We start from the raw sequence: 144,179 nt of genomic DNA on the forward strand, positions 1-144,179 counted from the left end.
CTTGGATATAGCAGCTCTGTCAAGAGGAAAGAAGCAAAATTCCAGCAATTTATTGTGAGAATTGGGGTACGATGCCTAAAACATTTTAGCTGAGAACTGCAGTTTAGAAAACAGGTTTAGCCTAATTTATGGTGAGAGTGAGGAAAACATGGTTATGCTTTTTTTTTTTTTTTAATACAGCTTAAGGAAATCTGCATAACTGTACATATGTGTGCAAGTTCACACACCATTTTATCCATTTTCCAAAAGACATATTGCACAACATTGGACCTTAGGCTAAATCTGCTGTTAGCATCCACTTTGTTGTATCAGTCTGCTGAATTCTTCCTCACTTACCCTCCAGTGTTTCAGCCATGTGTGTTAAAGTGCCATTTCAAACAAGTGCAGTGAGGCAGATGTTAACACAAAACACAACTGTAGCAGGTGCACACATTCACACACTGCAACTTACTTTTATATAGAGGAACAAACAACATAAATGCTGTCAGGGGTATGAGTTAACAGAATCTGTAATGCTATCGTGACTATATAATCTCCCTTTTAGTACGTCCAACCTAACATGCTTCTCCTGTGCAGATGCTGACTTGTCAGTCTTCAATGACTTTTGGGCTCCTTCTGTTTCACTATAAGTAATCCCGTTGTAAGCGAATGGGACACAATGGCATGCTGTTTTTCGGTGTCAAATCCCCTGAGAACTCATGTTTCACTCATCCGTTCTCTGCTTCACCGGTCGGCCTCATTCAGGTGACTTCTTGCATTTTTGCCAATGCTGGCTTTCTAATAAGCGGTTTAAATGAAAATTGGAGGCACTGCTGCATTTTTGCTGTGGGTTTTGTATGTGGCAGCACTGGCATCCTACAGAGATTTCTGCTTAATAACATCAAAGGAGAATCACAAAAAGCTTACCACCTCATATATTTATTCCATATTGCCTTCTGCCTCGTTAATCCTGACCATGTTCTATTTTGAGGCCTCGCCTGCTTTTTTATTCTTATTTTGGGGGGCTGAAAAAACTAGAAATGACTTTTGGTAATATATTGACATGTAATTCACGGTAAAAAAGCCGTGTTCAGTACTATTTTTGTCTCAATATTGTGCTTTTGTAAACTAAATTGGGACCACATTCACTTTCAGTCAAAACATTTTAATGTACTTTTTTTTAATGTACAGTCTCCTATTGTGTCATATTAGCCTGGTGAACTGACATGCTGGAATTTGTTGCATTTTTTGTGTTTGTGCTTTAGTAAACATGCTTCTTGTTTTAGCTAGATAGATAGATTTTATTACAGACTCAAAGTCCAAATTGCATAAAAAAGACGAGTACAATAAAAGAATAAAAAGTACAATAAAAAAGGCTCCTAACCATTGAGGAGGCAGTCAGACCAATGTCTCCAAAATACAGATGAGTATTTTACTGCACTATATTTAGCATTAGTCAGCAGTAGAATAATTATATTATTAGACTCATTTAAACGACAAATACATTTATACATAAGCTTTCTTAAAACAGCCATGAAAGTGCTGATGCGAGCGGATACAAACAGTTCACTGGCACTGGTCCATCTGGGCTTTTTTAAACAAAAGTCTTAATGCATCATTAAAAGCCACCTTCAATCTATGAAGACTGGCTTTATTAAAATTGCACCACAAAGGTGCAGTATACACACATTTGCAGTATTAGGTGTTGACTCTGCATAGTTTATGTTTACTATTATCTATAACAGAGTGGTGAAAGAGTTGTTTGGTACATCATGATGCCCTGGTTTTAGGTTTCCCTTTAATACTGTTGACACAAGCCAAATCTATGCTACCTCCCTTTTCAGGCTTTACCCAACCATGGAAGGTAACTTGTCCCAGAAAAGCTGAATAGGTCAAATTTTTAGTGCCTAAAATTGGATGGATTTACATCAAAAGCCAGCAAATCTTTAAATGAATAAAGGCAAGGCAATCATTTATATAGCCCATTTTCAGGATCAATGTAATTTACATGACTAGAAGGAATATAAAATAGAAAACAAGCAAAAAAAAAAAACCCATTACTTTACACAGATTGGTAGTGCAGTACTGTTCCCCGAACGTCTTAGGATATCAGAAGAAATAGGTATGGGTGGACTTTGAAAAAAGGAGTCAAGAGGTGCAGTGTGTCTTGAGGAGTCTGGCTGTCTGCTCCATGTTTTTGTAAATATTGACACAGTTTATGACTATGTCACTTGAGGCAATTATTTGGGGGCTCTTCATTAGTAAAGGTGTCAGAGATGCTCAAAAGGGCTATATGTACAACTGAAGCAAGAGCGGTGTCCACATTCCTTGGACAAAGTTGTGTTTGTTCACTGTGCAGGTTGGACTTTGTGAGAGCTGCCCCTGGTCACTGTTTGGTTTGAGAACCTCAGGGTCTCATCTCTGGATTTTAAAATAGTGGTTCTGTTGACCCTCAGTGTGCACTGATGGAGTTTTCAAATGAGTGTGAAGGATCATCTCCTCTTCGTCTGTTTTCATGTTTCCAAACCAGAAAAGGATGGATTGCTCGTTCTTGGTCTGTTTCTGCCACAAACCAAGGAGTTTCAGTTTCTTGGTGTCTTGGTGGTAGAAAGTGGGAGAAGATGGATGAACGACTTATTTGCAGTAATCTGGACGCTGTCAAGGACCGTTGGGAGCAAATAATCCACTGAGCTCCTAATTTTTCGGTCTGCCTCTATTTCAAACCTGTTCTATGTTTCTTGGACATGGATGATGACAGAAAGGATGAGAACCAGATTTAAGAAGCCAAAATGACATGGAAACACAGTTTAAAAATTAAATGAAGCCTCACAGCTCTGTTCTTCATGATTGAGAGAATGTATGGACATTTAATGTTCATTGCAGCCAAGAATTATACATCAGCCATTGTACAGCGCATACAGCAGTAAGACCAGCTCATCTAATAACGAAGTGATCAGAACTCTGCTTGGTGAGAGGCTAGGCTCGACTGGAGTTGCTAGGTGAGAGTCTGCGCCTGCCTACTGTGACTTAATGAAAATATAAAAATGTGTAGAATATATGGATCACAAGCTGGTTATATTGTATTCAGCATTCATTCTTTTTGGCTTTTTTTTACTTACTTACTGTGACTTAAAACTATTCAATCAACCTAAGCTGCATAACTGCTACAGATGCCAACTCTCAATTGATTACTTGAGCACAAAAGCAAATTATTTTTTATGGTACAGCTGACAGACAAGTCAGTTCCACCCCTTTCTGGTCCTGCCTTTTTGTTAACTGCCAATATCAGCAAAGGGTGGATACTTTGTCACTTTGTTTTGCAATTATAAGTGAGTTGTATGTGTTTGCAGGTAGAATACTCTCTATTGATCATGTTTCTGGATTACCTCACACCCCTGAATGCTTCTGCATTCAACTGGTGATAATTTTACTCTAGCAGCCTCTTTAAAAATATCATTAATAAAAAAGTCTAAAGGAGTTACGTGTCTAAATATGAACAAGAGTCTTATTTTAATGTATCAGAAGGGAACTCCTCTGACATATAGTTCTATTCTGTTTTCAAGGAATTTATTAAATTGATTCTGTCCTTTCTGTCGCACCATTTGTGATCGCTGGGTTTGGCTTCAGTACGAGTCATTTGCGCTCCACAAAGTCAGCAGCCTGTAGTGTGAGGCGGAGATGCGGGTATGGGAGGGGAGAGGGGCGAGCAACCGGAGCTCACGTTCATTAACGACCACCGATAACCGGGAATCTTCCTCCGGCAGCATCACAGCGACACGCAGCCGGGGAAGATGGTCGCAGTGCAGACGTCCCTGAATTCGTCTCCATCGGCGGAGTGGATCTGTTGTCTGGATAAAAGGTGGGTCATTTAAAAAGAAAGAAAGAAAAAAACAACATTCGACCCACGGCCACCCCGTCGCCTGTCTCATTTATTCATTCATTCATCTGCTTTTGCATGATTAATCGGAACCGGTGACGGATGCGTGTGCAGTGTGACAGCGCGGTGACGGCGTGATGTTCCTCGTTTTCAGCGTTTTGCGTGTTTTCAATGAAAGTAGGACGTAGTGTGTGTGACAGTGCACAAAATCTCGGTTTTGTCTGTGTTCGGTCAAAAAGGCGTTGGTGGCCTGAAGGTTCAGTGGGGTGTTGCTGCACTGTGTGGACTGTGATAGACAGGGTGGGTGAGCGCCACATGGGTTTTATCTGTCGGCTGAGACCGATAGTCATATTCAAATTAGAACAGCGAACTGTCCAGCGATTGCCTCAGGATGTAGAGGAGAAGAATCACAGCGTTGGAGTTCATTCGTTTGTTACACTGGGCATTGTCACATTGCTGCATGCAAAGCTGCCTATTCTGACTGAACAGATTAGCTGATCAGCCAGTTCACACTGTGACCAACTTCAGCAGGAACTAACATTCTATCCTCTTTTTGGGTCCATAAAACTAAAATCTCACTGCGATAAAAACAATGTCTAAAGGAACTGTTATGAAGCAGGAGATCTCACTAATTACTGTCTCTGATGGACAAGCCCCGATCTATAAGACCTGCACCCCACTGCTCACACACCCACGCATACTGCGCACACCTCTCTGACACATTGTCACGTTACCATTGGCAACCTGAAGCTACCATCTTGTCCTCTCATCCACACCTGGAAGGAAACCTGGGGCATTTTGTAGAGTACTTTTACTGAGCTATGTTTCATCACATTTAGTGGAAATAAGAACCAAAATTAACTTTTTCAACATTGACTCTTTTGAGGATAATGAAAGACTGTTTTAGTTTGTGGAATAATTTATCACCAATTAGTGAGAATAAGGCCAGCTTAACCCTTTCACTTCATTTTTAGTCCTCATTCTGTTTTTTTCTAAGGGGTAGAGTGCCCAAATTGTTTTGGGGTGTTGAGGGGGTGAGGGCAGAGGGCACGGCTCTTTAACCCCTAGGGTCGGATAATTGTTTACTCAACACTCTTGGCCATGTGTCGTATGTTTACATATTACAAAACAGTGAGAACTGATGATGTATTTGCCTCTTGAAGGAATTTCAAATGCAGTGAGTCTGCAGTGGTAGGTGGGAGTCACTAATGAATGAACTGATGGACAGGACAGGATTTTATGGTGGCGCACTCAGCACTCTTTTTCCACTCCTCTGGTTCAGTAAATGTCCAGCTCTTACATGTGACTCTGGGTTTGACAGCTTTGAGTTACAGAAACTGTTGATGTGAAGAAATGAGGAGAGTGGAAGGTGGTGATATAAAGACAGAGAAAATTGTTTAATTCAATTTTCCAAAGACATTTATCGAGAGGGAAATATGCTAGCTCAAGGTTGCCCAAGTCCCTCCTTTAAGAGCTACCGTCCTGCAACATTTAGATGCATCCCTTCTCAAACACACCTAAATCAGATTATTGGGCTGTTACACTGCCTCTGAAGGACTAAGATTAAGATAATTTAAAAATGATCAATATTTTTAAATAACATTGATTTGTTATAGACATGCTGATAAGGGAATTCAACTGAGGCAGGCGTGTGCCGGATAAATTTGCTTTGATTTGTTTGTTGTTGCACTAGGCACATTGTACATGGCCCAATCCAGAAGAACATTTAGATAAAATGTCCGAATGAAGCACCAAAATTGAAAATCTGTACCAAAATATAATCACTAAAAAAATGTAACATGAAATATATTATAGTCTTCTATATGCATCGGCTTATTACTGCTATCTAGATGTAAAATATTGTAAGATGTAAACATTGTCTGTTATTCTGTCTTGCTGTTATTTTAATTATATATCAGAGAAAGAGCTCAAGTGACCTGTATTTTCTGTTGCTGTGCACTGCCAGTAAGTTGGCTGAAAGCTGCTATGCTTTAACCCTGTTTCCAAGAAAAACTATTTCAGCCGTTTGAAAATACCTTTATTGGCCAAAAATATGGACAGTCATGGCTGGAAAATGAATGAATATAATGAATTGTCATATTATTGTTGAATACTGTACAAACAATATAACTCATTTTCCTACCCCTTCTGTTTATTTTCCATTTTTTTGATGTCCCTCAAGTTTTCTTTGAGTTTTTCACTCACTGTTCTTAAAATTTGCATCTCGGCTCTTACAACATAGAAACACAATAAATATTCAAATATTGCATCCATGCAGCCCCGTAAGCATATGATTGCAAGTTGCACATTTTGATTTGGTCTGTTTAGAGTTGCTTCTGAAATAGGACACTGACCAACATATTTGACATGTATTGATAATTTTGATGATGGCACTCGTCAAAATGTAATGTTTGTCTCAATTGTTGACTGTATGTTGTTTTTATGACGTAAAGCACTTTGAACTGCTGAAATGTGCTGTCTAAATAAACTTGATCGATTGCAGCGCTACTGTTAAGAAAAGGCTTAATGTATGGGTCTCAATCTATGCGGAGCAAAACGGCAGAGACCTATAATTTCCTGTGCTAAACGGTTAAATCTTACTACTAATTTGCAGAATATTTCTTTGATTGCTTAGGTCCATGTATCAACATTTAAATAACAACTAAATCCTGCAGTGATTATAAATCCTGTGCTAATCAGTAGAACATAGAATGGAGTAGAAATTATTACTGTTTTTTTGTTTTAAATAAAAGCAATACATTTCTTTTATTTTTGTGATAGTACAGTGAAATTAGGTTATAATGAGAATTGTGTGTGTGTGTTGGTTAATAGCTGATGTTTAACAAGTTCCCAGGTTGTACGTTATGTAGATGGATGCTGAAGTAGCTTTATCCGGAAGTGAAAAATCTCTGTTGCACTAATCTAAAACCAGAGAGCACAGGAAATGCATTTTTTTGGACCTGATGTAGTGAAACCACGATTGATTTATCTGGAAACTGTATTTTTTTCACCCAAATCCATTTCCCCGAAACAATCTGCAGAACATTGAAAGGTGTCTCTCAGTCTTCTCTTTAGAGGTTGGTTTGTATATGGATGTGCAGGCATGTGTGTGTGTGTGTGTGTGTGTGTGTGGGTGTGTGTGTGTGTGTGTGCAGCATAATTTGTGGTTGAAAGCTGAGATCTCTGCTGACATTAGCATCAGGCTGGGAAGGGTGAGAAAAGAGACATACTGGAAAAGAGAGGAAGCAAAGATGGAGGGGGGTAGAGTGAAGCAAGGTGAACACCTCTCAGGTCACATTCATTTCAAACTATGAGGTACACACATTTCTCCTGGCAGACTTGCAGGCAGGAATCTCAGGGCATATTAAAGGACAAAGAATGAATGAGGAGTTAAAGGATTGTTGCAGACAGAGTTAACAGTTTTGCTGTAGACATGTAGAGCTCTGCAGTCCTACATAGTTAACCTTTCTGTCTCTTCCTGCTGTAATGCGTGGGAGTCCACCTGTCGAAATCATTAACCCAGACTACACTGGGCTATGATGCTCTGTCTGAGCTGTGGGGGCCAGTACGTAGGCAGATGACTGATGATGAGTCAGAGAGTAGAAGCAGAAAGAACATGGAAGAGATTCATTTAAGTAGGAGGAGGCTTTTCTGTCAGGTATGGAAAAAAATGAACAAAGCTGCCACATTACTAGGCACACCTGGTCTAGAGCTTGTTTAGACATCTATAGACATCTTCATCTTCAGACATCCACGTACTTCGCCCTTGCACAGCCTCCACACACTCATATAGGGGAAAGCATTGTCTGTATAGGAGGCAATGCAACTTCTGGGTGTCTGGCACAATAAACAGTTATAATAGGCAAGCAAATTAGTTTTGTTAGTTAGTATGACAATAATACGTCATTGCTTCAGTCTGCTGATTTTGACATCATAACTGATTAGATCTGATACGTCATGTATTTGGTTTGATATTAAAACTTACCAAAGCCATTGTCTGCTTATTTTGAGCTTTTATTGCATCAAACTCTAAAGAAGTTGCAAACCTTAGTGTTCAGTTTCTTTAAATTAGGTGCAGTCACTTGTAGGAAAAAGAAATGATGTTGATTCCATCTGTACAACGATGTGCTGAAGTTCAAATTAAAGTTCAGAATCAGACAGAAAGCAAATTGAAGTTACTTCAATGCACGGTCGTTGGTAATAGATAGAGTGTTTTTGAAACAGGTGATTTGCTGGGATTTTTTTTTTTTTTACAAACATTCATCTCAGACTTATAGAGAATGGTCTGGCAAAGAGAAAGCATCAAATGAATGGTGTCTGTGTAAACATTAATGCCTTGTGATCAGTGATTAAAAGAGAATAATCAGACTGGTTTGAGATGATAGGTAGGCAGCAGTAGAGTGAATAAAACACTTGTTGCAGATTGGCTACAGCAGCAGACGACCATTGGGTAACAGATTGGGAAAAACAGCCCCGTCCAAGTGTTGGACCAAATAACGTCTTGAATCGAGTCCCAAGTTCAGCTGAAACATTCACATGGCAGGGTCAGAATTTGGAGTAAATAAAATTAAAGCATTCATTCATTCTGACTTTTATTGGTGGTGGAGGCTGGTGGTGGCATTTTAATAGCATGGAATATAGTTTTTGCAGACAAAACTATGTATTGTTGCTGACCATGTCCACCGCTTTATCATGCACCTGTGATAAGGGGCAGATCAGTATGAACCATAATTTCCAAGGGAGGTTTCGGTTACTTTGGTACATTTATTAAATCAGCTCTGCAGGCCAAAAGGGGTCCAAGCCATTACTAGTGTGGTGTACAAAATAATACAGCTGTTATGTGAGTGGTGGTGACAACAAATCTTTGTCAAATCTTTGTCAGTAATGGCAAGAAACAATTTCTTTTGCTGATATAATCACAAAGGCATTTATACTGTTTTGTCTTGCAAGCCATGGTGTGAGGGAAACACACCGTTATAGACAGGCAGAGAAAAATAGATGCTGACTGAAGAAAATTGTAACAGGAGGAAGACAAAAAACAAAACGTGCTGGGGGGGGGGCGGGCGAGGGAAGATGTTAGAGCTGAAGAGGGGACAGGCATTCTCTCATCAGTGAATGAAGGAGCTCTTTTAGTGCATTAGCTCTTCTGTATGAGGAATTCACACACACATACACACCCCGAGACACACACACACACACACACAAGGATGAGTCACTTGCAAAGAAAAAATAAGTGAATGAGCGCTTTCTAACTGCAGCATGTTTTCCTGTGAGACGTTTTGGCGCTGTAGTTTTTCTTCAGTGCGCCACTGAGCAGAAGGTTTTATCCGTCGGATCATACTTCTGTGTGTTCGCTGCTCACCCTCGTAGATTTCACAAGCAGGAATTGTGGGTGTGCTCAGTGAGATTAGAAGTCTATTAGAAAATAGCACCAGAACAAGGACTTACATCAACACCCAGTGGGGGGGCCTGTGCGGAAAGAGATGGCGCATGCAGCCCTCTTCTGCTAATGCTAAGAGCGTAGGCAGAAGAATGAAGCAGCGTGCTTGCACACACACACACACACACACACACTACACACACACAAGCTCACAAAATTGCTAGGATAATGTAACAAAAGGACTGTCTTAAGACATAGCACTACTGGGTCAATTAATTATTTAGGTTAAGACTGCTGATCGCTTTCATTAAGCTATAGCTAATCACAGCATGCTGCAAGGCTCAGATAGACTAGCAGCATCCAGGAAGTGGACTTTTATGAGCCCCTCCTCCCCCACTACCACTTATATATTTTGTTACCATACACAATAGTAATAGTATGGTATTGATTCATTTGAACGATTCTTTTTCAGTGATAAATGACTACAAGGAACCACTTTATTGAATTTTATATACAAGAAATAAGTGCACCAGTTTGTATTTTATGCAAATATAATCCAGAGTCAAATTTACACATGCAAACTCAAATGCATAATTAATATTTGGCTAAATGTCTCTTAGCAAGTTACAGAGAAACCACACCTTATGTATACAGTAGACACCAATGTTCAATACGTGTGAGTTTAGAGCAATTCTAACAGCTTCTTGTTTCCCTGCTTCATCCTTTTCATAACCAATTATGATGTGTGTTTAGGATTTTATGTCGTTAAGTTAGAAGATCTAACCTAATTGTGCCTAAAGTTCAACCATATGCTCACCTTCTGATTTAAGAAGTATATTCAAGAACAACCCAGAGCTCTTCCTACAATGGAAGATGCTGAAGCGCCTCTGTAAAGTGAGTTTAATATGTCATTAGCTAAGAAAGGAGTCCCTGCTCCAAAACTGACACCTTCAAGTATGACTGAACTCCACAGTTGTCCACATGGGAATACCACATACCAATGGGAGAGATGGTAAAAATGAATCAGCCATTTGGCCGCAGTGACAAGAAAAATGTTGGTGTTGTCAAGCTAAGGCTTTCAAATTTAAGAACACAGTACCGACTGTCAAGCATGGTGGTGTCGGCATTGTGCTGTGAGTCTGTTTCTGGTCCATTGTGCTAAGTGGGTGGAATGATGAAGATGCGGATCTGTCCCCAAGTTCTGCGCCTTCATCTAAAATCATCAGCTACATAGGTTTTAACTCATGCCTAACGGTGTTTGAACAGGATTATGATTCCAAAAATCTGATTAACGTGAGTGAGCTTTCCTATTTCTGTTAAGGGACCTTAAACCAAAGTAAACTGGTTGTATGTACAAATAACGAAAACATTTTGCACCAATTTCTTGATTTTATGTTGCATTTTCTGTCCACTATCAGAAAATGGCTAAAATGTATCATAAAATCTCATAATTACAGTAATCTATTGTAGTGATGAATCTGAGTATGATTCTCACTGGCACAATAGGTCAATGACTGCTGATTGCAGCTGTACTAGGCAATGAATAAACACAGTAATAAGAAAGGTTTGGATATCTTTGTACCTTACTCAAGTAGATAACTTTAAATGTTGATCCTATTTGCACAGGCCCTCCGAGCGTTCAGGGGAGGATGTGGACATCATACTGACGAGACTGAGAGGAGTCAAAACGTTCCAGAGGTTTCCACCTCCACTCCTGCTCCAGATCTGTACCTGCGCCTTTTATGAATGCCTGGAGAAAGGCATTACATGTATGTACACTAACACCAACTAGCATGCAATAATGTGGGCTGCTGATATGTTTTGTGGCATCTGCACACCTAATTCTGATATTAGAGTAATTTTGCTACATTGTCTTCCCCCAGAGTCCTGCAACTCTTTTGTATGATGATGTACTGTGTAGAGTAAAATATCCTGATTCCTTCAATATGCAGAAATTTAAGGGAATGGATTTAATTAATTATTACGGAGAGACCTTCAACAGTGGAGTTCTGTTTTATTCTTTATTTTATCAAAACACAAACCTGCATAACTAGCCAATATTTTCCTTACCAAGCAATGCAAAAAACAGTTATTGATCATGAGTGATCTAAAAGGGACCATCATTAGGAAGTAAGACATTTTTCATTTCTGTTCATAACAAAGTAGACATCTACAAAAGATAACCTCTTTCTATAAACTTTGTACAGTGTCTAAAGCCTTTTTGCAAATAAACTGGCGTCAGAACACAATTGTGTACAAAATCTTACAGAAAGAAGATAATACAACTAAAAATGCTTTAAGAAAATATTCAAAATACACGCATCAGATAGCAAAACAATACAAACAAAATCTTTAAAACTCTGTGTAAAAATGTGATGGTTTAGCCAATTACGCTACATTTTGTTGAACAAATTTGTAGTGCCAAAACAAGCATGGGGAAACAGAGAAATGAAAAGTCACAGTTAAAACACTGATTGCTAATGCTGGTGGACAGTTTAGCTGATCTTGATGAGCAGTAGTCATATGTGGCTGACCTGGCTGGAGGCGATATGCTATTGTCCCTGTCGTGTTATACTGCTGCTGCAGATGCACAGTTGTGGAAAGATTGACATTCATTTGCATGGCTTGATATTTTTTTCTGCTTATGCCAGCAGCGGCTCTGTTAGCTTTGCAGACTGGTCAGCTTCAAGCAAATGTAAAAACAATTTTATGTTTTATGTCTTTTATTTTTATGTGTGGGGGTCTCACTGGGAAAAGACACCTGCTTTCATGGCTGGATGAAGCCACAATATTCCAGTTTCAACTAAATAAACCTGGAAATTGCTCTATACTGCCATAATAATTCAAATTTTGGGTCTATTTATATAATCATTTACTGATTTTTTTAGTGTTTAATATATTTATTAGGGTTTTCACATTATATCTAAAAAAAAATCACAATTCAAACAATGAAGAAAAAACCCCAGAAAAAAACCACCCAACAACCAGCATTCCCGTAAATACTGCCCCAATTTCTTTTATTAAAAAACTTTGCTTATTTTGTCAAATACCCTACTCTTAAAAGTGATCTACAACATATTTCTTTGTGTTGAAGAATATTCTTTGTAAACTGCATTATATATATATTTTTTTTATTAAGGACCTGAAACATATCTTCTTATGAATGTTTGAATGAAGTAAATGCGCTGAGGATGTGTTTTATTTTAAACTGGCTGCCTTACATAATTTTTAAATAAATTAGGATATTACTGAAAATGCCATTATTTTAGGAACTTTATCACTAAGTGAAACATTACATAGAATAATTACACATAGATGGATGTTTCATTGCCTTTGTTTATGTTACAGTTCATGAATACATGACATTTAAATTTTGTATATCACATCAGACTATTAAAAAACATATTTAACACAGAAATGTGGCTTTTATGAAAAGCATGCCACCAGTTCAAAGGTTATTATTTTTAAAAGGTACTTTTACTCTGACAAATATGGGCCTCATCTGAATGCATATTCTAATTTATTGGATATGTCTCTATTGCTGTCTACAGTGTTTCGACAAGGAGACATAGGCACTAGCTGGTATGCTGTTCTGTCTGGCTCCCTGGATGTCAAAGTGTCAGAAACGGCTAATCATCAGGTAAGACCAAGCCTATCAACTGAAGCAGTTCATGTAGTTTGTGCTGTGTTTCCATCATTTAAGCCCCAAATTATAATTTTATCATTTGGTATCGATATAATCTATTCCGCCTTATTCTCTCGGTATCCATTCAGCTGTAAACGTGTCCTCAGTCTCAAAGAGCCGGTCTTGTCTGACTCCCCTCAATGCTGACATTGTTCTAGTACACTGCTCTGTCCCCGTGGAAATATTCAGAAAGCAAAACTGCCACAGCACAGAAAACATATCCCCAGAGAATTGAGCTTTCTGATGGACTGGATGTCCATTTTGCTTGAAAAACTGTGGAAATAGGGTTCTAGTGTACATGCAGAGGAGAAGAATGGCATGTGGGACAGAGGATTTGTTCCAGTTGAAAGACAGAGATAAGAAGCTCCTGTGGTGCAAATCGTCCTAGTCATGCTCGGAGCGCTAAAGTGCTATTGGTGGCCTAGTTTCTGTAGCTATATTTGAAATGTCAGTTTAATTTGGACGACTGAGAAGGTTTATTTAGTTCAATGAAAAATGTTGTCTAAATAAGTAAAAGTAATGACAGATGAGTAAGTGCGCGTGTATTCTTCATCCAGACCTCAGCTATATGCTGTTTGTCACTGCTGTGTGTTACAAATGTGTTACATTGAAAAAGTTGACACGACCCTGTTGCAACATCGTAAGTTTTTTTCTTATGTTATTTGAAATTCTTTAAAAAAAAAAAATAGTGAAGTGGGAGGTAAGTAAATGGTTTTCAAAAAATTTTACAAACAAAACTCTCAAAAGTGTGGTGTGCCTGTTCTGAGGAAAACAATTTTTACTGAAGTCACATCTTCAAGTCTTGGTATATCTCTGTCGACTTAAGTTTGCACAAATGGAAACAGAAGATTAAATTCAAATTAATTTTTTTTCTATCCAATGGAGGGTTTATAGTAAATTGGACTTTGTAGGGCTTTTTGTATCAGTGGCAGCACTTTCATAAAGGCCAAATTTGAGGAGTGCACAACTGATAACTGCTTGTCAACAAGCGTTTCCACCTGAGCAGTAGATCTCAGTAACTCCCGCTGAGTTGTCATGTACCTGTTGGTTGCTTCTCTGAATAACATCTTTTGCGCTGCCTGTTTGATTATGCGGTTCCCATTTTAATTGATAGAAAGCCTGAAGAAGGGAAAGAGTTTTTATAACATAACACGTTTTTTAAGACAATTAGTTGCACCAGATTTTAAATAGGAGTGGGAGAGAAAAACAAGGGATCCAATCAATCAATCAATCAATCAATCAATCAATCAATCAATCAATCAATCAATCAATCAATCAATCAATCAATCAATCAATCAATCAATCAATCAATCAATCAATCAATCAATCAATCAATCAAATTTTATTTGTATAGCACATTTCAGCAGCAAGGCATTTCAAAGTGCTTTACATCATATCAAACACAGAAACACAATGCAACATAGAATCAACAATTAAAACACGACATTAGGTCAGGTTCCATCAATAAATTTGTAATTAATTACGTTTCAAATACAATCCTAAACAGGTGGGTTTTTAGTCGAGTTTGCATCCATAAAAGGTTTTACCTGTTACACTCCTACTGTGTTATATAGAACAAAATACCTATTGCTGTTTTTATTCCCACTCGCGCTCACAATCACAAAGTTTAAAACGATGTAGACAGCATTTTAATGGGTGAACTCATTTGCCTACTGAATATTTTGAAAAAAAAAGTTTGAAACAACTTCTTCAAAAAGCTGTTTTGTGTTGGTGTTACACAAAATCCCAGTGAGCTACACGAAGGTTTTGTGGTTGTAATGTGAGGAAATATGTTTCACCTTCCGTTTGTATTAAATTCTGTATTGTTCTTGCAAAGTTTATAAATAAACCTAAATTAAGCTTGCATAAATTGCTTGTTGCGTGTTAACCACATCTGTCTGTGTGTTCAGGATGCAGTCACGATCTGCACCCTGGGGATTGGGACGGCCTTCGGGGAGTCCATCCTGGACAACACGCCTCGCCACGCTACCATTGTCAGCAGAGAGACCAGCGAGCTTCTCCGGATCGAACAGAGGGAATTCAAAACCTTGTGGGAGGTGAGATGAAGCAGTCAACAGATAATAAAATTAAACAACCCAATCTATAAATGAAGATTTAGGCAGGTAAAACTTTGACATTTTGGATTTTGTACGTTTTCAAAGCAGCTTTCTGTTGCAATTGTCCCCTTGACCACAAGAGGGCTGTCCACCATTATGGCGTCTGCTGTTGCTCCTAAAAGACGAACACCTCAGGCAACACAACAATGGGCTATTTTAAGAACAGAGGGAGACAAAGGCATGCATGTACCGCACGTGCCTGTGTTGCTTCTTTGTCATAGATGATGTCAATTTATTTGTAATTTACACTTTTCATCATTTAACACAAAGCTACAAGTGAGTGTTATTAATAATATAGACTTAAATACTCCACAGTTACAGTAGGACGACCAAGAAAAAGGGACTAACAACAACATCCTGAGAGGCTTGGTAGATATTTGGAAATAGGTTGTTTGATTTCCTTCAGTAATAAATCCAATTGTGTTTGTTAAAATAGGTTAGACAGTTTAGCACCGCGAGACAACAGTATTGTACTGTCAAGACTCAGTTTTTCCTTTATAAAAAGAGAGCATGTATCCGATGATCTTAATTAGACATAATGCAATGTGCAAAGATCCTACGGAGGAAGGAAATGTGTCGTGGTAGTCTTGCTAATGCCTGTCTCTCTGTTGATTTGTTTGAGATTGCTGGCACAAACAAAATTGAGCTTAAACAGAATCGTCTTTATGCTGGATTGCACTTGTAGAGTTGGCTTTGTAGTAGCTGCCTTTGTGAAGGTGTCTCTTGTTGAGGTTACTGACTCCATTCACAAAGTCCCACTCAAGGGAGGTCCTGGCAGCGAGGTGGATCACTTCACTTTGGCTTCACAGTCGTCACCCAGTAACTACTTCAACCTGCTGTCTGCTAAGGACTCAGATCCTGACAAATCCAAAGGTTCTAAAGATTTGTGTCTTGCATATATTATCTTTTTATGTTTGTAAATTTTTCTTTTCAGTTTTTGTTGAACTTTGCTAACATAAAATCTCCTGTGTAGTGCATAAAACTCTCAAGCTCCTCAAAATATAATAAAATGAAGAGGTTTCTCTTTGAAAATGACTCATAAAAGATTGGTTAAGATGACCAGTCTCTTTAATATCTAATATCACCCACAACAAGCACTGTTAATTATTTTTCTCTGCTAGAAAATAATATCCAAAGCTTTGAATTTCTCATATTAGAAAATAATATCCTCATAATTGTTTTAATTTGAATTATATTCACGCAACACTGTTTATGGTATTTTTTCCCGAACATTGCAAGACAATTTATCATTTTATTTTCTCTTGATTGTTATTTTTGATGGTATATGAAATAACAAAATATATTACTAATAACAGACACCGAAGTCTGTGTTTATATTATGAAAAAAATTATCAAACATTTGTGGAGTGTGGATATTTTTGGCTGGCTCTGTGTGTAGATTTGCTCGATCTAGAGGGATGTTTGAATGGAAACATCCCTCTAGTAGTTATATTATTGCATCTGATATGTTTAGTTGTTTGTAATGCTACTACTCTCCCATAAAAAAAGATATTACCTTACATAAGCATACAATAACAGATATACAACAGAACATTTCTTATTTTTTTTGTCTAAATTAATTCCCAAAAAATCTGCATGGATTTTTTTTTAGAACCATTGCTGCTCTCTATCGCCACTGAAAACACATTTATCTCTATCATTAAAAAAAAAACCTTCCCAGTTGTATAACTGCATGAATAAAAATTTGATTCACTGAATCGTGGCATCTCCATTTAATGCCGCAGGGACACGTTAGAGTAAGATAAGACAATAATTGGTAATTAAAGCGTGCGTGCTGTCTTTTTGGGCTGGTAGTGTGTTTGCTTGCTCACTAAGTGCACTCTGGGTCCCTATCAGCCGTCTATTTTAGGACAGTAGACACAAAGCAGAGCATGTCGCCTGAGGTTGTTCTCCTTTCAGTCTTATCCAGCTCATAGTGCGAGGCGCTTTGAGTTTCATTTGTGCGCTAGCGCGTGTGGGCTAATTTGTGTGCACATGCACTTTGAGCACTAGAAAGCTACAAGATGAATGCAGCCGTGTGTTTGATGGAAGGATGAAAGAAGAGGAAGCGTCGCTTTGCAATTCTATCAGCAAATAAAATTGGGATAAACATATATATATGTATTTACAAATGCAAGTGAAGATACATCTAGGAGCTGCTCCTGATGATTCCCTGGCCCCTTTCTCCCTCTTGTTCTTCCTTCTTTTGTCTCTTTTTACTCCTATGCCCACTTCCCTTCGCCTTCATTGAACTATTTTACAAGCCTTGTTCTGGTTCGCCCGCCCTGCTCTTCCTCCTCCTGCTCCAGCCTCACCCTTTACAACTCCTGTCTCTGCTGAGCTGCTTTCTCGCCACCTACTCCTCCACTGGAGTAGCTCTGTAATACAGACTCGCATCACCCTGGTAACCTGCGAGAGAAAGTGCTCTGGCTCTTGGCTTGATTGCAGCGAGGGAGGGCAGGCGAGAGACAGAGACAGACACTGGGGCAACTGTGTTTGAGGGGAAAAGAGGAAGAGGGAAGTAGAAAGAAAGGAGGAGAGCAGCTTGTTTTGGGCAGGATGCTATCCGGTGGTGTGTGTGTGAATTGTAAAGGAGCAGAGGGCAGCTCGCCGGGGTTTCAGTCCCTTCAGCTTTAGTTTGCTGACTGTTACTCCAGGTGAGTCTCACTCTTTGGCTATAACACTTTAAGGCAAGTCTGTCTTTACTTCATATTTAATAAAAAAAAAAAAAAAAACAACTAATACTATCTCTATGTTTACACCGTTTGTTTTTATCATTGGGATGTAATGTATTGCTCTGTTCTTTTCTGTGATGTAACCGCGTGTATTTTATTTTATTTTTAAATTTGTGGACAGCAAAGGGTTTGTGTCCTTAGGTCAAACAGATGCTCTCTGTTTCCATCTCTGTCAGAATGTGTGTTTGTGGCCATCCCCACAAATCCTGGGTTGCCAGATAATGACCTCCCAGTAAAGCACTCTTACATTCAAGCCTCTGCTACAAAATGAAATGTTAAAAATTGGCAAAGAAAATCAATCATAATTTAATGTTAACAGATGTAAGAACAGCATCTGTGCCCGCCAAGTAGCTTAACTGTGCTTTAAGTGCAGCTGCTGTGTGTGTAGGGGTGAGTGTGTGTGTGTATTATATAATGTTAGATGTTCTGCATATAAATGATCTTGGTTGTACAAAAGGCTTTGTTTTGAAAGGCTCTTGAGGTTCTGTGTTCAAGTAACGTTGTAGGCCTTCAGGAGAGACATGGTGTTAATGAGATTTGATGTTTAATGAATCCCATAATATTCAAAGTCACAAGCTCTAATCTTGTTTTAGTAGTGTAGTAGAACAGGTCTACGTGCCTTTTAAATAAAAACACACACATAAGCACAATTTCCTACTCTAACAGGAACTCCATTAGTCCCTTTTCGTTCCTGTTTTACTAATTTCTGGAGATGGGGCAATCAATTGGCCAGAATGCTACAATTTTCCCTTGATCAGCTCTGAACGACAATCAGTGGGTCAATCACTTTAAAATCCTTCGTTAAATCCATAAATCAGTTCATTAAATACATCAAGACTCTGGTCTGATGTATTCTGCATCACTAAACTACATCAAGGTCTGATTTGTTTTCCCAACAGAAGTATCGTCAGAGCCTGGCTGGATTGTTGGCCCCACCTTATGGAGCCATGGAGAGTGGATCCAGCAACGACAGTACGTAGAGCCATAAATGATTGAAGCAAATTAGTGGCACAGCCATAGGAAGGGTTTTGCTTGGCTTTTCTCAAATCAACTATTCTAAATATGGTTTTTCTCCTTAGGACTGACAGACAAAGACAACATGAACTCAGACTCTGGACACAAGGCTCATAACAAGGTAAATATTTCCAGTAGTTCCCAGTTTGGCCTTAAAGGTTTTTTCAAAAACTGAAAATCAAAGAAAGCTACATTTGTTTTTGCCTTCAATTCTTTGTTTGCTGTAGTATTGGTGTGACAAAAAACTGAGAAGCACATATTTTTTGCTGTTATATCTCTCTCTCTTCATGTTATCAGGTAGATCTTTAACATGGACATTTTTATTAATGCTTCTGTTCATATTTGAGCTTAAAGGCTCTTCATATATCTGAGCAAACTTGCCTCCTATATTCTGCAATCCAGTTGTTTTTTAATGCAAACTTTTATGTGTTGTTGAATGAACCAGAATAGTAAAATTGATTGTCACACTGATGACTCATAGTTTTGATGTTCTGTAGATATGCTAATACTAGCTAATGCATGCACATCGAAGAAAGATCCCATCTGCCCAATTAACATGCCTTCCTTTGTTGTTTTCAGTAGCAACTCTTTGTGCGTGTGCATGTGTATGCACAGCTCTCTTATATTCCTCTCTGTTTAAGGAACAGGTTCGGTTTTTTAAAATACACCTCTGGTTTTATGGTTATACTATTTCGCTCATGATAATCTAACAGGCAAACGCTCAAATGGCAAGCTCTAATCTCATCAGTTTGATGAAAACAATCTATCTACCTCCCCGGCTTAGATTGAAATTGCAAATGTGGGCTCCTACACTTCTTGAACACAACAACATTTCCAGAGTTCTTCTGTGGGTCCTGCAGGTTCCCTCAGAGAAGCTGCAGAGAGCAGGGAAGGTGCTACGTAACGCCATCCTGTCCAGAGCGCCGCACATGATTCGCGACAGAAAATATCACCTCAAAACATACAGGTGCGTTCTGCAGATTAACTCGTTTGGTTCTAAATGCTTTAGTATGGATCGTCTCTCTCCGGTGTTTGAAGCATGCGATGACACATATGTTGCAGACAATGCTGCGTAGGGACGGAGCTGGTGGACTGGTTAGTGATGCAGAGTGCCTGTGTGCTCACACGCTCCCATGCTGTTGGGATGTGGCAGGCGCTGCTAGAAGAAGGAGTGCTTAATCATGGTAATTTAAACTCACTTCATTTTGTTGCAGCATGCATCTCAGATAGGCTTAAACATGTGAAAAAACATGTTTTTATCCTATAAAGACAACCAAAGAATAGTTGAAAAACAGGAAATATCTAAAAGATCGCAATGATGACTTTATCACTCTCAGTATTGTCCAATGTAGTTCCCCTGTTTGTAGCATGTTGCAATTTCCCACAAGTAAAAGTGAAAATCTTTTTTCTTTTTATTAAGTTCAACTATCCAGACATAGTTTTATTTAATTCATGCAACCTTGAGTTTGCATGAGTTCCAATGTGGTTCTATAGTTTGGAAATTAAATGTTAATTAAAAGATAAATATTCTAATCAGAGATTTAAAAACTGACACTATATATTGTGTATTAAACTCAGTGGACCAGGAACTGGGCTTCCACGACAAGTACCTGTTCTATCGATTCCTTGATGACGAGGAGGAGGACACACCGCTGCCCAGTGAAGAAGAGAAGAGAGAGAGTGAGGAAGAGCTGCCGGAGACCATCCTGTTTCTGGCTCAGATCGGCCCAGACGCTCTGCTGCGCATGATCTTAAGGAAGCCGTAAGTAGCCATTTTGCATTATTTAATGCACTGTAAACTCAATCGAGAGAGGCTGGTGGAACAAGTTTGCTGGAATTCGAGTTTTCAGGAATTTCTAAAGGTAAAATAATCTCTAAAGATTACGTGTGACATTAATTGTACAGATGGGAAGTTGAGGGCATGCAGAAAATCTTCCCTGGTGGGTTTATTCTGACGAAGCCTCTGTGTGTCTGTAGGCCAGGGCAGAGGACAGCAGATGACCTGGAGATCATCTACGATGAGCTGCTTCACATCAAGGCCTTATCTCACCTCTCCAACACTGTGAGTCTGTTGCTTCTCTTTTGGTTTTTCTTTGTGGCATCAAATAACAAGTAATCATCAGAACAGCCTGACAGTTTTCTTGATCCTTGTAGGGAAGAGTTGAAATTCAAGTCAGTTCATAAAGGTTTCGTTTTGTGTTACGTGGTTTGATGAATCAAACTGAAAATTATGGTCGTAATCAAATCACAATGCCACTATTGATATTAATATCATCATGTTCAATGATGATTGATCATAGTCATGACTAGCCTTCCGTTAATATTAGAAGTCTCCATGTGTGGCCATTGTTAAGAAAACATTGATAGCTTTCATTCAACCCTGGCATATAAACAGAGGTGGTATAGATTTATGGTTTTTGTTTTGTTTCTGTATTTTTTGTTTGCAGGTGAAGAGGGAACTGGCAAGCGTTGTGATTTTTGAATCACATGCAAAAGCTGGAACTGTGTGTAAGTTTTATGTTTCTGGGGTGTATTGTAAACATGTTGCTCAAAATTGACTTTTACTCAAATTTGTTCCTTTTCTTCTATAGTTTTATTGAATCCTGTACCAGTAATGTAATTGAGTTGGTGTTAAAAGTTAAACTTTATGAATGTTACTGTACCTGTAAGGACAGGTGGAGTACGATCAGTGGACTGATGGACAGAATTATGTAATAGACAAACAAAAAGTTGTTCATATCTGTAAATTGGAATTGAAAGGAGACATAATCTTTCAAAATTTTTCCAAATAAAAATCTGTAAATTCGGTTTAAATTTGTATTCGGCCCATTTTATGCTGAGACCACTGAATAAAATCTGGTGCCACCAATTTTCTTCAAAAATGCCAGCTGTTTGTAGTTCAATCTAATCATAAATACAGCTTTTTTGTGAAGTTTTGTTTGACAACATCAGTGAACAGCATCATGAAGAACAGGGAACACACCAAATAGTTCAGGAGGAAAGTTGAGGAAGGTTCTAAATCAGAGTTTTTTTAAAAAATAAAACAACATGCCAAGCTTTGGGCACAACAAACACGTGGTAGAAGGAGGAGGTCTGGTCAGATGACACAAAATTTGCTTTTTGGCCAACATGCAAAACACAATTTGTGTCACAAAGCACTAACGACACAAACACCATCCCCACAAAGATGGGGAGGGCCGCATCATGCTGTGGGGTTGCTTTTCTTTAGCATGAACAATTCAGCTGTTACTAGAGTCTGTTAGTCTATCAACTAAAATTGCAATACAACATGTTACACTTACCAGTTTGTAGTTTAACAAAATAAAATAATAAAAAATTTGCATTTCCCTACATGACTAAGTAAAGATGATTATATATATATTTGATATTTTTGTGTGTGTTTTTATTTTTCAGTGTTCAACCAAGGAGAGGAGGGCACCTCTTGGTACATCATTCAGAAGGGCTCTGTAAACGTGGTCATCTATGGCAAGGTGGGTAGGTGTGTCTGGATGCATTCATCCACTAGCTGCACATCAGCTAGTGTGTTTTCACACATGAGCCTTCTTATGGTTTTCCACTTCATCTGAAAGCATTTCATCTGTCTGTAATGGATGAGACTGTAGAAGTTATCATATCTGACCAGAACGCACAAGAGCATTTGGGCTCTTTGGAGACGGGAAACACCGGCAACACAGTTTGGCAAAAACATCCAGGACCCAGCTTGACTCATCCCAATGACTAACTGACCTGATGGATTGCATGCATAGACAAAAATCCCACCACGCTACTTGTGTGCAAACAAATGCTGCAGATGCACGCTGCGATCACACATTTACATTTATAATTGGCTCTTTGCAAATGAACAGACAGACTCTGATGATTCATTGCTGCCCTGTTTGTGCTCCTGTCTGGTGTCTCTTCTGGGCTCCGGATGACTCTCAGGTCGCCTTCGTGTCGGAGCTCATTTGTGTCTGACTGCGGCCTTCTCTGTGTTCATTTTATGGATGTTTTAGGGAGTGGTGTGCACACTCCATGAAGGGGATGACTTTGGCAAGCTAGCCCTGGTTACAGATTCACCTCGCGCTGCCTCCATCGTCCTGAGAGAGGACAACTGCCACTTCCTCCGTGTGGATAAGGAGGACTTCAACAGGATACTCAGGGTTGGACTTTTTTTTATTTTATTTTTTACAGACACCTCAAAACATTTAGTTCCCTATTTTAAAATATTCCTGGGAGTTTTTTTGATTAGATATAAAAACATTGTTGCTTAGACTTTGTCTCCCTCCTATGTCGGGTCAGCTGTACTGCACTGCAGAGCCTATATTTACACTGATGCTGTTCTAAATGTATTTTGTAGGATGTGGAAGCCAACACAGTGCGTTTGAAAGAGCATGAACAAGCTGTGCTGGTTTTAGAAAAAAGCCACAGGGTGTCCACGTTGGGAAGCATCAAGTAAGTGATACGTGTGGATCCAAAAATAATGCCCACTATAGTCTTAATTATTTTTAGAGGATGAGATCAGATCACCCCGATTCTGGCATCTACTTCCACAGTGGATCATCATGTGTTTAAAATGACTATCAGCAAGGAGTAAACATTTACTTACATACGTCTGTTTGAAGCCATAAATACACTGCAGTTCAACAGTTAAGAATCAGAGTCAAATTGTCCAAATTGAGAAGATGAAAACCCACAGACCTATTATGTTTGTTTTATTTACCTGTTTGGGGCTATTGTGTCATTACCCTAATTGTTGGAGCATGCAGAGTGCTTAACAAGTCTTGTAATCAAAATGTAAATAAATACAAATTTAATGCAGAAATGTAATGTTTCAATTGTTGACGTTGAATTGCCTTGTTGCTGAAATGTGCTGTACAAATAAGATTTGATTTGATTTTGAGTTTAATCATAAATATTATGTATTATTTTACAATTGATTATTTAACCTCTGGTTTATGTTAATAAAAAATTCCCCAAAATAGACAACATGACACTTTCTCTGTCATTTTTCAGTGCTTTTTAAATTTCTAATTTTTTGCAGATACACTGTGATATCAGGAACACCAGAGAAGATTCTTGAGCACTTCCTGGAGACTATGAGACTGGACATTCATCACAACGAACCAGGTAACGGTGGAGAAAAATAAATACAAAATACAGGAGGTTTGTCAACTTTTCATTGATTGAAAAGATGCTCTAAAAATGTAGAACTGAAAATTTAACAGATGACCCCACTGTGAAACATTTCAAAGTACAATTAGAAATAAAAAGTTTAAGGCAATCGGTAACTGCAAGCAGGCACACTCGGTTATAAATCAGAAACAGCTTAGGGAGGAGGCTAGAGACTATGTATGTATAAATATGTATAAAATATGTATAAATATCAAATGAGAAGAAAAAAAATGAAACAAACAAAACCCAAAGCTAAAAACAAATAATTGTCCTAACCATCAAAAATACTGAGAACAGCAGTACTGTAGTGTCTTTTGGTTTGTGCTCTTGTGTTCAAATTTTTTTGTTTTTCTAGTAAAATATAATTACAACGCTACAATGAAGATGATTGGTCTAAAGTAGTTGCTGTGGAGATTAATCAATCAGATGTTAACAACAGTTTTGCAGTGCTGCTGAAAGAACTGCAGCACAGAAACCTTGATGATGGCACATTTTAATTAATGAATTTCTAATTTCAATATTTAATATTAAACTTTCACTGTTGACTAAATGATTTCTTGATGGACTGAATGATCTGTTTAATGGATTATAGACCTTTTGGGCCTTTGTACATCTATCTAGTAGGAAGGATATTTACAGTTAGCTCCATCACCATTACCTTTTGAAACTCTTTTCTTTTGTGTGTTGTGCTTCGCTATGCTCTTCTTCTCCGTCCCCTGACTCTGTTCTGTCTGTTGTTTCTCTTACCTTTCAGACCCAGCGGTTGATGATTTTGTTCTCATGCACTGTGTCTTCATGCCAAACAGCCAGCTATGCCCTCTACTAATGGCACAATATCCTTTTTATGTTTCTCTTCAAACTTTTCATGTGTTAGGGTTAGTGTGATGTCCTATGAATGTAATGCATGCAAAACAGTTTGCACTGTATTAACTCTTATACTGATGTCATCGATTTGGTTGTGACATTTACCCTTATTAGCTCTCGTCATTAACACACAGGCAACCAGAGGTTTTGTTTTTTCTGAATTGTATAAATCCCTGTATTTTACCAGAATCAAATCAAAGGTCCTGGTTTTTCTTTTTTTTTTTAAATGCCCGTAATACATATTCTGATGACGTAGCTTTAATTAATGCATGCAATAACTCATAAGTGAAGTCTTGACTGTAAGAAAAATAACTTGAATTCAGATTGATTCTGTATCAATTCAACCTAAAAAATCTGATATAAAATCAACATCTTAGATAAAATAAAATCTTTTAAGTTCAGTACGGCATCGGATGTGTATTACTTTTTACTTGTTGTTTTCCTTAAACCCTGGGTGTACCTACCATGTGGTCTCTCCACCGGGCTCTGAACAGGAGAGGCTGGAGTACACACTCAACAATAAAAGGAGGGCCCTCATTCTGACCCTGCGCTGGGCGAACACACACACCTACCTGCTACAGGAGGAGCCTGCTGCAGTCTCTTTCCTGGAGGTTAATATAGCATGATTTTTTTTTTTTTAATGAAGCCAGGTACTTGGCTGCCTCTGGAGCTCTGCACAGTCTGACTTGTTGTTCCCTGAAGGAGCTGTATGGAAGTGTGTCCAATGATTCTCGGACACTGAGAGGTCTCAAAGACTTGGTGCCTGACCTGGAGAAAGTGGTGAAGTTACAGTATGCATCATCTTCTCAATTTAAATCATTAAGTGTGATTTCTCTAAGCTTGAAGCCAAATTTGTTGGTTTTCTTTGCAGCTCAGAGGAAGTCAAATCAACTAAAAAGGTTTGCAAAGAGCCGCGATGAGTATTACTGTTCACTGTTTGTGCTATGCTTATGCCAACTGCATCGCAGTAATGTGGGTAATGTCATGTGATTCAACAGAAGACCCTGATTCGACAGTTCAGCAATGGGGAGGAACGGCTGCAGAAGAAACAGCCAATTAGGAATCAAGATGACAGTAAGTCGCACAGTAATCATTTGACACAGACAGCTTCTTAGTAGATCGCTATGAAATGTACTGGCTAGAAAAATGCGTCATAATTCAAATTCAATAAATATTGAGTGATAAGACTGTTTTTTTCACATCTAAATGTGAGGCGGTGATTAGGAGAGACAGCAAAAATAAGACCTGGTCTCAGACGTTCAAGCAGAATTGCCTTTGGAATTTTTAAAAATAAATTTCAGGCCACTTTCATTTTGGTAAACTAACTTTGTGCTGCAAAAACCATCAGTAATGCAGAAATTTATTTCAAGGCTTGTTGACCATTGCTTCCAGGAAATATTGGCCAGCTTGACAACTGAATAAATATCTTACAGGATTTATTCATATGTCTACAAGTTTTAAAAGCTAAATCTGACATGGCAGTTTAGAAGCTAGCTAACTCTTACCATGCCTTGGTCCTTCAATTATCTTTCTACCTGTCTGAAGTCCTCTTGAAGGTCTACTGCAGTGACCACACCTACACTACTATCAGGATTCCAGTGGTGGCGTCCGGGAAGGAGGTCATCAGCGCTGTGTCGGACAAACTTGGCACCACTGAGGAGCTGCTGCTGGTCCACCTCAGCTCTGCTGGCGGTGAGAAAACAGAACACAGAGCATCTAGAAATTTATTTGAATACAGCAGCAATGATATAATATGATTTTTCACCCCATTGTCTGTGACAGAAAAGCAGATGTTGAAACCTAATGACGTGTCAGTGTTTTCTACGTTGAGCATAAACGGTCGTCTGTTTGCCTGTCCTCGAGAGCAGCTCGGCAGTCTGGTGAGCGACTAATGTGGCTCAATCTTGTCTCAGCCGTGCCCGCGAAGTTATAAAGACACAAACGTGTTCCTGTTTGTGTCAGGCTCCTCTTCCGGACCAGGAAGGCCCGTCTGCTGGCTCCATGTCAACCTTTGAGCTGATGAGCTCCAAGGACTTGGCCTATCAGATGACCATGTTCGACTGGGAGCTGTTCAGCTGCGTTCATGAGGTATTGTGTACTGAAAATCTTGTGTTTCTCGGTAAGATCAAGAAGACATAAAACAAGTTTCATGACTGTAACGTATGTCTGTGTGTTTTTTCTGTGCTTTCCCTCAGCATGAGCTGCTCTACCACACGTTTGGACGCCATAGCTTCAGAAGAACCACAGCTAATCTGGACTTGTTCCTGAGGAGATTCAACCAGGTTCAGCTGTGGGTGGTCACTGAGGTCTGCCTCTGCACTCAGCTCAGCAAGAGAGTGCAGCTTCTTAAGAAATTCATCAAGATAGCTGCACAGTGAGTACATTTAGTGAATGCAAAAGACAGTAGCAGATATCAACAAAAAATGTAGGCTTTTATTACACGTATTCCCTTTGTTGTCTGTAGCTGTCGAGAATTTAAGAACCTCAATTCATTCTTTGCCATCATTATGGGGATGAGCAACCCTGCTGTCAGCAGGCTGAGCCAGACATGGGAGGTAAAGCTTTCAGCAAAACCAACTAATCCACGAGTTAATCTACTGTAAACCTAATCTACATAAGAACTGTAGAAAAATCTCCTGTCATATAGATTCTGTTGTGTTTTTTTTGTCTTTGACAGAAACTCCCCACCAAGTTTAAGAAGTTTTATGCCGAGTTTGAGAGCATGATGGTGAGCTTTGACTGAAAATGCTATTGTTTGCTACTGCTATGATTTGACCAATCATTGATAAGCAATGGAAGTGTTAGATTTAACATATTTGCATTTCTAATCCATTTTTAAGGTATGTCAGTTTTTTTATTGTTGCTTTGTTTGATTGGAAAATATTAAATTGGCTAAAGGGATGCCAGGTGCACCTTTAATTGTACTACTTATGATTTTGTTAAACACAATTATTCCTTAAATAAATATCCTCATGCTATTTGAATAAACAATAATTTTTCCACATCTTTACCAGGGGTTGCCAGTAATTGAGGCTGGCACATTAAATGCTTGAAAGCCAAAGAACAAATTAAACATTGTATATACTCTCCACGTTTCAGTGTATTTTCTATTTTATTTAGAGAATTGACCTTTATGGTTTTTAGAAATTAACCTCACTTCTCTGTTTTACAACAGGACCCGTCGAGAAACCACCGATCTTACAGACTTACTGTTACCAAGCTGGAGCCACCAATCATCCCCTTCATGCCGCTGCTTCTCAAAGGTGTGATTCCGAGCCACTGTGTCGTCTATGATATAGTTTTAAAAAATAGACAAACACAGATTCAGCTAGTATTTTAAACAAGGAAAACTTCAAGACACAAATTGTCTTCGAAGAACTCCAGTTTTCCCTTTATGTGCTCCAAATATGCAACATGTTGCTCTTCTTGTTGCTAATAGATGATCTTTGCTGCCTTCTTTACAGATATGACTTTTACACATGAGGGCAACAAGACTTTTATTGACAATATGGTCAATTTTGAGAAAATGGTGAGTTCCTTTGATATTAAAAAGTCAGATAAATATTTTTCTGACTGCATCAAAGTTCTTTCTGTTCAGACATAATAATCTAACACACTGGTATCGTTTCATCAGCGTATTATAGCAAACACAATTCGACAAGTGAGACACTGTCGAAGCCAACCATTCAGTAAGTTTGTACATTATTAAACAGCAGTACTATTGGTATTTTGCTCTCTTTTTTCACATATTGTCACATTGCAACAACCAAATTTCAGTTTTTGGGACGCTAGTGGGGGTGGGGGACAGATCATGAACATATAGTCTTAAGTGCATAGGATAATATATTTTGTTACTTCTGAATGCAAATTGCTTTATTAGAGCGTCAGAGTAAATAATGGTAATGCATGCTGCACAAGCTCTGTGCAGCTTGAGCTCTTTATAGGGACATCTCATAAAATCCCTGTAAATACATTAAAGTTTGTGGTTGCAACGTGACAAATGTGAAAGACGTGGAAGGAGCGTGAATACTTTAAGCAAGGCTGCAGTACCAAATGTTTCTCTGTGCTCCGTCAGATCCCGACATTTGCCAGCCAAACAAGAATCAGGCGGAGGTGCGGGGCTACGTTAGGAAACTCTGTGTGATCGACAACCAGAGGGCTCTAACGCAGCTCTCCTACAGGCTGGAGCCTCGGCGGACATGAGCCGCAAACCCTCCACCGCCAACGCCTTCGCTCCGTGACATTAGCATAAAGTACACAAACGCGTCACCTGTTTGACACAACTCAACAAGTGGACTTGTAGTAGCAAATCACAGCAGTGATTCCTAGAACTATGACGGGCTACCGTGGCTCAAGGACTCATACTGTGCCGTAAAACGCCTCCTGCTGCTGGACTGAAGGAAACCGTTTCAGCTGCTCTCCCGTTGCTCTGTCTTAAACCCTTGACCGGTTGTTTATATCGTGCCAGTTAGTACTGTTTTACAGACCTGCTAGATAGATCTGTGGTGTATAGAACGTGAATCAAATATCCTGCATGGTTGAACTTCATAGGCTTTGTGTTCTATACAGTGGACTTCTATCAGAGTGTCCTGTATTGTTGTGTTAAACCCAGAGGAAGCAGAGTTTACAATGAAAGACTACCTGCCTGTTGAACCAACTTCCCACTTACCGATGTTAGTGTTTTAGACTTTTTTAAAAATATCCTATTATATACAGACATCTGAAAGTACATATTTCCCTAATAATCTAAATTATTCTAATCAAAGTATTTAAAATCTGTAGGATTATACATGTCATATTTAAAATGATTTAACAGAGTAGTAGTTTGATCAGAGCCCTGAAGGTGTCACAAAATGTTTAAAAGGGACACTAAAGTATTACATTTTAAGTCAAAGAGATAAGAAGCAGTATCTCTTGGAAAACGCAATTGCCCGATTGGATCTATAAATCTGTTGTGATTTTTAGTTGACCTTTTAAAGGGAACCCCAGTCTTATTAGTCAGTCTGTTCAGTCTGTGTGGTTTTATTTTTGTACTTGTACATTCGGAGTGCGTGCCGTCCCATTTTTTGTTTGATCTCAGGATCTTTTGCTGTGATGATGTGTTGAGAAATTCTGTAGCTTTTTCCCAAAAAAGCTGCCTGTAAGATGTATTGTATGTGTAGTCTGCTTTGTAAATAAAAAACATTGCAAATTTATCAGTGTTGATGACTTGATAATACTGCAATTTGTCCCATGTAAACAGGATCTAGCTTGTGTAAGCTACAAATTGTATCTAACGTGAGCTGATTGAGTTTATAGAAAAGTCTGGCTTGTAGAATCTGGTGCTGCGTCTGAGCAGGTTTATTGTGTTTGCCCTCAAAAAACTGGAAGGAAATGACCATTGAAACTACAAATCCAGACTTCATCACTGAGAACATGGGCAGATGTACTCGCCATTCAATTGTGGTTCTTATCTGGATCAGTTGGTTTAAAACTGCTTAATGCGGGATTGTCCATAGTTAGGGATACATCCTGTAAGAGGATTTTGGAAATTGTTTAAAGTCAACTGCTGATCGCTGACTAATGGACAGAAAAATAAATCCCTACAAACTGCTGCGATACACATTGTGAGCTCCTGAAGCTGTCTCTCCCTTAAACATAGTTGAAAGGAATAATGAGACATTTTAAATTTACTGTCCATTTATGGTGACCTAGAGTCTCTCACTCCAAGGAACACATTTGCAACTGGACATAATTTCCATGGGGACCAGCAAAGGGCAAAAGGCAATGTGGGAGATGAGTCATATTATCCAGCAAATAAGCAAAATGTAGTCTGAAGTCAACCAATCAGCAGGAGGTCTTCCACTGTGACTTCTCAGCCATATTTCTACAGCATATTTTCCTTTCTATCTTTAAGACCATCTCCTAAAGGATAAAAGTGTCACACTAAGAATTTTGACATAGTGGTCCTTTAGCATTTAACCTTCCTGTCCGTAGCTAACTATGTTTATGGATTAGTTTACATAACATTTTATAAAGTGGTTAATATTCTTATTTTTTGGTTTAGTCTCATGAAATAATCTAATCTAGCTTGAGGTGACTTGATACAGAAAACTGCAGCTTGAAATATCAGGCAGAGTTATGAGAGGAGAACCTAAAGCTATGCAAAAGATGCTTTATTTTTGCATTTATTAACTGCTTATCTACACTGAATAAGAAAATAAAATCAACAAGAAACACTATGGAACAAAAGGTGAAGGTTCACACATAACACACAGGCTTTCACAGGAGCTTCTAGGAATTACCAGCAGATGTTTTAATGTTGGGTTTTTTTCCTGTAAAGTTATTGATTACTTTTTAGAAACTTAGAGGTGTTGTAATTTCCCAAAGCTGATCCCACCTGTCCCTAAACAGTGATGTCAGCATGACTTCCCTGCTGATGGTGTCACCAGGTCCTTCCTGTCTGGGTGAGTAACACCCCGTCCCGCTCTGGCTTCTGCGCTCTTGAGTGCACTTTTAGCTGCAGAGCTTGCTAGAGGTGTTAGACTGAGGGTGTGTGTGGCAGCCAGTGTTGCTACTAACAGCTCTAGTATGTCAAACACACTATAGGTCGGAGGTGTGTGTCTGTTAGGAGCGCATGAAGAGCTTTATATAGCCACAGTCATCCAGGAAGAAGGAATGCCCTGGATGCCAGTGACCATATTTGCACAGCGTCTGCTCCAGACACACTGCACACACCGACTAATGTTCTTATGCAAACCTGCTCATCCGTCTCCCCTCTCGTACTTGAGTGTGAGCGTACACCCCTTCACACACACACACACACACACACACTCGGTGCTGTAGTTCCACTGAATCGCCACCATCAGGCAATGTAGCTCCTCGTCTGGCTGTGACAGTCGACCTGCTCTGACTCACTGAGAGAAAAACTTCTCCCTCTCTTTCCAGCACTTTCTGGTTTTCTCTTCTTGACATTCTGTTCATCCGACCGAGAACGTCCTATCCCGAACCCGCCGAGGAAATCTTCTGTGCTTCACTTTATCTCTTCCTGCTCTGATCTGGGGCTGTAGACTGAGGTTGGACTTAAAGGATTCTTAACTTTTCCTTTTCTTCTTTTTACCCTCCCTGGCGTTGTCCATGAGTGTGCTTGAGTGTCCGTGAGTCAGTATGCCATGTCGTCCCCTGGCTCGTCGTTTGTACAGATAAAGCATGAGGATTTGCTTTTTTATGAAAACTGTGGAGGAGGCAGCTTTGGGAGTGTCTACAGGGCCCTCTGGTTATCCCAAGACAAGGAGGTGGCTGTGAAAAAGCTTCTCAAGATCGACAAAGAGGTAAAAGAGGAGCGAGACAAAGAGTTATCATTCACTTCTTAGGTAGAAGTGCACTAATATGAACCCCACATTCAGCATTATTTATTTAAGGGCTCCTGAATTCAACAAGTATCCATTTTCACCTAATTTCCTAGACTCTTCCTCTCCTTCTTCCTCTCCCTCCCTGCCTGGGGTTTAACATGTTTATCTTGCACATACCTTTTCTTGTCCACCTTCTCCTCTTAGTTTACTTTATTATGCTTTGCTACACTGTTGTGCTCCTATTGAAAGCTTTGAGGCTCACTTCACTGCAGTCCAGCAGCTCTCCATCAGCTACACCCACACTGTGACCTAAACATGATTTCCTGGCATGTTAACAGCACAGAGCTGGTAGTTGTGGCTCTTGAACTTATTTCCTGGAAAGTCTTAGCCACATTTGGACATAAAAAAAAACCCCTTAGTTTATACATTTTATAGCAGATCAGGAGAACGTTTCGACTAAAGGCTAATAAATGGCTGTGTCATGGTCTTGAGCTAAAACTCAAGCCAATTAATTTATAACGTGAGTGATTTATTTTTTTTTTTTTTAAGTGAGGTACGTACTCATGCAGGGAAGTAAATTTTATGAGGAAAAGCTGGAAAATGATTTATGAACCAGAGTTAGTGACGGCACAATTTTATAGATCTCTATAAAGACGTGCAAAATTATATTTTCCTATTTAAAACTTTTTTTAAAAAAGTCTCATTGGGATTTAAAGTCAGAATCCAACAAAAGGTAGTGCGTGACTAAGAAGCGGAAGGATTTATTTTCTTGTAAAAATAAAAGTCTAAAAGGTGTGGCGTGGATTTGCATTCAGCTCCTTTTGAATCTGACACCCCTAAATAAAATCCAGTGCAACCTACCAAACTAATAAATAGAATGCACCTGTGTGTGCAGCTTATTCTCAGTATAAATACAGCTGTTCTGTGACGGCTTCGGAGATGCATTAGCAGACAAGTCAAGGATAGAGCTGTGGAGAAATTTAAAACAGGATTAGATTCAAACAATGGCCCAAGCTTTGAATATTTCACACAGACCTGCTCCGTCCATCAAGTTAAAATGAAAAGAGTAAAACCTCAGGGTAGGTTGACAGTAGGGTGATCACAGCTAATAGTTAGATGAATGGAGGCAAAAGCAGGGCGATTCTGGTAGAGTTTGTTAGAAGCTGCAGAAGATTTGAGACGGGGTTGAAGGTTTACTGTCATTTAGGATTGCAGTCCTAAGCATTCAACCAGAGATACGCTGGAATGATTTCAATCAATTCATATGCATGTGCTAGACTGGCCTAGTCAAAGACCAAACCTAAATCCAGCTTGGACTTTGCAGAGGGTCTCGAATTCTTCCCTTTGTAAGGACACAGAAATTTCAGTTTCTAGATGTGCAAAGCTGAACATGGAGAAACATGGAGGTATACAAATGTAGACCAGAAATTTAAAATGGTTATTTATTTATTTATTTAAAAAAAAAAAAGAAAGAAAGCTAAACGCCTTCTTTCCTTCCTATCCTTCCACTTTACAATAATGCACTATTTGTGTTCATCCATCACCTTAAGCCCCGACACTGTACGCTTAAATATGTGTTAGCTTGATAGAAATTAAGATCTGGAGCATACGTCAACTCTGATGAATGGCATGTTTGTCACCGTGCTGTAGAAACTCTTTGGAGACTCCGAATGAAAAACGTTTAGCTCTCAGCTAAATTTAGTTTAGTTGTTTAAACATTTAGTTGTTTCTTTTTTTTTCCTTTTTCAACTTAAAGATGGCTTGTTTTATATCAGTGCCAGACACTGGAAAACTTAGGGAGTTTCCCAAAGAAAGTGTTTATGTTTCTCAGTTTGTCTTTGCCTTGTCTCCCCATCCAGGCTGAGATTCTCAGTGTACTGAGTCATAAGAACATCATTCAGTTTTATGGAGCTGTGCTGGAACCTCCCAACTATGGCATCGTCACAGGTCAGACTCCACATCCTGTGTCTTCTTCGTGACTCTGATGCTACCATTTAGATGGCACGTGGTAACTTGAAGCTCAATAGGTTGTTGCTGTTGTGCGTAAGTGTAAATGCAATGATTTACTTTTTAAAGACGATCGTAAGAGTAACACCAGGTAGTTCCAGAGGGATCGGACACATTGTCTTGCAGCAATATACAAGCCTGTGATTGTGTCTATTAGTTTTCTGCATTTGACCAGAGATGGACAAAGTTACACACACATCATCACATCCTCTGATAGCTGTATCTATAAATGTGTTTGAATGATTAGAGGATTCTTCACACCGGGTTTTTTTCCCGTTTCCTGGCACAAAGTTTGCAACTGAATCCAGAATGTTTGGCCTATAATCCTGAATATTGCTGTACAGATAGAATAACATTTAAACCCAAAAGTACAGCTTTGTCCAGCAACAATGTTGGTTACTACACTAAGGAAAGCACAGTGAAGACGGTGTTTATTCTAAGTCACATATAGATGTTAATGTATATTCTGGAGTTTATCAACTTTTGCTTGTGTGCATTGCTTTACAGAATATGCGAGTGGAGGGTCTCTGTATGATTACATTTCCAGTGAGCAGAGTGAAGAAATGGACATGGAGCAAATCATGACATGGGCCATTCAAATAGCCAAAGGTAAACTTTACACTTTGCTGTAACTATTTACAGCCACAGAGCTGTTAAAGTTCTATAAAGTAAAAAAAAAAAAAAAAAAAAAAAAAAGCCCCCTGCTTTTTAAAAAAATATTTTGCTATTTAAAAGCAAGAGACTAAAAATTTTTAATATTTTCAAAAGATGAGAAGACCAGATTAGTCGGCTCGTGTATTTATTGAATTCATCTATGCCTGTTTTCGGTTTTTGTCTTTTATAAACCTCCACCTTTAAATCCATATCTGTATTACTATTATGACAAAAATCCTTAAATTCTATTCTTCCTCTTGGTTTAGGTTTATAGCAGCCAAAATCTTAATTGGCCCTCATTTGGCTACCACATTGAAAATATTAAAGGAACCTCTGGTGAAGACCAATGAACACAGCAGAGCCGATAGATTAATGATAAATCATTAATACAACTCATCGATGTTTCTGGTGGTTACATGGCAAGATGTGACAGAGCTCGAGGGGTAATTAATGGTAAAAGTACAAAAAGTAAATTTTCTAAAAAATTAAATAGGCTTTAAGGTAGATTACAGATAAGATGGCAGAAGTTGTTCTTTTTTAGATCATTTTCAGCCATGGATGTTGTAGAAGAAAATGATTCTGATCAATAAATCTGGATAATCTGGTTCTTGAAGAACTTTAAAACAACCAACATATTGTATTCTGTGTGCTTGTTAAGGTTGAAAAACAGAACTGTGACCAATAATCAAAGCAAATGGTCCAACCATGTATAGCAAAACTAAATCCAGAAAAAAAAACACAGTCATACAGCTTTCAGTGATTCTCCCACCAGACCAGAACACTGACTGACCTAATTACTTTTTCCGTTCCAGACTTATATCAGAACTGGTTTCCATGTAGTTTTGGTAAAGAAAACAAACAAGAATACACAAAACAGTTCAAGACGACACAGTGAAAAGATGTTTTCAGAAATCTTTCCACAATCTTGGCACACTTCTTTGGTATTTACTACTGCTCTTCTTTGACTTAAGAGGAAAGGATACCGGGCTTTTTCTGTTGTTGGTCCTCTTCTATGGAACAATCTTCCTTTCCAAATTAGATCTGCCCACAGCCTGGATCATTTTAAATCGCTTCTTAAAACTCATTTTTATTCCTTAGCATTTAATTAAACTAGTGTTTTGATACTCTGTTTTTATTCATTTGTGTTATTGTCATTCTTGTACAGCACTTTGGTGCAGTTTTATGCCTGTTTTAAAGTGCTATATAAATAAATTTGACATTGACATTGACATTTGCCGATCCTTTTATGCTCAGTCTGCTTGACATTTTTAGTTTAGTGATTTCCAAAGATGTTCAAGTGGATATAAATCCCAGCTTTTCTGTTTAGATCATTTTTTTCTGCCTTAGTCTTTGTAATCTAGTTCATAAAGAAGATGCACGTTACTTAGAAGTGGTTGATTTTGTAGTTTGAGGCCACAATACAAAGAGGATTTTAAAATTTCAAGTAGATTTGCTATACTGCTACATCACTGTATTAAAACTGATCAGAAAGTCTAAAATATGTTGTTTTTCCTTCTTGGGACTTCACTTCCTGCCAGGGATGCATTACCTCCACGCAGAAGCTCCAGTCAAAGTGATACACAGAGACCTCAAATCACGAAATGGTAACATGATCCTTTGTTCAGCTTCAGTCTTGCAATGCATTTGCTTTTGAGCAACAGCAGCAAACTGCATGTTGCTAAGCTCTGACCGAACTTTGTTTTCTGGTTACAGTGGTAATGACTGCAGATAAAGTGCTAAAGGTATGCAACAACAGCCTTATCATTTATTCATAAAGATATGCTACACATTTGTAACAGGATACTTTAATGTTCTCATGTTGGGGTTTCAGATATGTGACTTTGGAGCCTCTAAGTTTCTATCTCACACCACCCATATGACTGTGGTGGGCACTTTTCCCTGGATGGCTCCTGAGGTTATTCAGAGTCTACCCGTCTCTGAGACCTGTGACACCTACTCATACGGTGTGGTAAGTTGATTACATATGTAATCAAAATGTCACAATCAGTGGCTTTGAATTTTTTTTTTCAAAATTAAATGTATCTACACATTTAGTCATAAATTTGCGTCTAAAAAATAAGAAAATAATGATGAAAATAAATTATTTCAGCGAAGCAGTTCAACAATTATAACTCTTACACACAGTGACTTATATTCTAAGTGTTTATTTTAAAATGTTTACCTACCAAAAAGTCAATTTTCAACAAATCAATATCATTGAAAAGTTTATTTAAGTTACGCAGTGAAACAAGTAAGTTAATCCCACTCAAACTGATTTTATAAAAAAAGAGATAACTTATAGCTTACATTTAATAAAAACCAATTGCCGATCTAGGCAACTTTTGGTTGAGGCTCCTTTTGCATGAATTACCAAATCAATGCAGCATGGCATGCAGGTGATCAGTCTGCAGCACTGCTGAGGTGTTGAGGAAGCGAAGTCTGCCTTAAACTCATTTGCGTTGTTTGGTCTGACAGCATAGCTGCTCTGTGGGGTTTTGGTTTGGTCAGTTTGCTGGCCAGTCAAACCCAGTGGTCATTAAACAAGTTACTGATAATTCCAGCCAAACTGCATCTCATAAAGCTTGTCAGTAGAAGAAAGAATGAGGCGCTCTTTTTATTAGATGGCTGCTCTGATTACAGACTTAATAAAACCCAGTAGACCGGCACCAGCAGAAGACATAACACTACAAATCATTAATGACAATGACGTCACACTCGACCTTAAGCAAGTTGGTTCAAGCGGTTCCCTATTCTTTTTCCAGTCTCTGGAACCTTGATTGCCAAATGAAGCACATTTATTTTAAATGGAACAGAGGTATTTGGACCACCGAGGAACAGTCCAATAATTTTTCTCCTCAGCCACGTCTAATATTATTTTTGGTTGAGAAGTGCTTGAACACAATTAATGTGAGATTTGTAGCCCATTTCTGGGGCTACATCTCCGCATGGTGGCTCTGAACACACCGACACCCTCAGTCTCTTCTTGTGAACTTTTAAACAGGGTCTTTGCCTCACAGTCCCCTCAGGACTGTGGTCATTCCTGTTGCTTTTTCTACCACATTTTATTCTTCCACTCAACTTTCCGTAGTTAAAAACTCAGTAAAACATCCAGCTTTTAAAATTTTTTTTTTAGCAATGACCTTATGTATGCTGCCCTCCCTGTGGAGCCTCGCTGACTTGTTACTATACAACTGTCAAGTCAGCAGTCTGTCCTAGGTTGTAACATAAACATACTATTACTATATTTGCACTTATTTTTTATCGTTCATATGCAATGTTCTAATTATCTGAGGAACTGAATTATTAGTTGTAAGTGCTAGTAATAAATATTCAAAGAAGTAAACACTTAAAATGTACTTGGTGTGAGTTTATTTAAATAAAGCACATCATTTTCTCACTTTTGTACCATATTAATACCAATCTGGATTCAGACTGTCTCTTCGTAAATAATCCTAATGCTTTGTTGCCAGGTGCTATGGGAGATGCTGACTCGGGAGGTTCCTTTCAAAGGTTTCGAGGGGCTTCAGGTTGCGTGGCTGGTGGTGGAAAAGCAAGAGGTACTCTCCACATGCTCACACACCTTCACTAACCCTCCGCTAGCATGCTGACCCATCAGAGTCCCAGACAGCCAAAGGCACAATGCGATGCTCTCATGGTTTCCACTGCAAGTGCTTTTGGCCGAGTATTTATAGGCGTGATGTCAGGTCTGTGTTCATGTAAGGCCTGGATACACAGCAGTGGAGCCTGGCCAGGCTTTCTCCAGGCTAGAGGCTTTACAAGCATGAGAGACAGAGAGAGAGAGAGGGAAAAATGTAGCAATGGGAGGGTTGATTTTAGAGATTCATAAGAGGTAGGCTATGGTGGATACACCAGGTCTGTGTTTCAGCTAATGACCTCAGCAGCCACACATTTACACACACACACACGCACACAAACACGGACACTGGTGGTCAACAAACAACCAGGAGAACATGATTCCGGCATAACTACTGGCTAATCTCCAAATACTCTCCCTAAATAACTCAGGCTGTCTCTCTCTTCCTCTTTCCCAGTCTGTCTGATTTCCCCTCACCATAGCTACACAGCTCTTCCTGACCCTTCAACTCGTCCTCTCTCCACTCTGAGTCGCAGATATTTTAGGATTAATCCCCAATGAAAAAAAAAGTTTCCATTTACTGCCCTGGGTTATGGTACTGTTTTGGCTTATTGGGACCTATGATTATGCCGCCGGGGTTTTAAATCTGTAAGTTAACCGAATTGAGTTTCTGCTGCCAGCTCCCTGATTATTAGAATACACTTCCAATACATTTTCTGAAAGTGTTTGAAAGGATGATTTTTTTATCCGTTCACTTATTTGAACGGACACAAAAAAGCATTTTCTGCACTACTGCTCTAATATCATTTTGTCTTTTATTGAACAAGTCGTCATGCCTCCATTACCTTGTCATATTACAACCACAAATGTCCTTCAAATGGAAAACTTTCAATTTCCAAGTAAAAAGCCAGAGAAAAACAGCCTACATATATTCACAAGGCTTTACATAAGTCTCCCAAAAACACCGGCTCAACCTATTGCCTTCAGAAGTCCCCTTACTTTTAAGCAAACTCCACTGCATATGAATAACAAAAGTTTGGCCACGAAGAGCATTAGCCAAAGAAGGTGCTAACACACCAGTGGTAGCTCTGGAGGAGCTGCAGGTGGGAGAATCCGATGAAAAGACAATATTAGTCGGACACTACATGAGTCTGAGTTTTATGGAAGAATCGAAAGAAGAAAGTCAAAACAAAGCATTGAAAAGGCTGCAATGTCGAACATTTCATTTTTGAGAAATTTATCTGGAAATGTATCAGAAGAAGTACAATAATAAAGTTCTGGCAGGATCTCTAGGGGAAGAGCACAAACTGTTCACAGATGAAAAAGCAGTAAATCTAAGTTACTTGACTGGACAATTTTTAAAGGAATCATGATTGATTACTGGAGTGAAAAGGGCAGCTCTTTCAAAGTCCCAATGATGCCGTTCAAAACCCATCTAGTCATTTAGTTGTAATTGCGGCTGCTGACAAATGACAACAAGCTAATGTGCTAAGCTAAGATGGCAGGTCTGGCAAACATACCTGTTACACATTAGCATGCCTGGATTGTCACCACAATGTTATGATCCACCAAAATAGGAGGAAGTGCTGCCTCACAGGGCCTGTTTACTCATCTGCTCTTCTTGAATGCCACTGTTGCATATTTGCTCACAGATAGTTTCTTTGTATGTGTGTGTGTGTGTGTGTGTGTTTGTTTGTGTTTGGGCATCTAGAGGCTAACCATCCCCACCAGCTGCCCTGCAAGTTTTGGAGAGTTGATGCGGAAATGTTGGCAAGCAGATCCAAAGGTAAGACAAACTGCCTGTGGGGGAAAGTGTGAAACATTTTGTTTCCCTCAGTTGGAGAAAGGAAGTTTTCACATTCTATTCTCGGTCTAATTTGCAGGAGCGACCGCAATTCAAGCAGGTGCTGCTAACCTTGGAGTCCATGGCAAACGACAGCAGGCTGCCAGACCAGTGCAACTCCTTCCTTCATAACAAGGACCAGTGGAGGTACACACGCATAAACACAGAGACTGGTGCAAAAATAAAAGATGACGCATAAAAACCTCTGAATGATCAGAAGCACTCGACGATTTACTGTGTACGCACACGCATTCAACAACACCGGACACATGCATACACGCAAAAGTCTGTGTGAATCTGAACCTCGGAAGAGAAGCTGCATATGTGACCCTGCACTTGGCTTGGGTCTATATTAAGCTCCCTGGAAAGTGTCCATGGAAGAGATTCCTCTACTCCTCCACAGGGGAGGAGGGAGGGAACACAGAAAAGTTGTGGGGTGGAGGAGGGTGGATGTGGGACATAGAGGAAAAACATCAAGTGTAAGTCAAAGCGGAGAAGTTTAGGGAGGAACAGTAAATGTAATGTGTGTGAAATCTGAAACATGGAGAAAGAGAGAAACAAATGAGGATGGAAGCAAAAACAAGGGCGGACTGACGAAAGGAGGGAAGGAGATGTGGGCATTGGTCCAGAGGAAGGATGGTGTGAGATTCTGTGCATATTTAACATGTGCACAGCGAAGGCAATCATTTCTGAGTGAAGGTTTGGGCATGGGTGGAAAAACTTGGACACAGAGGTGGCTGGGGGCGGGGGGCAAAGCGCAGAAGGTGAAGGGGCGGGATGAATGCGTGGGGAAGTGGTGCACTGAAGGAACACCGGAGGTATGGCCCTGCATCCAGGCTCAGTCTATATTTAGCTGGCGATTGTTTGTGAGAACATGCTTAAAGATCACAGTCAGGCACTCGCTCCAACAGTGACCTTTTGTGGAAGCAGACGGTACTGCAGCAAAAACATGCTACATTGCTGTTCTGGGCTTTTTTGTGATTTTACATGCGAGTCGTGAAAGCACTCTTGCGAGGAATCTGTGGATAGATGTCAATGAATTTGTTTCATATCTGTTCTCAATTTTCATTGATGTGACTCCTGCTTTTGGAGATCTTTCAGTCTACTTCATCTTGTCAGACAGGCCTCTCTAAAGTGATTTTTTTCATGTTGCACGTCAGATAGTAATCAGACCTGTATGTAGTCTGGCGTGAAATTGAACCCTCCCCCATTTTTAGAGCAAGGTAAATAGACTTAACAAGATAAAACCAGATTGATTTTATTTTTTTCTTTAAGCCTAATTTTTTTAAAAAAGAAGCTTTTTTTAATTTACCGACAGGATCTTTGATATAAATAAGGAAAAGCCAAAGTAATCTGAGTGGGGATAAATACTCTTTTGCAGCATAGTATATAGAATTTTAGTCTTGCCAATAACTGTAAGTTGATATTTTGGAAATAAAATAAGTACATTTTGGTTTAAATTTTTTTTTTTTTTAAATGGTTGAGATGCTGTTATTCAAAACAAAATAATACGAAATGTATTCTGAAATGCAAACAAATCTCAGATGGCTTGCCTTTCAAAACTCAAAGTCTAAATGTGTTTTCATTTAGCATGCGAGATGTCGTTGGTTTTCTAAAAAATAATGCTCTGCTTGTGTAATAAAAGCAGCTCAGCACATTAAAACACCCACTGTGGCATTTCATAGATTTCCTTATTTTTTCCTTATTTTGAGAGGCTTTTGGTGTGCAGTCTGGTTAGTCATAACTAATATTTTATCTGCATGCATCTTTGCATTGACTTTGGCAGATGTGAAATTGAATCAACCCTTGAACGCCTCCGGAAGCTGGAGAGGGAGCTGTACTCCAAAGAGAAGGAGCTGGAGGAGAGAGAGAGGAGGCTCAAACTGTGGGAGGAGAGGCTGATGGAGAGGTCCAACATGACTCCCAGTCCGACCTCTTTACTCATGGACCGCTCAAACATTTCCCCGGTAAGAACGAGCCATAAAATACTGTTAAAACTAGATATGTTTAGAGAGCTTTTTCATCACTTCATCTTTTCCTATTTTGATCAGTTCTTCACACCAATGTCCATCGGTTCCTCTGGCTCCTTCTTCCGCTCACACTCCCAGGACTCCAACAGCACCAGCCTCAGCAGCGCAGGGGTCAGTAGCGCCGGTGTCAGCTGTCTCCTCCGCACACTCAGCAACGGAGACACAGAACGAGGGAGCAGTGCTGTTATGGAGAGGGGCTTGGGTTCTCTCGACAGTGGCAGGCTGCACGTCATGCTTCGAGGGTTACAGGGGAGGTTCGAAGAAGACAGGGAAGACGAAGGTACTATTAAGGAGAAAGATTGGGGCAATAAGGAACAAAATGATAGCGGAAGTATGGAGGGGGGGAGGGTGCAGGTAACACTCAGGAGTTTCCCGGGAGGCGTTGTCGAGAGGGAGGAGAGAACCTGGGAAGAAGGGGACAGGGAGCGAGGCGGCATGCAGAGAAGCAGAGTGACCACGATAGTTCGAGGGTATTCAGGAGGATTCGGCGAAACAGAGGAGCAGGGTGAGAAAGATGGGGGGTGGGAAATAGAAAAATTAGGGGATAAATTAGAGGAGAGAGGGGTGGAGGGAGGGATTGAGGGAAGCAGGCTGCCATCCATGTTTAAGGGTCTCCGAGGGAGTTTTGGTAGCTTGGGGGACATGCTGTCCTTAGATATGGATGAGATGGGGGAGATGGACAGACTTGGCGACATGGACATGAATGTGAACATGGGTGACCTGGGAGTGATGAAGGTGAGTGGTCAGGGCATCAGGAGCGAAGTGGGCGTCAGAGGTCACAGGAGTGACATGGGGGTTGTGGTCCAGGGTGTCAGGGGTGACCTCAGCGAGGCCATCAGCCAGAAGATAAGAGGCGAAGTCGGGGTTGTCGGTCGCTCCGGGATGCAGGTGAGCATGCGGGCATCTTCCAATCAGAACTCTGTGAAGAGCTGCAGCGTGCGACATGGAACAAAGATCAACATGGCGACCTCCGCCATGGACATGATGGAGCTCGACTGGTCCGACAGTGACTAGGAAACACATTGGTGCACGCGGTCACGGCAAGGAGAAATGGAAAAATGGTTTAACTTGTTCACACAGACAGCATGTGACCTGCAGGTTGTGTCACAGCCTTCAGATGAGGCAGATACAAATCATATTTAATGAACTTTAATAATGCACCCATGTGTTTCAGGAGAAAGTACAGTAATCCAAGCCCCTTTCAGACATCAGCTTTTTAACATAACGACTGCAACAACAATGACGGTCAGTTTTTCAAAGGCCACTTTTACATGTCTCATATCTCCTATACATGCAAATTCATTCATTATAGAGATTAAATCAGCCGTTGACAAGAATTTTGATTCCAGCTGCAAGTATGTTTGATTTTCAGCTTAACTGGTTTGACCAGTCAGACTGAATGCACCTTGCATAACACCTAGTGTATACCTACTGTTAATGTCTTCATAAACGGTGTCTCACCGCAGAAGCGCACACATTGTCTGTAGAGCGACTGTTCTGTCGTTTCAGCCAATCACACATTTCAAATTTTGCAACAGTTCCTGCACAGTGGGAGTGGTGCTAACCAAACAGGAAGAACATCGAGAAGGCACATTCAATTTTACAATGATATGCTCAGTTTGCGAAGTGTCACATTGACTTATAGAAACAGCTAAAATGTTAAACACTTATAAAGTCAAGCTTTGTAGTTGGAATTCTTCACACCAAGGAATGCACTCGCTCTATAGATTCATCTTCTGCAAACATTTGCTGAACGCCTGCAGATTTGATCTGCAGTGACATCCGTTGCTTGAAATAGGTACTGCAGTGAATGCCTAAAGAAAGGGTTAAAAAAAAGTCAAACGGACATTCTTTACACCTAAACTCTTTCGTGATGCTTAATATATCAAGGTATCCCAGCATAGTAGATCGTTGCAACATAAACTCTCTTTGGAGTGGGTGCTGTTCCTGTGGAAGTCAAGACACAAAGTTAGCAATTTTGTGGATCAGAAGACGAGCCTTTTTAAAACGAGTCACAGGAAGCACAAAATATAGAACAGGTTTCTAGACAGGAAACTATTTTCAAAGACATTGAGACATGTCTGCAGTTCTTTCACACTCCAAGACTTGTACCAGATAAAAGGAACAAGGCCTTTACTTTCGGAAGGAATATATTTTCAAGATGGGTAAAAGTGACCTTTGTGCTTATTCTGATATGTTCTGTTAGCATCAGATAAACACAAACAAGCGTGTCTGAAAGGGGCGAAGTGTGCTGTCCTGACAAGTTCTCAGACTGACTTCACCTGTGTAATTTAAATAACTTTTAAACTGCTGCCTAACATACTGTAAGAGGTACAACAAGTGTGACAAAACGATGCACTTGAATGCCACACTAATAAGGCAGCACTGTCGTTTTTTTCTCCTCCTGCTTTTAAGGTATTTTGTAGTTTGTAGATTTCGTTTGTTAAACATGCTTAGACTTCATCAGTTCTAACTGTGATCTAGTGTGAGAATTTTTGGCATTTTCTCCCCTCTGTATATTGTATCATTTTTCAATAAAAAGAAAATATGTTTGATTCCACTGCAGTAACAGTGCTTTAGTGTAGTGTATAAGTAAATGAGACGTAGTTGGAAATTAGCTCAAGCTATTCAGACACTGAGCAGCAGGGCCACTCCGGCCAGCACCCACTTGGCTGGGCGCTCCCTGGTTTTCAGACTAAAAGTCCACACATATGTCGGTCCTCTGATCTTGGTCTTGTAAAGTGGACATTCATAGATGTTTCTGGTCTCCTGACGGTCGTTGGGTACTGCTCGGACTGAGATCACAGGCATGGCTGGGGTCAGCTCTTTCAGGCGAGCCTCAGCTATCACTCCAGTCTGAGTGTCCCACCTGGCACCTGGGATACAGTCAGAAAATGAATGAATGAGGCGGTATTTTCACACCGGATATAGTCTACAGATGCCATCCAAGCCCACAAAATGGGTCATTTTGTTATTCCAGAGCTGCAGTATGAAAGTACAAAACAGAGTATCTACCTTCCATGTACAACCCATACACATATGCACCCTCTCTGGCAGGTTGGTTGAATTCTTCCTTATATTTCTTCGTTACATCTACGGTAAGGTTCACCTTATCCAGAGGCCATTCATTTTTACGTGCCAGAGACTGCATCACAGCTAGAAGACGGGAACAAGTTAAAGACATCTGCTTGTGATAATGTTCTTCCAGGGAAAACAGTCATGTAGAAATCAAGAGAAGCTATTATGTGTCTCAGTAAAGTTCTAGCCTGTGTTACCGGTTAGGAAGGACTGCGGGTTGAACAGTCCAGCCAGCCAAACCACACTGGGGAGAGACAGGTCCTGAGTCCAGCTGTCCAGCTCTTTACAACGCTGCATCACATCGTTGTACCTGTTGATAATGAGTGTGTTGCACTTTCTATCACACTTTTAAATAAGGTTTTAAATCTTGTAATTCACATTTGAAGGCAACTTTTTTACCATTTCATGTTTTACTATTTTACGTTACCACAGTTTTACTTTAGCCTCTATGCACACACCCACACACACACACACACACACACACACACACACGCCGGCGCACATTTTTAAATCCCTTTTCATAAATAGTTACAAATTTTATTATTTACTCATTTTAGCGGTTTGTTTTATTAGTTTTACTTAATTTCTTTAATCTTTTTTATGTTTTCACTTTTACTTTCTAATACTCAGCGTTCTCTTGTATACACAGAATACTCCCAATACTCCCATAAAGCATTTTCTTACACAGAATCTAATGAAAAAGGTTATACACATAAACACTGATTGATCGGAAATTGTGTTGGTCACCGATACATACAGCCTTTTGAGTTGCATCAGACATGATACTAAATTATTCTTGGTACCTAAAGGTACCTTCTAAAACAGCTTTCACAAATACTCCAATATAGCTGAAACACATACCATACAGCCAAGCCGTAGGTTGAAGGGTAGGCCAGTTTGGTCCAAGTATCAGGGACGTTGTCAAAGAACAAGGTTGTCTGCAGCTTCTCCATCTCAGAGGATATGGCCAGTTCCCCCTTTACATAAACAACTACGTATATTATGTCACTAAGTACATGGAAAATACATGGAAATAGGGAAACCAAGCTAGCATCAGGCAGACTTTAGGACACAATAGGTCTAATAATGAAACTGCTGTTCATTAATCCATCTTTCTACATACTTTGAGTCCGAGGTCGAGCTCCTTCAGTGAGCGGCGGATCTCAAAAATGAGCATGTTCATACGCTCACATTCCTGGAAGCAGACTAGGATGTACGGCGTCCGCTCAGCTGTTTTGGATGTTATGTCCGACATATTGTATTCCTCTGGCAGCTTCTCCAGAATTTCATCTAAAATAGTTTTCACCTGCAAGTGAAAGTTATTTTTTATTCACCAACACATAGGAAAAACATGTTAATGACATTAAGTTCACTGATGTATTCTTGTCAGAATCTGAGGAGAAGTTCTGGTTTTGTTACTAGTTGAATATTTTCGCTGGTTTTAGTTTTTGCTCTAGGAAAGATAATGTCCACCTTTTCCTCCAGCGTCTGTGAAGCTCCCTCTCCCATCACAGCATCGGGAGATTGCAGTTCCAGCAGAGTGTGAAAAAGATTATCCGACGTCACGGTGAGAAACTCGATTTCTGCATTTGGGTGCAATCCGTAATGAACTGGGCTTTCATGGGGCAGCATCTCATCTATGAATTCATGGTAGCCCTGAGATGAATCAAATGCAATTAGTGGGCGAATGTATCTGACATACTTTCAGAGACATGCATATAAAATGTAGAAATATGCCTTGCAGATAGTGAGGCCCTCAGGGTTAGTTCAGTGTGTGCATTATATTGCAGCTTGCTTCATGACATGTTTAAAATCAATAAACACTGCAGCAAAAGAGTAAGATAATTAAACCGCTTTAGCAATATTTGCTTTAACTTACCTGATAATCCAGATTGGAGGGAACAACAAAACCCGGTGCCAACGAAAGTTTCCGATCAAACTGAAAAAAATAAAATAAAATAAAATAAATAAATGACTACCCTTTAGATTAATGCTTTGGACAAAGCACTAACATTTCCCTCATAGTGGCTAATGGACTTCTGATCAGCTTGATTATCAGGAGTCAAAGTGAAACAAATTTCCGAAATGGAAATTCACATTCAATATGGCCTCCATAAAGTGGTGGGAAAAAATGTTTGCCCACTTTAGAGATTTCTTCTTTCTTCCTTTTTTTTTTTAAATCTCACTACAGTTTTCGGATTATAAATTTTGTCTCGAACTAACCTAAATATAAATTTCAATTTCTAAATAATGATTTTGACTAAGGGAAATAAGTTGTCCAAACAAAAATTTCTTCTATGTGAAAAAGTAATTGGCCTATAAACCTAGTAACTGATTGTCGGTCTTTCTCCATCAGTATATTCTCGTAAAGAGTGTAATTTAGGGTTCCAATATCTGTAGAAAGTCGTCCAGAAGCAATCAGGCCTGGAATATATAAATGATTAAAAAAAATAAAGTCTCAAAGCATATAACTGTTAACATCAAGTCTGTCCTTAGTCAATTTCATCTTCAGCAGAATACACCCAAATGTGGTCGCCTATTTTTAAGAACCAACCTGGTTGGGCTGCATATATTCTTCCAGGTAAGTCCTGCAGAGTCGCCTGTCCCAGTCATCAGTGATGTGACCTCCATACATAATCTCCCCAAACAGATACCTCAGGTCCTCCCATGGAACCTTTGTCAATATAATTTCAATTCAATAACTACTAAATGCAAGTACCACCGCAAACAATCCCAATAAAAACGTGCTGCACCTGTGCATTAGCCTCCAAGTAGTTATAGAGAACATTAACTGATATAGTAAGGTCTCCGGTGTTGAATGGATATTTTCTGTTCCAACCCTGTGGTCCAAACTTTCTCCTCTCTGCCACACAGGCATGAAAATAGCACAAAGAGAAAAGGATGGTCTTGAACTCCTGCTCGCGGCTGCACTGGTCCAGAATGTCCTGTAGAGTAGCCAGGTCGTGATTAATAAAGTATGCAACAAGAAAACATTTAATAAAAGTATTACTATAAATCCATATGTTTTGTGAAAATCAGAGAGAAAAGCTGACCTGGTCAAAGTTATCCAAGGCTGCATGCAAATTGGCGTGCATGCCTGTAGGAGGTTCATTGGTGATCTTGATGGCATTTTCCAGAATGCCCTAAGCAACACATAAAAATAAAAAAAATTAAATACCTATGTATGTATTTAGCATTTTAGGCACATTATTCTGTAAATGGTTCAGAGACAGTGTATGAAGAGAGAAAAAAAGACACTACTGCGTGTAATTCACCTGTGGTATAATGTGTTCTTGGGGAGTAGATGTTGGCTCTGCGCTCATAAACACTCTGTAGTCTGGATGGCTGTCCTCACAGCAGCACTCCAGAAGCTTTTCAAGCTTGCCCAGCCAGCGAGCAACCAGGTGGATATTCTGTAATTAAACAGCATTTGTAGCATACTTAAAACTCAGCTTAGTGTAAACACCAAAACCATAAATATGCATAAAATCAGTTTTTATCCATTATTTTCTTGCAAGCAAACCTGCAGTATGACCCAGTGACCCTCCATGGCAGCCTTCTCCATAGCGATCTCAGCCACACTCTCTTGTCCTTGACCCAAAGACACATTGTGAAGCTTTCCCAGGTCTATAGTGAAACCCAGCTTTCTTCCTGGGAACACACATGGATGTTTCTTTTAATGCATGGAAAAACAGAAAATCCTTAAATTTAACGATTAAAATTGAACAAAAAAAAAAAGAAATAATGACCAGGCAATTCTGTGTAGAAACACAGTGCTATTGTCCCCAATAGGTGGGTTATGTTTTGCAAAACACTGTAGGTAATTGATTTGTGCATGCATGCTTCTTTGTGTTTATTACCCAATGATTCCACGTCTTTTAGTGGATCCACTCCAGGTGAGAGAATGAAAAACACGGGAAAGGCAGGACCACTTTCTCTAAACGATTTAGCAAATTCTGACTTTCGACCTTCTGTGTACTTAACCCCCAGCTTCTCCTCCACAAAGTTCCTACAATATACAACAAAGAAGTGTACAAAAGGCTAATTCTTTTAAGAATAGATGCAAAAAAGTAAGAACCATATACTGTACGTCGATTTCATATTCATGCAAACACGAAGCAATACCTAAAAAAAAAGCCAGGTAAAAACACAAAGGCAAGAAAATAAAAGTAAAACCCAGATCACCTAAGAGCATATGTCATCCGGTCTGGTCTCAGGGCTCTCATCATGATCAGTTTCTGAAGGGAACTTTTTCCCTTCCATTCCTGGGGAAACTTCTCCTTCTCTGGACACTCCGATTCAACTAGCTTCTTCCAGCGCTTGGGTGAACCTTCAATGTCCCGATCCAGACCCCGAAACTCATCAGTAAAACTCATGACCTTGGCACAAACAGGCAACAGCATATGAAGCTGATTAAGCTGTGGTTTATTCACAGACAGCACGAACAAGCTCAGTAAGTCTGCAGATGTGAACCTTGATGGCGCTCCATGCTGAATTGGAGAGGAAGTCAAGGGGACTGACATAGTTGTGGTCAATGTTGAAGCGTAGCAGGAAGTCGAGTTCTCGCACATCTATCTCCTTGCTCATCAGGAGCAGCTGGGAAAAGGAAAACACAAACATAGAGAGTTAAAAAATTTTTTTTTTCCTTGATATGGACTTTAATACACACCTGGAAGGTTAGCTGAGCTGTAAACGTGAGCTTGTCTCTCTCAAACAATCCCCTGCTGATATAGTTGAAGGTGGAGTATGTAACGCACTCAATGAGCGTGTTTACTCTGCTCTTTACATCCTCACAGGCCTCTGCTATCTCCACTGCCTTGTGGAAAACAATGTTGAAAGCCTGAGAACACAAAACATGTGGAGGCAGTTGTTTCTGCGGTTCTTTCATCAGACCACAGTCATCTGTTTCTCAGGCATCTTATCAGATTTATTAGATTATTACTGTGAGTCAACTCCCATCCTTGCCCTCTGGTTACCTTAAGGCTGAACTGGTACATGGGGTTGATCTTGTTAAGGTCATTCATGATGAAGTAGAGCAGAGAAGCTCTGACTGCAACAGGACGATAGTGCTCTCTGGCTTCATTTATTTTTACTTCGTTAACTTTAGCTTCCAGCACCTAAGAGAGAGGGATTTCAAAAAGCATGAAGAAAGATAAGATAAACACACCTATCAAAATAAAGTAAACAGCACACAGTTGAGAAATTTACATGCATACAGTACATCATAGAGGTAAGCTTCGATAGACTTTGACCTTTCAATAATGCATTCAAACCATATTTTAGCATGGAATAATATGATACAACAAAAAACTGCTGTTTTTTTGTTTAAATAAAAACAAGAACTTTGCGTCCAAATTGGAATGTGTTGGATTTTTTCTCATCCATGTAGGGCAAGTTATACATGCATATTCATCTATACAGCCTAGTAATATCTGGAATAAAAGGAGTCTCTCTTTATAAGCTATCAACAACCTACTAACACAATTTGTGCTAGATAATTGACCACTAGTATAATTAGAGATTATAAAAATGGTTATTTCCATGGAAGGACCTGATATATATGTTTGGATGAAGCTCACATCACTGATGACTGGGACAGGTGGCTCTATGGGGCAATTGGTTATTTTCCAGGAATGGACTAAACCTTTAAGCATTTTTCTTAAATTTTCAGCAAAATGGTTAGCCTAATTTATTTGTTCCAAATATCAGCTTGGATGAGAGTTTTAAATAAGTTATTGTTGAAACACTCAATTGTATTCCAAGTTTCAACCATCTGCCATAAACTGTCAACCTCAGATAAAGTAAATGGGTAACAAACTTCAGCAACAAGCCAGACTCAAGCCTAAGTCAAACATTTTCTGTCTCGTCTCCTCAGTCAGGATGAAAACAATCATGCTACATACAAAACAAAATAGCTTTTGCATTAAATACATCAGCCTCTGGAATCATCAACTAAACATCTGTCCATTTACTTTCATTTCAATCTCAGCAGCAGTGTGTTTTGTTGTCTCGAGTTTCTCCACCAGCACGTTGTCACCAAGAAAGTTACTCTCTGCTGCAGAGAGTCTGGTCAGCAGCTCATCCTCCAGGAGCTTCAGTTCGATCTTAAACATGTTCTGTTGTAATGTAAGTTCACTCTGCAGAAGAAAAAAATTAATAAAAACTCATTAAAAGAAGCTTTGATTATACTAATTGTAAATGACTGTAAAAGGTTTCTTCTAAACAAAATTGAAACCGGCCAATGGTAAAGCAAAAGACTCTGTTTTAGCCCACCTTCAGTTGCTCGAGGTCTGGTCTCTCCTGGTTCACCACCTGGGCCAGGAGCTGGTCTTCCAGCCCGTCTCTGGTCACTGTAAAGTTAATGAGGGTGGTCTGGGCCTGGATCTCTGGTTTGTAGTGCGGGTTGGCAAGTTTCGTGTGAAGAATCAGTCTGAACCCTGGGTGGAAGAAACACTCTTTGTCCCCCACCTTTATGCAGCTGCAGCAGAGAAGGGAGAAAATGAGAGGAGATTTTTTTTCAAATGAAAGAAACTAAAGCTTCTTATAAACATGTATTCTCACGTTTGTATCAGTCTGTTACCTGCCCTTCTTTATTGTATGTCGCCCCAGTAGAGGGTCGATGACTGGGTCAATAGTTTCCTCCAGGTTTTCAATAAGCACAGTGTCACCTGCCACCACAGCCTGCTCAATAACGTCTACATACCTGAAGAATAAATGAACATCATGAGGGAATATTGCACAAATGCACCTTTGAATGAAAGAAAATGTGTCGAATGTTGCTCTACAGACCAATGATAAGTCTTGTGCACTTCCTTTACAAGTGTCTTTCAAATGGGTTAATACGCTTTAAGCTTTTTTATATCGAGCTACAATGTATTTCGTTAGGATATTAGGTGATGGACAAGACAGTGCGTAATTGTGAAGGGAACAAAAAATTATATGAAAACAAAAGAAGGCCATTGTGGAAGTCTTTTGAACAGGTTTTCCATGCAGCCATGAAGACGACACAGCAGACACGTTTGATCAGATGAGATGAAAATAAATATGTTCACCTGCTTACAAAATGGAGAAATACTAATGCCACATATCATCCTGAAAACACCCTGTTTCACCCTGACATGGTGAATCGGTGGTAGCAGCATCATGCTGCGTGGATGCTTTTCAAAATTCAACTGGCATGAATACTTTTGCGAAGGTGCTGTATACACATTATTTATTTTAAAAAATTTGTAAATAAGATACATGAGTGAAATTCAGAATATTGTTGTTGACACATAATCAAACTGTCATTGATGCACAGATCAATCACTAAATACTAGACTTTAAGTACAGTAAAAAAGAAACTACTCACCCTCTCTGCCCTAGACTGACTACCTTCAGAGAGTTGCCGTAGCGACTCTTGATCCACTTGATACCCTGCAGCTGAGGATCAATGAGAAGAGGCCAACGTTCACCTGCAGCAAAGCACATGTTACCTGGAGTTGTCCCAGCACTGGTAAGCCAACCTTCATTTTCACTATTCATACTGAAACAGAAAAGTATTCACTGTGATCAGATGATGGAGAACATCTTAAACCTCTACTTACAGTTGATGAGAATGGTGGCATTCTGGGTGGACATTTTGTCTCCTGGTAATCCTTCATTGTTCCACTGGGCCACTGTTGCATCATCAGTCAACATCAACACTGGATCCAAGCCCCCTGCCATTGGGATGGGTACCTGGTGAAATGATAAAAAACGTGAGTATTCAAAACAAGATGGAGGTTTAGACAACAGCACAGACTTAACTTTCTATAATCATACAGCATTTGTAAGAAGACACCCAGAACCTTCTGACTGCGCAGGAATGGCATCCAGAGGTTGTCCAGCAACTCCTGCCTGTACTTTTTAGAGAACGAGCCGGCGTAGGAGATGAAAGCTGCAGTTAGCAGGACGTCCCCACAGAGGGTTTCCTCCTGTTCGTGATACTGAGCCACTGAGTGGGCCCAGCGCACATTCTCACTCTGGAACACAAACACAAAAGTATAAACCAAACTTTATGAATATTCGTACTCAAACTGTATAGCTTTAGAATGACATGAGTATTCATTATTAAAATGTCTGTTTCATATTCAATATGCATGGATGTTATTAGATGTGTGCCCACCTCTAACCCCTTGACAAGCCGATTTGCCAGCTCTATTGTCTTGTTGGTGCGGTTCACCTCTTCTTGAAAACGTAGTTTCTCTGCTGTGGCTTTCTCAAAAGCTGTTGTCAGTGTTTCCAAGTTACCATCCAGCTCCTACAGCCAAAAATATTTATCTTACATATTTTAATATGGCAAAATATGTAGTCCCTTACTAAAGTATTCAAAAGATTTTAAATAATCGTTTTGTCAACTTACAGCCAGAAAATATTGAAGTGCTTTAAAGGGATTTTATATCGACCAATATACAGTGATATATAACATAAGCTTTAATATTTCACAAATAAAAATGAGCGAATAGTGGTGCATGATGTATTCAATTAGAATATGCTATATCAAAATAAGACATAGTGTAAAGCACTACATTCATAAGTCACATAATCAGTAAATAGAGTCATCCTGTGTGAAACTTGGTGTTAGCATTAATATACCTGGAAGACATTCTTAGACAAGAATCAGAAGAAACACCATAAGCCATGTAGCAAAGATGATCTGATCAGATGAGAAATAAAGTATATGTATGATTTATGTTCACAGCTCTCCATCCGGTCTGACTAAGAGTGTTTGGAAAGAAGCATGGGCAAAGTCTTATTTCTCTGATGGGGACACCAAAAAACTTGTATGGTATAGAAAATAAGGAACCAAGTAAAAATATGCTGCATTTCTGCAAATAAAACTAAATTGTGCTTGAATATTTTTGTTATGGTTTAGTTAGCCCAACATTTAAACATGAGTCAAAAAAACAAGAAAAAAAAGAAAGGAACTCACTGAAAGTTTTTTCCTGATGACTTCTAGTTTCTCAGCAGCTTCTACTAAATCGGCATTAGCCTGAGAAAGACACATCCTCTTCATCTCCACCTCACAGGATACCTAGATAAACACACATACTTCATATCTTATTGAGTAAAACAAATCTCAAACACAATTATCTTCACCGTGAATAAAAAATAAAATGGAGAAGACGATGCACTTACAAAGATCTGTCCAAGGCAGCACAAAATTTAGGGAGAAGCACATCTGTCAATAACAACTCAAACCCATCACCTTTCACTTAGCTTGGGTGAAAGGAAATATTTGTTGCAGCTGGGGTTTCTGTGTGCACCTCATGGAAGTGGATGATGTTGATCACCCAGGCACAGAGGCCAGCAGCGGCTGAGGATTTCTGTCGCACAAACTCTGGGTTGAACTCTGGGTCTTTGAGGTAGTCGTCTCTTACACACCTCACAGTGGCCTCAGGGATGTGCTCTTTGTCAAAGTTCACCAAAGCCTGCAGGAAGTCATCAATCTGGACAGCAAAGGCTTTTGCGGATCAGAACAACAACAGAGCTTTGCACAAATTCTACTCTGATTCCTGCATGTGCTATTTTTTATCTGACTTAATGAGGCTCATGAGGAAACTGACAATATGAAGGAGGCTCAAAATTTAGTAACTGCCACCTGATGCCCTCTTATATGTTTTGGCTTGATGAACATCACGTAATGCTTCACCTTGCTCATAACCGTCTTGGAGGCCTTCCAGCTGCGGTCTTTGGGGATTCGGCCCTGAGGGGACAGCAGGACCAGAACAGCTGCCGAGACGTTGGTGACAATAGCTGGAGGGTTGGGAAACGTCCTGAGCTCTGTCAGATTCAACTGGATCACACAGATATACAAGAACACATATGCTTGTGACTTCATCTTTTGCATTTTTAAACTGAAAGACATCAAATAATTTATAAACAACATGACATTTGATAAATGCATCAATTACAGAGTGACGTAAGCAGGGTTTATTTGGATTTACTACCCTATTGAGTGTGTTAAGAGCTGTGTTAGCTGCTTGTAGAGCGGGTTCAGCTTTGGCCAAGTCGTCCTCTGTCTCCTGTTGCTGCTTTGTCACACTAGCTTGAATTGCTTCCACCTAAATAATTATGAAAAATTACAGATTATATACAGTGCCACTCTGCTTCCCCTTAACTGCTTCCCTTTCACTGCAGAGATGAAGTAGCGACATATAATCTGGTGCAACTCATCAAATTTAAATTGTAGCAAATGTTAAATGTTTTTACTTTTTTAGAGAAAAAAGTGATATTAAATAAACCTTATACTGTGTTGTACTAACAATAATTAGCTGGTGGCAAAGTATTAAAGAAGAATAAATACAATTCACAATAACTGGGAAACAGCTTGAAAGGTCATAAAGACCATTATGTTACACATTATATACCTTTTGCTCCTCAGCATCAGCCACAGCTCTCTCTTGGTTAAGTTTGTCAGTCTGTTGTCCTATCTTGGCAATCAGAGCTTCAATATCTGAGTTTCTTTGCCACAGCTCCACTTCCTGCACTGCTAACTTTGCCTTGAGATCCTCCACCTAGCAAACATAAGTACTTTAAACAATTAAAAAGGAGCAGATAACATATTTTAGTATTTTCTCTGTATCATGCACATTTTCTGACCTGTGACGCAGTATTCTTGAGTTTCTGTAGTCCATTCTCTAACCTGTCCATTTTCTGGGACAGCTCCCTGCGTTTCTTCCCCAGCAGGCTGTCGTACAGCTTCATGAACTCGAGGAAACTCTTTGGAGTGGTGTAGTTGAAGTGCTTCTCATTCTGCTGGTACTTAACACTCACCTTTTAAAGAACCAACCAGTAAATCACGCTCGTAAAAAGATATGAAGATTGATCATCTCTAATGAGCTTTGCTGTTATTCTCACCTCATTGACACTCGTATGAGCGTAGGAGATGAAGTCACTAATGGAGACCCTTATTTCAGGCTGTGCAGAATGAGCATGGGAATAGATTGAGAAAATAACTACAAACAGTACGAATCCTAAATTATGTTTTGGTTTGCCAAAATCTACAAAAAATATGAGCATACAACCCTTCCACTATTAAAATTGTTATTATAAAGGCTACTATATTTTGCAAAGGTACGCCTCTTGAATTTTCTCACATATTTACATATAGCAACCAAAACATTTCAGTTTGTTCTATGTTGTTTTTTTAGGTCACAAACCAGCATAAAAATACAGCACAACTAAAAATGAAAATCCGAAGAATGGTAGGAAGAAAGCTATTGTTGAATTAAAGTTACATTAGGTTTCATATACAGTTTAGCCACAAATCATGAAGGGGACAGCAATATGTAGAAAGCAATTCTCTACTCATATGAGAGAAACTAAGATTAAATGTTGCCAGTGAAGGAGAGCTAAAACATCACAACCACCTGATGATGGCAATTTCATGCTGTGGGGATGGGACGACAGAGGGAATAAACTAAATGGCAGTCCTAGTTGGTGTCTTCCAAATTTCTTGTAGTCATTATTATAATTAGAGGGTTTTTAAATATTGACTTATGGGGCTTGAAGACAAGAGTGTTTCTCACTTTGTAGATATTTGTACCTTTATGCACAATAATGTGTTGGCCAACCATATAAAATCCCACTAATTAATTCTGATTTTACTCATTGTAGTTTAACGAAATGTAAAAAAGGTCATTTGTTATTACTACTTTTCGTAGGTATTTCTGTATTTTAATACGTTCTCACCTCCAGTCCTGGTATCTTATCTATGAATGTAGTACTGACAGACTGCAGAGCAAGTTGGGGCCAGGGGTGAAACCAATCGATTGCAGTGCAGTTAACCAGAGCCGGAAACTTCCGCGCACGTGTACGTAACGTGAATCCAACTGGTGAGAAACATAAGACCACCTGAAGAACAAAAATGACGTTAAAACATTAGTTAAAGAAGAGTAAGCAAGAACTTGTGAGATGTGAAGTAATTAAATTTAATGGATGAGATTTTAGACCTTAAGCTGTCTTCTTATTCGCTCAATAAAGAAGATCCAGCAATTGTCTCTGCTGTCTGTGAGTCCTAATCCTCTTAGCTCCATGCGGATCGATGCTACAATCATATCCACTTCCTCATCGTTGAACAAGTCAGGAATGTCTCCTGAAACACACATATATATGCAAAGAATCAATTTTTTCTATTATTGCCTAAAACATAAAATAAATAACCTGCTTTGATCAACAGAGTTGTCTGAATCAAAAATCATAAAATTGTTTATAGCTATCAAAAAATGGTCCAGTTCTGAGGTTTTTTAAAATTTTGTTTTACCTTCTAGCCTTACTTAAAGAACCTTGCTATGCTGAACATTACAAAAAATAATCACTAGGCTAAAAACCCAAATATAGCTGATCACATTTGACAACCTTGGTGCCTTAAAAGAACAGTAAACAAACCTGATGCCAGCATGTCATTGATGAGCACCAGGAAGCGTTCATCTGGAATCTGGGCATCAGTATGTAAGAATACCGTTCCAATGTTTTTCACTCCCACTTTTATATACAAAGCAGCTATATCACTCTGCAGATTGTTCAAACATAGATAATAAAAGTAAGAAAGACAATGAAATATATTGTTACTTTCTGATATATGGTTGTAAGAAAAGATGCTCAAAAATGGGTGACAGACTTTGATGTGTTTTGTATTTGGTGTGTTCACCTTCAGGTCATTTATGCCATATCCTTTACGTAGTGTGATCTGAAAGACCTCCAGTGAGCTAAGAAATGCAGCCAGTCGACACAGACTCTGCTTTCCGCTGCCTCCTACCCCCACCAGAAGGGCGTTACCATAAGGGGCCTCCAGGATGCGACTGATCCGACAACTGAATCAAAACAGAAGAATTGAACACTAATTGCCTGGCTGGTATAGATCCATAGCTAAAGTTGACAAACAGGAGTCTGCACAGATTTCTTACATATGTTGGATCGCTTCTTCAAACAGTACTAGGTCCATGACGGCATGAAGCTCGTTATAATGCTCCAAAGCATCAGCCAGTGTCTTCTGAAGTTTCTCCCAGTCTGAAGCCTGACAATCGAGAAAACAACAAAGTTGCTTAAAGATCCGCTGTGCTGGTGCCACACCAGCAACATTCAGAAAAACAACAGCAGTTAATTAATCTTTTAAAGAGAAAATTATTCAGTTAGCAAATTATGATGCAACTATTCTAAGGAGGGACATGACGACATAATTTTAGCCTCAAGATCTCAGAGTGATGGCAAACTGTTCTTGCTTAGGAGTTTGTTAAAAACTACCTCATTGAAGAGGCTATGAGTTTTATGACATACATGAGTGAATAATGTCATACCTGGTGATAACGTGGCTCTCCTACTCCCTGGAAAAAGTGAGAGTACACCAAAGGCTGATGGATAAACATGGAGTCATCTATTCCCTGAGAAGAAATGACAGTAAGAGTAAGACTCAAGTGTGGAAATAGAAATATATTTTTCATAGTCTGTTTTCTTATCTTTGAAAATACCTAAATTTCCAGAATATTTTATGACTATGCAGAAATCTTAATATAAAGATAAAAGCATTCGCCCTTACCTCAAAGTATCTTTTCCCAGTGTCCAGCAATATTTTATTAAAGAGTTCAACATCCTTCTCCTCCATTAGCTTGTCAGAGTAGACTCTGGAGCTCTCATGGAGCCACAGATGGACCAGGTCCATGGGATAACGGATACATTCTGGCAGGGCAAAGAGGATACCCTATGCACCAAGAAATCATGGGAAAAACATCAGATTACATTTAATAAAAGTCCTAACTTTGCTGAATGATCAACTGAGCAATCTAAATCTCCAGGTGTTTGTTTTTTCTTAATTTTTACAGATTTGGTAGAGGATGAAATGACGGTGTACATTATTTTCTACCTGGAATATATTGGAGAGGTCTCTCAAGTTGAAGATATAATGGAAGCGTATGGCTGTTGGGAGGAAGTTCTGGCTAATCTTTTGATGAAGACAGATAGCTGCCTAGATTAGAAAACAACAACAAAAATAATCTAAAGATTTGTCTACTGAAACATGTCCAAATGAATAAGTAGACAAATGTTGCTATGAAGCTGTAGGTGTGAACCTGAATGAGAGTTCCAACTGAGCGAGAGACTCCAAAGCTGAATCCTCCTTGAAGGAAGTGAGCTGATAGGATGCTGGAGAAGATGGTAGCCAATGCATCAGCACCAGGGAAGTGTACTGCAAACACTGCAAAATGTCTCTGGAAAAGAAAAAAACATATTTTTGTTACTACTATTGCAATTTTTTTACTTTTTCAACTAAAATCCTTCAAACTGCCAATATAATGGCGCAAGTAAATTATGGTGAGTAAAGGATTCAATAAAGTCTATGACTGACTGTACCTGCAATCTGGGGTTGATAGAGAAGCTTCCAGCTGTAGGGTTCATACAGGTGATATACTGGCAGTTGTGTATTTCCTTCAGGACCAACCTCTGTCTGTCATACCTAAGAAATTTCAGTGATTTAGATTTAGATAAACCACCACACTCTAGGTAAGATGCTGGAGTGAACTGTAGCTATAAATTTAAACAGTGGTGCTCTTTGACTGTCTTGCAATATTTACCAGTGACTATAGTCAAGATGCTGGCGAATGAGTGTATGTGGTTGAACAGTCCCATATGCATCCACCTCAGGCATGTTGAGGTCATCTATGAAGTAGATGAGCCTCTTAGCGGTAGGAGGAGCAAATTTACGACCAGCTTTTTTCTCCAAAGGTTTCTCCAGAACACCTGAAGGACATGGAGAGACTTAGAAAATAAGCCATCATTTGGTACATATCACAATTTAGCCACTAACATCTGAAGGGAATGAGCTGCAACATTTGTCACATTCCAACCATAAACTGTAATATATTTTCTGGGATTTTATGTGATTGACCAACACAAAGTATTACATAACTTTCAACTGGAAATAAAATCACATCTTTCAATTTCTTTTACACATTTAAGATCTAAAAGTGTGGCCTGCAATGTTTTCAAAACCTTTTTATTTTGATAATCCTGAACAAAATCCAGTGCAACCAAATGATTATGTTTTTAAAAAGCAGCTAAGGGGATTGTTGTAACTGGAGGAATGGCAGAGATTCACAATTAATGTGGGAGGATCTGCTAACAGTTCACTATTTGTTGTGGACTAAACAAACAAATAGTGGACTTTTTGGAAGACTAGCAAATAAAAGAGATGTTGAAAAAAAGGTAGTTTCACATAGAGTTTGCAGCAGGCCATCTAGGGGACAAAGCAAGCATTAAGAAGAAGGTACTCTGGTCACACAAGTGTACATCATCCTGACAGTCACAATCACCATGGCAACACAGAATAGGGAAGTTGGCCAAATGTGATAGGAATCTGAAAGGAGCTACCTTTAGATCAGTCCTGGAAGAAAACATGTTACAAGGAACAAAAGACTTATGACAGAGGAGAAGGTTCGACTTCAACACTGAACATTCAGCTTATTAAAGTTTTTTAATAAGGATTGAAACTTAATGGTCACAGATACTATACTCCATAAAATCCGACTGACAGCTGTAATTGCAGCAAAAAGTGGCTCTATAATGTGCATACGTGAAAACTGTGTATAATTTTTCTATGTCACAATTATGCGGTAATTCTTAATAGACTACCGCATAAAAATCAATTAACATACATTGAAGTCTGTAGCTAACAAGACAAATATTTAGGGAGTTTGAATACTTCTGCAAGGCACTGTAATCCTTCTAAACTCATCATACGTCCATTCTTGGTTTCAGTTTGATAATCCAGTATTGTCTTATAACCATTTCTAGTTTTGTAGCGGTTCTTACGTTGTAGCATGGCTGATGTGGTGTAATAATTGAAGGGCACTTTTGCCACCATGAAGTCTTCTTTTAGTTTGGTGACTTTATCAGACACAAGAATGGTTTTGCCCACGCCTGCGTTGCCCACCAACATGACAGGTTTTCCTTTTTGTAGCAGCAAGTCCATGAAGTACGTTAGACAGATTGTTTCTGGGGTGTGAACCAGCACTGTCTGAAAATATATGTTACATGTTACCCTAAATCAATGACTCTGACATTCACATGTAGAATATTTGTAATCACAATCACAAACCTGCAATGGGACATCAGGTTCCAGCTCAAATAGCACCATTTTCTCACTCCAAGGTGTAAACTTTTTCGTCTCAGAATCAATGTAATAGTCAAAGACTGAGCCTTGAGAAGGAAACTTTACAGCTCTCATCTCTTTAGACCACCAGCGGCTGAACTCAGTGCGGTAATCATTCAGCTGTAATGGATATAATTGAAACACAATTGTGTGAAGTGGTTTAATAATGTGTATTAATGTCAGTTCATGATCATGTGATTACTTGATCACTACACACATGATCCTGAAAGAGAGCGCCTCCGAAGGCCCAGACACAGGCGAAAACAAAGTAGATCTCATACAGTTCTCGGGGGGAGTCTGGTGGAGTGTTGTTCTCTGTCAACAGGCAGTCCAGCAAGGAGCAGAGAGTCTGATTGACCAAAATATAGAGATGTTACAGTGTACTTGAAGGGGCAACACAAAAGAGCCTCTGACTTGGAATTATTGAGAAGACCAACCTGTACCATGCTGTTTTCTGGAATGGGGGTGATGGTTTTCAGGTTACAGCGGACTTGCTCCAAGCAGTAAGGCACATACTTATCAAACAAAATGGTGAGGTTGGCTCGCTCTGATTGGACCTGTCGGGTATCTATCCAACTTGCCACATACCTGCGAAATGCGATGTATAAATCAAAAACCAAAAGACTGAAGAACAACTAATAAATACTTTATGGTGTGAGTTTAGGGTTATCCCTGGAGTCTTACGAGCTCCAGCCAAGGTCCTGTGGGTTGACGAAGAGTATTCCTGCCCTGGACACTGTGGCTGGGGTAGCCGCCCTCAGATGGGAGATCTCAAAGAGCAGACGCATGGAGGAAGACAAACTTATCCGTTCATTACTGGCAAGAGTCAGAACCTGAAGAGTAAGAGGACTGGAAGTATAAGTATACAATATATGCTGAAAGAACAACATCCCAATTCAGTGACTTGGAATGAAATATAAATAAAAATATGCCTAAAATGTAAAATGTGGCTTTCTCTAACTACTGTAAACATATATTGTAGCAAAACACTAAAATAAAAAACTTTGTATTAATTAACAAGGAATGATGTCTCACTTTATTGTCATCCATAACTGTGTTGAGTGACTCGATCCACATGGGATCAATGTCCCCATCTAAAACAATCCATTTTGGTCCATCTTGGGTCACTGAGGTCAACTCTCTCATGGTGTTGGAGAAAAGACCTAATGAAAGAAATAATGAGTTTAATATGGAGCAAAATCTATTAACTATCAAACAACAAAAACCCCTAATGTTTATATCATGTTTCAGTAATTCTCAAACAAGGTTTAAGAATTAAATATGCTATGAACTGGAATAACTCAAATTTAACGGGATCTCTGTTTATTTTGACTATGATCTATGTTTATAAAACTCTTTGTAAAAAGTGTTTAAGCCTCTCACCATCTTTCCACTCTCTGGTAGCAGGATGCAGATATCCAAACAACTCATCTGTGGTTACAGCTTTGGGGTTGATATCAGTCCATACTGACTTCTTCTTCATGATAGAATATGTCCTGTGGAGGGTCTTCAAGATCTGCAAAATAAACAAAAAACAAAAGCCAAAAATGACAAACACAAAGAAAACAACTCTACCGTCACAGTTAATTTAATAAAATAACATATGTCAACAAAAATGTTGATTATGTACTAGGTAGGTTAAAACACTGAAAAAGTCTTTAAAAATGAAAACAAAAATTTTGTTTTGTTTTTATTGCCATTGATGAGGTTATTAACCTGACTTTTTCCAGTTCCAGGCCCACCCACGACAAATACAGAATGCCTGACAGCAAGCAGCTCCTCCAACTGAGTCACCTGAGCACACATAAACCTGCAAATATTAATTGCAGCACTTTATACAGTTAAACAAACATAGTCCAATATAACTTCAAAGTGAAAGTAAATGTTAACATCTTAAATTTTTTACATTTTACTTGACAGTGTGTGTATATATACACATATGTGCGTGTGTTTGTATGTGTAGTGCATCCCACTCTCCATTTTCACATTTTATTACATTAAAAACTCATTTATTTTTAAGTTGAGGTCAACATTGTGGAGAAAATTGCAGCACAGAGTTGGTTTAAAACATATCTCATACAATGAATGTATCACCAACCTCTATTCAGTCATTCCATCAAAAGTGGAAAGAGTACGGTACAACTGCAAACCTTAAGGATAAAATTTTCCTCAGCTTGGAGACGCAGCTCACTGACTGACTGACGAACAGCGTTTTCCAGAGTGGGATCTTTCTTCCTGGGCACATCCAACTGAGGAAACAAGTCACTGATCAGCCCAAGGAATATGGGCACATCACTTGTCACTATCTTCGGCAGGTTAAAGTCCCTCAGAGCTCGCATCAGCACCTGAAGAAAAAGTGTTGAAGCTTGAATTTGTCAGCAAAGGGTAAAACACCTGAAAAAAACATATCACTATGTAAATTAAAGCAGCTGTTTCAGTCAGAAACAGAAGTGAGGCTCACTTGTTCTTCAGGTCTGTTACGTTCCTCACGCTTCAGGGACCCAGCTACAACCAGGACTGATTTTATAGCTCTTAAACCCCAATCATAATGATCCTAAAAAAATAAGGAAATATAGGCTGTGTAAGTCAAACACAATTAACAATTAGCATACTAACAGGTGTATTTTATTATGTCAGTCTGATAAGTCTATATTCAAATGTGTAAACACAAAAGATAAGTAAAACTCTGACAATGGATAACAGTGATAATAGTATTCAGAGTAACTTGCTCTTTCTTTATTTTAGTTTATCAAACGGGGAAACAGAAAGAGTTGGAATATAAACACAACATGTACCAGGATTTACTACAGTTGTTAAGCTGATAGCTGATAAATTAGATTAAACCCCCAACCTAAAACGTAAATAATGACAATCAGTCATAAAATAATCTTCACATACAACTTTTTAAGAGCATGCCAAACCATTTTTCAAATAAATTTTAGGTCAGGGAATTTTATATGTTTTTATGTGCATACCTGTTTTGACAACAGCTCTTTGCACAGAGTATAGAGACTGATGAACTTGCGTGCCAGCAGACGTGCATCAATGAACCCTTCAGCCACCAGCATGATTTCACAGATCAGTTCAAAGTCTGGGATGACCATTGCACAGGGCCTGAATTTTGGGCAATTAGGCAAGAGATAAGAAATTTCTGGTATATATGAACCTTTGCACTGAAAGCCTCTATTTATCTTGATATCAGACCTGAACAGAGCCTTAAGGTTTTCTGGGAGTTCTGCCCTTCCAGCGTAGCCTGGGTTCAGAGTGATGAAGATCCCCACTGTTGGTTTCAGTTCAATTTCCTCACCCAGAAACTGAAACCTGCAAGAATAAATTAATTAATGTGGGCAAACCCCCCCCCCAACATTACAAAGCCAATAAAAAAATACAACACACCCGTGATAGATACATGCATACCTCTGTTTTTTGTTGCGCACAGCATCTTGAATAGTCTTGACCTGCACAGCTACCACAGACAGGACATCCACTGAGATCCTGTTGAATTCATCAAAGCAGCCCCACACTCCTGTTTGAGCCAGACCCTTATAAATATTACCTATGGACTGAGGACACAGAAAGGAGAAAGATGCAGAATACATAGCATCACTCATTTTTAAAAAATGAAGGAAAAACTGGCACAACAGAAATTGGGAAGAACATGTTTGATGTTTATGATACCTTATAGTCCATTTGCTCTGAACAGTTGAACACATACACCATGATACCAAGGGAGCGTCCCAGATCTTTAGTTGTCTCTGTTTTACCGGTGCCAGCCGGGCCTGATGGGGCGCCACTCATAGTCAGATGGAGGGACTGGGTCAGGGTTATGTAACACCTTATTGTGGTGGTGTTGAGATTTAAAATTGATACAGAAAGCAAAGTCAAAATCCAGGATCGTAACAATGTGGATTTTAACCACATTACAATAAAAGTATTGAATATTTATCGATATTAATCATAGTAGAAAAATGTACCTATATTAACTTGCAAAAGTAATTATACCACTTAGGCTTTTTCACATGTTGTCATGTTAGACAACAATTTTATTTTTAATATTTAATGTGATGAACAAATGGAGAAAGAAGCTGGTGAGAGCTATTGTTAACATGGATAGAAAAGGAAAAACTTGAGACTGGGGTTAAGGTTTATCGTCCGGCAGGACAACAGCTATATAAACAGCAAGGGCAAAATGAAGCATGATAGATTGGTCCAGTCAAAGTCCAGACCAAAATATAACTGAGTATATCAGGCAAGACTTTAAAATGTATGTTCTCTGCTGCTTTCTACCCAAAATGCTCGAGTTTGAGCAGTTAATTGGTAAAGATTTAACTAGCTAAATTTGCAAAGGATTTAAAGACATACCCCCCTAAAATTTGTTATGCTCTTCTTTTTCAGGTCTATCTCACAAAATACCTATAAAATACATAAAGATATATGGTTGCATCATGATAAATGTGAAAAAGGTTTGGAACATATGACTACTTTTGCAAGGCATTGTAGGAAAAACAAGAACACTTATCTATTTCAAGGCAATATGTATTTCAATGTGGACTCTACTTTTTAATAAGCCTGCAGTGCGAGTCCATTATTAATACCTCCTTCAGGTTTAAAATCTACTCTCTATAAAATAAATATCATTAGGTATGAGAATATCATGAGTGGAGCTTACAACAGAGGCTTACTACCTATCAGTAAGTGGGGTGATAACCAGTCTGTTTGTGTTTCCCAGGTACTCATAGCTGAACTGGAACTGGGCGTCACAAATGTTGACACAACAGTGTCCTGTTTCTTCATCCCAGCGATGCCGTAACTGAGACAGCCATGCGAATGCCTGTCCGTTCGTCACCTAACAGGTGAACACAGTAAAACCAACAGTAGACTCCAATAACTCTTATGTCTATCATTCAAATAAGGTGTTTCAGATACCTTTTGAGTGATGAGACTGCCAACCACATCTCGAGCATGAACATCAATGGTGCAGATGGTCATTATTTTTTGTCTGTCTCCAGGACTTAAATCCCCAAGCAACATGTGGATCAGTGAGTTGAGCTGTGTGATCTTGAAATTGACAAAAATCACTTATTAGAAGTGCCTCTTTGTAGACCCACCAGTATGAAAAAATTCGGACATTCTCACCCTACCTGTTTTTTGTTGTAGTCTTTGAGAGCTGTCTCAAATCCTTCCTCCACCCTCTCAAAGGCAATACCCACATCTGTGGCCCACCACACCTGACTACCAGTTAATGATACCTATTTATGGGAAAAAAGAAAACAGAACATGCAACAATAGGGTCTTACTTCTCTAACTTTTAATAAAGGTCTGGTCAAGGAATGGGTTTGCAAATGAACCTGTGGCTTGAAAACCTACATACAAAACAACGGTTGCTACATTTTTTAACATTGTTTAATGTTGCATAGAACATACTGAATAGAACTAAACTTGTCAAATGTGTGCAAAAAGCACAAATTGAGGATACAGTTACTTCTACACAAATTGCAAGGATTATAAATTTTTTATTATGGGTTATGTTTGATAAATAATTTTTCTATGGAAATTTGCTTTTAAGATTATAAGGGCTTATTGCATAACAGGATATGCTTAATTTAGTTGCAGCAGTAAAATGAAATTTAATGGGAAATTTTTTACATTACTTAGAATTAATTCATTTGACAAATCAGAGGATTATAGAAAAAATTAAGTTCCTAAAATAGGAAATATTTATAGACAGTTCTTACTGAGCCCAGGTCTTCTCAGATGCAAATGTCCTGCACTAAAAACAATTGTTATTGTATGAATTTGGGTTGTGTTTTTTATTAATTACAAACAGTCCAGGTATAAAATTAAATACTACAAGATCATGTCTAGCATGTAAGGAGATTTAAACAGTCTGTATGAAGGATAAAGAAGAGGAGTAAGAGTTTTTTGAATTAGAGACTGTTTTGTATGATCAAATTATTGCTAAATCAAAAACTCAATTTGACATGGTGTCTGTAGATTTCAGGGAGTTACATATCAGACTTTTAAAAAACATTTAGATTTAACTTTAAGTCAAACATGGATTATGAAAAAATAACATCACTTATTTAGTTTGTATTAGGCTTACTTGATAGGACACTTCAGAAATAACAGCGAATTATATCGAACTATTAAACTCTATGTTTTCAAGACACATGGGCTACAAAATACAAAAAAAACTGACTTGGATTAGGTGGAATAACACTGCTCCATGTACCAGACTCAGTGTGACACCTGATCCAGGACTTTTGTTTTGTGAATGTAAAACACTCATATTTGGAAAATATTATGTTAAAATAATAAGCTATTATACAACATTTGTGGGGATTTTAAAACTCATTCATTCATGGCTCAAATTTTGCAGGAGTGGCTGCTGAAAATAAAAAAGTGTATGGCACATAAATCATGACTGCCTCAAGCTGTCAACCCCCTTTATCAATTATTTAATCTTCTTATGCTGACATTGGTCAGTATAGGTATGGCTTCAAATATCAAATGAGGAATCTTTTCAACCATAATTTCTTTACTCAAATCCACATCTGTTTTTAATGAAAGAGAACCAATCTGTGTTTCAAAATCTACAAATATGCAAAAACACAAACCTGTGCAGGATAATCAAAAAGCCACTGATCTCGCGGTTTGTCCTCATAGGCACCAACAGCCTCCTGTATTTCTTTCCTGACTGTACAGCGCATGTTGCTCTCCAGGGCATTTAACCAACACTCTGCCTGGGAGAACAAAAGGTTATATAAATTGATAGACATGTATATATATTTATATCTAAGTTTTGTTTATAGCTGTATAATTTACCTGTCCTTCACAGACACATGGCTCTGAGAAAGAAACATATTCTCTCTCCCGGCTGTACATCCCAATAGCAACTGCCGCTCCATCTTCATCCTCTTCTCCGGCCTCGTCTGAGTCCTTGAAGCGAAGGTCTGCTATGTTGTCAAACAACTTCAATAAATGGCGGGTCACCTGAAAATTACACCCAGTTTTCTTCATTTAAATCTAGATGAAGCACACTTTAGTACTCCGCACACATACTGAGTCAAAATTATTTATAAATGCGCTGCGGTAACATTTTATGGATCGGTTGTTTTTAAGACAATACCAATAAATTGTGGCACCTGTTTGGGCTGTGTTCCCTTTGACACAATCTCCAACAAATCTGAAGCTGAGACAAAGTAAAATCTGGGGAATGTGAGTCTCTTTGTTTCCAAATACTCAGCTAGGGCCTTCTCACACACAGATAGCCTCTGCTGTAAGGTTTCCAGGCTGTCTAGGAAGCCAAGCTTGTTGGTTACATTCACCACATTACTGTCCTGCACCACTTCAGTCATCAAACTCTAAAATGAGACAAAAAACAAGATGAGGAGATTTAAACACACACACACACACACAAAAAGAAAAGTATAAATGTGTGCTAGGCTGGGTGTTAACCTGAAGGTCAGTGTGAATTCCTTGAAAGAGCTCTGCAACGTTGGCCAGCTGGCAGCGAATGTCATCGCTGTTGGTGAAGATGCTGTTCAGGTGTGCCCAAGTTCTCTGAACAGACATCCAGGTTGAGATAACTAGGTCAGCCACCATTAACTTCCTCTGCCATCCGCTCACTTCTGACTGGAAATACTCCACATATTTGCTCATCAGGATGTTCTGGAGTTGCACCTGAGGGTAAGTGAATATGGCAGATTCACAGCTCTTGTAGAAAACTGCTATGATGTAGTCACACATTTCAGCATCTTCTTCTTGTTATTTATTTATTTTTTGTTGATTGGATAACTGATTTCAAAGAGCGACCAAAGTGATCAAAGTGTGGTTGAGCATAGTTTGCTTATTTAACAGAAATGCAAAGCAAAATTATGTATTGCCTTAGAAATGTACTCATACCTCTGACACTTTTGCTGCAGAGGTATGAATAGAGGCTGCTGCTTTAAGCCTTTTGAAAAAAAGAAAGCTCTGAAGATTTGAAGAAACAGGAGGTTGCATTCCACTTACTCACTTAGGATTGTCAAGTCTTGGAAATCTGAGAACCTCCACCAGAACGATGCTGTAATGAATCCATATAACAAACTAACCTGGTTGTCCTCCAACGTTTCGATTAGATTCTCATCAGCTTTGAGCAAAGGTGTTCCAGTGCTGTTATGAGTCTCATATGACAGCGACATAACACTCCAGGTCTGTGTTATCTCTGCCAGTACCTATATTTCAAATGGATATAGTTCAATCGGGATAAAACAGCAATTTTGACATTTTCATATTGACACCCATGTATTTTCTTTGAAACAAGGTAGACTCAACATGCAACTTTTCTTTAAGTTTATATTCGGCAATTTTTTATTTATTCAAACAGCATCAATTCCCTGCTTCCTACCTTCTCAATGCCCATTTCTTTTACAGCTTTGTCCACTATGTTTTTAACTTCATCCTCTACACGGTGTAGCTGTAATTCTAACAGGTCCCCCAAGGTGGTGCCCTCTCCCATCACAAACCGTACCTGAGGATCATAAAGGAGATTTGCTGTGCTGTGGTTGTGATCAGAATATTTGAACCTAGAGAGAAGTCCTGCAACTGCAGAACAGATGCATGCTAAGCATGCAGAATCGCAGCACAGCGGGAGCGTATCGGTTCTCATACTCCTGTAGTGTTCATGAGCTGCTGCCAGTGTCTCTCTCTGATGGCAGAGTTCTGCAGCTCGTTGACTGCTCTCAGAGAGGTCAGCAGGTTTTTCACGGTTGATTCTAGACCCAGATAAACGTCCCACGCTCGCACTTCCTTATCTAGCATCTTCATCTCCTGCAACGAGAAGCAGCAGTGCAGTGAGAGCATGAAAGTGAACACGTTTTTCACTACCACAAGTTAAAACAGGTCTGGCTTCTTAAATATATGCATCACGTACTTTAGCAAAACGTCGGAGCTCCATGTCCATCAGCTCAACGTTTATCTCTGTCCATGGAGTTTTTGTCCACTCTTTTATACTTGTCTAGTATTGAAGAGTTTTTTTGGGCAAATTTTAGAAAATGTTTCTAAACCACAGTATTAAAAGATTATTTAAGAAAAACTATTAGAATATCTTTTATGTCTAATAGGTTGTACCTTTACAAAAATGATCATGTCCCAGACTGCTTTGACAAGTATGATATCAGAGCGACACTGGCGCAGCTGTTTGTACTCAGGGAAGCTGACCTCAAATAAATCAGCTGTGTCCTGCAGGTTCTTCATTTCCATCTCAATCCCTGCAACTGACTGATGACACTAGAGAGAAAGTTGGTGGTTCAGAGGCGGTTGCACTTCTGCTACTTTGTAGAGTTTCATTATTATAACAGTTTTCTTAATATGTTGCAAATTAACCTTTTCCATGGCTTACCTTATCAATAAGGTCATATGGCTCCTCCACATTGATCTTGAAGATCGATTCTGTACGAAATCTCTCTCTGAACTCAAGCTGCTTCACCTAAAATGTGAACATTTGGAAAATCTATGATGCATGTAAATTTGCTTCAATTTCAAAGTCTACAAATGTGCGGACCCTGGTACCTGGGTCACATAAATAATGTAGGAAAGGAAGGACAAAAGCTAATTTAGGTGTATCAGATATCAAGCTCCTTGTGGGTGGTTTCCAGACCGACATCTGACCTTGCTCACACCTAGCCTCACCTCAAACCGAACACATTTTCTGCGTATCACTGAAACTTCGTTTGACTGCAGTGGTGCAACTTCGTGTTTGACCGTGAAGGCAATTTTTCTGACACTTTTCCACTTCTCAGGCAGCTCCTATGTTTTGGAGAACAGGAGTGAAGAATTTCATGTGCTGATGGCCGCACAAAGCCCTTTCTGTAAACAGACTTTGCACTGGAACAAACCTCCAGCTGTGTGTAGACACTCTCTGGAAGTTGCTGACCATAGGACTTGAGTAGCTCTGCAGTTGACTTGAGAGGTTTGAAGTGCTGTTCATTACTGAGCTGTCTATCTCGGATGGCCATGAGGTGTCCCATTATGCTCACCAACTCTGCATAATCCCCATCTGATACTTTTGTAGAGAGACCTCCAGCTGTGTCCTCCATAAAATGGGACAGCTCCTTCACACTGTGAAATAATAAAGATTGTAAAACAAATATTTCATGTGTTATCATACAGAATAAGGTAAGCTGAGACACTGAAGAAGTCTAGTGGGTTAATCAGGGGACACAGAAAACTGTCAGTGACAAGTTAACAGAAGTTAACACTTGCAAAGATGCAAAGTTCCAATACCACAGATGGTGAACCAAGAGAGAAAAAAGAAACAGGGAGTCTCTTACGATGTAGAATTAAATAAAACTAAAGACAAGAATTTAGAGAAAAGCGTAAATACATACGAAAGAACAGAATAAAACTCTAAGGAATTTTAAAACTGAGGAACTAAGCATATGCACTGACTGATGGCACTTTTTAAATTTCGTTGTTCTTGTGACAATGACAACAAAGATTTATCTGTCTGTCTGTCTGTCTGTCTGTCTGTCTGTCTGTCTATCTATCTATCTTTCTATCTATGTATCTATCTATCTATCTATCTATCTATCTGGAAAGCAAATGGTGACGAATCCTAAAATAAAAAAAGAAAGAAAATCTTAGAAAAATTTAGGTTTTAGGACATGGAAAACAAACAGTTAGGCTTATGACACAGAAGAACACATTTTTTGCAACCTTTGTCAACCAAAGATGAACTGAACCCCCCCTGAAATGTGTTGGGAAAGAAAAATGATCAATGATTCACATTAAGACAGACACAAACTAATGTTAGCCTAGCTCTGAACTCAACTCCTCCACCTAAAATCTGCAGGAGGAAGAGATGGGTGAGAATGTGAATTGAGTTAAATATATCTTTGGATATAAATGATGAATCTAAGAGCTTTATTGGCAATTCTTTGTCAGAACACTGGGGCAGCTTTCTAAACTGAGATAAAACCCTCGCTGGAACAGAATGACATGACAAAACGCTGGTTGGGTCAAAAATATTTGTTGATATGGAAAAGGAAGAAAGACTGCAGTAATTGTATATATGTATACAAATTTAGACCTTGAAAAGAACACTTATTGGGGGTTTTGAGGCAAAATTAATCCTGATTGTCATATCTAAAGTCTGGATTTTTGGCAATGGTCCAAATTATGACCATCACATTAAATATTCAAAACCAATTTCTATAACTATTTTGTATTTCTGCAATGATTTCTGTGGTGAATAAGAAGTCCTTGTTTGTGTTTGTCTCACCTTTGATTTACATGGTTCAGAAGGTGCTCTTTGAACATCCAGCTCCACTTTTTGATGACATTCATGAGTGTGTGCTTGAAGGGACAGATGTCCAGCTGCAGCCAGCCACAAAATACCATCCTGTCCTCCATTTTGCTCACCCGAACATACAGAGACTCAAAAAGATTAATCTAGATGAGGAAATTATCCAGTTACTCTCATTGCATTATTAAGTTCTCTGAGTGCTAGAATAACAGTATGAACAATTAAGTCACATAAGTGGAACGCACTTGATCTTTGAAGTTTTCTAAGGTGGGTGGGTTCTTTTTCAGTTCATAGTCAGCATACAGCTCGGCTTCCTCCGTGCTTAACACGTGGCCATAAAGCAGAAACTGCCTCATAAATTCAGACCTGAAAGAGCGAGATAAAAAAGGAAGACAAAATAAATAAATATAAATCTCTGCAAAGAGGATATTTCATAAAACAAATCATCTGACCTGTCATCAGTCCAAAGGTAGCGGTAGCTAGAAAATGATGCCTGATATTCCCTGACCTGAAAATCAAAACAATGTTTATGGTTGTGTACTAAATAAATAATACATAAGTCTCTAGAAAAGAGAATCACCTTGGCGACCGCGCCTCGTGCCCGTGAGCGGATAATATGACACATTTCTGACAAATCCTCCATTTCATCTATGTCAAACTAAAGGATGAGAAATCGGGGTAATATAGGGCTTTACAAAACTTCACATACATAGAAACCATTTCAGTTTTGATACTTTACAACCACAAGTATGTATTTTATTTTGTCATTTTAGGTCATACAGTAACTGTGACTAACACAAAACAAATCATTAGTGTTAATTGGATTAAAAATGTTCTGAAAAACTGACTTGTCTTAGTATTTTTTTTTTTTATAAGATAGCATAGGAGCTGTAAAAATAGATACATTTTCAAGTTTGAAACCTTGGAATATCGTTTTATAAACTAACAGTGCTCCAAACGTCTTTACAAATGTATCCCTGACCTACTCCTGTGTTTATTGGTTCATTTGGGGAATGTTTGCTGGATTAACTCTCACAGACACTTGAGAGTTAATCCAAGTGTCAAATTTCAGATTTTGAAAGATTTGAAAATCAGATGAATATTTCTATAAGACAGTATGCTTTCACAGTGAATACATAATCTAAATGTATAGTACCTGATAGTTATCCATCTGCTTGTGTTTTGCCACTCTGAGTATGAAGGATCCCATACTTGCAATGTTGGTCACCATTTTGTCCACAATATCGTAGAAGTTTCCATCGTGACTCAAGTCCAGTGAAGGGTCAAAGGTCATTTCACTGCTGTTGAGTATCAATTTTATTTCAAAGAGGGGGGTGATGCGTTGAGCTGCATCTGTGTTGTCCACGAAGTACTGCAGGGAACAGCGTACTGCGTTGGAGAAACCTGTCACGATCATCCGGTCCACGTACTCTGTGTACGCACGCCATTCACAGCCGCTTTGATCCATCACACCTAGCAGAGACTGGTTCTCCTGGATCACAGTGAACAAAAAAAGTTATTGGTTTACAAATACAATGCTTAGCAAGAGTATTTAAACCCATTTTAATCATTTAAATTTTTTACCTGACAACCACAAACTTTAATAGATTTTTTGGAGATTTTACATGACAGAGCAACAACAAGTAGTACATAAATATGCATCAGAAAGAAAGTAAAAGTGCTTTTCAATGTTTTCCTAAAGAACAATCTATATGTGTTCTGGATATATATTCAGCACCCTCTGCTGTGATACTCTTTCAAAAAAATCCAATGCATCTCCACCGTGAAACAAGATCCAGGCAGTATTGAGCTCTGGGAATCCATTTCTTCAGAGATAGGGAAAGTGCTCAGAGTTAATGTGAAGATGTATGGAGCTTTTTGTGACCCTTATTTTATGCTCTAGAATACAAACGTGAGCATACCAGGAGTAGTTTGTGTATCTGCTCCCCTGTACTGCTGATGAGAGCCTGTTGTTTAGAAACACTGTCTTCAATGTTGGAGATGTTGAGAAGAGAGGAATCACGACTCTTTCTGGTGATGAAAGCCCGGCTGCTGAATTTAACCATGAGGGCCTGAATGGCTTCAACATTAGCTTTGCTGTTCTGGACTCGACTAGAAATACTCTAACAACAGAAAAAGAGACAAACAATTGTATTATGTAAATATGTTTAACAACAGTTTTTAAGCAGTTCCTAAGGAAGGAAAGTGCTCAAAATAGGTCATTGTCTTGGATATTTGGTTGATATCCATTAAATGGTTTCACTTTACTCTGTTATTCAGAATATCTTTATGTTCCACTCTTAGCTCCTCCTCTGATGACGGATTGATGAATCTCCTTGAAATCTGATAAAAATATTCACTACCTTGACCACTTGTTGTGTAGTCTGAATGAAGTCCCAAAGGTCATCCTGAGCCCATGTCAGTTCCTTAAGGGCCGGTTCCAGATGTTGTCCCACCCCATCCATTTCATCTTTCACCAAGCCCAGCTCTACTGCCAAGATGGTGCTTTTTAGCTTGTTGTACCATTGGGTCACTAAGGTCAGTGTCTGTGTGTACTACGTGACAGGAAGAAGCACAGACATTATTATTAATATATTTTACTTAAACAAAATATTTAACAACAATAGCTGCCATAATGTCCACTGTGATGTCAGGATGCTATTAACCCACCAGGTACAATCTCTCCTGCTTCGAATAGAGATGAAGAGCTGCTTTAGGAATGTTTTGAACTTTCAGGATGCTCAGATATTTCACCTCCTTTAGCACAGACATCAGCTGGGGAAAGCAATGTTAAAATTACATTAAACATTTAACATTATGAACATGTATTAAACAGTTTTTTGTGTTGCATAGAATTGCTACATGAGTCACCAGTCAGAGCAAAAAGTAGCTGATATTTTAAGTCAGGTGTCCTAAAATCCAGGCTTTGAGGGTTGGCGTCCTGTATCTTTAATTAAGCAGAAAACTTACATTTGCTAGTCAGCTTTTCTGCTTGGATAACTAACCTGCAAACTAACCTAACTGCAGGTTAGGGTTAGCTAACTAACCTTAACCTTAACTTTCCAACTGCAGTTTTAAAAACACCTCACATCAAAGGCCTTTTCTTACAACTATACAGACCTTTTTTAATATTGTGTGATGCTTTGATGGTAGACATCGATATTGACAGTTATTGGTGTCATAGTTTTCTATTAAAAAATTAACAAAAATATGAATAGGATAGATAACACCCCACTACAGTTGCTGAATAAGAGTTACATAGAATGAACAAATAGAATAAATGACTTAAAGGCCTAAAGGTTAGTAAAATGGTAAAAGGGCTTCCTACAGTAGGCATAACAAGATTGGGTTTAATTCCAGGAATAATACAGATGACTACAAAAAAACCATAAGGTGATTTGACAGGTGTTGATGGTAGTGGTAATACAACTGTCATGACAAAAAACAAGAACGCAAACAAAAAAATATGCTTTTGGTAGATTCTAATGAACAATTCACACATTATTCAAGCAAAGAACATTTGTTTACTTAATGACATAATTCACACTGCATTTGCTATCAAAATTGTAGACATGTCTTCACTTCATTCTTGTTCATTTATGCTTCTGATGTCGCTAAAAATTGTATGTGGTACAGCTATCTACAAATTTAGATTGTATTCCTTTAGTTTATGAAATTTCTGGAGCTGGAAATATTTTCAAACTGACATATTTTTCTATTATTCAACCAAGGAACACAAACTAACATTTTAAAAAACACAAGATTACTAAACCACAGAGTTAGTTGTGGTTTAATGTGTTTGATAATTCTAACTGTAGTGTTCTCTGAATTTATACAAAGTATCAACATTTGGCAGATTTTTCAATTTATTGTTTGCGTGGTCAGTGTAATTTAAAACAATATGCTCTTATTAATACTTAGAGCATTACTGTTATTAGTGCTTACAGCAGGACTGAAGTTGACTTGGAAATAGCCTGTATCACTGTCCAGTGTCAACAGTGGCTCTTTGAGATGTAATTGGCAGATGTCCTCCAGCCCCTCTGTCCACTCAGTCAACAGCTCCTCATCATGCTTTTCCAAAATCTCAAGAGCATGTTCACACTTCTTGAGCACCTCGTCTGCATCTGCACTCCCAACAGGCCTGTGAAATAGAAAAGGAACAACTTTGTTATCCATGTAGTTTTAAAACCCAATCACAAAATGTTTTAGAACAGAATGTAATATTTATTGCCACTGTAACAATAAAACATTGTCCAAAAGAATTTTGGTGCAGTTCTCCAGATAAAAACAAGATTCTAATTTTAAAAAAACTAGACAATAAAACAATCCACATTATAATATTGCACTTATCCCTTGGTAAAAATGAGCTTGAAACTAAGCGTAATCATCGATCTGGAAATACACAGGGTCAAATTGACCACTTAGCAGCATTCAGCATGGTGATGGCTAATGGGCAAAACCTGTTTCTAAGTCTGTTGGTTTTAGTCTTTAGGGATCCAAAATGTCTGCCTGAAGACAGGCGTCCAACAGTACATGTCCTGGATGGGATGTGTCCTGAAGGATTTTTTCATGTTTCTGAAGCAGCAGGAATTATGCAGTTCTGGTAGTAGAGGACTTCTGATTTTCCCCTGGGCAACTTTAATTACCATACGAAGCTCTTTTTCTGGTCTGCTGTGTAGTTTTAAAACCGTGCACAGACGCAGTGAGTCAGGATTCTCCACAGTGCAGCGATAAAAGGACACCAGCAGTCTCTAAGGGATGTGGCTCCTTCTGAGAACCCTCCGGAAGTACAGTCTTTAATGTGTTAATCAGTTCGCAGAGAAGTTCTCTAAAGCTTTAAATATTCTTTGCAATAGTGTATGCAGATGCAAAGATATACAACTGCTGCATAAATGCTAAACATTGAGAGGCATTTTAGGTTTATGTGTTTTGTCTGAGCCTGGTAAATATAGAGTCGCTTCGTACGTGTGAGGCAGCTGGCAGAAGTTGCTTCTGTTCGTGAGGATGCGGTTCCGAAGTTCTTGTGACCATTTGAGATTCCCAGCCACAGAAGGCATGTTCTTTCCAAGAACTGCACAGTCAGACTGCAGCTGAAATATAATTCAGTATTATTAATATAGCAGATGAATTTTGCTTATACTCAGAAGTAACAATTTTCCTTGCATGACTGTAGAACAAATATTTAAATCTGACCACACTTTCACAGTTTTAGGTCAGTCAAGTTTGCCAAAATTTGTCATTTTTCAACTTTCTATATGTCTTTTCTTTTACCTTTAAAGAAGGTTTGCAAACCAAACTCATCTAACACTGAAACTTTTGTTTAATTAAGTTTCCATGAGTGAAAAAGAAAATATCTTACTGACCATGTAAATATCTGGTTTCAACTCCGTGTATAACATTACATCTTTTGGGGTGTCCAGCTGTAGTCCTCACTGGTCAGAGAGCTGAATGTATGTGTTTTTGCTCTACAGCATGCGATCTAAATTACTTAATTAGTTCCTCAACAGGACATCAAGATTTGCCAGAGCCTTGAACAGGTTAACATTTAAAACATGCAGGACAATGCATGTTTGCATTGCTCTGCTTTAGAAGTCTCTCTGCTTTAGAGACTTCAGTCTTAAAGCATAAAGTGCTTGAACATAAAAAGAAATGAGTAAGCAAAGAAAAATTTGAAAACCCTTTATAAGACTAGTTTAGTTTGGCCTCTCACCTTTTCTCTGTGTTGATCCAGTATAAAATGACAGTGGTCTATTTCCTGGTTGAACAAGGCTAGCAATACGTTGTAATTAGGTGAAAACAACTCTTGGATTCTGGGTCTCTCCAGAAGACTGCCAAATATTTTTAACAGCTGGATGAGAAAAAAATTATGTGTAAGTTTTGGTTTCATGAACTATAAAAATAACACTCAAGAGAAAAATTCTAAATATGGCAAATGATGTACAAATGGCTGCAAACATGTTGGATGTGTCCTTATTATCATAAAATCCTGAAAACGCAATATTGCATGCTGTGTTTGGATTTTTCTAGATGTTAATAAATAATACCTTTACCTTAAAGACTGAATTGAGGTTTTTGGAGTGGTGAAAGGCCAAATTGAGGACAGTCCCCAGCCTCTGGTCAAAATCTTTGTTCTGCTCCACAAAGCGTCTGTGATGACACACAAAATTCTGCGAACAAAAGGGCAACAGAAAAAGAAATGATGGACAGACCTACTTCATGTGTTATTTAAAGGAGGCTCATATTTAACCATTTCTGTGCAATTTTTATTCCATTAAATCTTCAGTGTATGCTTTCAAGCTCTCCTTAGCTCAGTTAATCAGTTTTGGCTGCAATAGTTTGTATTTGAGAAAAAATTATTCTGACACAAATCAATTTCAGATTGAGTTTCTGTTCTGAGTCACACTGGAAGCTGTTGTAAAAATAATATTTACATGTAGTAAATTAAATATTGATGCCCTGATTAATAATGACTCCAGTCATTGGTTCTTGTGTGTTGCTTAGCAACTACTTTGCCTTACGAGCTTTCAATTAGTGCACTGCTGGACAGAAAAATAGCATCTAATTACTATTTTTCATTATTTGGCCAGGCCTGTCAATGCCACATATAAATGACTGTGAATAACAACCCGTTGAAACCTAATGAATAAATAGTAGTGCAACATCAAGGACAAACAGCAACAGCCTAACCACATCTCACATCATTAGTGTAGTCAAAGGGGTCGTATTTGCTCTCTCTCAGACTCCGCCAGTGGTCATGAAACTCCTCGCTCATGCTGAACACCATCTCACTTAAGATTTTTCCTCTCGATCCACCAAGTTCAACCTTTTCCAGCTTCAGAAAGTCCAAAGCTGTTGCAAAAATGTCCTATTCAAGAGATGGGAAAAGTAGCTGTTGAATAATACTGACGAATCAATAAATAAATTTAAACATAACATAGTTTACTTGAAAAAATCTGACAAATGTATTTTAATAGACCTTTGCAATACTTTCAGACACACATAAAGCTCTTCTGCTGTGTTTTTTGGGACTGAAACCTACGCTCTTGCCTTCCTGCCACAAATACAAAACATAGCTGTGACTATGAACACACACACACACCTCAATCATAAGCAGTCTTTCCAAGGTACAGTCTGAACGCTTGAAGACAAGTGTTGCAGGAAAGTCCCACAACTTGATGTCCTTCTCGTGCTTGTAATAAGTAGGTATCTGTTGACGGTAAATGTGAAACAGGTTCTTGAAGGAACGCAGAACTGAGATACTTATTTGTACTCTCTCCATCCCCTCCTCAAGTTCCATCTTAAACAGTTCTTCAGGAATCAGGTATGCAAAGGCCTGTGAGACACATGCAGTTTGGTTCAATTTCTGACCTTTTATTCTAATTTCTCATGCACATATACAGTAATGATCAGTGTACCTTTTCTATGATCAGATTACAGAACTCTTGCAGGAGGACCACCATTCGCTGTGGGGTGCAGTAGTACTTGGAATGACTCCAGATGAGACAAAGCGTGTGAAAAAGAGGAGGCAGTAGAGGTTCCACCTGAGGAAAACTCCTCTCTTCTAAGTTACTGATCTGTCTCCTCAGAGGTCGCAAGTACAGGTCTATGTCTTCTGCTTCAAGCACCGCTGCAATAGTAGTGTATAAATTTTAAGTAAATAAATTATTGTTGTTACTCTAGTAAAATGACAGTGCCTTCTGCAAAAGCAATTAAACCAAACTTTTCCCCATTTTAACCACAAACCTTTACATGTCATATTTGGGTGTCATGTGTTCTAAAGTGACACGATTTTAGAAAGGCTTAAAAGGTATACTTTTGCAAGACATGGATAAGTTACAATCCTAGAATAAATGTTATGCACCCTTATTGACTTTGACACAGACGTCTTTAAAGGCGGAGTAGTAACTGCTCTTCACTCTTCTCAGGATCTCCATGATTTGCTCCACTTTGGAGCTCTTGATCTGAAAACAATATAAAAACCTGATGATTTATATGCTTTGACTGTTTCCATTCATATTATTAGGACAGTGTGAAAGGTAAAAATTTGAGCCAGTACCAATGCAAACATAAAAAAATGACTTATAGACAGGTTAAACTAATATTGGTGACATATCGCTTTACTTGGTTTTTAAAAAAATGTGGAAATTTTTTTTTGGATGGGAGTGCAAAATCAAAGAAACCTACATCCAGAGGAAAACTTCTTACTGATTTTTCCAACAACAAAAAACAAAATATATTTTAAGAAATTATTCTAGTCCCCAAATACACATGTCACAGGAATGGTATTTTATAAAAGTTCAGGAATTTATAGAAGGTGGGGTCTCAACATTTCCTTATGACATATTTTCAATCACTCACCCAGTTCGAATTTCATTTATTTCCAGTCAGGCACTTTAATATTCATTATGTCTTTACATGTCCATGATTCACTCAGGGACCCATTAGCAAAATATTAAATTCTGATTAATAGCAAAAGAACAGGGATATTATTCATTTATAATTACTGCAGTGCTCAAAAAGGCACACAGCACAGCTAACATACTAAGCCACAAAGACTAAGCAGCTAGGACACATTCCAGGATTGTAAGCTGTTAACTTCCCTTTGATTATGTCAAACTTGAGTTATTGTCAGCCAAACAAAATAAAATTTTTGTCTTAGTAAAGTAGGTAAATAAAAATAAAAGTACTTAGTAATGTAGGCAAATCAAAAAAAGTAGGTTAAAGGTTTGTAGCAAGATTTATCTTGTATCTCTGTGAACACTGTAAGAGTTCAAGTTTAGTTACACTTTGTGTAAAAGCCCGGTTTCAACCTCTTAGTTAATGTCATACCTGTGACTGGATGCCCAGTAGGTTTTCCCTGTGAGTTGCCCAAAACTGGAGCTCCACGTTGGGGCCTGGGTGGTCTCCCTGAAGCAGAAGCATGCCAGAGTCTTTCTTAAGCACATTCCAGATCTGGCCAGACCACTGAACGATCAAGGTTTCAATAGAGTATAACAAGCCATGATCCAGTGGCCATCCGGTTGGACTGCGAGAGAAAGACAGGGAGGCAGGCAGTGAGAATAAAAAATAAAGTTGACCTATGGAGCATGAAAACACTTTTTGGCAAACTTCATATAGGAATTCTTTACTTTAGTAAGTTGGGTGTCGTGTTGTAAATATTTTTAGAAAGTTCAAGTTGCTCAATAACAATAAACTGCAAACTTGAAGTTTTCTGTTTTACTTCTGATGTAGCCAAAATAAATAAGCCTCTGCTACACCACTCTTAACTTATGTTAGTCTGGTAAGCTGATTGAGACATTTAAAGTAAAGGTTTATTAGCTAATGTACTTTAGCTAACAATGACTGTTTCTCCAAACTATGACAAATTTCAGAGCAAACATTCATCTCTATATTGGAAGTATTTTGAACATGCTAAATGTTAGTTTTTGGACTTCCATCCAAAAAGTGAGCTGTGATGTACAGTAGTGGACCACAGTAAACCAAGAGCAAGAGGTATGTTTCAATTAGCTCTGAAGTCAGAACTTGGATCTAAAATGGAATTAAACTCAACTTACTCATGTGCCAACGTTGAAAACCTTTTGGAGTCTTGTTCCTAATATTATACGTTAGTAATGGAGTCCTATTTATACTGTGGATACTCTGGAGCAACATGCTCACTAAAGTACCTTGCATACCACTTTGTATTACTGCTTTAGCACAATTTGAAGATGTCATTCATGAACCATATACTCTGAAAATGGATGCAATTCTAAACTGAACAATTATTCATTTTCAGTCTTTTTAATTAATTAACCTACTGATTTAAAATATGCTACATCGGCAATACAATGACAATGACATAAAGTTGTGTCAAGACTGAAAACAAAAAATGTCTGCACTTAGTGGTGGAAGTAAATCAGAAGGGCTTTCTAACCTAAAGCTAATATCTTGGGGTTGTGCTCTCTCCACACACAGTGGAAGAGGCAGCAGAGTTCTTCCCTCTGCATGGCCTCTCAGAGTCACCACTTTGCTCCTGAGTCTTTCCAGGTGGTGATGGATGTCATCAGAAACCACTCGCGGCCAGTCCTCATGGTTAAGACCATTGGATAGTACACACACTAGCACCTGAATGGAGACATGGACTGTTTTTAAGACATGGACTGCTCATTTTGGACAGATTTATTTCAAACACACTCCATATATTCTTGTGTTTTTTTTTTGTTTTGTTTTTACAAGCATACAGTGCAGGTATGAAAAGCGTACTGTGCAAGTATTCATTACCCCTTGAACTTGTCACATCACTAAGCTTTAATTCTTAAATTGGGATTTCATGTCATGTATGTTACAAAATTGTGGATAATTAGACAGTAGATGGGAAGAGATACATGGTTTACACCAGTGACGTGCGGTGAGGTTCATAGCTGGTGAGGCACTGACGTCATCAGAATCAGATTTGCAAATAGATGCATAGATTGACAGCAGTTTACAGGTTATGTTTCACTTCTGCATCCTTACACATACAAACTGTAGCTCACAAAACACACATTTCCTTAAAAAACAAAACAAAATAAATGTTATTACTGTCTTACCTTTACTTATAAATGAAGTCCATGCGTCGCTCCTTCTGCACAAAAACATCCGTCACTTTGCGATAGAAGTCCTCCTTATCTTCCTTCAGTTTTAAAAGTCTCTCTTCCACTTGAGAAAACTTTTTTAGTGTTGTAATGTAGTCATCCATGTCGAAAGTCGGGATAAGCGAGAGGAAAAAAATCACTATCTCTATTATAATCTATCGCTGCACTTGACTTGCTTCCCGAATCGTTTAGCCTAGCTCGCTGTCACTTACTCGGCAGTTGAGGAGTGAACAAGACGAACGTCTGGGATCTTGAGCGCCCCCTGCCATGAGGCAAGAGAACTGCCTGCCTCACCTCGAACCTGTTCTCTGCCGTTTATAATCGCTCATTACACGAAACACGTTACACAAACACAGTTGGTGACAAAAAGCGCTGTACATTATATACATAAGCTAAATTATTGGAAATAAGTTCACATATTAAATTTGTTTAAACCATTTTATTGACGCCGTACAGCAACATGCTCTCTCCGCTTAGCAGCCAGCGCAGAGCCAGGGGTTGCGCAATCCAAGGTGAGGCAGAGCTCGCTGCTGCCTCACCGGCATCGCTTCCAAGCATTTGAATGGGAAAATAAGAAAATTCAGCGATTTTGAACAAATAAAAATCGAAATTGGTGAAGCTACATGAAAAATAAATATTTTTTAGTACAAACCACTGGATGAATATAACAATTGAAATTACTTTATGATTATATATTTTCTTTCTTTCCATGATGGCTGGTGAGGCACTGCCTCACCTGCCTCCCCTGACCGCACGTCACTGGTTTACACAATGTTTTACAAGTAAAATGTGGAAAGGGTGCTTTCCATTTGTATTCTGACATTGTAGAACCATTTCTTGTTGCAATTTACACTGCAAGTCTTTTGTTTGTGTTTACCATCAATACATATCTGAAGAATGAAGTTTTTACCCATTATTTTGAACAAAACCTTAAACTCATTGAGAATCCATGGATACATCCATAAACATCAATTTTTAAGTCTTGTCACAGATTTTAAATGGAGATGAAGACTTTGACTGGACTTGCTTCTTTGTTACAAATCTTTGTCTTGTAGCACTATCTGTATATTTCGGATGGTTTTCCTGCAGGAACGTGAAGCTTTACCACATTCTCAATTTTACAGGTTCTGGCAGCTTTTCTTGCATGACGTCCCTGTTTTTAGCCCCACCCATCAACTCTGACAGTTTCCGTGGTTCTTCCAAAGAAAATCGTTCACTCAGCATGTGGCTGCCACCACCATAGTTCTGAGGAAATGACGTGGTAAGGTTAGTTTTCTACAATTGTCATGTACCTTAAATCAGATGTATTTCCTTCCACATGTCTGTTCCTTGTGGCTGAAATGGCTAATTAGGTGTGCAAGACTCTATTTCTACGGAAAATATCTGGTAGCACAGGAAAAAAACAAACAGCTTTTTTTTTCATAACTAGCTGTACACATACCAAATTAGTGCGTAATTGCAGCGCAACTTTTAAAAAAAGAGGACTTCCGTCTATCACTATTGTTTTGGAAGATTAAAGTTTCTTATTCAGCTACATTGAAATGGTGAAAGACGGACCTCTGTATTTTTCAACTGCGATAGTCAAATAGGCTACAGCTTGCTCTATGCTGAATTTAGTCACAAACCTGAAATGACTTAAAGGCGAACGTACCATCAGAGAGATAATGTACAAAAATAAGCCGAAGTCCATTTTGGTTACCTGTAGCTAGCTACCTGTCAGCTAGCATCAAATCACCCCACCCACAATGCAAGCTGGAGGAATCTCATGCTGCATTCAGGTACGGGTGGGAAACTAGGTTGTCTAAATTGTCAAGGTGATTTAAATATGTCTTATTCCCAAAAATAGACTTATCGGTAATCATATTTAAATATTCCTAAGCATAAAATGAATATGTACATTATTTTTTAATTGACTCAAGCATACTCAACCATTTCTTCTTTTTTTTTTTTCTTCCCTAAAACACCCCTACTATTAGTATTTAGATGACCTCTGATGAAGACTAGTTGAACCTGGGTTTTATTTCAGGATATTGGAGTAACAGGAGGCATAATTTGAATTATCACTACACTTTGCCAAATTTTAATTATAAAAAATATAAAATGCAAAAGTTGGATATGTAAAATTGTTGAGTCCAAATTGAAAAAATGTGAAAACGTTCTATGGATATGAATACTTTCACAAGGCAGTGGAATGCGTAATAGTTCAGTTCCATAAATTGTCTTGGTAAGTCTTGAGATTACACTGCACAAAAGTGGGACCTGCTGTAAGAGATTTTTATTGTGTAAGATTACCATCACATGCATTTAGAATCATCATGTATTCCACCGGGATCAGAAATGCTAATATACTGTCCAACCTCAGAGATGACTACGGGAAGGTGCTCCATTGGGTATCCAGGTACTTCTCCCAGTCTGAATTGGTGCCTGAAGTCTTGGCAGGCAATTCTCTTTACTCCTTTCTTTAGGACACACAACAGCTTGCTCTTCCATGGTGGAGATGTCTTCACGGGGGCAAAAACAGTGGGAATGCTTTCAACAGCATTGAAAGCACCAGAAATAAGTAGCGACTTATTTCAAAAAATGGGGACATTAGATAGATCATAGACATGAATATTTACTAATTGTTTTTGCAGCTTGGATATCTTTCTCACAGTTTTATATATTTTAAATTACTGTCTGTGGAAAAAGGATCCTAAATTGGATTTCTAAAACAATGCTTCTAACATTTATTAATTTTTTATATGCAAGACTACTTTATCTGTTGCATGTGTGTATTTCTTACTTGAGCATCCCCAGCATGCAATGTTCCACCAGGTCCAGTAAAAAGTAGCAGCCTGTTTGTCCAGATGTGGTCCAGAAAATCCAGTATAATCTTTTGATTCTCCTCTGCTGCAATAAAGCGGTTCCATTTATCCGTCTTCACTCGTAGCACACAGAAAGCCTGCTCTCTAAGGAAGTCAACTCTTTCATCTGACAGCACCACCCCTGTCTTTAGAGAGGATTCCTGCAGGACACGCACTCCTCCTGCAACCCCGGTGGTCATACCGCCGCTGTTACCTCTACTTGTGCTCCCAGCCTCAGCCATGAAGACTCAGCTGGTAGAAAGGACAGAGAAATAATGTGCAAGGGAATGTGAAACCTGAGAAGAGGTTCGAGTAGAGCAAGATAACAGGTGCTAACTTACTTCAGTCCTGCTTGATAAGATGGATCTCTGTGTAAACTTAACAATGTCCCTCTGCTTTTGTCCAAACTTGGTGTTCTTTCTTTTCTTTAGCCACCTAGAAAAGCTATTCACAACTGGATAGACAGTTGCCCGTGTCACTGTGACAATGTGAGTGGAATGGCTTCATTACACTAAATGGCAGCGTCTGTTTGTGGAGCTTATAAAGCTTGTAACTTGATCTATGTAACCCAAACTCTCAGAGGAGACTTACAGAGAGTCCCAGAGGACAGGGAAAATTATAGCAAGTAAAATGTCCACAAACATAAATTTTTTAGTAAGACGGTGCTTTGCAAAATAATTATCCCATTCAATTTTTTACATATTTGTCCTATCACGACCTAAATCACCTGATTAGTAAATATAGTCCATCTGTAAGTAACTTAATCTAAATTGAAGTTTGCTTAAGCACATTAGTCACAAAATATCATTATAAAGACCAAGGAACAAACTAGACGCGTCAGGGGTCCAATTATGGGGGAGTTTGCTTTTCTGTAAAGCACTTTGAGTTGCCTTGAATAAATGTTGTTGATACACAGGATTAAAGAAACAAAACGCCAAACTTTGGCCCGAGCATCCAAAAAGGGAAAGAGTATAGCACAACTGTAAACCCGCCATGGATTTCCATCTAAGCTGACTGACTGGACAAGGAGACTATTAATCAGAGCAGCATCAAAGACACTCATGGTAACTGAAGGAAACGCAGAGATCCACGACTCTTGGGGAAACGGCAAACACGTAGAAGAAGGTAACTGGTATCACCATAGTATAACTTTGGCTAATACAAAATTACACTACATTATTGTTTTTTCCCCATGGTGAAAAAACAATACTGTGTATCACTCTTTTCCCCATTTTGTAAATCTTCTTTTGCCAAACAAATGAATTGTTGAATGAATACTATGGTAATATTAATAAGACACAGTATGTGATAAGCAGGAGATTGACTGAAATCAAGAAAGAACTAATGCTTTTTTTGTCTATGGCCATATATCAATAATTCAAGGAACATGGCCATCTAAGAGCCGCCGAGAGACATTTGGCTAACTTTTTGACACAAAGGCAGCTCTCACCAGATCTCAGGATGACTAAAGAACATCTATTGTATTTCAAGTATCCAATATGGACAATTGTGCCAATAGATATTATAGATGGGGATTGCTGTTTGGTTTCACCTGATGTCAAATTCCTATAGATTTGAATTGAGGTTCAACAAGCTATAGATACCTCATAACATTATTGAACCCATTGCTTTCTTTATTTTTCTGGGGCCCATTTCTGTCCTCCTTACAGGGGACCTGATAGCAGCTTGTGTTTGTGATGTTTTGACTGAGCCACAAAAAATTGAACATAGTTGGCAAATGACAAAGAAATTGCATGTTCCTAAACACAACAAAGTAGCATGTCAGAGGTCACAATGCTTGGACTAAATATTTGTTTGCAATTAGCTATTACTTTATATTTGATTTCCCACCCAAAAGAGTTCCTAGTCTCTCAGTAGTGCAATGTGTAGCATCACCACATGAGGGCAGCTGGGTACAGTGCTCCAGACAGCATCCTTCAGCTGTAATCCAAAGTGACCCTAACCATGACATCCTATTACAAATGTCATGCCATTTATGTAAAAATTTAGAAAAATGGGACATTTCTCTAACTGTATTACTTAAAATACCACAGCAATGATTACCCTTATAAAGATCCTTCAGTCTGTGAGTTTAACATCAGGACATAGACATAATCCTCTCCAAATTTTAAAATATATGATCTGGAGAACCCAAAGCTTCTCTGGGATGCCGGGCATTTAAGTGCATTGCTAACCTTATAGTCGTACATTTAATCCATATTTGTGACAAATCAATAAAACAGTGCACAATAATATCCAAAAATGGATGACCTACACATTCCTTCCACAGAGGGTGTTTGTTAGCCAAATGTTTATTGGTGGAGGAAAGTCTTGTGTTTCTTGACAGGGTGAAAATAAGGCTTAATCATTCTCCATTTATGACAAAGAATTAATTTTCTTCTTCAGTAAGAATCTTTTCAGCAATTACACACATTTCATTCACGTGTAAAGTGAAATGTAGTTGTTGGTGGTGATGTTTTTGTTACTATTATTTCTGTTTGCTAAATACCAACATAATGACTAAGATGTTTTTATTACTTTCTTCAAAAGCAAAGTTTAAATACCTTTCTTTAATCATAGCATTGTTGTCTTTGATCTTAGCAGTTTTGCCTTTGATCTTACCAGTTTTATATTTAATCTTAGTCAGAATTTTTGTCTTTGATATCATTTTCATCTTTGATTGTAGCATTTTTGTCTTTGATCTTAGCAGTTTTGTCTTTGATATGAGCAGTATTGCATTTGATATTAACACTTTTGTCCTTTATCTTAATCATGATATTTTTTTTCTTTGATCATAGCATTTTTGTTCTTTGACCATAGCATTTTTGACTTTGATATTAACCATACCCTTTTTGTCTTTGCTCAAAAACCATACCCTTGTTGTCTTTGATCTTAACAATAACCTTTTTGTCTTTGATCATACCATTTTTGTCTTTGATCTTGGCAGTTTAGTCTTTGATTTTACCAGTTTTGTCTTTGATCTTAGCAGTTTTGCCTTTGATTTTACCAATTTTGTCTTGATCTTAGCAGTTTTGCATTTGATCTTACCACGTTTGTCTTTGATCTTAATCATGGCAATTTTTCTTTGATCATAGCATTTTTGTCTTTGATCTTAGCATTTTTGTCTTTGATCTTAGCATTTTTGTCTTTGATCTTAGCAGTTTTGCCTTTGATCTTAGCAGTTTTGCCTTTGATCTTACCAGTTTTCCCTTTGATCTTACCAGTTTTGCCTTTGATCTTGCCACTTCTGACTTTGATCTTAATCATGGCATATTTTTGTTTGATCTTAGCATTTTTTTATCTTAACATTTTCTCTTTTAATCTTTGCAGTTTTGTCTTTGATCTTACCACTTCTGCCTTTGATCTTAATTATAGCATTTTTGTCTTTGATCATAGTATTTTTGTTTTTGATCTTAGTTTACGTTTCTTCTTATCACATTACTCTTTGATCTAAATCATGGCATGTTTTTCTTTGATCATAGCATTTTACTTATCTTAAAGTTTTTCTCTTTGACCTCAACAGTTTTGCCTTTTATCTTACTAGTTTTGGCTATGATCTTAATTATAGCATTTTTGTACTTGATCTTAGTGTTTTTGTCTTTGATCATAGTGTTTTTATCTTTAATCTTAACGTTTTTGTCTTTGATCTTAGCAGTTTTGCCTTTGATCTTAGCAGTTTTGTGTTTGATATTAGCAGTTTTGCCTTTGATCATAGTATTTTTGTCTTTTATCTTAGCAAATTTCTGTTTAATATTATCAGTTTTGTCTTTGATCTTAGTGTTTTTGTCTTTGATGTTAGCAATTTTCTCTTTGATCTTACCAGTTTTGTCTTTGATCTTAACAGTTTTGCGTTTATTCTTACTTCTTACCTCTTTTGTCTTTTATCTTAATCATAGCATTTTTTTCTTTGATGATATAATTTTTTTCTTTGATAGCATTTTTTTTCTTTGATCATGGTATTTTTCTCATTGATCTTGGCAGTTTGCCTTTGACTTACCAGTTTTGTCTTTGATCTTAATGATAGTATTTTTGTCTTTGATCTTAATATTTGATACCTTTTAACCTGTATGATTTGGCTCAATTGTGTCACATTCCTCTGGCATAAAAGTGTTGGGTTTAAAAACTGCCGTGCCTATGCACACGTATTTTTTTTTTAGCTCTGCCCACAAATTGTCTATGGTGTTTAGATCTGGGGTTTATGATGGTCAGTTTGAAACTTTTGCTTTTTTTGGCCATAAGCCACTTTGTAACTAATTTGGCATCGTCCTTTGTGTCATTGTCCAATTTAAAGGAATCCACAATTAGAGAAGAGGACAGAGTTGGCCGGAGTAATGAAGATGAGGAGGCCCAAACGGAGGAAGAGGACAGAGTTGGCCATAGGAGTTTGCTGTTGCCTTCAACTTCGTAAATGAAACAGTCGGACTTTGTGATCCGGTGAGTACTTCTATAGCTCTCTGTCTGGTTCGACAACATGTATTGTAGTGGTTTCACATTCAGTACCGGTGTTCTAGCTCCATTATTATTTCCAGTAATAATAGCTCCGTTAGCATTTCCAGTTGTGATACCTCAGTTGGCATGGCTTGTCTTTGACGTTTCTCCTAGCGTCTGTAGAGCTGTGTCCGGTTCGGCAACAGCTGTGCTGTATAGGGTCCGGTGTCAGTCCAGTAACAGCTGTTTTGAGGTGGCCTTGGTCTGGTAAGATTGGTGGTGTCAGTACCGGAGACAATATCACTCTGTTAGCATATCAAAAGAGCGTCCAACTCTGCCTGTTTATGCACGGCATTTATTTTTGGCTCATTAAGGCAACGGTCACCTGTTAAAGGCTTTGTTAGTTTTACTGGTAGAAATTACCCAAAATGTTCTGGAGAAAGGTCCAGGACACAGATTTGGTCCTTCGGAAGTTCTTTTCCACTCTGGCTCTGGCACTGCACTCTTCTTTCTTTCGTGTGGAAAATTATCCAAGTTTATCTCATATTTTTCTTTTTTTTTAATTACAGCCATTAGTGACACAGTATGGCATTATCTAAAATTGCACCAGTCAAACGCAATTTGATAAACAACTACTCGGGTAAAGTAAGTCTTCCCGTGTTTACTCAGTAGAGTCCAGTACAGAATGGACCATTATCCATCAACAACCCATTGGGTGACAAAATGGCCACCTTCATGGGTGAAAAATATAACAAAAGATGTAATTATGAGTTTTGGCGCATCACAAACAGCATTTTTTTAGTTAAGAAAATTACAGCATATTTAGACCAACATGTTCAACTAATCCTGGATCCATTTATAGACCTGTTTGGCACAGACTTTAATATTTCTATTTCTCAAGGATGTTCTTTCCTTATAATGCCATCTCTTTTTAGAAGTACATCTGTCCTTTCCCCAGGATAACTCCTCAAAACATGACTCTACCAGCCCATTAACTTTACCGTTGGAATGATATTTTGAGGCTTACATGCTTCCCCTCTTTTCTTCTAAATCTAACAATGGTCATTACAGCCCAGCACAGCACTGAACATGTCTTTGATTTAGGGTGTTTGTTGCTGTGTGCATTTATAAACTAAAATCTGGGCTTTCACACAGATTTAGGAAAAATGGCTTTCCCCCCAATGAGTGGCATTTCATACTCTGTCAGGACAGGTCTCGTTTTAATATGGATAACAAGACTCTTCTCATCATCTTCACAAGATGGGTGAATTTGGGTGTTGATTCAGAAATGTAAAAGTGTAACTTGTCTCATTCCTGTCCTTCCTGAGTGGTATAATGTCCTGGACATTTCTATGGTGCTCATACTTGTGCAACGTTTCTCAAACAGATAGCTTCAAGTATCTGGATATTGTACGATATGGTGCACCACATTTATTGAGGTCCATCATTTGTGCACTGAAATCTTGCATAATTTATGTATGTCCTTCCACAGAGTCACAAAAGGAAGGATATGAAATGTTTTGAGTTACAGTACAAGAATCCTTGCAAACCTATCACATCATAAGCTGAACTTTTTCAATTTGTTTAGTTTAAAGGCATTGTAAAGTAAATTTAAAGGAATGTAGTTACAAAAAATTCTCAACATTCTGGCATCCGACAAATAGACATAATTTATATAATTGTGACTGATCAAAAACAGGACGTTTTGACTAATTAAATGTCAGACAGAGGAGGGAAAAAAGGTTATGTTTCTTTATACACAGTGCATGAATATCTCTTTTATACTTTTTATGCATAATACGTCTTTACTTTTTCATCACTTATACTCAGTACTCGCAGAAGTTCATTCTTTATGGAATAATCAGAATATTTAGCAATTACCAAAGAAGTTGGTTTTAATGGTAGTTGATGTATATGTGTGGCTGAACGTGCAGGACTTTGTGTTTGTATGCCCATCCAGAACCCAAGTCTAGTGAGGGTGTCCCGTGGGTGTCTCCTCACGCTGTATCTAAGCCCATTTGAGCTTGCTGACAGAAGGAGCATGACTGCCCATCTCTCTGACCTCATGCCCAATGTCAGCTCTGCTCTGCAGGGATGGAGGGATGGTTGGAAAAAGAGGCCCTAGGACAAGTGGGGAAGGGCCGATGGGGAGAGAAAGAGTAAAGAAATTTGAGGGTGTGTGCTGGCATGGAGAATGAGAAGATGGGGTGAGCTTGCTGAATACAAATGAAAGAGAGAATGGAGAGGTGAAGGGAACAGAGCAACAGTGAAACAGAGATTTGAACTTGGTGATAAATATTTAAGTGCATTATTGAACAATCCTGAGTAATCCACACAGGATAAGTGAGGACATGTGGAAAAATGTATCCTAAGACAATATTTAATCTCCTAGCTCGTGACTAGAACTGCAATATCACCAGGAAGTGGATGTAATCTTCTTTCTCCAATGTGGCACAGCGAAGCACTTACTAAACTGTTTTTAGCCTCTCAGAAATATTGTTTAACCCAAAGCAACTTCATTGATTTTTTTTCTTTCTCTATTTCTATGCTTCTTTCTGCCTTTCTTTCTCTCTCCCTCTCTCTCTTTTTTCTCTCCATTTGTTGTTGCTATGACTACGTATTGCTTGACAGTCAAACTGCTGTTCTTGAGTTCTGAGCTTCTGCCTGGCATGCTCTCCAACTCACTCCTCAACCACTCCTCTACTTCTCTCCTTGTCAGCCCTTTCTTGTCCATTGGAAAGCTAGAAATTACCATACAGATTAACTTGAGGTCTAATCTTCAGTCAGATACACATGCACACATACTACTGTGCCCTACAGAAGTATAAGTATCGAAAAAAGTTATTCACATTTCTCTATTTTACAAACACAACCTTCAATATATTTTATTAGGATTTTATGCGACAGATCAACATAAAGCAGTACATTTATTCGTGATGCAAACTCGGCTGCTCTGTGAAGGCCTCAGATGTTTTTATAAATAACATTAGTCAATGAACAGCATTAAGAAGACCAATGTGTACGACAGAAAGGCCAGGGACAGAGCCAGGTAGAAGTCTAAAGCATGTCAATGGTACAAAACATCATTCTAAGTTGTGAACATAATAGCAGAATACTAATGAATCTAAGAATAAAAATAATGGCACAGCTGCAAGCCTACACACATGGGCACCCACCTAAATTGACAGTATGGGAAATGAGAGCAGCATAAAGACATTATGATATCAACTGTTGTCCATAGATGAAGTGTTTACAGAAGCGTGACATGAAATAAATCACTGAAAGTTTGAAGTTAGTAACAATAAATGCAGGAGACAAAGCAAACGGTGTGAGGGACTCTGATCACATGAGGTCAAGGTAGAACTTTTTAGCCTAGGTGGGACCTGGTCAGAGTTAATGGAAAGAAGGATGTGGTTAAGTGCAGGGTAATCCTGGAACAAAAAGGCCTGAGAAATAAACACTTGGGACTGACGTAGAGGTTTACATAAAAGCTATCTTGCTACCAATGCTGATAGACATTCTACTAGTAATTTAAATGGGCTTATTTTGCAGTGTGGAAATTTTTGTCTACAGATGTGCAAAGCTGGTATAAACATACCATAAAAGAATTGCAGCTGTAATGGCATTAATAGGTAGCTCTAAAATGTGTTGATTCACGGGAGCTGAATACAAACACACTGCACTCTTTTCAGTTTTATTTGGTAAAAAGAAAAAGAAAACCATGAATATTTTTTTTTCCCCAATTTTCTTTCAACTGCTCATCTATTCTAAATTGACAATATGGCAAAATTGTATGAAAACTGTTCATGCCTTCTGGACTTGGAAGACAAAAATAAAATAAAAAAAACACAGTTGCCAGGTGTGTACGGTACACCCACACACGCACGCCCACACATGAAAAGACCCTTCAAAGCCTGCCTCCTCTCACTGGCAGACTATGCTTGAAACCCCACCACGTTGCGTGAATACCATGTCTGGCTGCATGTGTCTTTTTCTGTCCAGATGGTGCAGACCAACCGTCCCTCCCTGGGTAGGGGAAGTAAATGGAGCGATTACAGTAATGACCGACACGCACATCTATCCCATACCTCTGCATTGCTGCCAGCAATTTTGGACTCTTAGCCTCAAAAAAGAGAAAAAAACACCACTGAGATCTGTGGAGTTGGCCAGAGCAAGCAAACCACATGATTATGTGGAGTTTCTCTGATCAGGCGGTGATGTCCAGTTTTGCAGCTTAATTAATAAAACTCCAAGCTGCCTGTTGATCTGCCTTCCACATTTAAAAGAGTCACTTTGGAGGAAATATGATAACTTTTGTTGAGATTACTTTGATTTATCCCTCTGCACTCCTCAATCTGACCTTGTGTTGCTATCCTTGTTCCCCTTCAACTCTGCATCTTTCCATCCCTTCAGTATGAACCACTTCAAAAAGCAGTCCCCTCCTTTGTCCTTCAATTTCTCTGTTTTGGCATCTTTGATGTGTGTCCCCCCAACCCCTTCAAACCTAAAAGTGAATCAGGAGAAAGGGACAATTTGAACCAACTGGCAAAGGCAGGTGGCCTCTTTGTAGCTTGAAGAAAAGGCAGAGTGTCACCAGCAGGCTCTTCCTTATCGTGCTTTATGCTTTGTTCTGGAAAGGTCTTCCTCCCAGTCTGGACTCAGTGATATTTGAGAGGAAAATCCGAACACAGAGGAAGAGGTTAGAGTGCACGGCCAGTCTCCCAGGTTGCGTGCGTTCGTATATTTAAGTCCTTAGCTTGTTCTCCCCGGTGTATACATGTATCTACTCTGGTTAAGGAGAATCCAGCACTCTGTAGTCAGAAACGCTGATTCCATGCTGACCACTTCCAAAATGCCGTTCACCGAGCCAGTTCTGTGAAAGAGAACACCCTTATTTCTCTGGCAAAGTACACTGCAGTGTTCTCAACAAAATCTGCAGATACAGTGTTTTTGAGGGTAAAAAAAAAAACAAAACATGCAGCATTGTTCTCTGCTGTGGCAGACACAGGTAGTTTCCTCTTACAGCAAGTTCACCTGGGCGTGCTCTCAGGAGACTCATTAGAGTTTGCTGACACAAAGAGATGCAGTGGAGTTTAGTGGGTACCTCACAGACAGAGTGGGGTTTGTCTTGAGTTTTAGTCATGCTTGTATCCTGCAGATGGGGCTGTTTCTCTATCTGGCTCCACAAAACATTCAAAGCAAGTTTTTTCTGTTGTTGCTTTTAAATTTCCACTAGAAAGGTGAATTATTTGTGCTTCTTGTCAATAACTAAATTGGATATTGCATAAATCCCCTCCAGGTATAAAGTAAACATGAGATGGTGGGATTTAAAAAAAAAAATTAATAATACAGTAAAATTGTGTTTGAACCCACTTGTACTTAGTGTTTGTGTATTGATTTAGCATCACCTGCTTTTCCTCAGTGATTTTGAGCACACAACTAAAAAGGAAGAAATGAATCCACATGGGAAAAAGCCCTTAGCACAAACTTGTTTATTTTACTGTCAACTTCGGCAGCGGATGCGTCTCAAGAGCGAGGAAGCTGGGAGAAATGTAGAATAAGTATCCACTTCTTTATAGTGCCTTGTAATAGTATTTACACCTTTGGATTTTATCCACTTCAGTGTATTTTATACTACAGACCATCAGAAAGGAGAGCATAAATTTCAAGAATTAAACTGTTATATTGTTTTCTAAATATAAGAATCCAGTTAAACCACCTGTATGCAGTATACCAATGTGCAGCTCCATTCACTTCAGTTCATTCACATAGCGCCAACTTAGAATTAATTGCATCTCCAGGCATTTTACAAGACAAACAGATCTGATTTATGTAGAGAAATATACTAGTCTAGTAAATCTGTCATACAGACAGAATTAGTTATTTACATACTTTCCAATCAATTATTATGTAAAGTGATAAATTTTCTGTCTAAGAAAACGCAGCACATTGCATTGAATGACTAACTGCAGAAATCCTTCCTCCTGATCAAACCTTTTCCAAAAGTGGACAGTTGCAAAAGGTCCACCGTTTCAAAAGTTTAGTTTCTTTGTAGCAATCCCTCATTCTGAGCGTGCATGTGGCGAAAGTGGAAGAAAAAGACTAAACTGTTAGAGACTAAAAGCTGTTATAGAAAATTAGGGAAGAAACAGTCTCTTGAAGACCAAGAAACGTTCCCAACAGGTTGGGAATTAGGTTATCAAGTAGTTTACAAACAGATCGAGGTTGTCAAGCTATCACAAGCTTTTAAGATCGCATGGAAATACTATTCTATCTAAAAATGTAAAGAGCACAACTTCAAACAACCGTCGACATAATCTGACATGCTGGGCAAAGGGAGCTGCAATCCCAGTATCAGCCTAAATCAACATGGTGACTCTGGAGGAGCTGCAGAGATTCATGATCATACTGATTATGATTTTTTTTTTCTGCAGTGACAGGGAGGTTTGTTGATGGGGTGGATGAGTGGAGCTTGCACAGTAATAGAGTAAGAAAACCTTAGAGGATGTAAAAAATAAATCAATAAAACAGGGGCCAAGATTCACCTTCCAACATTATAATGACCTCAAAGCCAGAGATACAAATAACAGTTTAGAATAAAGCTTTATTGTGCTTTTCATTCATTTGTTGCTTTGTTAGATACAATCACAATAAAATAAAATGTAAAAATGTTCATTTATACAAGGGTGATGTGTGTTTTCTCAAAGTTGACTGCATGTTGCATGACTGCTTTACTTACCATATTTACACAATGTGGTTTTGGAATACCCTCTTTAGGCTTTTCTACTTTTTTAAAATTTTTTTCCGTAAGTTCCCCTGCCATGTGATTATGTACTGTACATGCACCATGTTGTACTCTGTACAATTTTATAACTCAGCAGTTAAGCCAAATGAGGTGAAAAAGTGTTTCTATGTGGTTCCATAAAAACATATCTGAATAAAGAAGAAAATTAGCTAGACTTAAACACTGGCTGTACCACCATCTGACTTTTAAATGACTGTACTGCGTTCACTGATTGGCTGCCACTGCTCTGCCATTACATGCAAAGATTTACTAATGAATGTAGACTGCGGGGAAATAACAGACTGAGGTTTCACTCTTTTCAGTGTAATTGTAGAGCACAGAGTCTGATTGTCTGCGACTTGGTGACTTATTACAGTCACAACTGTTACTGTGACCAACAGCGCAATGCAGCAAGCAGGTTAAATACAACCCTCCTCCTATTAGCACAAACACACTTATTCTTCTTTTTCTATTATGCTGGAAGTATGCAGGGTTTCATTAAAATGCTTGGGGAATGCACTCAGTTATTGGACGAGTTCATGCCACAGGCTTGTTTAGCTGGTCAGAGCAGCTATTATGTGATGTTTGTTGTCTAAAACAAGTACTACGTGGATATTTTTAGCTTTTCTTTATTATTTGGTGATGTTTGATAACCAAAGTGGTAGTATTTACCAAAATAGAACAAATCTAACATGTGCTGGTTTCATTTTGACCCTTATTATGACCTATAAGAACGTTGTCGTTGTCTCCACTCTCACCAGACATAAGCATGCCTGCAGTTTGAGTTTAATCAGGATTTATTGCTTAATTGACTGAAAAAATATTAGGGCGGCTTTATAGAAAAATTAAAATTGACATGATGCATAAAATCACACCCAGTCACAAAACAAACAAATAGATGAGTCATTGATCAGGGTTAAGCCTTGATCTCTGTGTGACAGCATGCCTCGGCCGATCGATAACTTTAATTCAACCTCAAGTGTGTGTTTGCACGAATCAGCCCACCACATTTCTCCAACCAGGGAGTTTGCAAACCCTACGCAGAAACGCTGACACAGAGTCATATTCTCTGTTTTTTTTTTTTTTTCAGGCCCTCACAAAATTAAACGCACAAACGCAGCACCCTGATTAGGTGAGCCACAGGGGTTAGGTCTAATGACAAACAAACTCAGCGTGTGCACAAACATTTCAGCTCCACAGATGAAATATAGATTTTCCCGCCATCCCAAAAGCTGATGGGTATTAGGTGAGGGCATGTTTGTGTGTATTTGAGTGTGAGCGATCTTGTTTTTCTTGTTTGTGTTATATGGCCCAAAAAAACCCCAAACCCATGGGTAAAAAGCATGTAAGTGATTGGATGCTACTTTATTACTGTTAAAGACCCTCTTTCCAGGGAAAAAAGGGGGTTAAACTGAAATGTGTTAATGTCCCTATGTCTGAATGTCTGTCTCAGGTAAAGATTGTTGGTTGGATGCATCATAATGCCTCATTCTGAGACGGGAACAACGTTTTTTTTTCCCAGTTAAGATATGATGTGGTTCTTGGGGTACAAATTTAAAATCTACCAATATCCTGACCACAAAATCAGCAGCATAGTTAAAAATACATAACAATAAAACAGAAACCATTTGCGTAAGGTATGTTCCAAAAAATTAATTCTATAAGCCAACCCATGCATGTAAATGTGGAACAACACATTTGACATTGCTGAGGACAGCATACCATATTGTAACACGTCACTGACACGTGGTGGGAATCAAAGTTGTTAAATTTTGCACTTTAGCATTAGCATCAGCTAAATGTGTTAGCTGTATTGTACTGAGGTTTTAAGTTTTTAAAAAAAACTATAACTGTTTAGTTTAAGGAAGTGGGTTTCCACATCTGAAAATAATGCACTCACTTAAGACTGAATTTTAAAATCCCCGTCCTTTTACCTGGAGCCTCCAAAAGATTGCCTGAATTACCAGTCAACTTTTAAGGCTTAAATGTCTGTGCAGTCGCTGTAAATATGCATAAGTCCATATGAGATGCTGAGTTTAGTAACCTTGAGTAAAAATGTCACTGTGTATTGTTACAGAAATATTCCAAGTAAAATTGTTCCAGTTTTACTTAAAACAGAAAGGCTGGAATTAATCACAATTTGGAAACGTTGCCAAACAGCCAATTTGTTGTCATTTGAGAAAATAATGAAAACCTTTTGCAGTTTTAATGTGCATATCTTTTAGATACCTGTAACCTGCTAACAGTTTGCGTTGAGTCACAGAAGCCTTCGAACATGTATTAAGATATCAGATCATGAGGACAGGATCAGATTCAACAACCAGTAGCTGCACTGAAGGGACTTCAAGTAATTTAATTTATGCTGTTCCAATTATATGCTCAGTTAAAGGTCATCAACTAACTCTTCATATTGCTAAATTATTGCATCATCAAAACTGCAGCAGTTTTGTAAGAAAAGATATTAACATGACTCAGAACTTTAATTGGAATCTGTAATCAGATTTACATTCATGCCTACATGAATATATGTTCAAGTCTAATGTTGGATATCTAATTGTTCCTTAGCGTTCAGAGTTAATGATGTGACATATGTAACGACATGCTCAGTTCCATCAGGCTTTAACTTGGTGACCGTAGGGCACAAGCATCCTTTGATCATCTTTATTTTATCTCTAACCGACCGTTTCTTCGTTCTTTCTCCTAAAACCCACACTCCCGCATCTCCTGCCAAAAAGCTAATCTTTCTGTGCTGATGAAGGTTATTGGGTATCCTAACAGGCTTTTAAAGGAAGGTGATGGATTGAGCGATAGCTGGATAAATGGATGGATGGAGGGAGGAGAGAAAGGACATGTGACAATAAGTGGCAGGGGAGGTGGTGTCAATAAGCACATCAACCTGATCCCTTACAGACTGTGAGGTAGGCTCACGCAGCTAGTGTTTGCATTCATACTCATGCGCCTCGCATCAGTAGCTGCTCATAAATCTCAGAGAAAGCATAAAAAGGAGTCTTTTGGTGCCAATAAGCTGGAAGATGGATTGCAGTAGATGTCTCCACCTTGACCAGCTTTGTGACAAATGCCTCCAGGTGCAAATGTGTACACTCTCATGTATTTCTTCAGTTGAGAGCTTTGGGTCTGGGTAGAATGCTGAAACACTGTTTGTGTTTCGGAGAAGAATACATTATGACATTTTGACCATTTTCAGGATAAAGGGTAGAGATAGACCCGCATTACAACAAACCAGACCTGCATCAAAAGTGTGTTAATTAATACAGAGTTGTGTATTTTGACAGTCTCAGATCAGCGACATGTGAGATTAAAGTTGAAAATATGAATAATGTATGAAGGAAATTTTGTTAGGCTTTCATTTTTTTCTTTACCTCTTCACATTCTTCCTCTGAAACAGTCAAGAAGTGTCATGGGGGGTATTGAGTCTTTACTCACCCACTCTTTCCACCTTTCTACTAAAACTGGTAATCATTTGTTTCCCAATCACATTAGCATGCCAGTAATGAGAGGGGTAAGTCAACCATTAGAATATGATCCATAATTCATTGTTGACTCCCGTTCATTACCCCAAACTCCCTTCGATGAATCTTTAATAAGCGTGTGTGTGTGCACTCTGTGTAACTTTATATCTGTGTTTGTCATCTGGGATGCAGACCAGTATCAGCCTCTGGGCTGATGGAAATTTACATGATTTACTAAGTAATCTACCTACTTCCACATGCATTATGTAACTTAGCAATGATGTAAGCAATAAGTTTAATTGGAAACGTATGTAGAAGGGTGCATTGCTGCTCATCTGTTTGAGTGTGTAGGTGTCTCTGTCTCCCAATTTCTGTCTCCGTCTCTCTTGCGAGTGGAGTCGACATCTGTTATCAGTCGCTGACAGAATCCTCCCATCAACCCCCTCCTTCTGCTGTCAATCACAAAACATTGTCATCAAGTCTCTATTTTAATAGCCATTCTACTCTATTTGGCGGAAGAAAAAAAAAGTGAGGTGTGACGCGGATTTTAGCTTTGCCACTAAAGACGTGTAAAAGTTCTCAAAATAAATTTGCCTTTCATTGCAGGACAGTAATCCTACACTAAAAAATCAGGAACAATACCAGTGACGTGCGGTGAGGTTCATAGCTGGTGAGGCACTGACGTCATCAGAATCAGATTTGCAAATAGATGCATAGATTGACAGCAGTTTACAGGTTATGTTTCACTTCTGCATCCTTACACATACAAACTGTAGCTCACAAAACACACATTTCCTTAAAAAACAAAACAAAATAAATGTTATTACTGTCTTACCTTTACTTATAAATGAAGTCCATGCGTCCTCCTTCTGCACAAAAACATCCGTCACTTTGCGATAGAAGTCCTCCTTATCTTCCTTCAGTTTTAAAAGTCTCTCTTCCACTTGAGAAAACTTTTTTAGTGTTGTAATGTAGTCATCCATGTCGAAAGTCGGGATAAGCGAGAGGAAAAAAATCACTATCTCTATTATAATCTATCGCTGCACTTGACTTGCTTCCCGAATCGTTTAGCCTAGCTCGCTGTCACTTACTCGGCAGTTGAGGAGTGAACAAGACGAACGTCTGGGATCTTGAGCGCCCCCTGCCATGAGGCAAGAGAACTGCCTGCCTCACCTCGAACCTGTTCTCTGCCGTTTATAATCGCTCATTACACGAAACACGTTACACAAACACAGTTGGTGACAAAAAGCGCTGTACATTATATACATAAGCTAAATTATTGGAAATAAGTTCACATATTAAATTTGTTTAAACCATTTTATTGACGCCGTACAGCAACATGCTCTCTCCGCTTAGCAGCCAGCGCAGAGCCAGGGGTTGCGCAATCCAAGGTGAGGCAGAGCTCGCTGCTGCCTCACCGGCATCGCTTCCAAGCATTTGAATGGGAAAATAAGAAAATTCAGCAATTTTGAACAAATAAAAATCGAAATTGGTGAAGCTACATGAAAAATAAATATTTTTTAGTACAAACCACTGGATGAATATAACAATTGAAATTACTTTATGATTATATATTTTCTTTCTTTCCATGATGGCTGGTGAGGCACTGCCTCACCTGCCTCCCCTGACCGCACGTCACTGAACAATACAATCTTGAATTTAAAAACACTTATGGAGAATTATTGTTATTACTTCTTACAAATTCCTCAGTAGCATTTTGGAATGCCTAATAATTTGTTTAAAACATACAATAGATGTGATAGAAACATTTTTATATTTGTTTTGCTGGCCAATCAAGCACAGCATTACCATAGTCACTGAGCCACCTGTTGGTACCTTTGGCACTGTGAGCAGGTGAGTCCTGCTGGCAGAAGGAAGCTTAAAGTGCTCCAAAATGTCCAGGTAGACAACTGCATTAACTGTGTACTTCTCTGGTTCAGGAAAGCTTGACACAAAGAATGTAACTTTTGTAGCCCATGTTTAGGATTCATCTGTGTGTAGTGGCTTCAGCCCTAGTCCACTCTTTATGAAGCTTCTCAAAATTCATGAATGGTTTTTGCTTGACAATCCTCTCAAGGCCACAGTTATCTCTGTTGGTGGGGCATCTCTTCTTACCACACTCTGTTCTTCCAGTCAACTTTCTATAAATATACTTGGACAGAGCACTCACTCTGAAAACAACCACCTTCTTTAGCAATGACCTTTTGTGGCTTACCCTTCCTGTAGGGATTGCCATTGATTGTCTTCTGGCCAACTATCGAGTCAACACTCTTCCCTGTGACTGTGTAACCTGCTGATCCAGAATGAGAGACAATTTAGAGGGTCAGGAAGCCTTTGCAGGTGTTTTGTGTTAATTAGCTGGTTTTGATGTGACACCACGAGTTTCCAATATTGAACTGTTTTACAATATTTTACATATCTGAGACACAAAATGTTGGGTTTTCATCATTACACTTGAACAAAGGTTTGAAATATTTAATTCTGTGTAATTAATCTATGTTATCTATGAGCTTCACTTTCTAAAATTGGGCTAAAATATATATTAAACGTTTTTATGATATTCAGAATAAACAGAATAAACCTTGTTTTATTACCATCTCAGTCCCCAGACATAAATACTATAGAAAAGCTGTGGTTCGAGGTGATCGAAAATGAATATGTGGCAGGAAAAAGAAGCAAAGAATAGATGCCAACTATTCCAGTCCCTCTCAGTATGTGCTTCAATTATTTCTTAATGGATTATTTTATCCACCAAACAAGTGCTAATAAAGTAGAGGTCGAACGTCTAAATATTTCAGTGTAAGAGTATGCTGCTGCAATAAAACACAAATTTATTTTAAGACTTTTTGCATATCTTTGCCAGGAGTTACCCTTTCCTTCTTTCCCCGATTTATGCCTGAGAATTCCCTTAACACCTTCATTAGGTTCCCTACATGACAGGATTACTCCCTTAATAAATAAATAGTAGTTAAAACCAGCTGGAACAACATTAATGTCCGGCGCAGAGCCAGAGAAGATCCACTTCAGGTCCGAGGCGTGTGTGTCCTTTGGCAGCTGCCTAATGAGATGCCTATGTTTACTGCCATTAGTACTTTATTAGATAGCATGGGTCGCTGAGGTTTGGGAAATACAGTAAGCTTAATTTGACCCGTTTGGCACTACAGGGACAAAGAAGGCTTTAAGGGATCTTCAGGATCAAGACCATCTTAGAACTCAGGATGTAAATTAGCTGACCGCTATCATCAAGGCCTTCAGCGAAGCATTTTCCTCATTAGGCTTTCTTGTAGATGGTGATGACTGACTGTGATGAATAAATTGTTAATTTCTGTTTTTTTGCTGCTGATGAAATCAAGCTATTTTCAATTTTTTCCTTCTAGACAGAGCTATCATGAATGTGGATGCCAGATAATAGCTCAAGCAATGACAAAGTGTTTTCATCAACACCTTAACCCTTTTTTTACATTTTCCACATTAAAAGCACAACATTTAATGTAATTTATTAGGATTTAACTGACGAGTGTATTTGTATCAATCCAGTGCAAGTCAATACTTGAAATGAAAAAATAACCCTAGGCTGTCATTATGGCTACAGATTTTTTTTAGCAAATGTTTTCCAGATTTGTACATTGAGAGATTTAATTTCCACCCACTTTCTGAAAAATAGTTAAAGCTATTTTTTAAAATGATATTCAGTTAGTTAGTTATCACAATTTCAGTTGTAATTTAGATATTACGTTTGACAGTGCCATTCTAATACATTCAGGCTTTGGTCTAAACATTTCATTGTAGCTGTATTTTGAGAGTTTGAGTCCCGATGGAAGTTGTACCTCCATTGCTTTTAACAGTTTTTCTTCCAATAGTATTCTATATTTAGCTATAACCATCTTTCATCTGACCAATTTATCCATTCCAAAGAAAGATATCCCCACAGCATTCAATTTAGCCCAAAAAAGTTTGATGAGTTGAACAATGCTCATTAAGGTAGAAACTGGTCTGTAACTTAACCCTGCTTTAATTTTTTTTTCACAATTGTATCATTGATTAATCTCCCAGATCTTCACTAGTTCCCTAGCAAACCTCTAAGGCCTTCACAAAACAGCTGTATTTATATTGAGATTAAATTGGACTCTATTGTATAGTTAGTGATGTCAAAAGGCAATTTAATTTTATGTACAGGTAAAAGAAGATGTACAAATACTACATTTTCCAGACCAATTAAAAAAAACATTTTTTTTTCTTTCCACTCCAAAGTTATTCATTACTTTCTGTTGGTCTTTCATATAAAATCTCCTTGAAATATATTGAATATTGTGCCTGTGACATAACAATTATGAAATTTAAAAGTATTACTTTTACAAGGCACCTTGCTTTTGCTGTCTCTTGTCAATTGTGGCAAAAGAAGAAGTGCTTTTTAAAAATCTGAAATATGACTATAATCTATCGCTCTGTATTCATTGACTTTCAACTGTAAAAAATGTCAGTGTTGTTTTAGTTACTATGACCTTATGACAATAAATCTAATATATTATTTTTAACAATCTGTAGAGGAATGAAAAACACTCTTATTTTCTTATTAGACCTCCCCCATTCACACCCTATCACACACAGAGACACAAACGCATCATCATTTGTTGCTAGTTGGTAAATGACAGGGTCATTTTCTTCCCCATTCATGCAGCCTTTTCTGTCTGGGGCCATCAAAGGTCACTCAGTCAGACCTGATTTACTGTATCACCGTGGTGCTTTGCTCCCCTCTGTTGCTACCCCTTTTCCTGTCTATTAAAGGCTTTCTGTATATTAAGCCTCTTTAAAGCATGTAGGAACAGGGAAGAAGAAACCAAATATGCAAATATAGAATTTCACAGAGGTACAATGAAGGACATACACTGAGTTTCACTTCAGTTTGCATCTAAATCTAAATGACAAGTAAATCTTGTTGGGTTCCTACAGAGCCGAATGTGTGAATTAAAATAGATTATTTAGGCAGATTTTTAAACACATTAGCAAATTGAAAAAACTGAAATTTTAACAATTGCCCATTTAAGAAATGCATGAATTTGATTATTTTAAAATCAGTTGTATGTCTTATTGTAAATAGATACAGATAATAATAAAAACATTGTCTAATTAAAGTGAAAACACTACCAAGAAACAAAACCAAAGAACATAAGAACTACTGAGAGAAAACTCTGCTCAAATATACGGTTAATCTGTTAGAACGTAAGAAAATAATATAAATCTTTTAATCCTGAGGATTAGTATGATGTAAATTCAAAGTTCAGATCAATTCAGATTATTAGTGCCAGTTTAAAACTTATGTCATTTTGAGATACTTTGCAACTCATACCCAGTAATATGAAATCCCCTTTCAACCAAGGATATAATCCAAGTTATTGTATTGCAGACCAATCATATAGTGAGATCAAGGATCTATTTACATCCAGGCTGGTTTAGTCTATTTTTAATACAGTCACATTTATAGTTGACTAGTGAAAAATCTGCACTAGTCAAAGTGCAGATTTTAGTAATGCATCACAATATTTGTACTTTATAGTGACTCTGAAATCAACTGGAAAAAAGATGGAGATGAGAAAGAGCTGTGTTGAGACTAATTAATAAAACAGGGGCAGAGACAAGATTTCAAAGCAAACCTTTGTAAGTGTATTGGTTGATAAATGCCACTGTGAATACTTCACTGTGTTGCTAATGAAAAATTAGAAAATCAGAAAGCTCATTTGTTCTCTGATTTCTGTCACACAGGCTGTCAGAATATGACAAGAATAAGGTTTGCACCTGAAGAACCATCTACTGAAGAAAGAGGAGATAATTTATGACATGACAATTTATGCCAAAGCTGCAGAATAGAATGGATGTATCCTTTTAGATGCCGTTGGACAGGCTAGACGATGGATATTTTCATCACTGTTGTCTGGATAAAACTGAATTGAAGACTTTAGCTTAACCAAAGAACAAACAAAACATATCAATGATAATTTGACCAAAGATTAGCTCTTGTTTTGTGAGAACATAAAAGACAAATGTCCATGATAACATATGAAATGACATGTGAGAGGGACAAGAGAGAGTGGTGCTTTTATTTACCATTAGCTATAACAGTATATCTGTTTTAGGTGACGAGGGAATATGCAAAAATCTCATCCTAAGTTGATGGAGAGGTGTTTGCACTTTGAGAGAATGGAAGGAAACTAGATAGTGGATGGAGGATAAGAATAAATTTAGCATTATTCATCCTTTAGAGCCTTTTGTCTCTCCATTGCGCTGCCTTCTCTGAAGTCATGCATCTTTGCATCTCATCTGCATCCACTCATGTGCCATTTGTCTCTTCTGACTCCTCTCTCAGGTTTGCTTGCGTCATGCATCCTTGCACTTTTCTTCTTAATATCCTATTTCATCACATATTATTCTTCACCTGCATTTTTTTTGTGTGTGTGTTTGCTGACCATTCCTGACCTGAAACTCGCAACCTGCTGAATTGATGCGGTTCCCACAAGTTAAAAAAAGGGTTCTTAGTTTTGTCATTGAATTGATTCTAGATTCTAGACAGTGATCAAAACTTTTTAATGAAAATAAGACAAACAAATATCATTTATAAGTAAGTATCAATTAAATACCTCTGTTTTGATTTTAAAAAGCTATCTTTTTCAGTGATTTCCAATCTGGTTATAACTACACCACAGTACTGAGACGTCATTAAAATTAAATATTTGCAAGCATCATTAAGATGTTACTTGGAAGACCTGAACTATTTTGGGAATTATAAGTCTAAATGAAGAAAGAGCAACAGTGGAGTTCCTCAAGGCTCTCTTCTTGGGTCAGGCGTATTCAACCCATATGTAATATTTTTTTAATCAAGTCCTAGCTAGTCATTTCCTTCAAACATTTCTTGTTTTTAATGTGAGCCTTAAAGTTTCTCTTGCCAAACATTTCTCTTGCCTTCTGCAAGAAATATTTTCCTCTTCATTTTCCTCTTGTTCTTTTATTTTTCCTGTAAAGGATTGTGAATTACTTTGTATGAATGGTGCTAACCAAATAAACCTGCCTTGCCATTGTGTAAATGTTGCTGAGTGTGACCGGCGGCTCAAAGTTTTAATCTACCTAATTAACCTGGTTCCTCATTCCCTCCAATGATGTGCTTTTGTGAGACAAACATCTCATTTTACATAATTTGGATATGTGTCAACAGTGTCAAATTAAAACACTTTCCTTGGACTTTATTGGTAAACCAGACTTCACTCAGCATATTGATTCATCACTCTGATCTTTACATGCCAAGTCTGCCACTTTGTTTACTGCATATTTTAACATTTACTGTAGGCAGTTTCATTTGTGATTGTGTAAAGATGTGGGTGTGCATGCTGGAGTGTAACTCTGTGCATAGCTATGAGGAGCTAAGTGCTTCAATATATATTATGCTGTGTGGCCTTTTGAGAAAACAGTAGCAAGTATTAGGCAATGTTGTTGATGCTTCCTGAGAGCAAATATTGGATGTGTTGTGTATTTTTGCTATATGAAATGATCAATATGTAAAATCACTTGCTGATATTTCCATTTCCTGCTCATTTCTTTTGTTGTGTTCTCTTGCAGTATTGCTGGAAAGTGGCAGCTAAAATGAGAGTACCCTTTTTTTTTATTCTGTAGGCACGTACAAGTGCTCTGAATTTAACCTCTGTTGTTCATTAAAACAGAATGTGTGACATTTATAAAGAGCTCCACTACTTAGCAGGCAGCTGTACCCTCAAGTCCTCCCTGCCCATGAGTTATTATCCCCTGTGGGTTGAAGTAAGTATGTGAAAAGGCGATATAGCGGAAACGCTATATTACACCGTTTAGGCGTGATACATTTACGCTTAATCTATGAGACGGTTTAATGTGGTACATGTCCCATAAATAACTATCAATACTTCTGTTAATTAAAATGATTATTACTGCAAGCATTTCTTGGCAGGAGGCTGCCTTTGCTGAAGCAATGCCACAAGGGAGCGAAGGACAATCAGTCTCTCTACGCACTGGTCTCCTGGGATTCTGTAAAAACAGCACAATTTAGTAAAAAGCAAATACTATATGTGGTTCAGGGTGAAGAAAATGTTGAAAACACCTTTATTTAGCGGTATTAAATGAAAAATGCGATACTATAAATCAGGCAAAGTGTCACATTGAAATACTGCTGAGCCTCTATGTCCTCTAGAAATTACACGTCTGCGGAATAAAATTGTTTTCCTCATTACATACAAGGTAATAGCCGACTAGGTTACTTTCAAAGTCATTTGACATTTTCTCTGAGCAATGGAAATGCATTACTGAACTATGTTGGAATTAACAGGAGTTACATGAGCTGGATGACAATGTGAAGAATCTGACCTCAATTTGAGTAGGATTGGAATATTCTTTTAAGAAAATATTATTAGAGAAGAAAAATGCTCCTGTGTTTAGGTAGACTTTGTTTACCAACTGGCATGAAAAATAAAGGAGATGGTAGATTCATGTCCAGGTTTTGTATTTATTCAACATTTGCTTCCTATGTACTTCAGTTTTATGTTCTCTGCCTTTCGTTTTTTCAAATTGTCCCTATTTCCTATGGAGGTTAGACATATGATGTTCGGAGGTTCATTACAATGACGGGGGGTGGGAATCAGATATTCTCTGAATCATGGTTTCAATAAACACTTTAGAAATGTATATATTCATAATTTACTTTAAAAAATTGACAACATAAAATGAAGATAGACTTACTGAATTATTAAGGTTTGTCTTCGTACTGTGTCTAGACCTTCTCTCTTCAAGACTATTTGACAGTGAAGCCAAAGAGTGAATTAAGTTATGCTAAATTTTTACTTTACACTCCATTTCCAAGTCTGTTTCCATTTGTTCTCTGGCTATGTTTTGCTAAGCACCTGCAGCTGTAAGTCAAGTGTTTCTAATCATGCTGAAAATTACCTGACACATTACCTGCCTGTAATGTATCACCAGACATTGCCAAAGGTTGCAGCTTTTGATCATGCTTTGCTGCAAACTCCCAGTGGTACTCTCATGGGAGTAATTTGATCTTCAATCACAAACTGCACAGAAGTCCTTTGCATATTGAAGGTGCACACTTCCACAAAAAGCATGCAATTCAGACTTTGCTGAGATTATACGTATATGAATTTATTTGGGATGTTTTTTTTAAAGTGAAACTAGCAACTGCTAAGGAGAAGCCGGCTGATGATCCATATTGTCAAACTGAACATTACAACGGTTAAAGCTGTGAAAATTTTTTTTAGCTCCTCTGCCTCCTCCTTGCAGTCCTTCTGCCATCTGCAGAAACACAATGCTCACAGTAAGAAATACCCAGTCAGAGCTTAGCACTATCAATCAGCTGCAGCTCTGCTGATGATGGAAAAACAACCAACTGTTACACGAAAACAGAATCATACAGAGGACCTTTATTTTATTTTTTTTCGCAGATGATCTGTCTCATATCATTCTGATATTAGTCGGGACTTGTTAGTTTTTACAAATGAGTAAAATAAAATAAAAAAATTCAAAAATGAGATGATAAATCTCAAGGAGTTATCATTGTAACAAAAGAAAAAAACAACATATTTTTATGAAAATTACCCATTTCAGTGTTAAAACAAATCCAGTGTTAATAAATGCATCAGACCAGAATGCTAGGAAACATTTTGCATTCACTTTAATTCAGTTGAAAAATACTTTAGTAAAGAGAAATTATTTCTCTTTGCCATTACTAAACAAATATTTTTTTTATGTCAGTTACAATTATTATGCAACTATCAACACAAGCTTAAGAGCTAAGTGAGGGAGCTATGCGAGTATAGCAGTACGCATGCTAATAGAGTGAGGCTATAGAACAAAGTAGCTTTTTGACTTTGGTCTGTCGGCTATAGTCAAGGTAGGAGCTTGGACTGAATTGTCCTGTGCATGTGTGAATATTGAGACTTATTTAGCTCCATACATGCGCATCTCCAACAGTCATTTTTAAAAAAATATTTTTTTAAGTCACTGACTCTGATGTTGCTACCTAGGCAGATGACAGGATATTATATCTGCCATAAATTATGCAGGTACATTTTTAAAAAGTAGATTCATGTGAAAAAGTTTGATATTTTCATCACGTTTCCAAAAGTTAATCTCATACATAATATTGATTCATTCAAACAGAGGGAAAAATGCCAAATCTTTATTTCTTATTTTCATGATTATGGAAACAAATAAAATGTTGTATCTAAGAACATTAAATTATTGTTAAAAAAAGTTAAATATTTTAAATGTATTGTGCCACATCCTAACAACCAGCAAAGATGTTCTGAGCCTCTAAAGGCTTTCAGTACGCATGGTTGAGACACCGGCCTTTTAATAGGCTGATGGAAAAGTTGCCCCATGTGGTGAATATGGCTTAATGGAAGGCGTTCGTGGTCTGAATTTATTTTTGTAAAACTCCTGTGTCATCCATGAGAATAATTTTGTTTGTTCTTCTCTCTTTAGTAGATTCCCTTGTAATGATGATCCTGTTGGTTATGCAACCTCCTTTTAAAATAACTTCTACCTGCCAACTAGTGTCTTGCTAAATAATTGGGCTCTTATTCGTTTTCTGTGAAAAGTCATGACTTAAGGCAAATTCATACCCAAACACTCCTCCCTACTGTTCATGATATAAATGTTATCTGTTGTGCAGGTGAGTGTACCAGAATAGCTCAATGTCTGCTGATTTGTGTATCTGTTGAACATTCATAAACCATAAAAGCTGCATCCATTTTAGGGCTAAAAGCTTTTTTTCCTTCCCAAGTAAAGAACTTCAATCTATACCATTTTGTGGAATAGATAAGTGTTATTAGCATGCAGATCAATAAGTGCTGTAATGGGTTTAAGATATTGCATCAGTGCCTGATCGGGAGATACAGAGAAAACCCCGAGGTGACATCATCCTGTCTCACATTTACACTGTTGTTTTGAGGTTAATCTTAAGGTCAACACTCTTCTCTCTCTGCCGTTCTATTGTCCTTTCAGGTTGTCTTTCTCTCTGTCCTCTACCTTCACGTCTGTTCTGTCTCAGATCAATGGACTGTGTGACTGGAGAAAATCTTAATGGTCAGAGTGTATGTGACAAAGTTTAGATGTGTGTGTGTGTGTGGGACAGTTAAATTGATTGTGGCTGGACAGGAGGCAGGCAGGCAGGCGTGTGGTAGTACCCAAGAGGGCGGGACAGTGCTGAGTGAGCAATACTTCAGCAGCACTCCGTGTACACACACACACACACACTTCTATGTCTACACATACACAGAAATATTCAGATGGATTGTAAGAAGCATATTTACTGAAACTACGGTTCTAGGTTTCACATAAACCCTAATATAGAACCAGAATATGTGTTATGAAAATAATGCAAATATGAAAGATTTAATAAAATTTTGAGTTGAAAGAAAAAATACACCAAATAAAAAGCCATAGATTGCCCTTATTCATTGTAAATCCTCTCTTTTAATTAACTTAAGGTTTGTTTTTGTAGTTGTTCACATTCGTCATGCTTTGTGAATCCATGCACAATAATACAGACTTTTCTTTTGAAATATTTCAGTCTAGATGATGCATCATCTATTATCCACTTTTCTTGTGACCTACAGGCAGATTCTGCTTTGACTTAATTGGGTAAGTGTTATTTTTCCACTGAAGATCTTTTTTTTTTCTTACCACAATGTCGCAAAGCGCTTATTTAACACAATATTTAATAAAAATGGTTTTCAGATTTGTCCTCGAGTCCATCGCTGTTTACCTGCATTTTGTTTATATTACATAATGTAGATAATGAAGCTATCTACATAATGAAACTTTACCCTCTTTTTTTTTTTTTCAAATTTTTCTGTTTATTTCTGAAGATACAACCTCTACAAAGTCAGTTTATGGAAAATTCTGTCATATCTAAAGAAAATTTATTTGGGTTAAATGAACAACTAAGATCCAGCCCGTGCTGGCTGGTGCTACATATAAACTTTTGAGTTGAATGTTTCTTCCGATGTGTGAGTGTGGGAGTTTATGGCAAAGCAGCTGCAGCATCGCATCTCTGATTTTCTGATTACCACATTTCATGTTTCCTGCACATAATTGCAGACGATGCCTTTGCATATCCATATTGGCCTGCAAGTGCACTCGGCATGAGTCCTTGCTCCAATCAGCGAATGATTTCAGTGTAGACAGATCTTTAACGCTCGCTCAAGAAAAAAGAAGAAAAAAAAAGAGCTCGACGAAGGGTAAACGCTCTTCATCCTCGGAACGAGAGAAGTTGAGTGGGAGAAACCCCGCTGTGTTTGCATGGCGTGGGCCAGGTGGTGTGAGATGAGTCAAGCGGGAATGTGTATGTGTGAGCGTGAGGTGGGGTTGGGGGTGGCATTCAGCAAGCACCTGGTGCTGACAGGCTCTCATTTAAACTTTAAGATCCAATTCAGATTCAGCACTTATATTCCCTCCCCCCTGTGCAGCTCTGAAGGGCCTTGTGACAGCTCTTCTCCTCCATCCTCTCTGCTCTCCTCTCCTGTTTTGGGGTTTCCATTATTACCTGCTGATTACAGACCTGTCACTCCTGACAAACCTGCTGATTGGAATGAGTGTGGGTGTGTGTGCTCATTTAGTTTGCTCATGCCCATGAAAAATTCTCCTTTTGAGCACATGTGTGCTTACCCATCTCTGTGGGAACCATCGTGGATACGTGCACCCATCTCTTACTCCGATTATGTTTGTAACAAGAGGGCTAGTTGGTCTCATACGAGCTGATAAAAAAAAAACTCAAATAAAAAACAAAAAGAACATGAGACGAAGTGAGCTTTTTGTTCTTTTGAGATCAACATTTGGGAATAGTACTGCACCTGAGCGCTTGCACTGTGGCGTCTAGTTTTTCTATTTATACAAGTCTTTCACATCAGTATTCCATCATGAATTATAAATGAACTGCTTTGCAGTTCAATTACTGTACACTTGTTCATCCTGCTCAACGTGTGTTGATTATGGAGGATGACAGGTTAGAGATATTGTTTTAAAATAAATATTGGACCTGACATCTTAGTAGCAAATATGCTAAAGTTATGTGTTGAACAGACTTTAGTAACTCATGTGCCAGCAGGGTTTACCAGTGAATATCTGTAAATCAAAATATTTTATTAGTAATTATTTTTCAGTAATTCCATTAAGAAAATGAACCTCATTTTATATATGTAGTGTCATTTAACTCAAGAGTGACACATGTCATGGGTTAATGTCTATTTTATTGATTTTAACTTACATGTAACATACAAAAACAATAAAAAGGGGAGTTTTAATAAAATTGTCAATTGTTTTAGATTTAGTAGTGGTTTTGTTCAAACCCCAATTTCGTTTTTGATTCAGAATGAGACAGGATTCTCTCAAAAGGTAATACAAAATTTAAAATGGGTAGTACATTTTGAAATGCATACTTTAATATTCTCTTTCTATTGAAAAAATAACTTGTTGAATATTATTATACCCTTCATGATAAACATCATTGGCATAACAACAATTAAACCCTTTCACTAATGAATTTCATGCATGACTTCACTGTTTTTTTGATGATTTATCTTTGGTAATGAGATTCATGTCTTTAAGGATGAAAGACCTCCTTGCCATCACCCTAGTCTTTAGTTAATTCCACAGATTCTCGATCGGTTTTGGAGTTAGGACTCCAAAACATTTAGGCCCCATCCACACAGAAAGGAGATGAGGTGTATCCCCAAAGCTTAGGGTGTGCATCCACATGGATTCAGCGTTTTGGGAGACCATTAACCATTGTTTTTAAAAATGTTTTCCCAGAGTGTATACATTTCAAAACAGCAGTTTCATGTGTCGGTGAGTACATGCCATCTGTTTCTTTTTTAAAACAATGATGTAGCATTATCTCTCTCTAAAACCTTCATGCCCATCACCCTAACAAATCACAGCAAAGTGCCACTTGTTGTTAGATGTTTTTTTGCATCGTGCTGTGCCAGTCTTACAGCTCCATCAGTTGGCTTGGAATACCTATAGCATGGTGCTGCATCCTGTCAAGCAAAATCTAAGTCTAATCTGTTGTTGTTTAATTTTTTTATTTTAAAAGCCGATCTTTCTTCGCAAAGGTAATATCACTCAACTACAGTACCTAGTTGTAGGTAACTAAAATCATGACGCAATCCAGAAAAATGATGGTTAAATCGTCCATGCTAGATTGAGTGTTGCACTATGTGACTATTTCCAAAAGTTGTAAAAATAGCGACAAATATGATGAAGACATTTATGGTAACATTTCAATTGATTACTTTTTTTTTTTTTTTTGCTTTTTGCAAAAGCAATGCAATGTTTGTTGTGGTTGTCATTTATAACCACAACAAACATGAAAACAATCAGGTTACATTTTCTCACTGTCACATTCCTACACAATGCCTTATAAGTGCAAACCTTGAAGTTAAATGTGAATGCAACATTGAGTATCTCTCACAAAGATTCATCATGTGATCAGTGTGTGCCACAGCAGGGTCATTAAAATGTGTCAGTCTGGGGGAAGTGCTCTGATTGCCTGTTTGACCTTTAAAGGGTAATTGCCACTTTCAAGAAACTAATAAAGACTCTGAGCGACTTAAATGAAACCAAACCAGTTTTACTGGAAACAATAACTCCAAACAATATAGGTATGTTTCTCGATAAAAAGATTGGGCGACTTATCGGAAAATGGCTCTCAAAAGTGCACCTTGCAGTGTTTCCATGTACTCCTATCTTAAACTCCTAAAGATTTGAATCACATAAAGTCAACCATCCACATGGTGTAATGTGTAGTGTTCTTATTAACAACATAGATTGGTTCACATTTTGTAGAAGTTGAAAACCTTTCTTCTGTTAAAAGCCTCTGTTTTTAAAGTTTAATATCAGGTTCTCTCCTCTGTGATCAAAATGAAATGGATGATTCACATGAAAACAAAACAAACTTTGACAATTTATTTGGCTTCAAAGTTGAAATGTGTCCTCCCTTTAGTTTGAACCAACGCACTTTAGAATACAGATCAATATCAGCACTCTGACCACTGTCGCTTAACAGCCCTCCAAGTTTCTCTTGGGCTTGCAAGCCTCAGAAATGTCTCCTTGTCCTCATCTTACCAGAGCAACTTCTTACAGATTTTGCTTGTGTCTTCTACGTGGATCACGGCAAACTTGAAATAGGACTTCTAATAGTTTTCTTTTAACAATGGACTTTTTTCTTGTCACTCTACCATGACATGCCCACCTGAGCTGTGGATCTCTGCAACTTATACAAGAGTTACTGTGGGCCTCTTGGCTGTTTCAATGCTGATACCAGAATGCATCTTATTCTTTGTTTATATGATCAGCCTTCTTGTTATTTTCTTCCAATTTAAAAATTTTGTGCCAAATTTTTTGGTAATTGTAATGTTAGGAAATGTGAAAAGGTTAAAAGGTTTTTAATATTTTTTCATGGCACTGTGGGTGGATGGATAAAGAAGGAACCCCTTGACGTTAATATGCATATTTGAACAAAGAAATCCATTAAATGTGTTAAGAGTTGGAGTGGTCAAACATTTGTGGTTTTATTGTATTGTCTTTCCAGCTTTTGACCTGTGGTCCACCAGCAACCTGTCCATGGTGTTCCCCCTTCATTTTCCAGAGTCTAGTGAGGTTGAATAGAATAATAAGAATAAAAATAAATAAATCAGACAAAGTCAGGGTATTGGATTTGTTGAAAAACATCGAGTCCTTCAGGAAATAGACATATCAGCGAATTTGAAGATATAAAGAAGCAAAAAAGCCATATAAAGGTCAAACAATACACTGAGAAGAGCTGACAAGATAATAGTCCTCTTGTCAAGCCTCAGTGAACAAGGACAGATAAGGACAAGATAAAAACGGGAGGGTTAAAGGCTGACAACAAAGCCTCTACATGAGGAAAACAAATGGGGAAACTAAACAGAAGAAAATGAGAGTAAAACTGGCATTTCCGACGTGCTGGGTGACAGTTGCCCACACCAGAACCAGCAAAGCACCTCAGTATCGTCACCGTGCCGGTGCAATAATTACTGTCTAAGTGATTCTCCTTAAGTGCGTCCATGACAAACAACATGACCATTCACAGATACCGCCATCACCAGAGGCAGCAGCAGACCCCCCACAGTGGTGATTCAACATCATTTGCGAAGATGACTGGCTGTGGGCATTAGAGACGCAACATTACATCACACCATGCCTATTACTAATGATGTGGAAAACTAGATACCATCTCTTCTGCCGCCATCCTTCACTCAACGAATCCTGTGGAGGAGTGGAAGGGGGGATAAAAAGTAAAAACTCAAGCAGGAAAAGTGACAAACAGTGTCTCCCAGAAACGGTATGCTGTATTTGTCTTGACTTTTGAGATCAAAACAAAAAAGATATTACAGAACAAGTAAACAACATATGCCTTGTGGTAAAGGTAAACGTAAAAACATTTAGTCTTCAGATTATTTTTCCTGCTATATGTCTCCCTTAAGGCCTGACTTTGTGATGTTCTGCTCCCTCCTCCTCAGTCGTGATGCATTGCTGTGAGGTATAGCCCCCCATGGAGGGACTTTGTGAGCACCACAGCAATAGGAAAAGTTGGTGTGCTATCTGTTGGATCTCTCTTTTAATGTGACTTCTCTCTGTCACTAGAAGTAACATCTTTGGAATGGGGGAAATAACAGAACATCCTTAAAAAACAAAAAGACATTGTAGCTAAGCTCACCTATCTGAAGGATGCTGCAAATGCATTAAACAGTGTTTTTTTATGTGCTCATGTGAGGCTGTCTGGAGAAATTTGTGAGCTATTTTGTGCAATCTCAGCCTGAAGACACATTGTCCTCATTCGGATGTGTGTGTGTCTGTATGTGTGTGACCCTTGGCATTACTGAGTAAGCCCTCCCACATCAAGGCTTACCTCTTGCTATTATCAGCGTTTCTGACAGCCCACTCCTGACTAAATTAATTTCTCCCTCGTTTCGAGTGTTCACCTCATCTCACCTTCTACAATCTCTTCCGCTTACCATCAACACCCTGACCAATGCGTTTCCTCTGCATTTGTCCATGTCTTCTTTCCTTTTCTTGTTGTTTTCCCCCCCAACTCGTCTGTGTCTAACAGTGCGAGGAAAAGTCAGTTTTCCACTCCTTTTTTAAAATTTACACCTCCTAAGAAGGTTGCAGCAACTGACTGAGATGGATCTGTGGTTCGTACGCTGACACATGGCGGATACGCTCATCGTCCACAGCCGTGAACAAAGGGGAAGAAATAAGACAGATAAAAGAAGAAAATTGGAAGGGAGAGTGTGGTTGTTTAGAAACCAATGGGTTGTCTTAGCTTTGCAGAAATCCATTTGCACATGATTTCCATCATAAAAACCAGACAAAGACTCGGATGGTGGCAACACAGTGGCTCGAGCATCTGTAATTTACATGTGTTCAAAAACTCTCTGGAATTGCGTTTCATTTCTGTCACCAGCATATTCGATTGGAAAACCCACTTAAGGCAGTCGCAGATGCAATTCTTAAATAAAATTAAGAAATCCAGTTCTGACAATTGGACGCACCATCTGGCCTGCCATCCAAATCTCCCCATGTGAGAGGAAGTAAATGCCAGCTGAGTGTTTTAAGTAAATGTCACCACTCTCTGGTGTGTTTTAGAAATAATCTGATAGTAATTAAATGAGTTGTATTCACTAATATGTTTATGTAAAAGAGAGTCCATTTGGTTTCGTTTAACGAGAAGGGCAGCAAGATACATTAGTTGACTAAAGCCAGGCCATATGCTCCAGTCACAGCAGAAAGTGCAGTAAAGTACACACAACAACAGCCCTGAATTGCAATGAGGGTGCACTCATTTGCCTTCTGCTCACAGTGGCTGCTCTGGGCAATGCAAGCTATGTCTCCTTCTGTCTCTGACTTTATTTTCAGGCATTTCTTGTTCTGCGATACAGTTCATCATTCGGTTTTATGCCAGCGAAGTAACATTAACTTGAGGCAGAGCGAAGATTTTTTTTTTCTTAGTCCTTTCTCTATTTTTAGGAATCAAGCTGTTGTGAAGAAAACTGTATGTGGAATTTAAGGAGGTACTGTTCTAGACGCTTTCTGCAACGTTTTGCCATCCCCTGCTGATCAGCACATGCTTTCCTGCTTGCAGCCAAGATAGAAAAGTATAAAATGTAATTGTGACTAACTGCAGAACAATAAAGCAGATACCTGCTCTTAGAAGTGTTCACAACTGAACCAAAATGGTGACTCAGACTCATTTATTATTATTATTTTTTTACACAAGTTGCAATGACAAAGACTCAAGGCTCAGTTATGACTAGTAGTCTGGGACTCGAGTCTCACAGACAATCTGAATGTAATGTAATTGGAAGTGAAAACTAGCCATTGTGTAAGCAGCATAATGCAGCTCTGACAAGTAATAGCCTGCATGGACATATTTTCCTAGAAAAGGTTGTGTTTGATTTAGTAGCCAGCAGACTGTGATTGTAGTTTACAACAGTCTGTTCATGTTAACTCTGTGGCTTCATAATATTGACCACCCAGACCAATTGAACCTAGTATTAAATGATTTTGGGTTCCGAACAAAATAAATCTTGCTTACCTTTTATAAATTATACTCCTTTAAACTATTTAGATAGCTGTGCCATTACAAAGATACCTACGCTTTACCAATATAAAATCACTTTATGTTCTGTTTATTCAGAAATGTAACATTCTCTGTAATTTTCTCGCTACTCTCACTCATCAGAATGCAATTTAGAGCAAACATTGGGAGATATTTATATACTACATATTATAAAGGGCAGATGGAGAATGCTATAATATTAGTTTCTTACCAATCTTTTAACATTCTCAAAAATTTTAATTAAACTGTTGTTCACCACTTATTATTTGTCTCTTTGCATAAATGCATGTTTAGGTTTCTAATACATACAATTTGTGCTATATTAAATAAAATCCTAAGCAGTTCTTAAATGTTGAATTAGATCATAAAATATTTAAAAAAATAATTGGTAAATGTTAGTGTGCTGAAATAGACCTAAGATGAACTGTAGGGAATCTAAATTCTTCAGACTTACAATATACTTGCATAAATCAGTTCATATTCCTTAGTGAAGTTTGATTTTCTTACATGCTCACCATTCGAAACAAAAATATTTTGCTCTTGGTGCCCCAGTTAGGTGTGAATGATATACAGATACATTGTTAAAAACATTCAGCACTTAACAAAGGTCATATGCTGAGAAAATTACTTTTATGTTTAATTTTATGTTAATTTTATTTTTAATTGTTCTCATTTATATGTGTTTCTTCAAAGAAATCAGAAGGGCAACACAATTAAAAAAAGTACTATTTTCAATGAAAAGAACCATTTGTTTTTATTTACATTCTAATAAAAATGGGATGGCCAAAATGATCTGTACCCACCTAAATAATCAATGTAAAACTCTTTATTGTCTTTACAGGGGAAAAAAAAGCTATGTTACAATTGTTGACAATTGGAATTCTGATGGTTTATCTTTCGTGATGAACACCCAGTTGTTGAAGCTGGAAAGGCAGATTTTCTGTCAAATTTAAGAATCAAAATGTCAACATTATAAAAATAAATTAAAAACTTGCTCTTTGGCATTTTGTTTTTAGAGGTTGTACTGTACTACATGAGTTTAATTGACTGTCTATCTGTGTCTGGTCAATTTGTTCAAACCATGACATCCACCAGCCATCATTGTAAACATTCTTACTTGAATTTTTACTGTTGTTTTATACAGTATAGTTCTATCATATATCTGGACACAAAAGAATGCAGACTTCCTTTAAAAAGAGAAAACAATATAGATGAGTGGGCCATTATGGCCTGTGATGAACAGCAAATGATACAGTTTGTACTTCTTTTGAATCCTGTGAATTTCTGTGCTTCCTTCAGGCATTTGTGTTTTTCTCTTCCTCTCTCTTTCCCTATAAACGTACCGTTCACTTTTTTCCTCGCGGCTTCCATCACAGCATGCTCAACTGGGATGAATTAACCTTTCAGAGGAACAAAGCCATTACAAGCATGGGTGCATCCTACCATACAAGCAAGTATGTTCGTGTTAGTTAGAGTTCACCCGTGTGTGTGTATGTGACTAATAGCGGCCGTAAGCACACCGCTTTTCTCTGGGGGAAACATGGGATACAGCCTTTTGTTTTTGCTTTTGCTTCAGATTACAGTTTGTTTTATTAATGCTATGGTAATCTGTTTTTCCCTCCTCCTCTGGACGCTGTGCTTCCCGAAATGGAGGGAAGCCCAGAGGAGACCCATTGATCTAAGCGGCTCCAGAGACCCCATGCCTCTCAGCCAGTTTCTACCGTGTCTGTCTTTTATAAATGCGGGTGGAGGAGGGTGGCCGCTGGGGAGCTGCCACAGACACGATGCTTAAAACAAAGGGCTGGAAATGTGCCAGAGCCACCAGTGGAACGGCCCAACCCTTGTGTGGCAGCGTCACCAACTTGTTTTCCATTACGCTCATATTTGTGCTGCTGTTATTATTTTTTTACTTGAGTCATTGATTGACACGAAACGCTTGCGGCTAAGCGTGTAGCCAAATTAGCTACGGGGAGAAAACCCCCCAAAAAACATAGCAAGTCTATCTTCATCACGAGTTAGTTTGCATCCTTTTTTCTTTTACACTTTTGTAACACTTGAAAAGAGAGGAACTCTTGTCATTTCAGCTCATTTTTGGCACTTTTAAAGCTTCTGCATTTTATCTTTTGAAAACTAAATAGAACAATCTGTGGTTGTCCGGTTCTCTCCCTTTTTTGTCCTTAGATTTGTGTAGTGAATCTGTTATTTGTCTTCACCTGCAGCAGACAGCTTATGAATTATTAATTACGTTGCACTATCAAGAGTATGTGCCCTGCCTACTGAGGAGCTCCTATATGTGTGAGCATATGTGCCCATCTTGAGGCTTGTGCTCTGCCTTCTAATGGCTGTTGTTTTCGAGACCTCTTGGCCTTTCCACTCTTGTTTGTCTCCGTCTTCTGCTCCCCTCACCCTTAATCCCAAGCCTCACTCTCATGTTTTTACTTATACACCATTTCTCTGCCTTATATATCAAACTTGAGCAACCTGCTTATATGCAGTACCCACATGGTCCCCATTCCAAGTAAGACAGAATATTTTCAAAAACTATCTCAAATTAGATTTGTTTAATCCAAACACATTGCAACATATACTTTTGCTGCAATAGCTGTATGATTCTGAAGAAACTTACAAATTGACATGAACTTCCATTGAAAATCATATGGCTGCCTGCATACTGACAAAAATCCCTAAACAGTGTTGACATCCCTGTAGGAGCCTAGCTTAGCAGAAGACCGCATCACAAATTTATATTGTTAAACAGGCCACCAAGCCGGACAAATATAGTACAAAATGTTTGCTTAGTGTGGTATATAAAGAAACACCAACATACATAGTTTTAGAACTTAGTATCACAATTTGCCAGCAGAATTACTTCTGTAATATAAAAAATAATATATATGCTTCCACATTAATCTTATTTTTATTTAATCTTCACTTTATTATGACTGGTTACAGCTAGGTCACCATACCTCTTGTCTAGCAGTTTTGTATGTCTTTGTCTATCCCTTGGTGGTTATTGTTTTATATGCATTTGTCATTTTACTCCAGCTGAACTGACAGTATGACATCCTGCCCTGCATTTTTTGCCCTAAACCTAACCATTTATTTGCCATGCAACATCATTTTATGTGACAGGTTGACACCATGTTCTTTATTTTACTCTCTCAACTCTTGATGAGTCAAGTGGCATAAAAGGACACACAAAAAATATTTTAAAATGTTTATAAATTTAGTCAAATCTAACATTTTATTACTTTGCTTTTTATCACTGCTCAGTTTCGAAGAATAAATGTTTAAAATCTCTCCAAAGTGAGACTCTATGTGAAGGATGGTTTTTCTGTGTTACAGAAATTCTCATCTGGGCATTCATGTAATCACACACATTTGAGAGAATAAAAATGGAACTACAAAATAACTACTTATGTATGGTAAATGATTTTCAAATGCATTTTCACTCGCACAATTGCACCATGTTTTCATCTGTGCTCTTGGCCTGAAATGTTTAAGTGGTTTGAGCATCTGTAAAAGAAAGAATGGGAATGATGATTGCTTAGCGGTGTAGCATTTGGTTCACAAACAAAAATGTGTTGCCCTTCAAGCCGTTGGTGCCAACAATTCCCCTGGGCTCATGTTAAACTCAGGGTCACTAAACTGTGGTGACAAATAACTGTTGTGTATGTGTGGCCTTGTCTTTGATACTCTGTAAGGACCAATTTCCTAACAAATACCACATTGTGGGGATTTGCTCCTAATGTGGCACAAAGCCTTTCTTCTTTGAAACCAGATTCCATGGACTCCCTGAAGAAGGAAAGCTTAATTATCACATTACTGTCAAAAGAAATACCAAAGGGGACGGGGAACACTTTTTTCCCCCGAGTTTAAATTGTAGAATTTAAACTCAGTATATGTTTATAATACGCCCTTTGTCATTTGGGTTTAAAGTACCCCAATAAATGTACATGTTTCTTTAGTTTCTTCAGGTCTAAAGCTGTTTTTCCACAATCAGAAGCAACATGTTCACCTGGACACAGTCTCTGCGCTGCTTTAGTCAAACACAGCAGGGTTCTTGTTGGACTGACGCAGAGTTGTCTCAGTGATGGGCTTGCCTGGAGCGTTTTTCTGCTATTACCACTGTACTGAGTCAGAGAGAATTACACAGGTGGCTGTTAGGTTGTCTCTCTGTTTACAACTGAAACTAGCAATTGAGAAAAATGAAGTCTACATCTGACCCAGTTAGGAAGCGACTGACAGGGATGGATCTCTTAGGGGTATAGCGTTGTAAAGGGTTTAGCACTGTTCCTTTCTCAGCACAAAATGAAAAGTGCTGAAACAGACTCTCATATTCACATACTACTGTGCACACATTTATAACATACCAAGTCCATGTTTAAGTCATAAGGCTCCAGAGTCTCTTTAGTCTGCTCAAAAAACAAATGGCCAAAATCCAAATCCAGTTCACTCCTGCCACACCAAAAAAAAAAAAAAAAAACACTGCAATGAAAAAGTTACTTTGTTTAGGATTGGACAAAACAGACAATTATTATTTTTTTGTTATGGTTAAAATATTTAATGAGAAGAATTTCCACCATTCCAAGAGATAAAATAATGTAAATCAGCAAATTCAAATAATATGTGCAATTATTTGTCAGAATGTGTTTATTGCCATGGTACAGAAGAACAAAATGTTACTGAAATGTAATAGAAAGTTATAAAATTATGACTTTGTTGAGCTGCAGTATATACTTGTAGTATAAATTTCCTTTCTCAGTATGGATGTTTGGTTCTTCAAACAATCTATCAGTCATCACCTGATCTAAAAGTAGCTAAATAGCATTTTTAAAAACCCAGTTGGTTCCTCATCATATACAAAATGTTAGCAGAGATTTGCACATGCCCACTCATCAGCTGCTTATTTATCTCTAGGTAATATGAGGAGAAGGTGTAGCGGTAAGCCCCATTTTCCCTTTTCCTGGCCATATGGAGTGAGCCCTTGTAATCCTGATGTTGCTGAAGTTCAGTGTGTACACTATGAGAAATTAACCTACATATCAAAAATAAGGAGTATGTGTTGTCAAATATTTTGAATGAACTCTAAATGGAAACTGAAGAACACAGTAAAATTTATTGTAAGAATATAAGTAGAATTCAAAGGTAGCTCTATAATACATGGTTTTTGTCTTTCCTTGTGGATTTGGATTTTCATTTGTGTTTGTGTTTTTGATCACTTTACTTTTTTATAATTGTTTGAAAAGCTGTGCTGTATTTATTTAATTTCTGTGTGTAGTTTTATCCCCTTCATATTTTACTTTTACTGCATAGATCAGTGATTTGTAGCTGCTATGTTTTATCTTCCCCCAGTCTCCCTGTTTGCGCTCCTTCACAGCTGCTCTGCTGCCCCCTAATTAAGCTCATCTGAATCCAATATCATTCTCAACCCTTAACTCAGAATATAAGCTCACGGATTTTCATCGTTCTTTACTGGCTAATTCTTGTGATCCTTGTTAGTTCTCTTAATTACTTCATAATTAAAACTTTATTTTAGCCACAGTCAATCCCTTTACAAACCACATAATGAAACCTTGTTCAAAGAGGAATTATTTCATTCTCTCTGAGGATTTAAATCTCTGGACATACGGCGATATGATTGTTTTTCATTTTGACCTGATTCCTATCTGCTTTCTTTGGGTTAATTTTCTTGTAAGTCTACCAACTATTGTTCACTCATCAATACCCATTAATGCCTGAGCCATTTTAAAACTCAATAAAAGAGAGTTTTAAAACAGTTTCATACAAAATGAACAGGTCTAAACCCTGGTTAACCATCTATCAACTGGTTTTGCTGTTTTACTTAATTTCTTCCTCGCTTCCCTACAGATTGTGGAAAGAGCTGTACCAAAGCAACTCTTGTTACAGAACAAGCTGCTGGACTGAGACAGCTCTACTGTCAGTGGCAGAGGACCTTAAAGCAAATAGAGGTGCAGCACAGGGTCAGTTCTTATCTTAATCGGCCTTTCTCCAGCTTTTTACAAAGTCAGTCATGACAACCCTAATAACTACACAGCTATGTGGATTTCCCTTCACCTTTCCACAAGGTTCCCCCAAGATATGTTCCTGAGAATATTTCTCTTTGCAGATTTGCAAAAATGTGCAGAAGTATGCAACACTTTTTATGCCATGTCATCTGCCTGCATGGCTCCCTGTCGGAATTCAGCACCGATGGAGTATCTAAGCTAAGAAAATTATATCCTCTATCAATGGCTTGATTGGAAACACTGCACCCTCCTCACTAAGGTCAACATATAATAGGACTTAATGGACAAGGGTTGATGAAATGTTAGCGGCTAGAATTTTCACACCTTTATACAATCGGAGTATGTCTTATGCTCTGGGTGAGTGTTTCATTTGCAAACATGTCATGTGGCTTTAGTGCAGCAGAGGATGATAGTCAGATGACTCTTAGCAAAGTATTAGACCAGTTTAACATAGTGTGTTACACCACCCAAGAGGAATGAGAAGTCGGTAATACAATATGTTTTGAAAAAAAAAGAAAGCTTTAGATTTTTTAATCTGCTGAAGTGTTTTTACAACTGTGGAGGAGAATAAGAAAGAGGAAAATCAAACAAATGCATCAGGATCCATGATAATTTGTAGTTCTATTACAGCATGATTTGAATTGAAGACATTAAGTAGAAGGTCATATTTAACACTTTTGTGCAATTCTGTTCTTTCCACATCTAATCTTTATATAATAATTTTCAATGAGATTTTACTGGTTGCTTTTTGGTCAGTTCATACTATGCAAAAGGGTAACACAGGTGTTAAAGTCTAGAGTTACTGACTTTTTATGACATCTAAACTAATATAATATAATCTTTTTTTAGTCTAAACTAAGAAAACCGAAAGGCATTGTAGCTTTAAGGAGTGTTTATTTCTACATTTTCTAAAGTGGATACTTGAAAGTAAATACTTAATTTGAGAATATGAAGTGTTTGGGAAACTTGAATAAAAAAAAACCTCTCAAGTCTATTATCCAGCTGTGTATAAATATGAACCTGTAATTTTGTGGAATTACTTATGACAATATAAAGTTACTTTAGAATGCTGCACAGTGTGTAGTTTGTAGCACTGTTGCCTTGCAGCAAGAAGGTCCTGGGTTCGATTCCCGCCCGGGGTCTTTCTGCATGGAGTTTGCATGTTCTCCCTGTTCAAGCGTGGGTTCTCTCTGGGTTCTCCGGCTTCCTCCCAGTCCAAAAACATGACTGTTAGGTTAATTGGTCTCTCTAAATTCTCCCTATGTGTGAGTGTGTGTGTGTGCATGGTCCTTTGTCCTGTCTGTCTCTGAGTTGCCCTGCGACAGACTGGCGACCTGTCCAGGGTGACCCCGCCTCTCGCCCGGAACGTTAGCTGGAGATAGACACCTCCCAACCCCTTTAGGGACAAGGGTGTTAGAAAATGGATGGATGGATGGATAGAATACTGCACTAATATATGTTAATATGTAAGCTAGTCTATCTTTAGCATTTACCGTGCTGACTCTGCTATTTTTGTGCTCAGACTCTGGAGTACTTTGGGAGACGTCTAATAATATTAGATAAGCCTCCTGCTCTCACATGTACCACCTGTCAAGCAGGAACGATTGATTTCAAGGCTTCATTCCATTTTACATCCTGGCTGAAGCCACATTTCTTACTGTGTTGTTGTTACACAGCAGTGTCAGCTTGAAAACGCTGAGCCACACCTGTCTGTTTGAAGATATTTCAATGTGAGCAAAATTACTCACAGCCTACAATGCAGCTAGTGCAGCTAGTGAAACTAAACCAAATGAAATGTGGTTAATGTTAGTTAATTCACAATACATCAAGAGGTTTATTTTTATATAGAGCTAGGTTGGTATGGATAGGCCATAATGCATCATTTAAAAAATATATTTTTTGTATTTGAATAAGTTATCTTTGTCTAATGTTAAAATTGAAACATGAAAGTGCGACCAAAAGCTAAATTATAAGCAATCTGCATGGGGACAATTTTTCACAACACTGTTCATTTCATATTCACATTTGATGCGTCTCTACCTGTGGAACATCATGATTAGAAAATGTTGCTTCTGCTCCAGGCAAGACTTGATAACCTACTCAGTAATTGGGTAGATACTATGTATGTATGTACTCTGATCTGCATCAGTAACAATAAGCTGGATAATATTGGCTTGTCAGACAGCAGATAAAAAAATATCCTGTTTTGTATACTGCAAGTTGAACCAATTATGTAAGTAAATTTTGATCAGTTATTGGCTAAATAAGTTGTCATTTTACAGGTCTGCTTGGATGGCTTACCGACTGAGATTTTCAGGGTTTGTTTTGCCAAATGACATTTATGTGGCATGCAGACATAAAGCAGCAAGCTGATTAGCCTTTCCCAGTTGGTGCACATGCAACTACACAAACACACACATATCCAGACTGGGGGATTAGGTTTTCGGTCAGAAGCCACTGATTACAATATGTTTATTACTCTGCAAGCCAACTCCAGGGCTCTTATCAAACATGCACACACGAACCCAGTTTTTTTTTTTTTTTTTGCGCTACTTGTGAACTGCAGAGTTCTTATTAAAAATTGATCTGCAAGCTGTTGTGTGTTGCTGCTTCGCTGAGGAATTCATTACCTCTTTGCCATGCTCCGCTTGTATCTGGCGCGCGCACACACGAACTTACGCACAGCATGCCTGCGAGCAATTTCAACCTGTCGAATAAAACAACACCCTTTCATTTAGAATATTTGAGATGCAAACAAACAAATGGTCCGATGGGAGAGAGACAGCCGGGAAGAAAATAAGAACGACTGGCAGGAGCGGCTGTGAAGGGTAGCGGGAATCAAATGGGGATCAAGATGGTGTCACATTGATAAGGAGGAAGGTAAGATGACAACAACATATTGAGTTAAAGGTGGAGAATAGAAGGATTCCCTCTGCATCAGAATAACAGCCTGAGAAATGTAGGAGTTTTTGCCAGGTAACAACTGAAGATTCTCCATCCCTCCATTTCCTGTGACTCCACCTTTTGCTCTCATACTGGCCTTTCACCTCCTCAAGCCCAGCACTTTGGCAAATAATTACTTTCCCATTATTTTCTTCTTACTATCTTTCTTTTATTCATCTTGCAATCCATCCTCTTTCTTTGCCGCGACAGCATCTCACATGTATCACAGTCTTTTTTTTTTTTTTTATATTCATAGATTTATATATTAATAGATGAGATAGTGAACAAACATGGCGTGAAAGGTAGAAATTGAATACTGGCTGAATGATTTACTCACCCTTTACCTTCGCTTCTTGTGTATTAACTAAGGCGGTGGGAATTGAAATTCAGCCCCATCCATTGCAAACCTGCCAAGTGTCCCTGAAACCTTGCTCAGGAGTTGAGTGCAGTGCGAGATACCCTGAAAGATAAGGAGAAACACAGGAAATGAGAAGAGAAACCCATCACTTTGCCTATTTGGTCATAATCACCTCTCCACATAATCAGAGCATCTCAGAGAACACTCACCTCTTGGCTCTGTCAGTTTCTTTGTGATTCACCCAACCTTTTCTGCCCGTCATTTGCACTTCTTAGCTGTCCCAGCTTCATTTGTTTCTGTAAGTTATTACCCATTCTGTCCTTCAATGAGCCCTCTTCTCCCTTATTATAAGGCCACATCACATCTCTGCGTCTGTGTAATTGTATTCCCTTCTATCTCTCTGTTATTTCAGATGCTGCTCTGTCTCACCACTTTGCTCACCCTCTGCCATCTTGTGAAGTTCATTTGCGACTTAATTAAATTTTATGAATTTTATATCCAGGCGTTTACATTTAAGAAGTGGATTTGAGGAACACTGGCTATTCATTTGGTGTCTGGGAACAACGCAAAAAGATCATTATCACTCTCACATCCTTTTTTGATGCATGAAGTTTCAATCTGGAGATTGCTAGCTAAGCACATTGAACAGAGCAGGAAACAGTTTTTCCTAAAAGTTACAAAATTCATATACCACCTGCTTTATTTAAGCAAGGGCCATAGACACCTAAACACCTGAGCAGATGGAGCTTTTTGACAAAAGAAACCTGATCACGCCCTGCAGTTTAATACACTTTTCGATAGGTTATTGTTTTTGTCATCCTAATGTATTACATGTGATGACATAGCTGATCCCTAAATGATTGCACAAAGTTTCTCAGCTGAAGACTGCGCCTCCATAGAGGGACTTTGTGGAAATATTCAAGTGTTTAAGGACCGTGAATGGTTGCCATGGGAGATTCAAGGGTTCTTCAAACATCCATAAAACAATCAAATCAAAACTCCAGGTATGTTTTTGATGAAGGAATACCATCATGACATGATATGAAGCTCAAAAAGTGAAGCTTACATAATACTCCCCTTCAGAAGATATCAATTGTGGGTTGTACAACAACAAATGACCCTTACATCTAAGATCATGTTTGCTGTGTAAATGTATTTAGCCACAAGATAAACTGAATGGAAATTGATCAAAAGCAATTCCCCAAACTCTTAGAAGAGTTTCACTGAATGCTTTTGACTTGGAGCTGATTAAAAGAATATGAAAGAGTCGATGAGGCCCTTTTTCTATGCTTTATTTTTGACAGTGATCTAAAGTTCTGGCTGCATAACAACTGCTGCTTATCTACAAGCCCACAGCGTGGGAAAATCTACCATCAGTCTTCAGCTGACTTACATTTGTAGTGGAGAGGTCCAAGTGCTGCTTAGAATAGCAACCAGTCCAGTAAAGCTTTAAGTGCCATAATAACCTATTACAAAACATAAGTCATCAAGAGGTTCTTCTTGCTGCATGTCCTTATATTTTTAATTTAAATAAAAAATAAAACAATAATCTCTGCTTGGGCCTAATTGTAACCATTATTGCAAGAAATATGGCCAACATATGACATTTTACCTAGTTTTCTGATTGAGAATCTGATATGTATTCTACTCACCCACCTCACAAAGAAAGATGTGTGAAATGTAAATGTATCGAATTTTTTTTTAACTTGTGTGTCCAAACAACTTGGATGACTTTAAATTCACAGAGTATGAAATGCTATTAAGAGTCTTTGAGGTCAGATGAAGAAATACTATGCTAGGTCTTGGTGGCTTTGGTGAGAAAAATATTTTGAACTCTGAATATTAAAGGAAGATAGAAATCACCCAGAGGAGAAGCCCCACTATATAAAGATAATAGAATATGAGTTTGTCTGGTTGTTGATTTTTGGTCCCTAAAGAGAGAAAAACCTGCTTCACTAAACACTTCTGCTTTCTTCCCTCATGAAATATGGATTTGTGTACAGGCAGGCACAAATGCTAATCATTGTGAAAATGTGTAAGTGGGTTTGTGTATTCCATTTTGTGTTTTTGTAATTTCTGGTGGCTTTGTGTTAAGTATGTGTACTCATAGGGACACGCACATGTATGTGTGTATTCTGCCCAGGCCGAATTAGATTTGGGTTCCGAGGCGAGAAAGAGAAGAGACGCTTGGAAGAATTTAGCTATGAGGCTCATAAATAGTTTAGCCACCCAGAGCAGATTCATCAAGAATCGTGAGGCATAAATCATACCCCGCCTCCAAGTTCGCTACCCCTCCTCCCTTATCCCTGCCACCTTCCTCACCCTCAAGAGAGTTTTTTTTTGTTTTTTTTAAAAGATGTTTGATAGTAATTCTTAGACTTTCTTTAGAGCACCAAACTTCTGCTGATACTTGTACTGCTGTTGAACAGAATCTGTAGAATACATTTCAGTTTGAGTTCCTAATATATGAAATTAAAATATTTATTACAGATCAGTGTTGATATCTTGAGGCATCAACACTGCATTCAGTAACAAAATAATTGCTTTCAGTGTATTTGTAACCAATGTATTTGCAATCAAAATCAGCAGACCAGACTTCAAATAAAACGGGAAAAGTCTGATTAGTGCATCACCCCATGTGTAGTTCTTAGGCAAATTGACCCAGTAATTCGATTTGTTTCCTGTGAATCAATTTGAAGGTGCAAGGGCTTTTAGCATCTCAAAAGAAGATGAGTGCTACCAACAGTTCGCATCCATAGAGATGGTTAAAAAAAAAAGGTGCCACGCCGGTACAAAGTTTGTGTATTTAGATGGTCTTCAGCATCTTAAACAAATATATTTAAGCCTTAAAGGTTTACAAGTAATCAACTAACTAAAAAGTCTCTGATTTTAATTTTGGGGTTGGATGTAACAAGTATTATTATAGCTGTTTTCAGACACGGTTTTGAGTAAACCAATAAAAAATAACTCATACACTCTTGAAACTTTACCAGGTATGTTTTTGTTATGCCTGGTATGTTCTCTTATTGCCTTCAAAGCTGCATTAATTCATTGTAGTATAACATTCAACAAGTTAATGGTGACATTCTGGTCCGCATGGACATGACAGGATTTCACAGTAATGTCAGATTTTACACAGATCATACTGCACGACCGTCCTCTACCTCATCCCAAAGTCAATGTATTGGATCAAGATCCGGTGACCTAGGCTAACCTCCATTGACTCCATTGGAGGATAGTGAACTCATTGGCATGAACAAAAAATAACTATTTGAGGGGTCAGAGCTTTGTAACATGATACCTTACACTACTGGAAGAGGCTAGTTGAAAATGAGTGCCCAGGTCTGGAGGGAATTTACTTGGTCAGCAACAATACGCAGGAAAGTTGGTACTGCTGGGTGAAAGTGTCCCTATTCTGATCTGACGGTAGGAGCATCTATTTTGGTCTTCTGTAGCTGCAGACCACCTGCATCAAGGTTTAATGTGAAATGTGTTCAAAATTTGTATTTTGTGTTCATTTATTTTTTATTAATTTAATCATTATTTTCTGAGGAAGTCTCTTGAGATAAAATTTATTTTCAAGGGATGCCTTGCCAAGAGCCACACTGGTGTACCGTCATATTCTGCCTTTCCATTCTCCTCTGACATCAACAATAGATGTTCTTACATGCAGCTGCTGCATGCTGGACATTATTTATTACCTCTATTATTGTCCTCGACACCCTCATCGGATCAGTCTTTTTTTTAACCATACTTGGATTTCTAAATTTATTGACTTCCCACCTTATGACTGGATGAATTACTATGTATGTCAACAAATATCTGAACAAGTTTCCTTGTAAGTTTGCCGGAGAGTATATACTCTGTCAGCTATGATGATGGAATTTTTGCTCATAATTACTTTTAATTCTATATATATTTACAACAGTGATTGTGGCATGAAAAACTAGATCAGACGGATTCAGAAAGTTACGTTTCTAAATCTTATCTACAGTGATGGCTGGGGTCCAACAAACTCCAGAATCTAATGGTACTATTAAAAAAAACATTAACTCTGTGGCCGTAGGAGGTTTAATAACTTAACTGCTGGAGGGCCTTTTCATTATTGAGAGATTTTGAAAATTCAGAGTAAAATGTAAAAAGAATTCTTTCATAAACCTTTAAGATCATTTCTCATCCTTATTTGAGTGTTTTTAAGAATGTTTTATTTATTTTTACTAGAGACAACCACACCTTTAAATACCAAGAATGCAACTGGCTCCATAGGCACATGTTGCATATTTGCTATTGAAAGTAAGCAGATCAATTCTTCTTCTCGCCTTGTCTATCTTTGTCATGTGAATGGGCTCAGACAGTATTGACAGCTAAGAAATAGTACCATCAGCATGTACTGTAGGTTAATAAGCCGGAGCTTCTTCGTCACATACACAACAGTGGAGCTGACATGGTGATTTCACACAGCACTACCTTCCTATGAGCCATGTCACGTAAAACCAGTTCAATCGATTTTGCTCTGTAGCTCTGAATTGTCCACTGACGTGACAAATATCCGGTTAGGCTGCTGCGAGCAACAATTTCCCCCAAATTGAAAGGCCCTCAGGCCCTTCAGGCCCTGGTGTTATTTGGCTCCTGCTTTCCCCTCATGGCCATCCATAGAGGATGAACATCTTTATATATCATGTCTGTCTCTCCTGATAGAGCCAAAACTCCATCACCATAGCAATGGGTCTTTAGCCTACACCCCAAGAGACATAGTCATTTCACAGATTGCCTGAAAGAATGCGATTGTGTGTGTGTGTGTGGTGGCTTTCAGAGGTTTTAAAATAGGTATGTGTGTGTGTGTGTTTATAGATGTGGATCTGTGTTCCTTCTGGTGTCACCTCCATTTGTCAGTATGAATTATAGATCATGGTTGCCATGGGATTTATGATACGTTTGGAAGAGTGAGCCAGTCTGACACCTGAGCCCAGATGTCCATTTCCAAGAAAGAAGACACAACTTCAAGACAACTTGTTCCACAACAAACTGTACAGATGGCCACCCAGCTTCACTTTTGTACAGTCCATCTCTTTCCCTTGGCCCTTTTCTAACTCTTCCTTAATGTGTCTTTAATGCAGATATCTTTCAATACATTATCGGTCTTGTCTTTCCAGTGTCTTGCCTCTGTAACCCACGGTCTTCCCTTCGTAGTATCCCTGCCTGCATTGGTGTTTTCTCTTCTGTCCTCCAGAGTCAAGCATTTTGCTACACAGCAAGCTGTTTTCTCCTTCATTACTTCATTGCCTTCCTCTGTCGTTCTTCTTCCCCTCTCTCTTTCTCTCCGTGTCTCTCAAAGGAGGGCCACAGTGAGTTTTCATTACGCCACTGGTCAATCTTCATTACTCTGTCCTCTGTGTGCTCTTATTGGCTCAAATGCACACACATATACACACCTACAGGTGTACTTCAGTCCAAGAAAGTGGATACTATTGCAATACAAACAAATCGTGAAAGAAAAATGGCTGTTCCATCACTCAGCAATTCATTTTTTTCTTCTTAATGCTATACCCAATATTTTTTCACTTTGTGATGCCCTCTGGGCTCACGCCTCTTAAGCAATAAGCATCAAAGTGGGTCCTGGAGAATGTGGATCCTCCTCAAGTATCACTCATTTCCAGTACTTAACTTCTTTTTTTTGTTGCACTTACAGTTAAAGATATATATTTATTGTATATCATATTCCCTTATTCAAATGTACTTTCTTTCATTGAGATTTTATGTGACAGGAAAACAGAATGACCATATAGTTGCAAAAAGAAGAAATGTAAAAAATATAAAGAAATTTGGGACACTTCCTTTTATCCTCACCTGTTTACTCTGATACTCATTGGTCGGATGGACAGACTGAAATCTCAAGGCGTTCCCAGGGCAACTGAGAAAATTAGTACCTCCAGAGAGTTTCCTGGGTCATCCTCTGGTTCTCCTCTCAGGCACAAGCCTGGAACACCTTACCCAGGAGGCATCCAAAAGGCACTTTAACCAGATGCACGAGCCACTTCCTCCGGGGCATCTGGTTACCCTAACTCTAACCCATCATCACGCTGAAACACATCTGCTGAAGCTTGTTGCCAACAGAACTGCTGCAGTAATAATGTTAGTCTGAATGTCACAGACAAGCTCTCACCATTCACCCTCATAAGTCATCAGTTATCTAATTAAGAGAAGACGGTTACCCACTGGATCAAAGATAGTAAAATCAGTCAATGTGTGTGTTTATGTTTATTGAATTGTAGCCTATTGTAAGCTGGAGCTGCTTCTGCAGCACTGAAAAATTATTGTGCATCTTGTTATTCCTTTCTATTTACCTTTGAGCCAGAGCAGATTAATAAGTGTAATCAGAAGTAAATCGTTCAATACAGGACAGAATTCTGGGAAAATCTTTCTCTACCCTTTGCCTGAAGGATTAACTTTGGAAGTTCACTCTTTCATTTTCTATTGTTTGGAGTCACTATATTGTGAGCAAACATTATTTTACCTCATTTCTCTTCTTTTGCTTATTTTTTGTTTGAGTTGCAAGAAAGTGCTCTTCTTATATTGATAGAAATGTACATAGTCTGCAAATCACATTTGATCTTTCATATAATCTTCTAATAACATTTGTGTAAAGGACAATGTCTAACTTACCCAAGTATAAGAACACAAATTTGATCAGCATTATTCTATATTTCAGTGATGATGGTAATATGGCTGAAACTATTGTGCAAATAAACTGGTTTATTTGCAGAACAATTTTGAAACATTCTTATTCATCACTTTGTGTTTGTTTGCACAACCTATCAAGCAACTACACAAAGGGAGGAGTGAAAGTCTTGCAAGTCCCTTCAAAAGTCTTGAGCAGAGCAGTGGACCTGGGGTGTTACAGCTCAGAGCAGACTGAACAGAAAAGGCGCAAACACACACACATGAAGGCATGCACGTGTGTGTGCATCTACGTTATGCACCCTTGTTTAGAATCTTCAGAGAAGGGATTGTCTAGTTTACACTTGAGACTGGATCTTGTTTAGCATTTAGATTGACTTCATCAACCACCAGCTAGATTGTATGTATTTGTACATGTGTGTGTTGGCAGTATGTATGCATATGTGAAACCCGATACCTTGTCTTGGTGCTCATGTGTGCACTGTGTGTACACCTTGCGTGCATCCATTTCTACTTGTGGCTCAATGGATGTCTCCTACTTTGTGCTGTGTGTGGGTGGGGGTGCACATGTGTGTGATGAGCCATGGCTAACAGCGCTTGGTGAACACTCCAGGGCCAAGGTTACCAATGAGCCAGTGAATCAGGGTCATACAAAGTTGCACATTAATCTTTTAGAGGGAACCCTGCCACAGCCACCATAGTCTCCTGCAATTTTCCCTATGGATAATGTAAGAAATTCTGGAAGTGTTGTATTGTTATAAGTTGTGTGTGCAACTATCAAACTCTATGCCCAAAAAAAAAAAAAAAGACTAAAATAGGTTTTCCAAACTGCTTTTGCATTTATTACCAATGTCCCTCATTTGTCTTATGAGAATGGAAACTACAGTGTTCAATAATTTATAGATAATTTCAAATATGCCATCAGTTAGAGTGGCTTTAGGAATGGGAGATGAGAAAAGGTTAATGTGATTCTGACCGTAAGCAGAAATGTTGAGTCCACACATAAAGTGTCTGAGTGAGTGTTTTTCATGCTCTGTGGGTTTAAATCAGGATCATGATTCGATGTGTAGGATTTGTTTCTTGCTGGATGGATGTATCCACTAGCTGATCACTCTGTATTTGTTGTGCTTGCTCATTGTTTATGAATGTATCCCTGTGCAGTTTACTGTCTCTTACCTCTTCTTCAACCCCAAGTTCAAACAGAGTTCACTGTCTCCCCTACGCCTCTTACAGTAACGTGTGTAATGGGGAAGAGACTGTGTGTGGTTGTGTGTCTGCAGTTCGCAGCCTTGAGTCTCCCCAAAAGCCACTTACGCTCTCTTAGAGTAAAAAGGGTGTGCACAGAGACAATTAGTGTGCTTATGTCTCTTCATGTCTATGTTATTGTCACCTGAATGTACATGTGTCCTTCTGTGACAGAAGTTCAACCTCTGAACTTGGGGTTTTACAATGTCTCTTTCTCTAAACATCTTATTTTCATGCCCAATGAAGCATTACATTTTCAGCAATATTTAAAGCTAATACAGTTCAACTATAGAGCTGAAACCAGATGTTTGCATACCCTGGATAAAAAGATAAAAAAACAAAAAAACTTTTTTCCCCCACACACATACTGACACTAAATCCGTTTCATTTTACTCTTTGATAGGTTTATTTCTAATAACAAAGCCGTCTATGTTTGTCCCTATGGTGGTGCCCCTAAAATAGATGTTTTCCAAATGCATTAGTGCGGTAGCTGCTAAATATATCTTGTAATAAAAAAACAAAACAAAGATGTTTACATTAGCCTATGCCTGAACAATAACAAAAAAAAGGCTTTTTAGAGAATTAAAGATTGTATCTTTCTTTCTTCAAATTCATCTCTATGTCTTTAAACAATAATGATGATTTTGTGGCTTTCTTCAAATGTGTGGAATAATTTGAAGAATACACCAGACATCCCTGATTTCAGTCAAGAACCTTCCCAAGTTTAGTACATCCTTGGGTGCAATTTACCAATTTTGATATTAATTAAGATATCAACTACATGACATCATGTCCATGTACAGCTATCATTCTGTTCACAGATGAAACACATTCTGTGTCCCAGAAATGATGCAAAATGTGGGAATCGACACCATATAAAAATCTAAAGGTTTTGGGGATATATGCTGTGTTAGTGGATTTTTGCAGGAGGGATTAATTCACTTCACAAAATATAGACAACCCAAGACAAAAATACATCATGTGGAAATATAAACGAAACATTTCAGGGCTTCAGCTAGAACTTTAAAACTTCTACACAAATTGGTCTTCCAAATGGATAATAACCCTCATCCTACTCCCAGATTTCTCAATGTTTTGCCATGATCACCCTGATTTCAGCCCCATAAAAAATGTATGGAAAGGTTTGTAAGGTAGACTGCTTACTGCTCACTTACTTAGTCACAAGATCTCTATCTTCAGGAATAGGCCAAGATTCCAGGAAACAATTGTGATAAGCTTGTGAAAGAGTAAAAAAATCTTTAACCCAATCTGAAGTGTTTTGAATCTCAAAAAAAAAAAATCTTATTGTTTGAAATTTAGCAAATTATTTTGCTAACCCTCACTAAAAACTTGAAAAGTTTGTATACAGGGCATTTAAACATCTGATTTTAACTGCACATGTTTCTTTATTGAAGGAGTTTCTTTCCCTGCCACTGCTTCACCATGCAGGCTGTTAACTTTGCAGAAATTACACACTTTTTCTCCCTCCGGTTCATAGACGCTGATGCGAGCAACAGAAAAAATATGGGTGTAACGCAATTACCTTGTGCACAAATGTGTGTGTGTGTGGGTGTGTATATATGTTTATATTGGGCATAAATAATTCAGCCTGGAGGTGTTGTGCTGGTAATGGTGCACCGAAAGTGAGTAATCTGTCTTTTAGTGAGAGAGGGAGAGAGAGAAAAAAATCACACCTAACCTCAGTCACAAAGATGCACACCTGTTGAAGTCTGTGGGGAAACAGCGTGTGTGTGGTGACGTGAATGTGTGTGTGCCATGGCAGCACTGTGCAGACAGGATGGCGAACTGAAGCAGATTTGACAGGCTGTCGTTGGCATTCACACAGCAAATGGCTGCCTGGATGGAAATATCTTCATCATCTCCAAACAGATAGGCTGTCACTCAGTGCTCTGAACTCCTGTTGACAGATTTCTTGACTCTCCATCTTATAGCCTCTCACTTGTTCAAGGCTAACTTGTTTAGTTTTTGTTACTATTTTGGTTTTTGTTTCTCTGGACGGAGAGAAAAACATAGAAATATCTATATCTCTATCTCTCTCTGAATAGGTAGATGGATAGACGGATAGATAGATAGAAATAAGCATGTGTGAGGAAGATTGGGAAAGAGTTTGACAAGTGGCCTTTGTTTGAAATATGACACAGCCCTCAGCTGTAGGATATTACAGCAATCAGACATTAATTGAATTTTGGTTATGACTTTTCTGTGTTCTTGCTGAGCTGAGTGTCTCCCCCACTTTTCGTATCTGTCCTTCTCCTTCCCTTTCTTTTTCCTTTGAGGCTACTGTGTTCATATACTTCCCTCACTGGCAACAAACCCTTAGATTTTCCCCTTAGTGTTGGTCTATGCTCGCCTGTACACATACAGACACTTAGGAAAGTATTGAAACGTTTTGAAATTTCTTTGTCATTTAGTCACATCACAATCACAAATAAATTGTCTCATTTGATATATCCATATAAACAAGACTAACTTTTATTTATGTAATAACATATCTTGTCTGGCATTGTAGCAGACAAGACATGTTTTTATATATATATTGATCTGTTTAGCTACGTAAGACTGTGTAGCAGACAGGCTTCAAGGTGTAGACGTTGTATCAGTTCTGCCATTATGATGCACTTAGCTAACGGGAAGCGTGTGTTTGTGAGATGGCCACGCACGTGACCACGTAGAATGGGCATCATCCAATGAAAAGCGGCCCCTGTGGTAAGGTCCATAATCTGCTAAGCCAATCACCTGCCTCTGATTGGTTTCATTTACATACAGGTCTGGCCTCCAGGACGTGCAGCGCCACTGCAGCAGGGCCAACTACTCCTCCTCCACCCCGCAGAGCGCCAGTTTTGTACCTTATGCCTCCTGCGGTAAGGCGTAAGGTATGGGGCTTTAAAGACAAAGTCTTTATAAAATAGCCCCGGCACTAATACTTTTCTTTTTCGTCTCGCGTGGCAACACTTGTGAACGAACACTCATTTTCAGTCTATGCTAAAACCAAAATCTAAAAAGATAGAGGGATAGACGGAGAGAGAGGTCAAAGACAGAAATGATAATCTATCCTGTCTAACTGGTTCGTTCTTACAAACGTTAGCCTGCAAGACAAAAAAAAAAAAAAGATTAGTGACCAAATGATTGCAGAAGGCCTACATTCAAAGACTCTGCTTCAGCTGGTCATTGACGTCAATGTGTGATGTGTGATTCGGGGTTTGAATATGCCATGGAGGATCACGTGACCAGCTGAGCCAATCAGGTGCAGGCGACCGCACAGTCCAGTGACGTGCTGTCAGTGGAAGCAAGTGAGGCAGAGCCTCAACTGTCATAATGGAAAATATAATATACTGTATATGATAGTTCTATGTTTAAATATATACATATATACACTTCTATTGATTTTCCTCAATGTTAGCCTGATGTCACAGCATGTAGGAATGCAGGAGATTCTATTTACTCCCATTCACATCCCATTTGTAGCACCAATAGTAGAATGTCACCATCCTTGCTGCCCTTAAATTCATCCTTACTGACTCTTAAATTTGTACTGTGTACTTGCTGCTACACACCTCTGTATTGCTTGTTGCTCTCTGTGGTCCCTCTTCCATTCTGATAAGGAGAATACTAAGTTTTTTAATTACATCACAATGTGAGAGTGTGTGTGTGTTTTCTCTTCACTAAAATGGGTGACTGTCTAAGCAGCCTGACCTTTCCTTTAATTGCTTGGTTTGGGCTCTGTCTGTGCTCATTTTAGTACCAGGGAGAGCAGTCTCCCTTAAATGACTACAGACTCCCAATTGTCTTTGACTAAAAACATCACAGTGCCTGTTTCAGGAAACAACCCAAATACCCACATTTGTAAAATCCATTTCACTCCGAGTTTAAAAAACACATGAAAACATGTACACCAGAGGTTGCCAGGCAAACCAGAAAGTAAAAGCTATTTTTTGATTGTTCAGGCCATACTAAGGTTTTATGAAAATACGCATACTAGTGATTCCATCATGTCCTTCCAGTCATGGAAAGTATTTTTGTCTAATTAGTAACTCATCAAGTGATATTTGTCATATCAACAGTTATGTTTTATTGTTTCCTTGCTCAGGTAGATTTGAGCAGAAAAATCAAAACAAAACATATTTTAAGCACAGAATCAGTATTTGACCCTCAAAGTTGCTTTATGAGGTAGAAGCTGACTGTTCCGTGCAACTCTAGCAGGTATATGGAGGTTGCTGCAGCACACCCTAGTGGTTGTAAAATTATATATAAAAATACTTAAATCCATAACAAAAACAGTTTGTTGCAGTTAATCTGTTAGGGTATGTTCATATTCTGATGTTACTTTAATATTAATGCAGTTTTAACAGATCCCATGCTATTTATGTTCACACATTTGATATTTGAACTAATGGAAAACAATAAGACCAAACACCAAAAGAAAAAAAAAAAAGATTTGTAAACATTTCCAATAAAAAAATAAGACCAACAAAACTTGCACGGTTATGTGCTGCAGTCATGACATAATTATCTACTATCTATAGTAAAAAGGGGGACCTAGCAATAGCATCGGTAGCTCAGGATTAAATTTTTTGATGAAGCGTCTAAGATGAACATGGTCTGGTAAAAATATGTTTGTTTTTTTTCCAATAAAATTGGACTGGATGAAGACAAAACATATTGCAGGAAGAATACCTCCCCCAAAAAGTTCTCTTAAATTTTGGAGGTTCCCTGTCGGTAACTCCCTTCTTATTCCAATATTGTTTGCAGTGACAATTTCCAGCTCAACAGTCATTTTTTTCTTGCTGAAACTTGTATTTACAAGCACTGAGTAGACAAGCAGAGCAGATCACCACTAGACACTGAAGTCTTCTGAGCACATCAGGTAAATAACAAATGGGTTGCTCATATATCAGATAGATCAATTAATTCCAAGAAATAATTAAATGCGTTTTCTTTCTCCTTCTCTTTTTTCTGCTATTCTCAGTTTGTTTATTCATTCTGATCTTGTTTTGTCTGCCTGTAGTATCTCTGTGCTTTCAAACTGAGCAGCCAGCTATTATGTTCCCATTCGGATGATCTCTAATGAAGTGAACCTGACCTATACTAAATGGTCACTAATTAGCTTCCAAATTTATTGGTTTTATTAGGTGCACCTGCAGCCATTTGCGTCCAGCTCTAGCTACTGATGCCAACGCCAAGGCCTCTTTCAGACTTGAGTTGTAATTGATGGTTATTAAGTAAAACCTGCTAATCTGGCAGTGCCAAAGAAAAACTATTGTGGGAACAATCGATAGTTTTCAATTAATATAAATTTAGATTCAGGTAATGCAGACATGTTTTTCAGTCACTACAACACGATTTGAATAAATTAAGTGAAATAACAATACTAGAATTTGACCTCCCCAGATAAACCAGATTGATTTGAAAGCCTAACATATGCTGCATATAGTCTGCCCCATGGCTCACTCCTTTTAAATGAGCATTCTGGCGCTGCCAGGTTACCTGAGCTGTCTTCACTATCTCATCTCTCCTCCCTTCCTCTTTCTAGCTGACAGTCTAATTGTCATGTGGGTAGCCTCTGCTGCATGGATTTAGTGTCCCGCTTGCCTTAATTTAATTGAAAAGCTGGAGAAAGGAAGGAGGAGGGAACGGAGGGAGGGGATGAAAACAGATAAATAAAAAGTGGAACCAATCTTTGCCGGGTGCGCAGGGCGGTAAAATGGCTGTGTGCGGTGAATAATGCATGGAGGAGATGGATAGGTCTGTGTGGTTAGAGCCCAGGACTGCCGGGGCTTCATTACTGCGGTGTTTGTATGCTGATGCTGTGATGCTGCTTCCTTCACTATGTGACAGAACGGTGGCTGCAGAGGGGGCACCTTCCTAAGCAACTGCAAATTTTTTTACATTCATTTGCTCTTTGAAGCTCTTTCTTGTTTTTGTTCTCGTCCTGCTCTAAATTTAAACGCCAACTGCTCTTTCTTATCTCCGTGTGTGTATTTGTTTGGCTTTATCCATACTGAACTTGGGAAAAACACACAAAAAGAAGCTATTTAAGCTGTGCCAACAACAAAAGCAGGCACACTGAAAGCAGGTTTACGGTCAGCACAAAAAAAACAAAAAAAATCATAGTCCTAGTTGGAAGAGTGGGTTTTCCGTTTCTCTTGTTTGTGCACATCCTTATTTTTAGGAGGTGGTTGTGTGTGGTGTGAAATGCACTGGCCTATCAGAAAGAGCACCAGGCTGGCATCTGAAATATTCCTTCACAATTTAGTGAAGGAATATTTTTTTTGATAAATGTTACAAGAATCTCAAAACCATATAAAAGTAACTGGAAGGCCAAAAGTTATAGTGATGAATCTACAGTATATCCTTTAGTTAAGGGATTTCAAGCTCCACTCATCAAGGATCAGTATCCTGCATCTTTTAGATATGTTCCAAATCAAATAATCAAGTTATTAGCGGGAAGGTAAACCACAAAGCATTAACTATGTAAAACTTATCTAGATGTATCTTAGAGTTATTAATAGTTATTATAGCATCTTGCTTTTATCTCATATCATTCCAAGCACAACATAAAAGCTGGTAACTGTGTTTTATCCCTTGTTGAACTTGTCCTTATCAACAAATGTTTGCTTTAACTTTTCATTTACCAAATATCTATGGAAAATTATGCCTCCTCCTTTCTGTGTCTAAGCCTATTTATAAATGTTTAGTAGTGTTTCTTTGGGAGTTAAACTCTAATTTAATTCTGCTGAACTATTGACTGATAAAAACAAGTGTGCATCCTCAGCAGAAGATAAGTAGTGCTCATAAAATACTTTACTTTTTTGTGCCTTTGACAAAGGTGTATTAAATGTAGAAGTTCACTGGCTTGTAGTAAGATGTAGAAGAAGGCAAGCTATTTAAATCTGACTGAAAATACCGTTGTTGCTAAATTTACGTCAGACTTTCCTAATCCAACACCTTAAATACCAGTTTATTTCAATACATTGTGTTAAAACTCTGACATATTATGCAGTAGTGAGGGCCTTTTCTGAGTTCTTTATAAACTAATAAAAAACAGATTGAATTGAAATCCAGGTTATGTGTGTTCAAATGTTCTCAGCACTGCCTGAATATCAACAGGGACATCTGCAAGTGTTCCCAGGCATACAAGGTAAACAAACACACAACATCCACACTCTTTTCTTGTTTTACTTTAAAAATGCAGAAGACAGGGTGAGACTGTCACTGCTGTAGATCTGTCATATTACATTTTCTTTCATTTCATGTAAGAAATGAACTAAAAGCATGTTTTTTTGT

The 144,179-nt window shown here is 38.3% G+C and overlaps 3 protein-coding genes across 4 annotated transcripts; 2 read left to right on the plus strand and 1 right to left on the minus strand.

Moving 5' to 3' along the window:
• The first annotated feature begins 3,661 nt into the window (after nucleotides 1-3,661).
• LOC102217330 (rap guanine nucleotide exchange factor 4-like) lies at nucleotides 3,662-30,018 on the plus strand. Of its 2 annotated transcripts, XM_014475985.2 has the most exons (30): nucleotides 3,662-3,838; nucleotides 10,863-11,005; nucleotides 12,788-12,876; nucleotides 14,832-14,978; nucleotides 18,673-18,745; nucleotides 18,853-18,908; nucleotides 19,648-19,754; nucleotides 19,850-19,971; nucleotides 20,366-20,549; nucleotides 20,765-20,849; nucleotides 21,235-21,295; nucleotides 22,202-22,278; nucleotides 22,801-22,947; nucleotides 23,145-23,239; nucleotides 23,829-23,914; nucleotides 24,714-24,792; nucleotides 25,284-25,434; nucleotides 25,526-25,614; nucleotides 25,695-25,722; nucleotides 25,822-25,897; nucleotides 26,369-26,515; nucleotides 26,606-26,703; nucleotides 26,786-26,911; nucleotides 27,019-27,197; nucleotides 27,288-27,378; nucleotides 27,501-27,551; nucleotides 27,999-28,086; nucleotides 28,288-28,352; nucleotides 28,458-28,512; nucleotides 28,899-30,018. In XM_014475985.2, exons 1-30 carry the CDS (start codon nucleotides 3,771-3,773, stop codon nucleotides 29,024-29,026), a joined length of 2,991 nt encoding a protein of 996 aa, XP_014331471.1. In that variant the 5' UTR covers nucleotides 3,662-3,770; the 3' UTR covers nucleotides 29,027-30,018. The 2 variants fall into 2 exon arrangements, with proteins under 2 accessions (XP_014331471.1, XP_023190531.1); XM_023334763.1 differs by lacking the exons at nucleotides 3,662-3,838; nucleotides 10,863-11,005; nucleotides 12,788-12,876; nucleotides 14,832-14,978 and adding an exon at nucleotides 17,568-17,695.
• Nucleotides 30,019-31,688: 1,670 nt separating this feature from the next.
• LOC102235544 (mitogen-activated protein kinase kinase kinase 7-like) lies at nucleotides 31,689-44,838 on the plus strand. Its single transcript, XM_023335913.1, has 11 exons — nucleotides 31,689-32,133; nucleotides 34,014-34,101; nucleotides 34,669-34,770; nucleotides 36,354-36,419; nucleotides 36,529-36,557; nucleotides 36,647-36,784; nucleotides 38,286-38,372; nucleotides 40,122-40,196; nucleotides 40,294-40,400; nucleotides 42,040-42,220; nucleotides 42,305-44,838. The coding sequence occupies exons 1-11, from the start codon at nucleotides 31,975-31,977 to the stop codon at nucleotides 43,295-43,297; spliced, it is 2,025 nt and encodes a 674-aa protein (XP_023191681.1). The 5' UTR covers nucleotides 31,689-31,974; the 3' UTR covers nucleotides 43,298-44,838.
• A 63-nt stretch (nucleotides 44,839-44,901) lies between these two features.
• On the minus strand, nucleotides 44,902-74,230 carry LOC102235794 (dynein heavy chain 11, axonemal-like). The gene is made up of 77 exons (XM_023335912.1): nucleotides 73,970-74,230; nucleotides 73,394-73,471; nucleotides 73,266-73,321; nucleotides 73,059-73,179; nucleotides 72,790-72,959; nucleotides 71,405-71,627; nucleotides 71,199-71,315; nucleotides 70,909-70,995; nucleotides 70,638-70,796; nucleotides 70,441-70,524; nucleotides 70,179-70,337; nucleotides 69,916-70,038; nucleotides 69,620-69,742; nucleotides 68,985-69,209; nucleotides 68,672-68,890; nucleotides 68,352-68,519; nucleotides 68,144-68,269; nucleotides 66,668-66,775; nucleotides 66,453-66,584; nucleotides 66,212-66,372; nucleotides 65,205-65,361; nucleotides 64,944-65,089; nucleotides 64,731-64,847; nucleotides 64,502-64,640; nucleotides 63,988-64,080; nucleotides 63,677-63,871; nucleotides 63,243-63,320; nucleotides 62,910-63,042; nucleotides 62,562-62,689; nucleotides 62,211-62,359; nucleotides 61,964-62,114; nucleotides 61,744-61,875; nucleotides 61,473-61,646; nucleotides 61,187-61,391; nucleotides 59,950-60,115; nucleotides 59,729-59,831; nucleotides 59,449-59,586; nucleotides 59,244-59,345; nucleotides 58,920-59,081; nucleotides 58,681-58,764; nucleotides 58,291-58,400; nucleotides 58,035-58,197; nucleotides 57,773-57,896; nucleotides 57,337-57,479; nucleotides 57,077-57,238; nucleotides 56,243-56,302; nucleotides 55,985-56,158; nucleotides 55,753-55,899; nucleotides 55,333-55,446; nucleotides 55,035-55,178; nucleotides 54,649-54,831; nucleotides 54,521-54,526; nucleotides 54,315-54,416; nucleotides 53,508-53,642; nucleotides 53,191-53,364; nucleotides 52,948-53,080; nucleotides 52,713-52,815; nucleotides 51,942-52,064; nucleotides 51,635-51,839; nucleotides 51,334-51,498; nucleotides 50,338-50,478; nucleotides 50,031-50,201; nucleotides 49,835-49,957; nucleotides 49,547-49,740; nucleotides 49,222-49,370; nucleotides 48,885-49,012; nucleotides 48,637-48,774; nucleotides 48,415-48,504; nucleotides 48,115-48,306; nucleotides 47,916-48,035; nucleotides 47,241-47,300; nucleotides 46,835-47,017; nucleotides 46,485-46,667; nucleotides 46,223-46,338; nucleotides 45,559-45,671; nucleotides 45,299-45,439; nucleotides 44,902-45,159 (listed from the first exon to the last, which is right to left on the minus strand). Exons 1-77 carry the CDS (start codon nucleotides 74,228-74,230, stop codon nucleotides 44,912-44,914), a joined length of 10,812 nt encoding a protein of 3,603 aa, XP_023191680.1. The 3' UTR covers nucleotides 44,902-44,911.
• Between the last annotated feature and the right edge of the window lie 69,949 nt (nucleotides 74,231-144,179).

The sequence above is a fragment of the Xiphophorus maculatus genome, chromosome 6 (genome assembly GCF_002775205.1).
Source record: "Xiphophorus maculatus strain JP 163 A chromosome 6, X_maculatus-5.0-male, whole genome shotgun sequence".
NCBI lineage: Eukaryota > Metazoa > Chordata > Actinopteri > Cyprinodontiformes > Poeciliidae > Xiphophorus > Xiphophorus maculatus.

Excerpts from the sequence above, each read along its gene's own strand:
- LOC102217330 (XM_014475985.2), top strand. The coding sequence starts at position 3,771 with ATGGTCGCAGTGCAGACGTCCCTGAATTCGTCTCCATCGGCGGAGTGG. Across the intron at positions 19,755-19,849 it reads TATCACCTCAAAACATACAG|ACAATGCTGCGTAGGGACGG; the intron begins GTGCGTTCTGCA and ends CATATGTTGCAG. Across the intron at positions 24,793-25,283 it reads TGCCCTCTACTAATGGCACA|CTACCATGTGGTCTCTCCAC; the intron begins ATATCCTTTTTA and ends CCCTGGGTGTAC.
- LOC102235544 (XM_023335913.1), top strand. The coding sequence starts at position 31,975 with ATGTCGTCCCCTGGCTCGTCGTTTGTACAGATAAAGCATGAGGATTTG. Across the intron at positions 34,771-36,353 it reads GGCCATTCAAATAGCCAAAG|GGATGCATTACCTCCACGCA; the intron begins GTAAACTTTACA and ends ACTTCCTGCCAG. Across the intron at positions 40,401-42,039 it reads CATAACAAGGACCAGTGGAG|ATGTGAAATTGAATCAACCC; the intron begins GTACACACGCAT and ends TGACTTTGGCAG.
- LOC102235794 (XM_023335912.1), bottom strand. The coding sequence starts at position 74,230 with ATGATCGTGACAGGTTTCTCCAACGCAGTACGCTGTTCCCTGCAGTAC. Across the intron at positions 70,039-70,178 it reads AGCTCATGAACACTACAGGA|GTACGGTTTGTGATGGGAGA; the intron begins GTATGAGAACCG and ends TATGATCCTCAG. Across the intron at positions 48,775-48,884 it reads GTCACTGGGTCATACTGCAG|AATATCCACCTGGTTGCTCG; the intron begins GTTTGCTTGCAA and ends GTTTAATTACAG.